Genomic DNA, 144,179 nt, shown 5'->3' with positions numbered 1-144,179 from the left:
CAGCACATCAATATTCATAGATAGGTATTCATACACTTTCCCATTCTTGTATTCAGCATTAATCTGGTGTCAGAATTAGAAAGTCGAGTGGAGAATCAAAATATTAACTATAACAGGCAATTGGAGTTTAAATGTATTGGATTTTCTGGGAGGGGCAATAAATAACATCCATTTCTTCCCCTCCTGAGTTTGGAACTGACGGAAAGATAAAGATCAGTATCTCAATTGACTTAAGACTAAACCTAATTAGAGGTCACAGCATAGCTCTGTGCCCAAGTGGGCTTCCTAATTCCTTGCCCCTAAACTGAGTTCACCCATCCTGTTCCTGTTCCATCACAGACTATGAGGCCCCCTCCACTTCCTGCATGTTTGAGCTGAGACTGTGTTTGTCCCGAGGTCAGGGGATTCAGCGTGACACAGGGACTGAGAGAAAGAGACAGAAAGACAGAGGCTGTGCCTGGACACTCAGGTCCCGCTTCCCAAGTGTCCCAGTCAGACTCATTGTGTGGGTCACTTCTCTTCCTTTGGGCGGGACAATGAGAGGGATGGAAGCTCCTACTGTATGATCCAAGGTAGGAACTTGAGTTGTGGAAGAGAATGGTTTGCCCTACAATATATTTTATTTTAATCCCCTTTCTTATCACTTAGTAAAATCAGACGTTGATCATACAGCAGACATTTTGCTCTGTAATGCTGTTGAATTGAACAACTGAGGTGAAAGGGTAGGGAAGTTTTCAAATCTTTTTGTGGGAAGCGGTGGTTATGGTGGTGTATTTTACCTACAGAGACACCTAAAAATATATGCTAGGCAGTTTTGATTTCTCTTTATCCTTTTTAAAAAACTATGAACAAAAGAGCGCCTCAGTTGGTGGAGTATGCGACTCCTGGTCTCCGGGTTGTGAGATCGAGGCCCACGTTGGGTGTAGAGATTACTTAAAAATAAAATCTTAAAAAAAAAATTGTTAACAAAGATTCTCACTTATGTCTACCAATGCTAAAATATCAGACCCCTTTAAGCATTTTCATCAAGCAACCACTTAATTCATTGAAAAAAAGATAATCAGACGAAGCATTTATTTAAATGACTTATTGTTTAGCTGAATTGCCTAGCTGCTTAAAAGAATTGACATCAGTTCTTTCAGGATTGTTAATCCAGTGGCCCTGTGTATACAGACAGCCTCTTTTTCTCTGTCAAATCACAACATAATAAAGTTTTGTCTGCATTTCCAGTTTTGTATGGAGATGTTTAAAAGAATGCACAATCCAATTTTTAAAAAATATTTTAGTATGATACATTATCCTTTGTGCTGAGCATTATATTTTCTTCTGGGGGCCAAAAATAATTTTTTGTGTTTCTCCTGGCTTTTCCTTATGGTCCAATGAGGTCAAATTACCGAACGGGTGATCTTTATATTAGACTTGTCTAACAAACATGTCCTTCGAAGGATGGTTGTTTATCTAAGGAGCATGTACTATTTGAAAGGCTGATTTTGGGGATCTCTAGATTATGTTAAAATCCAACCTAGGTTGATGATGACTTGACTGTGGACATCTGCAGACTATTTTCTTATCCACGGGAAATGAGGTGGTCCTGTCTCAGCGCCACAGGGCCTCAGAGCTGGTACCAAGTGGCACCATTGTTGGCAGGCCCAGCAGGAGGCCAAGGACAGGGTAGTCATCGCTGGGCTCCATCTCTGTACCCGGTAAGGAAACACTGATACACCATTGTAAGGAGGCTTGTTGTCCTGCACATATGGCCCCCAAGTGAACGGTACCAGGGCACCTCAGCTCTGGCGTGAACTGCCTGCCCTGTTCACACACTCAAGCCCACACATCACTCAGGAGAATCAATGCATTTTGTCTGTTATTTGTTTGATGGACTTCATTTTAGGGAATGCCTCATTTCCCAAGTCCCACTGAAAAAGTATCATATTGATTATAATTTTGACAGAGATTATTAATAATGTTATTTTGCTATAATAGTCCTATTATAGAAAGTACCTTTTTAGGATGTTTACTGGAAATAATAGACTGGTTTGCATATAACTTGCATTAAATTTATATGTCATCTATATAGTCAAAAATCATAGATACCTCTTTACATCTTAATGCTCCTTCCCATCCAGAGACCTTAAGCACCATTGTTTTTAAACTTAATCCTACTCAGGCTCTGTGTCTTCATCACTTCAAAGGAAAAAAAAAATCATTTGTAGGAAGAGCTCTGATTATATGTATGAAACAATGACATTTCACGTATGATAAAAGATGAATACACTATTAAACCCCATACTTTGGTGAGGTTGTGCTTAGAGTTCCAGCTGATATTGTTGTCATTTTTTTTATATGCTTACTAAATAAGATACATTGTCATTTTATGAAGAAATTCTTAAATGGTTATTATTGAAGATAGATTGTTGACAATTACTTAAATGACTGAAATTCTTGTAATTTTGTAGACCTATGGGCATCATTTTGAATTCTCCTTTGTCCCTTATTCAACAAATATTTTATGATCCTGCCATATGTCCAGGATCACTAAGTAAAGGGAATATAAAAAGGTATTTATGACCCAAGAGACTTGGCTTTGTCTCCTCCCTTATGGTAGCTCACAGTCTAGATGTGAAGATAACCAAGTAAAGGAGTTACGATACCAAATTGTAAGGGTAATTAATAACAGGAGCAGAGTAGCCATCCTAGTTGGGTTGAAATTGAGGTTTGGTTACATTTAAAGTATGAAACAAACCAAAATTTCTTTCCTTAAGAATCTACTCAATCCACACAAAAGAGTGGAGAACTTGGAAATGTGTTTAAAATTGAATGTAGGTATATTCAAACATATTTGGTATAGGGGTGTGTGTGTTTGTGTGTGTGTGTGTGTGTGTGCACGTGTGTGCTACATTTGAAATGTGTGAGGCAACATGATAAAATCACATTGCAGGAAGGTTGACTCTGGTATGATGACCCAAATTGAGCAAAAGGACTGACTGAGGGATGGAGGGAAGTTTCTATTTCATATCTGGTATGGCAATGGGCTTTGCACTCATTCAGCCTTTTCCAGCATCCCTGGATCTCTGTGTGTGAATTAAAATTCCTCTTGTTTTGAAGTTCAAGCAACTCTCCACGGTGGGACCCTTCAAGTAATCCACAACAAAGAATAAAATGCATCTCCTTCACTTTCTGAGAGATGACAGAGATGTTGGAGCATGGTGAAGATGTCTAGAGTCAGTAGTCAAGGCAAGGAGCAGTAATCTGAATCTCAGGAGGAACCATGCAGAGCATGGAGGGACTGAGGCCAGTGGCACTGAATGGCTTGGATTGCCAGAGCTAGCAGAGACAGCCATATACCTACCATAACATGCTTTCTCCATGGTATCTCTCTATCTAGTTTTGCACCTTTAGACATTGTCTAAGATCCTTCACAATTATTGCATGAAATGGTGTCATAGAGACCAATGCAAGTGGTGGCCCAGACTAATTCTTAAGTGTATTGTAGGACCCTCCTTGGGAACTCTCATAGGCTCCCAGAGGACCTCATGACAGAATTCCTTTATGAACTGGTGGGGGTTTAGCACAATCAAGATTCAGTATGAATATTAATGAATCTTCTACTCACAAACTGGGAAGAACTCTTAATTTAAACCTAAATCAAATTCTTATTTTTGTTAACTTTCCTTCCCAGTCTCATTCCAATTCTGCCAAGATGCCCACTATACTGGATCCACTAGTTGCTTAATTATCTCAGTTACCTTTCAAACTGGAATCCTAAACAAATAAAGCCAGGACTTATTGTCCTGATACACACATATCATTGCCTGTAAAAAGCAGGGGTGGGATAATGTCAGTGGCATTCTTAAAGAGGGCCATCCTCAGCCCACCTCTGATACGAAGACACAGTTTCTCTTTTGTGGGCAAAATAAGGCACTTCTCTCTTGTAGGTCACGTAACTTATACAACATGTGACATTGTCAATCATGGAAGCAATTCCCCAGTCCAGGAACAGTACTTTGGAATTCATTCCAGTGATAAACAGAAGAAATAAATCACTTAACAGAGAATGGATACAAAAGAGGAAAGGACTGAGATTTCATATTTAAAAATGTTTTCTTCACAATTATATGATATGTATCTTCATTTTCAGGGTGATAAAAGGGCACCAACAAGAAAGAAAATACCAATATGCACACACAAAAACCCAGCTTGTCTTTGCCAAATATAAAGAAAATTTGGACTGTGCAATATTAATTTAGTTGTGTTATTACACAATCACTCCTTACTTGAAAAATAGGGCACATTATTTTCAAATTGTCAGGGTTACTTAAAGGAACATGCTACTGTATATTTAGATGTATATGCATCTTTTAAAATAAAAAAGAGATCTGAGGCCAAGTTTTCCTTTAACACTTCTTACTAACAATTGGCACATATGTAGTAATAGGTACTAGGAGACTTTGGAAATCCTCTGCCTCATTAGGGTAACTGCCCTTTTCCCTACAACCAAACATTTATAGAGGCCCCTTTGTTTAGGAGTCATAATCCATAGAATGAGCAAGTTTTTACGCTTTGGTATATGTGCCTCTACCCTCCAATGGATTCTATCCCTTTGGTAGTTTTAAAAACAGGGCCTCAAATTCTTTGATCCACCTTCTATTAAGAGGTGGCATCTATGTTCCATTCCCTGACTCTGAGGAGATTTGTGATTCCTCAATCCATAGATGTCAATGTATGTAAATGTTGCTGTGACTTCTGAGGCTAAGTCACAGAAGACCATGCAGCCTTATCTCTGGGAGACGTGAGGCACTATGTAAAAAGTCTCGCTACCTGTGCCCACCGCGCTGGAGAGGTAACATGTACATGTTCTGGTGGACGGTCCCAGCTGAGTCCAGCCTTCCAGACATCCCTGCCAAGGCACCAGACGTGCGAATGAGCCATCTTGGATCCTCCAAACCTACTCCCTGCCAGCTGACTACTGAGTGGCCTCCTTCAACACCATGAAAAACAGACAAATCACCCAAAAATCACTCAAAAATATTGGCTTTTCAAGAGGAACTATATAAGTGGAGAAATTTCTCCTTCAACTCTGCTCAAACCCATAAAATCATGGGTTTTAATAACTTTATTAAATTTAAATTTAAAGTTTACAATAACTAGTTATTGTTTTGAGCCGCCGTGTTTTAAGGTGGTTTGTGCCCCAGCAATAGATAAGTGGAACAGTCTCCCTAGGAGCTGCATTTAGGGAAGCCTGTTCTGCCCTGAAATTATGTCGTTCTTATTTTTGAAATTGCATTTTGTATGAATGTATATTGAATGTATGGGGTTAACTGATGTCCAAACAGTCTTGCCAGTACTCTGTCTCAGTTACCTTATGGTTTAAATTGGCTTTTATTGGCTGGTTTGAGGACCTCATCACCAATTAGGAATCACATGTGGCTTCTGAGTACCCAGTACCTAACTACTGAATGAATTTCTGGAGGTTTAACTGTTCGCTGATTGGGAACTGTTCCCACCAAAAGCAGCTGCTGCTCTGGAAAGAAAAGCAGCCGCACAGGTCGATGGTGTCCACAAACCGAGCGAGCATAGCTGCAGAAGGGCATCAGGGCAAGCTCCAGCGACCTCTCTGTATCACTCACCTCCTGGCTCTGCTCCACGGTGGGGCGCAGCCTCACCCGGCAAGCCTTGAGCGCGCCTGCTCAGTAACATTTTGTTTGCATCTCTTCCATGGTGCCTGCCACACCCTGCCTTGAATTTCACTTATTCCTACATATTTATTTTCCTCTCCTCTACTAAATTGTAAGCTCCCGAGAGTGGATGTGGTGCTGCTTTAATTTTCTATCATCGGACAGTGCATGCTGCCTTATGAGACAGATACACATTTGTTGACTGAATGGATGTTTCTCTCCTAAAGTGACTGCAGTGGCCAGTGGATAATGTTCTAGCTTTAAACGGCCAGCGTGTGGAACTTCTCCTTTCCTTTTTCTTCATGATTTAGCATCACGGAATATCAGAGCTGGCTGGGAATTTAGAGAACAGAGACAGCCGGAGGAACTGAGAGCAGGGTCTGCCGAGTGAGTGTGAGAGCTGGGACTCGAGCCCAGGTCTCCTGACTCTGTGCCAGAGCTGCTTCCGCCAGACTCAGCAGCCTCTTCGTCTCATTGATTTACCTGCTATCTCCAGCCCGGCCGTGGTGACAATATACCATCAGTTAGCTGCTCAACAGATTCTCTAGCCAGTTCTGCATCTCTGACCATTGTCCGAAATCCCTCAACTTTGCTTTTCCATCTCATCTCAATTACTGTGGTTGCATTTTAACAGCTCATTTTCAAGTAGGAACTTGATGGAGGAGGGTCTCCTTCAAATGAGTTGTTTTCCTAATGCTCTCAGGCCCATATCATATGCATTCATTGATTCAGTGGGTATTTATCACATATTTACCGTTAGTATTGCAACAGATGGCTCTATGAGGTTTCTTCTATTTATCATGTTATCATTCATTTTTAAAATTTAACAGATTTATTTGCTTTCATTTCTTTTTCAAAATATTTACTGTTGTGTTAGATGTGCTTTTCATTCATTCGTTCATTCATTCATTCAGCAAATACTTGTGGGGGCTTCTGTGTACACCATCCTAGGAACTGGGGACAGCGTGCTGAATGGGACAGATGTGGTCCTTGTCTTCACAGAGATGCCAGTGTAGCTTTGTCCTGGCTATCTTGGCTCTGCCCTTCTCTAACTCACCCTAAAATTCCCTGGGGGAAGGGGAAAGAAAGCACATTTTCCATCCCATCACATTCTTTCTTCCATTCCAGGACTCAGCCCTGACTTCTGCTCCAAGTCAGTCTTCTCTCTCCTCCCCCCATTCCCAGCCCCTAGGGCTCTGCTCCTCATATGCAGTGCTTATTCATATCTCTGTGTCTCCATGCAAGGCTCTTCCCAAACTCTGGAATGTCCTCACCACCCTCCTCTGTTTCATCCTTCAAGGTCTAGACCACACGATCCTTCCTCACAAAGCTTTCTAGCCCTCAGCCACAGCCACCTCTTTTCAAGTGTGCAGTGGCACCCAGATTCTTATTTAAGGGCACAAAACTGTCTAGAATATATATGAATGCAACTCAAATTAAAATACCAAGATTAGAATACTAATATAAAAAAAACTCAGAAGAGATTTTTATTTTTTTTAAAGTAATATATGCACATGTTAAAAATTCAGTTGTGTTAAGTCCCAACTTACTCCCTTCCACAGAGGAAACTATGGTTATAAGTCTGTTGTAATGTTTTCCAAATGCATAGTCTATGCATATGTGAATAGGAATCCTGAAAATTTTGTGGGGGGACTGGACAGAATTATCTTAAGTTCATTTGGAAAAATAAAAACCAATGAAAATGCAAGAAAACTATGTGTAAGAATAGTGAAAGATGATGTAGGGGAAGAAAAAATTTTACTCAACCCTCTTAGGGTCCCTGGCTGAGCCTGAAAATTAAACTGGCAAAGACAGATTTACAGAAGAAAAGCATGCAAATTTATTTAATGTCAGTTTCGTGTGACACAAGAGCCTTAATAAGAAAATGAGGACTGGAAGAAACAGACCTGAGTATTTTTATGCTAGTAGATTTGCTGAAAATTGGACAGGTATGAAGAAATATGATAGGTCAAAGAGTATGAAGTAAGTGTGGTCAACTGGAGGAAATAGCAACACCTGTTTGTCAGGATTCTTCTCAGGATCCCTTAGTCTTTAGAGGTAAGGATGCTCCTTTCCTTTGAATGTAGGGAGGGCACCTCTTACTTGAGATTTTTATGACCTGTTTCAGGGGAAAAGGGCACAGGAAACGTCAGAGTGACCTTGCTTCTGCTGTTTACTCAAACCCCTTCAGCTCAAAATATTTAATATGCCTAGGTGCCAGTTTTGGGGGTAGTGTGTCCTGAACCCCATCAATGGCATGCCTTACCAGTTATAATAATCACAGCTAATACTTACCACTTACCCTGCACCAGGCACTGTTCTGGACACTTGACATACATTGGTCATTTAATCCTCACAATAGCTCCATGAATTAGATACTATTATTATCCCCCTTTTATGGAGGAAGATATTGAAGTAACTTGCCCAAGATCACAAAGTTGGTGGAGTCTGATCTCAATCTATGCCTTTGGTTTCAGGAGCGCACATCCTTAACCACAGTGCCATCCTGTTCAAGATTATTTAGCTAGTCATAAAAAGTACGACACTAAAAAATATGATATTGACAGAGGAATAGATAAATAGATCACTAGAATAGAACAGAGAGTCCAGAAATAGATTCATGGTAGAGATGAGGTTCCAATTTAGTGGGAAAAGATGGAATATTTAATAAATAATGCCAGCATAGTGTGCTATGCTTTTAGATATACCTTTAATATCTATTAAGATTTAAAGTCCATAGAGTCTTTGACTTGGCAAATACATACTCGGAAATCCATCCCTTACAAATAAATACACACAAAAGTTAGGACACACAAAGGGATGGTGTTCATAAAAGCATTGTTTGTATTGGGAGGGGAAAAAAAGAGACTGAAATGAAATGAACCTGAATGTCAAACAAACAGGGAAATGACTGAATAAATTCCACATTATGCAATAGTATGCAGACGTTTTAAAAACATGTCAGATCTATATTCATTGACCAGGAGAGATATCCTTGGATAGATTGTTAGATAATTTTTTTTAAGTTGAACAATATGGGGCACCTGGCTGGCTCAGTGGGTAGAGCATGTGACTCTTGAACTCAGGGTTGTGAGTTCAAGCCCCACGTTGGGCATGAAGCCTACTTAAAAAAAAAATAAAGTTGAACAATAATGTTGTAGCCTGATTCCATATTTACCAAAGTAAAGCAGACCAAAAGCAAGCATGTGGCTTGTGTTTGGTGGAGAAAGTGTGGAAGGAATCACTCAAGCTGTTAACTCTATAACCTCAGGAAGTGAGAATGGAGGAATGGGGATAGGAAGGTAATGAGTGCTTTGGACTTTTTATTTAAATGCTTTTGATTGTTTAATTTGTTCTAAGGACATACCACTTTTGTAAGCTAAAACAACCTGCGTTTGAGCACTCCAACCCTGGTGTATTTTTCACCTTTCTTTCATTATACATTAGAATGCTACTAATATTCTGTCAATATTTCCTCTTCCCCATTTTCATCTCTACAGCCCCAGCTCAAGAATTACCCCATTATGAAGTTTTTTCATTTGTTCCCCAAGTAGACTTTTTTTGCATCCCTATGTTTGTTAACTGTTACTTTAGCACCTAGCAGAGTTAACTGTTATTTGTTTCCTTGTCTGTTTGCCCTTTGCTAGAAAGTAAACATTTTAAGAGTAGAGACTGTGCTTTATTTACTTAGTATCCTCTGTGCCTGGTACAGAGTCAGGGCTTAATAAGTGTTTGTTTAGTGAAGAAGCTAAGCCTTTGAAGGAAAGACCTTGTCTGGTGTAGTTCATGAGCCTATTTATGGTGCTGTTTAAAAATATCATTGTTCCAGTCAGCAACCTTTAAAAAACTTGATGATTAAGGAAATTATAAACCCTCTTCTGCTGAACCTTAGTGAAAAAAAAAATCCCTAGGATGGTTATATTTAAGTTAGCCTTGAGAGGTTAAGCCCTTATATCAAATATTTCCATTTGTAATAAAAGTAAAATTTCCCCCTAGTTCTGCATTCACTCTTCTGCCTACTAAATGCATGCAAACATCATGGAGAGACCTAAAAGGCAGCGATAGGGAGGGTGGTATGTTATACTCACCTTTCAAGGTTTCTTCTGTTTTTATTTTCCCCAATGAAAAATATTGTTTAAAAAAATTGCTATGAACGTGATACCTCATCAGGGTTAAAAAGAATATATATGGGGGCACCTGGGTGGCTCAGTTTGTTAAGCATCTGGCTCTTGATCTCAGTTCAGGTCTTTATCTCCGGGTGGTGAGTTCAGGCTCCACGTTGGATTCTGCATTGGGCTCTACATTGGGCTCCATGCTGGGCATGGAGCCTACTTAAAAAAAAAAAAAAGACAAAAAAAAAAAAAAACCCAGAATACATACATTACAGACATTTATAAAGAAGAAAGTGAAACACCTGGAGCAATTAATATAGTAAGCATTTTTAAAACGATTTTATTTATTTGAGAGAGAGAGAGAGAATGCACCAGCATGGGGAGGGGCAGAGGGAGAAGCAGACTCCCAGCTGAGCAGGGAGCCCAATCCCAGGACTCTGGGATCAGGACCTGAGTCAAAATACAGGTGCTTAACTGACTGAGCCACCCAGGCACCCAATATAGTAAGCATTTTAACAATATGTATTATTTCAGGCTGTGTATGTGTGTGTGTGTGTGTGTGTGTGCATGTGCCACAAACTGATTTTTTTCACTTAAAATAAATCTGGTCATTTTCCAAGTTAATAAATATAGATCTGAGTCATCTCTTTTAGTATGATTTCTTATCTGGGTGTATCATAAATTATTGAACTGATTTTCTTATTAATGGACATTTTAAGTTGCTTCTATTTTTTCACTGATATAAAAACATGTCTTGAGATTGCTATCTTGAATTCTGCACTTGTCTGAATATTTTCCTAGGATAAATTCCTAATCATGGAATTCCTAGACCAAAAGGCACATACATTTTAAAGTTTTGGAAACAATGACAAATTTTTCTCCAGAAAATTTTCCAGTTTCTACTACGATCAAAACTGTAGACAAGTGCCCATTTTGCTACATTTATCTGCAGCACTGAGTTTTATCATTCTGGTTAATTTGCATTTCTTTGATTACTAGAGAGGTGAGATATTTTCTCATTGTTTTTCTTTGAACTCCATTATGGCAGTGTGTGTGTGTGTGTGTGTGTGTGTGTGTGTGTTAGAGAAGTTTTTAATTTTTATGTGTTCAATCTATCATCTTTTTTAAAGTATTGGCTTTTGAGATCATATTTAGAAAGGTGTCTTTCATGACTATAATAGATTAATGTGCCTATGTTTTCTATTATACCTTTATCATTTGGCTTTTTAATATTTAAATCTTTGATCCAACTGCCAATTATTTTGGAGTAAGGTATAAAATAAAGTTCTAACCTAATTTCATTTTAGTTGGTTATCATACTCCCTTTAAAAACTAATTAACCCTTTCCCTGTTCAATTAAACTGTTGTAGCAAATACTTAAACAGTGATTTGTGCGCCACACACTGTTCTGCGTGCTTTATGTATATGAGCTCATTTAAACCTTGCCACCATATGATGAAATAGGTACAATCATTTCCCCAATTTATGAGGAAATTCAAGGAAACTGAGGCTAGAGAAGCTAAGTAACTTGTCCAAGATCACATGGCAAATCATTGCTGAAACCAGAATTGGAATCCAGGGAGCTCAGGTCCAGAATATACTCACCCAAGCCCTATGCTGCCTCAGTGAGACACCTCAGGATCCAGTTCTAACACTGCTTCCCCCTACACCTTCTCTGCTCACCCTAGTGAGATATGCTTTCCCTCCTTTTACTTGAAATCTTCCTACTCACAGCACTTAAATCCCCACTTGGCAGTAAGACCACATGTGCACATGGTTCCTCTTCCATAACAGATGTCAATTTCCTTGGTGGCAGGGACAAGAATTAACTATATTTGCTCCAAATGCAGTGCTTTGCTCACAGAAGCATAAATTATACCTTTCTGAATCATTAGTCTCTATTCCTACGACCTCCCTCCAAAGGCACTTACTATACATTTTTCTATTTAAATATAGGTGTATGTGTATATTTTTCTGTTTCATGTAAATAGGAATATTCTAAGTATCTCTTCTGCACCTTTTCTTCAATTCATATATCTTGAACCTACTTCCATATGAATACATAAAGCTCTGGCTCATTATTTTTAATGACGTTATGGTAACCCTTTACAAGGATGGGTCCTAATTTATTTAACCAGTCCCCTATGGGTTGGCATTTAGATTTCTTCTAACCTTTTGCTTTTACAGTTATAAAATGAACATTGTTGTACATTTGTATTTAAGGACATATGGGAGATTATACATATATGTTTAAATTACAGCAGAATTGCTAGTTCAAAGTAGATGTGCATCATAAATATTGATAGATAATGCCAAACTGAACCATAGATTTTTTTTTAAAGTTAGATAATATTTCAGAAATTACATAGTTGGATTTCAATAGTTATTGAATACTGAAAGACTTTTGGAGAAAGCAATTTAAACATGTGGACAAAAGCAAATACTACGTATAGGGAAAAAAAGGCTTACAAAATGATTTGATATTTACTGCAAAATAAGATAAGCTTGGATTAAAATTGATAAATTGTAAAGTGGTTGCCAAAATCAAAGACCACTAATAACCTTGCCATCATATACTGGCTGAGAAGCAGCATTAGAGTGGTTTAAATTAGGGCATTAGAAATGAGACTTCCTGTGTTGCGATCCATGGTGTGCCTCTTCTCAGTTGTGTGACCTTGGGCAAATTTGCTTGACTTCTCTGGGCTGCAGCTTCTTCATCTTTAAACGTGGGGGAAATAAGAGGGCCCACTTCATAAGATTGTAATGAGAAGGAAGGAATACACATGAAACACTTAGAGCAGGGTTGAAGTACTGTAAGTACTCAGTAACTCTAAGCTACTAGGTTAAGTATCATTTGAATGTTAGTGGTAAAGGAGAAAAGATGATCAAAGGAGCCAATTGGTAACATATTCACATATTCACTAGAGAACCAAGAGGCAAGAGTGAGGTTAGGAATAGATATAGAAGCATGTTTATCCATAGTGTTCATCTGACATAGCTGGAGAATCTTCCCCTTTGTTTTTCAGGAAACAGTTGTTTCAGTTGTTCTTGGCCCCACTTTAGAGGATGCACATGGCTCAGTGCAGGATGAGACTGATTTTGGCAACTGAATGGAACACTGGAGTGTTCAGTTTTAAGGTTGATTTACGAAAAACAATGGCAATAAAGCCATTGATTAAAACATCCTAATCCGACAATACAAGAAAATGATTGTTTCAGATGTTTGGATGTGATTTTTGACTCTTGAATGAATTGTTTTGTTCCATTCATGAGAATAGTAGGGATTTTAACAACATTATATAGCGTTTTCCATTTTTGAAGAACTTAAAGTTTGCATAGTTTTATATACTGTGTAGTGAAACTATTATAGAGAGCTATATTTGATCCACATATATATACTTATATATGCCACACCATTAATGGTCCCTTTATATAATAATGATAACAATAATTCTGTACACTTGTATAGTGCTTAAAATTCTTTTACAGTTTTTTTTAATGTTTGAGAACTAGTTCAATTGTTTTTCATCATGTGCACAGATTAATCTCTACTCTTGAAAAAAAAATGGAACATCAAATTTATTTAACATGAGGTTAAAGAAAAAATGTATTTTTCTAACATGAAGAAAATGCAGTCAGATGGGCAGGGGAGGGGGAGAAAATGCAGTCAGGAGGGCATATAAAATTAATCCCTGTTGAAATGTTAATTTTATAATAACATTAGCTATGAAAGAAATCATGTGAGAGTCTGATACCATTCAAATCAGTTGATTTCTGTAGGACACAAACTACATGAATCCCTTGTGGTGTGGGGGGAGGGGAGAACACAGTTATTTCTTACTTGATAACAGAATGCTATTTCTGTATCATTTTTATCATAAAATCTCTCAGGAAGAGACAAATTACTTTTCTACCAGCTAAAACAAAATTAAACGAAACCTTATAATTTAATTCTTTCATTGCACAAACTGTAAGATTCCAGCTGGTGGTGCTGTTCTCATAAAGGAAAGTATTCTACAAATTTTTTTTTTTAAGAAGTAAATTATTATAATTGCTCTTTTATTTGCAAATTAAGCTGTTAAGACAACAATACAATATAGATAAAATTTCTATTAACCTTTAAAAAATTACTGTTTTCAGGGCGCCTGGGTGGTTCAGTCGGTTAAGCAACTGCCTTCAGTTCAGGTTGTGATCCCAGGGTCCTGGGATGGAGTCCCGCATCGGGCTCCCCCTGCTCTGCGGGGAGCCTGCTTCTCCCTCTGCTTCTGCCTGCCACTCCCCCTGCTTGTGCTCTCTCTCTCTCTCTTTCTCTGTCAGATAAATAAATAAAATCTTTTAAAAAATAAAATAAAAAAATAAAAAGTTACTGTTTCAATATGGGTTTATTTTAATCTGTAGTGATTAATCAGCAATATACTTAGCAAAAAGATAATGGTATATTTATTTATAGTGAGTAGTAATGTAAAAATTGGCATCACCATCCTTTGTATTTGAAAAGCAAAATGTCCAAAAAATGCCCTTATCTTTGCAAAACACAGTGCTGCATTTATGAAGATATAAAAACCTGTAAAAAAAGGTGCAAAGTTGAAGACAAAAGCATTACTAAGGTGGTTAAAATAGCAGCGCTATTCAAATTCAAACAAGGAAGGAGACTGTTAAAGCCAAACAAAATAGAACTGCCAATAGCACTGCTTTTACCTTAGATAACGTTTTATTGTTATTGTTTGTTGTTGTTGTTTTCAGTTTGGCCTCCTTGGTGTGAAAGTCATAAAGAGAGAAAAGTAAATGCTTGCATGTCTTTATTTTCAAAAGTCACTTCCCAAGAGGTGGAAATTTCTTTCTATAAAATTTCCTATATGAAATAAGGCCCAAATATCTGGATGTGGCTCTCTCAATACCTGTGGGTGCTTAAGGGAAAAATAGCACCACATATTTACTTAAATTAGATAAAAGCCAAATGTTTCTTGGGAAAGATCTGCAGCAGTTCTGTGAATCTGGGCAGGGGCTAGTCTCTGGGGTGGAAATTATTACCCTGGCAGAAGCCCATATAAAAATGATGGAACAAAACTCTCACTGTAGGAAAATCAGCCACTCCCTATCAGGCCATTAGATACCCCATGCCCCTTCCCTCAGTCAAAGTGTCCTGAAACTTTTGGAACTATTTTCTATTTTTAGGGTAGCAGACAGCGCAGTGACTCAGAAAGGAATCCAAAGACTTGGATTCCAGAATCTCATCAACTACTAACTTTTGGCCTTGGGCAATGCCTCACTTGTCTAAGCTGTTCTTATAAATAAATGAAAGGGCTGGACTAGAATATAGATGACCTCTGTGGCTACTTCCAAATCTGTATCTATAATGCTAGGTCAAAAGCATTATTAGAGATGTAAATGTATATAATATTAATTATATGTTGGGGCACCTGGGTGGCTCAGTCGTTAAGCGTCTGCCTTCGGCTCAGGTCATGGTCCCAGGATCCTGGGATCGAGTCCCGCATCGGGCTCCCTGCTCAGCGGGGAGTCTGCTTCTCCCTCTCCCACTCCCCCTGCTTGTGTTCCCTCTCTGGCTGTCTTTCTCTCTGTCAAATGGATAAAATCTTTAAAAAAAAAAATTAATTATATGTTAATTAATATGAATATATGTACTTATGCATATTAAACATATATACTTAAACAAGAAGCAAAACCTATTATCTCACATAACAGGCAAGGGGATTGGGTGATTACAGGGTTGCTTAATTTAGCAGTCAGTGACATTATCAAGAATGTAAATTTTTTTTCTATCTTTCTGCTCTGTCATCTTCACTATCTTGTCTTTTCTCCTTAGGCTTGTTCTCCACATGGTTGCAAAATGACTATTGTAGTTCTAGGTGTTACATTAGGCATGACCCCATCACATTGAAGAGGAGCCATTTCATTCTGTGACCTCTGGTTATTAACAAGGAAAATCTTTCCTTAAAGCACCCCTGCTACCACCCCAGGAGACCTGCTTCCATGTATCATATATCCTTAACCAAAATTGTATATCACATGCCCATGTCTAAACCATGACTATCTTAGACCAATAAAAATTCACTTTCTGGAGGAAGAAAGGACTAGATGCCCATATCTCAATGAAATCAGGCTTCTATTAACAAGTAAGAATTGAAGGAAGGAATGACAGGTAGGAACCAACAGGGCTAGCCACACTGCTAAATAGGGATTGTTTGATGTCACCGTATCCATAGGCTAAGATCAGAAATATATTGCATGTGTAGAAACACTCTGTACCATAATAGATCTCATTGATCAATAATGGTCCAACTTTTTAATGAATCACATATTCAACATCAGATGTTAATTGGGGGGGGAGGGACAAGAATAATAACTCCTGCCCACCATTTGGTCTTAAATTGCCAACATGATGCCCCATTACTCACATATACTTTAGAGTCTAATTCCTACAAACTTAGATATTCTCCTCTATAATTACAATACATCCATCAAAATCAGGAAATTAACACTGATACATTACTATTACCTAATTCTCAGAAACTGTTCAGTCAAATAGCATTGAAATTTAGGATAGAGCATGATGGAAAACATTTGGTGAGCATCAAATCAAAAGAAACAGGAATAGAAAAATTGCTGCGACAGGGACCAAGAAATTACTGGCCAGATGGAAGGAATAGATGATGTTTTCCTACTGCAGATTACAAAACCAAAACTAAAGCATGATATTACAGATATGAAAAAGAATAGGATACACTTTTTTAGCTTCTCTTGCTAACCAGTTTTGTCTCTTGGGAGGCTCCAAAGACCATCCTGGCCTGAATTCTGACCAGCAGAAAGGAGCCTCTGCACTAAGGGAATGCAACAGGAACCTTGTGAGAAAGCAGGTGCATCATCTCAAAGTTTTGATTATCAAATAAGGAGTTGTTCCGCATGGTTAGAATGCACATGAGGCTTGAGGAAAGCAGATTTCAAAAGTTTTGAGGAAAAAATTCACCATCTGAGACATGTTAAAAATAAAGTAGAACTCTGACAAAGTGAAATGTTCCCTAGGAATGTTCAATCTTGTGTTTTATAGAAGAGTATCAAACTGGTTGTATTTAGGAATGTCAAGTCCAAATAACTGGGATGACTTACTAGAGAGAGCATAAGTGCAATTATGTAATCTAGTAGAAGAGCCTACAAAGGGGCAGGTTCCTGATTAGCAACACAGTTCTCTAGGGAAAGAAGAGGATAAATATCATACTTACCTATCAGAGTTCAAATAAAGTTCTACTTTGGAATACAGAATGATTTATTCATAGATTGAGATGTATATACAGAAGGAAAATTAATTTTTGTTGAAGAGCAATACATTACAGAAGAAATTTTGATCAGTTAGAAAACTAACTGGAATCAGAATCAGCAAGAACTTAGGTTATGGAGTTATAATGGAGCTTGTCCCCCAGATCCTAAGGTACTCTGACTTTTGCAGTGAGACACAGTATTAAAAAATCATGACAACAAGGTTTATTCCATGGGTTACTACAGAACTTTCTTTCATAGCTTTGTAACCTTTTCAACCAGAGCTGGAAGAAAGCAAAGGGACCACAGCTGAACAGCATCACATTACCCCACCCAAACCCAACAGGCCCCTTTCCCAACTCCTAGGCTATTGTGTGACAACACTTAGAATATAAACTCTGGTGGACCAGAGATCTAAATATAAAAGCTAAAGCTGTAAAACCCTTAGAGGAAAACAAGAGTAAATCTTCATGACTTTGGGTTAGGCAATGAGTTCTCAGATACAACACCAAAAGCACAAGTCTTAAAAGACTGATAAATTGGACTTCATAAAAATTAAAAATGTTCATGCTTGGACAACCACAATGGGAGAAAATATTTGAAAGTCATATATCTAATAAGACCCTTGTATCTAGAATATATAAAGAACCCTTACAACTAAAAATAAATAAATAAATAAATACCCAACCCAATTTAAAGATGGGCAAAGGAATCAAATAGACATTTCTCCAAAGAATATACACGAATGGCTAATAAGCACATGAAAAGATCTTATCATTAGTCACAAGGGAAACACAAATCAAAACCACAATGAGATATCACTTCAAATGTACTAAAATGTCTATAATAAAAAAGACAGACATAACAGATATTGGTGAGGATATGAAGAAATTAGAGCCCTCCTACACTGCTGATGGGAATTTAAAATGGTGCAGCCACTTTGGAGGATGAGGGAGCAGAAGGTAGGGTAGGAAGTGACTGTAAATGGATGAAAGGTTTCTTTTGGGGGTGATGAAATGTTTTAAAATTAGGTTATAGTGATGATTGCACAACTCTGAAAGTATACTAAAGCCATTGAATTGTACACTCTAAATGAGTGAACTTTGTAGTCCGTAAATTATATCATAATAAAGTTTAAAAACATATATATGCATGCATATATGCATATACATGTGTATATACACATACACATATATCCTATATATGTATATAAACTCTACAGGGGTATGGAGTTCCTGTGGGAATTGCTTGGAACTACAGCGTGCAGCATGATCTTGGAGCTGTCACATGCATAACATGTTATAGGAAGGTATGATTCCTGTGAGAAGCAGATGTATAAATATACAAAACAGAAATCTGGCTTTTCCAGTGTCTGGTTTTGAGGCAGATGCTTTGGACAGGCCTGGTTTGATATTATCCTTTCCTGGAACAAAAGTTGTAAGATCAAGGGTCCCTCCATCTAGGATGCCTTATTCTGAAATGAAGCCCTTCTAAGGCCTGTTTTCATTGTTCTCAATACCTCAGGTAAATTTATAAAAAATGTATAACCTTTGCCTCCCGAACACAAACTTCTTTATATATATATATATTAGACCTGCTTTTCAACCATGGTTCAAACCCAATGTAATTTACTTTTGGCCTACCTGATTTATCCACCTCTAAGAGAGGTATGTTAGAAATTTCCATTATAATTGGGAGCTTTTAACATCTCTTTGCATGCCCACCAGTCTTTCCCTTATTTACTAATGCTGTAATGTTAGAGACAGAATGGATTTATGATTGCTCTACTCTCTTAGTGAATTGTTCTTTCTGTCAATATGAAATATTCCTTGTTCTCCTTCTTGGAACATTGCATCTTCAATTCTATTTTGCTTGATATGAATGTTGCTGTAGTTGCTTTCTATTTCTCCACATTTGCCTGGAAAATGCCTTTATTTTCCCTTTTTGTTTCAGCTGTGTCTCTTACGAATAACATATAGTTGAGGTCTCTTTCTTTTATTTTACTTTGTTTCAGACCAGCCTGAGTATCTCTGCTTTTTAATAAAGGAATTCAATCCATTCATATTGTCATGAATGTTGATTATTATACTTATTTCTGCCATATTATTTTATTTCCTTTTTGTAATAGTCTCATACTTAGAGAATACTTGTAAGAATAGTCCGAAGGATGCCAATATACTTTTCACTCAGATTCACCATCTGTTAACATTTTGCCACATTCTTGATCATTCTCTCTTGATAAATACACCACCTATGTCATATGTATATTACATAGTTATATATACATAGTTATTTTTCATTTCTGAACCATTTGAGAGTACATTGTGAAGATCATATCCCTTTATTCCTGTATACTTCAGTATGAGTATTCTAAGGAAAAGAAAATTATCCTACAGACCACAGTACCATCATTAAAATGATATTTAACATTATTATATTACTATTATCCAATCTAGAACCCATCTTCAAATTTTTCCCAGTAATATGTCTTATGGCAATTCTTTTCCACCCCTGTTTCCAATCCAGGATTGTGCATTGCTTTTAGCTGTCATGTTTCTTTAGTATCCTTTAATCTGGAACATTTCTGTAGTCTTTATTTTATTTTCATGATTTTGACATTTTAAGAGTATAGGTCAGTTTGTACCTCCATCTGGGTTTCCTATCATCTTGTTTTATGGGTTTTGTATTTTTCATTGCTTATTTTCTCTTCTTCCTGGTCTTTTATTCAACTGTTGAAGTTTTTTGTTTATCTGTTTTGGTTTGGTTTGGTTTTAGTTACATTTAGTTGCTCTGTTGGCTTGGAAGTTACACAATCTATTTCTATTTTTCTAATGGTTATTTTTAGATGTTTAATGCCTAGTCAACATATTTTTTATCTAGAATTATGCAGCATTTAACTCCACCCTAAGATTAGATGAACTTTTGCACACTTTCATTTACCAGCTCCCTCTGCTCCCGCTGCCATTTTCTCCCCTGAGATCATCTAGGATTTTAATTTCTGATTTTTATTTTTTATTACTCCTCCAATTATTAAGGGTTAAGTGTAATTTTTTCTGGTTTCTTAACACCCCTCTTTCTTGTTTTATCTATCCTATCTATCCTATGTCTTCTACTTGGGCTTATTTTTTCATTATTTGCAAGTACATCTTTACTAGTTTTTTCAGAAATGATTTATGATTGATACATTTTTTGAGACTTTACATTTACAAAAATGTCTTTCTGGGCGCCTGGGTGGCTCAGTTGGTTAAACAAAAATGTCTTTCTTTTCATACTATAGCTGGGTCAAAATTTGGGGGTCAGTTTTTTTTTTCCTCAGAATTTTGAAGATGTTCTAATTTCTTCTTGATTTCAGTATTATTGATGAGGTCTGATGCTAATATTATCTTTGTTCTTATGTAGGTTATCTGTTTTTTACTCTCTGAAGCCTTTATTTATTTTATTTTTTTAAAGTAAGCTCTATGCCCAGTGTGGAGCTTGAACTCATGACCCCGAGATCAAGAGTTGCATGCTCTGCTGACTGAGCCAGCCAGATACCCCAACTCTCTAGAGCCTTTAGAATGCCCTCTTTATTCTTTTTGTTCTGAAATTTCACAAGAATGGATCTAGATGTAAGTTTTTGTTTTTTTTTTTCATTTATCCTGCTTAGGACCTATTAGATACCAATATGAATATTTTTTTCTCTCAGAGAAATTTTATTTTACTACTTCCTCAATTATTTCCTCTCTTATATTCTCTCTGTTCTCTCTTTCTGGAATGCCTATTAAATGGCTATGGGAATCTGAGTCAGTCCTTATGTCTGTTAACTTTTTTTCATATTCTCTTTGTCTTTTCCCACTATGTTTTGAGACAATTCCTTAACTTGGTATTTCAAAATGCTGCTCATATGTGTCCATTCTACTATTAGCTCCCAAATTGATCTTTTTATTTTAATTATCAAATTTTTTATTTCTACAATATTCAGTTAATGTTTTAGCTACAGTATCCTACACCTTTCCAGTGATATTTTTTTATATTTACTCTGAAACTTTGTGAGGTCTTTTAAATCTTATTCTTCAAAATTCTTTATTTGTTGAATTTTGGCTTTTCTTCCAAGGTGTTACTTTTCCTCAAATGTTTGCATAGTCTTGGTTGCTTGTTCATCTTTTTGAGAATCAGTAAATGTTTCTGTTCTGTTCAAACACTGTGTTGGACAGGCAAGATGTGCTAGGGGTTCAGGTTGGTGCTGGTAGTCTGTCTTCTCCTGGTGTCCCTTCTCCAACCCTTAGAGGGCACTCTTGGTTTCTTGCCCTGTTGTCCAGCTCCAGACACAGCTTTGGGTTAATACTACTCCTACTTTTGTCTTGCCTTTGTATATTTCCCTGTATCTTTCAGTCTTACTTGACTTGCCCACTGCCCCTTTCCTGCTATTGGCTGAAATTTCCTGAGAGAAGAGGAGAATTGGATGATGAGGTCTTGGCTACTCTCAGATTTGTTATTGTTGTTTTACCATGTCTTAGGAACTCAGAGAGTTACAAATCTCTACAGATTTGAAGAAAAAAGAAAGTATGTTTAAACAACAAAGTTGGGATCCCTACTCAGACCAGACAGTGCTGTCTTCTTTAGCCTCAAATGCTAGTTAAAACTTGGGAAATGAAATTAGGAAAACTGATAGGAGTTCCATTTCTGCCACTTTTTCTGGGAGTTGTGACCCATCTCTGAACCTCAATTTCTTCATCAAGATGCTGAGGATAGTACATGTCTTCTGTGATGATGAAATATGGCAGAAAAGTGAACATACTTGGTGAGTGTCAAAGAGCTACTCAAAAGCCATTATTCATTACGCTAAATAATGCCTCCTCAGACCTTGCAGTGGGGAGGAGTAGGAAATACTACATAAAGGAAGGAGAAGAACATGAGAAAGTAGGAGAACATGAGAAAAGATTGAAATGACCAAGATGGGGGAAGAGGAGATTGCCACAAGCTTTTGCCCCAGACTTCTGTTGTATAATCAATGCACTCAATTCCTTAGACTTTTTAAAACCAGGATTTTCTGTGTGTCAAATCAGAAACCCTGCCTTACTTATGGTATAAAATCTAGCCAAAAGAATCACTGTGAAGATTCTTATTTAACCAGAGCAGATAATTGGTTATGGGGGAGAGGGAGGAAAGGGTGGCTACTGAAACTCAGTAGCTAGGATTATAGAATCATATTAACTTTTCCCTAGAACTTTTTCAAAGCGACAGTTTTATATGTATCTTGTTCTCTGTGTAAAAGAACTCGGAGTATGTAAAATCTGAATCTGAAAATATCTTCTATAAAGTGGGGACTTTGTAGTGGGTTTTTTCCCCCTCAATGATGAAAAACTGGATAGAACCATAAACACTGCAAACAATCTGAAATCCACGTGGGCTGGACTCATAACCAGAGTTCCCACTAGGATCCCATTCCTCAGAGGTTTGTCATGCTCTTCCTTTCTTTAGAGAATGCAATTTCTCAGCCAATTCAGCCCAAGATGTGCTGCAGTTACAGTACTCACTTCGGGGCTTAATGTTAAGAGGGCCAATGAGCATCAGTAATACTACAATGCAATGGATAGAGAGATTTCCTTCCGATGTGCTTTCATGTGGGTTATAACAGATGGCCTTAGCTAAGATTGGAATTTTGTGTTTTACTTCTTGGTTAAAATAATTCTTTGCCAAAATGTTTTCTCCACTAGTGTGAAAATGTCTAGCTGAATCAAAATGGTGCTGCCTGCACACGGATTTCTTATGTTGGCTGATCATCATTTTTTTTTTTAAGGGAGGAGAGAATATTTGAATATTTGCTTCCCTCCATTTTCATTCAGGGATTATTTTGTCATATAGGATTCAGCATGGTTTACCCACAGTCACTCACTTTTCTTGGAATTAAATGCAGGAAGAGTTTGGTCCAAGGTTTCCTACTTTTTAAAATGAAGACACCTAGTGATGGTCGGGGTTCCAGGAGGGAGTGGATTTAATAGACCAGGAGAAGGGCAAGAGACTGGACATCATCTGGGGATATTTTCAGCTAGATCAGCCAGATTGTTATTGACCTAAAGCTGGCAGCTTTTCTGTGGCCAGCATAATATGGATATAGTGAGCTCAGCCAATTCGCAACTGACAGGCTCTCATATTTCTAGACATTCCAGCAGTTGTTCCCAGAATGTAGATTTCATGGACAAGTACAATTAAAAATAAAAGAAGTATGGAGATAAATAGAAGACCAAAAATCTTGGAATAACGGTCAGCTCTTTAAATGGAGGAATTTCAAATATATAAAAAAGTTTCTTTCTAATGTCCTTCATTTTCTCATTTGTTTTCCTGACCAATGAAAATCAGTTCTTGGGTCAGCCCTGGGACACACAAATAGATGTTTGGAAACCACTGTCCCTAGTCCATGGAGTAGCTTGTGACTTTTCTTTTTTAAGATTTTATTTATTTATTTATTTATTTATTTATTTATTTATTTGAGAGGGAGAGTGGGAGAGAAAGAGCATGATAAGGGGGAGGGTCAGGGGGGAAGGGTCAGAAGGAGAAGCAGACTCCCCACTCAGCGGGGAGCCTGATGCAGGACTTGATCCTGGGACTCCGGGATCATGACCTGAGCTGAAGGCAGTCGCTTAACTGACTGAGCCACCCAGGCGCCCAGCTTGTGACTTTTCAATCTGCAAATCCACTTCAGAAACTTAAATAGCACCTACTATGTGGGAAAATAAAAGTGAATGAAAGCTTTCCATTGTAAATACACTTGTGCAACCAATTATTCAGAACACTTCACCACTAATGTCTTGAGTTCACCATTCTTTCAAAAATATTTGTGCAATTATAATCACTCAAATAGCTGTTTTTGGCTTTTATTTCAATCGCAAATCTGAATGACCCTGAGGGGAGTAAAAGGCTAATGTTTAAAAATTAAGAGTGTTTTTGTATTTGAGCTGATGATTTTAAATCCCTGCTTGCTGAAAAAGCAAAAAAGCTGAAGTATGAAAAAGTATGAAGATGAGTATGTACATCCCAGCGAGCTCGTTTCTTTGGTGGTATGTGTGTGTGCCTAAGAAGCTAGAATTAAGATAAATGAATTGCAGTCTTAATAGCATGCTCCCAGAAAACCAAAACTGCATTTCTCTTTTGTCAGGGCTGGAAATGTGCATTGTTGCCCAATTAAGGAAAGGTTGACTGAAGGTGAGGATGGTTTCACTATTCTGCCCTTATTGCTCAACAAGCTTGTTTAACAGGCTAAATGGGAGGGAGGGTACTGCTTCACGCCACATGTTATTGGGCAGTTGCCAAAGACAGTTTAAAAAATAAACTAAAATAAAACTGTTCAAGCATCTAATGCCGTGGAGTACAAGATTGACGTGTTGGGGCTCGCAGTTTTAGTTACAGCAAACTAATTACCACACACGTAATTTCTAGTTTTGGATAAGGAGCCATTTGCGCAGCATCTAGTATTTTTCCTATTATCTCACCCTGGAATCTTGCAAATTAATAGAGGTGTTACATTATTATGGGAAAAGATTGAATCTGACAATGATCTCAGGCACTGAAGGAATGGGCTGTCCCGCAGCACATGTGAATTTTTCACGCTTCTTGGAGACTAGTGTTCTTAAACTCCCACTGACATTAATTTTTACTGGTCAGCTTTTGCCCTTCTGGCCCTACTTCTACGGCTCAGCAGACCATAAATGTGATGGCACAGTGTAATGCTCTCGGTCCTTTGCCAGGAGTCTCTGCTGTGTGCACACGTTCTTGATGAGACTCTACCCAGCTTTGACTCTTAACTGCATCAGTCTCTGCGAACGACCCTTGTGAAAAGAACTCCTTTAAAGCATGGGTGTGTTTGGCTTTTATACAATGGTCCAGTCACAAACTCGGTGACAACTCTACCATGAGTAGCCCATTTGGGAATTCAGAAGAGCTAGGGTTGCATTTGGACTCTTTTTAACCACAACTTTCTTTTGGCTTTTACGCTGGCCTCAAACGTGTTTTAAACAGTGATTTTGTTCTTGCTGAGTAGAGTTTTCTCACTGGTTTCTGCCGAAAAGCGGAACACAGGCCCACAGATAAGAGCATCACAACGATAATAGGTAACCTTTGCTGCAGGCCTACTAGGCGACAGGTACTGCACTGAGCGATTGACAATGTGCTGTCCCCTTTATTCCTCACAACCACTCTGTGGAGTGGCTGTGATTATTGCCATTTCATGATTGAGGAAATTGAGCCTGAGAAAGATGAAGGAAACCTGCCCAAAGTCACGTAGCTTGTATGTGGTAGAGGTCCGATGCCAGCTAAGGTCAGTCTGAGTTCAATGCCATGTTCCTACCTCCTTACCTTTTCTCCTAGGCAAGCCATTTGTCCTTGGGCTGGGTGGGGAGTCCTGGAAGAGAAGATCAGGCATTACACACACACACACACACACACACACACACACACACACACACACACAAGTCTAGGTTTGCTTCCAATCAAACATGGAATTAGTACTTGTAGAGCTGACTGAGGGGGAGTCTCTACTCGGCTTAGGGCACCAACTCCCTCCAAAAGACAGTCCTTTCTTGAAGCGTCTGCTGGTGGAAGGTGGCCCTGATACACTATTTTGCTCAGGCCAGTTCTCCACCCCAAGAATGAAGCTTTTCCCCTTCCCCAACCACCAAAGGATCACTTTCCAAACGGGAGGCCCAAGCCAGTTCCCTAAAAAGCAGGGTATGATGGATGCCTCTTTGACAAGATGGAGGACATGTTTCCTGTGTTATTCTCATTTTATGTGGAGGTTTGATCTAAGGCTTCACTTGGAGGCAGTGCTGTAGTACTGGTGGGTAGGTGACCCTGCCTTATGAGGACAGCCTCCTTTGTCAGTTAACACTTCCCTTTACCAACTGGCCATATAAGGTGGACCCTGCTTACCAAATTCCTCTCTGTGGTAAATAGTGTTATGCAATTCTAGCCTAAATTTAATATATTTACAAATGTATTTACAAATGTATTCCAAAGGTATTCAACTACCTCCTCCAAAGATAGGAAAATTGGAAAAGTAGCCATGTTTATAGAACTCAAAACTAAAAAATAATACAGAATAGGGGTGCCTGGCTGGCTCAGTTGGTAAAGCCTGTGACTCTTGATCTTGAGGGCTGTGAGTTCAAGCCCTACGTTGGGTGTAGAACCTACTTTAAGAAATAAATAAAAAATAATACTGAATGAATAGGAATTCCCAAATGACAAACATTTCAGCATACCCATCTAAAATGGTGATAAACAGAACTCTTCTTTCTCAAGGCAACCAGGCTCTGAAGACACAGGGTATATTGAAAGTTTCCTACTCCCTGAAAGGGTTTTGGAATTCTGCTTGATTGCCAGAAGTATTTGGGGTAATATTTAGAGAGTGAGATAACACCAAAATGAGTCTGTTTGGAATTATCCCAGTGTCTCTTAAGCCTCAAGGATAAGAGATGAACTGGGCAAAAAGAGCTTCCTTTGAAGCCCCCTTTGCTGAAAGCTGACTTGTTTTATTTTCGAGAAAAGCTGGAATGATAGGAATTTTATTACCTAAATTTCTTCTATTGAACTTCTCTTTAAGAAATATCCTGGAAGATTTTAAGATGATCCAATTATTTGCTAAAATAAAATTGAGCAATAACTTTTGGAGGACCTTTCTTAGATGTGACTTTGGATCTGTGTGCTGCTTAGTCAATGGGTTGGTTTGTAAGGGAAGTAGAACCAGGGACAACAGTTCATGAATGCATGGCTCTAAATAATGGACGATGTACAGACGATAGTCTGCCTAGCATAATTTGGTCTTGAGTTAACTGATATTTGGAGTCGTATTTTAGCTTGTTTCTTCGGTGTTCTTACATTTGGTGTGAAACTGTCCACTTTCTCCAAGAGGCCATCCATAAATTTGAAGGAATTATTAGTGTGGAGTTGGGAGCAAGGCAATTTAAAAGTTCACCACAGGTCCAACCAGAAGAAAAGAGCAATTTATATGCCTGGTTAGTATATGGATTGGTGCGTCTTGTCCTTTACCTAACAGTAATTGGAGCAGAATAAAATGGGTCGCAGGAATTATTGAATCAAATCAATTTCATCTGTAACTTCCCAACTAATCCCAAACATGGGTTATTTTCAGAATAAAGTCTTCTTTTTGTGTTTTTAAAAGTGAAACAAAAAGGATGAGACACAGAATTAAAAAAACAACAACAACAGTATAGACACATTAATCTAGGGCAAAACAATTCCCTTCATTTATAGCAGTGGGTCTCAAACTTTAGTATGAATCAAAATTGTCTAGGGAGCTTATTGGGGATGCACATTCCTGGCCCTACCACATGATTTAATAGGTTTGGGAAGGACTCAGGAATTTACATTTTGAAGAGGCATCCAACTATTCTGATTCAGGTAACCCACAGATCATACTTTGAAGGATATTGAAGCCATCTGAGAAGAGATTAATGTCTGTAGATGCTAATATAGCATTTCCTCAGGGAGTGGAAACTTCAGGTAGAGAAGCTTGAACAGAGAACCCATCTTTGGTCTGGAGCTTGCATATAGTTTCATTTCCTTTGGATCAGATAAATGACATGCAGGAAAAGGTGGGAGCAACAGCAACACACGTGTGTGCACACACACGCACAAACATAATTTCTAGACTCATTAATATTTTTGCACATATATTCTGAGATGCTTATTTAATCATTAGCAAAGACTTTCTTTACAATGAGTAAACCTTTGACCTCTCTTATTTTCTTCACATCTGGACCACGTAGAACTCTCCAAACCCCAACCAGCACTGACAAGGGACCTCTCAGCTAAGACTTACACTGCTCCAAGGTTGGGGGGAGCTTCTGGACTTTTTTTTTCTTTCCCTCCACCTGCCTCTGCATTGACTAGACTCTCCTGTCCAGATCCATCGAGATAAGCTCTGACCTGGCCCAGTTCCTGATCCCATTTCGTCTGAGATAAGCAGGATGTTAACAGATTTAGATTCCTATGCTAAACCAGCAGGATTTAGTATTTAAATTATCTCCCATTCATTCAACAACATGTGAGTGCCTACTCAATATTTGAGTGCCTACCATGTGCCAGGCATTGTTCTAAACATTTGGGATACATTAATGGACCCGACAGAAAAATCCCTGACCTTATAGAGCTTATATTCCAGTGTAAGAGAGAGGCAACAAACAACATAATTAAGGCAATAAATCCTATGAGAAAATGAAAAAGTAGATCAGGGTGTGTGCACATACGTGTGTGTGTGTGTGTGTGTGTGTGTGTGTGTATTTATGTGTTGTGGTATTACATGGAGCGGTCAGGGTAAGCCTTATTAAGAAAATGAGAATTGTGCAAAGATTAAAAGATGGGAGGAAGTTAGAGGATATTTGTGGGGAAAGCATTCTAGCCAGAGGGATAAGCTAGGGCAAAGACCCTATGGCAGGGATGTGCTTTGCATGCTCAAAGAATAGTCAGGAAGCCAGTGTAGCTGGAACAGATTGAACAAGAGGCTAATAGAAGGAGACAAAATAAGAAGTAATGCTAGGGAAAGTCAAGAAAAACTTCAACTTTTTTTCTGCAAGCTGCTAGAAGATTGGAGTTGACTTCACCTGAGGAAGGGGGGGCTGTGGTTGGAGGAGGGCTGACATGGAGCAAGTTTAGGGAATAGGGAGAAATCAAGAGATTTGTCTTGAAAATGTCAGACAACCAAGTGGAGATGTTGAGTAGGCACTTGGGTTCTCGAGCTTGGAGTTCGAGAGCAAGGTAAATATGGGAATCATCAGCATATAGATTTTATTTAAAGACATGGAACTGATTTAAGTTATCAAGATACAGATAAAGAAGAGGTTCAGGTTCTATAATCTGGGGAACTCAAACATTAAGAGGATGAACTAAGAGAAGCAAACAGCAACAGAAACTGAGAGGAAGCAACCAGAGAGGTAGGATAAAAAAGAAGAGAATGTGGTATGCTGGGAGAATATTAAAGAAGAAGAAGAGCATCATAAGCTGACAGGTGAAGGTCTGAGGTTTGACCATTGTAATTTACCACATGAAGGTCATTGGTGACCCTGCCAAAAGCAATTTCAGTGGAGTCGTGGGGGTAAATGATTGGAGAGGGTTCAAGAGGAATAAAAGGAAAGTAAGTGGAGACAGTAAATATACACCATTCTTTCTAGGAATCCTGCTACAGATGGAAAGGAAAAGAAATGGGACAGGAGCTAATAAGGGGTTAAGAAAGGTGTTGTTATCACTGTTGTTTTTAAATGGGAAAAATATAAATATGCCTTTATGACTAATAAGGATGATCTAATAGAAAAAGATTGGAAGTGTGGGAGAGACAAAGTAAAATTGCTAGAGCAATGTCCTTGATTAGATGAAAGGCGTCAGAGTCCACATGTACAGGACTGGCTTTGTAGAGAGTTCAGGTAGTTCATTTAAGGTCACAGGCAGGAAAGCTGAGCATGTGGGAGATGATGCCATTGGGTAAGTACATGAGGTGGTGTGAGTCTGGGGAAGTTCTCTTCTGATACTTCCATTTTCTCAGTGAAGTAGGAAATAAAAATCACCTATTAAAAATGAAGATGTGGGTGCCCAGTTGGTTCAGTTGGTTAAGCGACTGCCTTCGGCTCAGGTCATGATCCCAGGGTCCTGGGATCGAGTCCCACATCAGGCTCCCTGCTCCCAGGGGAGCCTGCTTCTCCCTCTGCCTACTGCTCCCCCATCTTGTGTTCTCTCTCTCTGTCAAATAAATAAATAAAATCTTAAAAAAAAATGAAGATGTAGATGAGGTTTTGGGGGCTTAAGGAAAGAGGAGGAGGTGTGAAAAGGTTATCTGAGAGAGTGGGAGAATGAGCGATCTTGGTATGTATGGTATGGTTGCCCGTAGGCATTAGGGGCACAGTTGTGGTTTCTGTTTATAAATTTAAAGTGCAACTTGTCTCGAGTTTGTGATTTTTCCCCAGTTATATTTAGCTACACAGGTGCAGACACAGAATAGGCTGAGAATTGGATTTAACACAGGAAGAATAGGGAAGGCACTCTCAAGAGTAGTTAATTGAAGAAAATTTAAAGGAGGGACAATTTTCAAAGGTATAGGCAATGTCAAGGGAACCAGCAAGCACCCTTGCAGCACCTCAAGGCTGGCACCAGGAGGTAGCCATTATCATGCCCAGGGTGAAAGGGCAGGAGATGAGCAGTTATCAGAACTCCATGAGAGCTGCAACTACAGGAGAAGGACCTGTCAGTCCAAGGCTGTGGCCCTAGCGAAACTCAGCCACTGCTGAACTGCAGCCTGATATGGAGGGAGCAGGGGATTAATACCCCTACTCCTTTTTCTCCTTCCCTTTCCTGCCTGCACCTCTCATTGGTTGAGCCTAACTGGTAGCTAAAAGGTAAGAGAGTCTTGTGGAACCATCTGTAAAGGGCAACTCCTAGCAGACAGAGCAGAGTAGAGAAGGATGGATCTGGAGGAGCAAACACAGAATATCTAGCTGGACCAGAGGTAGGTGTGTGTGTGTGTGTGTGTGTGTGTGTGTGTGTGTTTTAAGACTGTATTTATTTATTTGACAGAGAGAGAACACAAGGGCATGAGGGACAGAGAGAATACAGAGGACTTGTCATCTGCTGACGGTGAAGGGTAGTTGGCCTTCAGGTAGCAGAAGGAGTGAGGATAGGAGGTAAAGGTAGGAGGTGGTCAAAAGGGTCAAAATTGAGATTATGGAGGAGTTTCAGGGATTGACAATGACAAGATCTAGATATTATGATGTGAGTGAGTGGCTGGATAGGGTGAAAGACAAAGTCATTGAGAGTGGGGAGGTCAGGGAACTAAGAGGTCAGACCTGGGATCTGGTGCTATCCTGGCTGCCACTGGGTTCAAGAGCTACTCCCAGACCACTGCTTAGTGTTATCAGATATGATAGTTGGGTCCTTCTGTTGCTCTGCCTGCTTGCTGCCTCAGCTGGTGGCACTGGTTTTTGCCTAAGGCCTGGTTCCTAAGTTCCAACCAGTACTTTGTTTAGTACTCTGGTCCCTTCTAGAAGTGGAGAATTGCTCTGAAGTCCAGGACAGTTGACTATGGCTCTCTTGTCTTCGGTGAAGTTTCCTGGCCAATGCCTATGTTTGTCCTGACCTGGGAATCACTTCTGAGTTCCTGTTGTAGAGTTTCACTACTAGGAGGAACCTGGCCACTTTCTCCTTGGACTCTTGTAGCTTTGACAGATGGCTGATCATGACTGAAACCATATGACAGTCCCTCTGGGTCTCCATCACCTCCCCAAACCTTCAGAGTCAGTTTGGCAGCTGGACAGATTCCCTTAAGAGCCTGTCCTCATGCAGAATCTCTTAACCTCCCTACCTGTTCATATTCCTATGAGGCCATTTTACCTTGAGTCAGAGGACTAAGTTATGAAATACTACTGAAGGGAGGATTTATAAATGGACACAGAAGTGGCAGGTACTAGACACATAACAATCTTTTCCAGAGAAATCGTAGGGCCAACTTCAAATCCTCCATACTTAGAGTTCCTTCTCAAAAGATTTGGTTCACATAGCATACCTTTTGGTTCATAGCTAAAAACTAAATACTATGTTAAACCTTTCTGGTAAAGGAAAATCATATGAGTTATATATAAAGCACATGATATAAAACAGAAATAGCTTTCCAAATGCACTATAAATTTTTAGAGCTAGAGCAATGATAAATGTTGAAAGAAAAAAGAATGTCAGTGATACTTTGACAATGCTAGGAATGAGATGCTGCTTCTACCTGACATAATAAAACAGAGAATCTAGAGTCTGCTAATAATCAGTTAGAAATAAAGATGGAGAGGGGCACCTGGGTGGCTCAGTCAGTTGAGTGTCTGCCCTCGGCTCAGGTCATGATTCCAGGGTCCTGGGATGGAGCCCCACATTGGGCTCCCTGCTCAGTGGGGAGCCTGCTTCTCCCTCTCCCTCAGCCTTTCCCCCTCCTCTGCTTGTGCTCTTTTGCTCTGATCTCTCTCTCTCAAATAAATAAATGAAATCTTTAAATAAAGATGGAGAAAAAGATTCAGTTTTAATAGTGACAAAAACTATAAAATTCTTAGGAATAAATTTTAAAAGGAAGGTATATGACCTATATGAAACAGACTGGAAAATCTCTCTGAATGATATAAAATAAGATTCACATAACTTGACGGACACTTTTATTTTGGATGGGAGGAAGACTCACTATAAGAAAAATGTCTGGGGGCGCCTGGGTGGCTCAGTCGTTAAGCGTCTGCCTTCGGCTCAGGTCATGATCCCAGGGTTCTGGGATCGAGTCCCACATCGGGCTCCCTCCTCGGGGGGAAGCCTGCTTCTCCCTCTCCCACTCCTGCTGCTTGTGTTCCTGCTCTCGCTATCTCTGTCTCTGTCAAATAAATAAATAAAATCTTAAAAAAAAAAAAAAAAAACTACAAAAGACTTTAAAAAAAAAAAAAAGAAAGAAAAATGTCTGTTCTTTCCAAATAAATGAGATTCATGTATTGGAATTCCAACTTGAATCCCAATAAGCTTAAAAAAACCTGGGCAAAATATTTTAGAGTGAAGATAGAAGATTAAATATCTAAACGTGACCAATAAATTTTTTGAAGGATTGAGAGAGGCATGCCTCACCAATTATTAAGACATTATATGAAACAACTGTGACTGTAGTTAACACCGTCTTGTGTTATTAAAATTTGCTGAGAGAGTAGAAATTAAATGTTCTTACACACAAAAAATGATACATATGTGAGGTGATGGATGTGTTAATTAACTAGATAGCAGGACTCCTTTCACAATGTATGGCCCAAATGCTCTTAACATTTTACAACATATGTAGTAAACAAAGCATTCCTTTGTCCCTCTTACATAAATTAATAAGCAAAAGATAAGCAATCTTATTGAACAACGGATAAAGAATGTGAATAGGCATTTCATAAGAAAGAAAATGAAAATGGCAATAAATGTATGAAAGAAATGATCAATTTCATTAATAGTTTAGAAACTTAAAATAAAATTAAATCAAATCATCATGTTGTACACTTTAAATATCTTACAATCTTGGGATGCCTGGGTGGCTCAGTCAGTTGAGTGCCTGAATCTTGGTTTCAGGTCAGGTCATGATCTTCAGGTTGTGGGACTGAGCCCTGCACTGAGCCCTGCTTTGGACTCTCTTTCTCCCTCTCCCTTTGCCCCTCCCCCCATGTGCTCTCTCTCTCTCTCTCTAAAATAAATTAATAAATCTTTTAAAAAATAAATATCTTACAATCTTGTCAATTATAGCACAATAAAGCTGAAAAACCAGAAAAAAAGGACATTAAATAAATTGAAAACATTTTGAAAACCAAAAAATAAAAATGAAAAAAGACTCTAATTCAGACAGTGTTAGCACAGGATTGCAAATATTGATAGGAAGACTAGAAAAGAAAGTCCAGAAACAGATCAAAATATAGGAACTTAGTAAAACAAGGACAAATGGTGATTCATGAGAAAAGTTCTAGTCCCCTCTCCCATACACAAATATCCTACAGATGGACTGAAAATGTTGGATGTTATAAATAAAATAATAAACATGTTACATGAAATTAGGATGATATTTTTATTACCTGGCACTAAGAGAGAATTTCTTTATAAAGACTATAAATATGAAAATGAAAATATGAAAAAAAAATTTCACTATATGAAAGCAGAAAATAAAAGGATGCATCACAAAGTCTAAACACAAACAGACTGGGAAAAATTAACATTTTACAACATATGTAGTAAACAAAGCATTTCTTTGTCCCTCTTACATAAATTAATAAGCAAAAGATAAACAATCTTATTGAACAATGGATAAAGAATGTGAATAGGCATTTCATAAGAAAGAAAATGAAAATGGCAATAAATATGTGAAAGAAATGATCAATTTCATTAATAGTTTAGAAATTTAAAATAAAATTAAAAACAAGATCCCATTTTTTGTTATTAAAAACTTTAAAAGTGTCACAACTTCCATTTCTGGTGAGGATGCAGAAAAAGGGGCAGATATGTATTATTTGTGGGTGTGTGGATTATTACTGGTAGTTTAGAAAGTAATTTGGTAATTTCTATTAAAATTAAGTAACACAGATCTTTTGGCCCAGCAGTCTCACTTTGGGGATGTTTATCCTAGAGAAATTTATAAGGTCCTGAAGTCATGGATATTTATTATAGCCTATATACCATAAAAATCTGTATGTCTATCATGGAAAAAGATTGAAAAAATATATATCCTGGCTTATCCATACCAGATTAAACTCATCCAGTCATAGAATAAGTTTAATCTGTCGGTACTGTGTTGGAAGGAAATCCAAGATCTATTGTTAAGTGGGAAAAAAATTAGATAATTTGCTTAGTGTTTACAGTACAATATGTACTACTCTGAGTTTTTGTTCATGTTTTAATGAAGTCATTTAACCCTCACAGCAATTCTGTAGAAAGGTTCTGTTATTACTTCCATTTTACAAAAGCAAAATCAGGCATCAAGATATTGAAGTAACATATCTGAGCTTGCAGATCCAATAAATTTGAATCCAGACAGTCTGATTTTAGAATCCATGTGTGTAACCATCATGCTGAAAGTTACATTTTGGATGTTCCAAAAACAAACAGAGATTATTAACCATTTCTTAATACATCTCTGTAATGTTTGACTTGTTGCAAGGAGAGGCTTATAATTTTTAAAACATCTATTAAGAAAAATGTTTTAAAATTAAATTTAAAAAATAAAAAAGTGTTTTAATTACTATATTGTACCCTTGAAACTAATACAACACTATATGTTAACTGGAATTAAAATAAAAACTTAAAAAGAAAATTAAAAGGGGGAAGAAAAACACATCAAGGAGCATGATGCTGAATCCTGCATCTAATTATCCCACTTACAGAGGGAAGGTGACTCAGTGTAAACTCTTTATTGGTTCACTCATTCAACAAATATTTATTGAACACCTACCTATCCTATTCAAGAGAATAGACATAAATCCTGCTCTCGTAGAGTTACAGTCTAGCTAGAAAGAGACAAACAAGCTAACTAAAGAATTTCAGATGGTAATAAGGGTTTTAGCAACAAAATAAAACAAGATAAGGGATATAGGAAGTGAGGTATGAGTGTTATGGGTAGGTGAGTAGCTAATTTTTGTGGAACAGTCAGAGAAGATCTTAGGGATAAGGTGACATTTGGGAAGAGAACTGAAGGCACTGAAGTAACTGCCACGTGGGTAACTGTGGGAAGAGTGTGACAGCAGAAGGAAGAGCAAGTGCAAAGGCTCTGAGATCAGAGTATGCTTGGTATGTCCAGGGAACTAGAAGGTCAGCGTGGGGTAAGGGTGGTCAGGAGGAAGAGATTCTGGGAAGACCATGTAAATAAAGGTTCTAGCTTTTTCTACGAGGGCTATGGGAAACCATTGGAGGATGTTGAACAATGACATGATATGTCTTACTAACCAATGATGAATATTAGTTGGTCATTTCAAATTTGAAGGTAGTGCAGTATTTGCCAATCACTCCACACAGGACACATAGACACTGCTGTGAGTGTCTCCTGAGAGTATTATTGAAAAAGAGAATTTTCAAATGGCCTGGGAATGTTTTCAGGGAAGTCTGAGAGGGCAACTGAGTGGGATTCCAGAAAAGGTTGGAAATCCCATCCTCGTTTGAATGGACCCTGCTGACAGAATGTGCTGTCCATGTGGTTTGCTTGGTGCCTATCCCATTCAGAGAAAGAACCTTGGAAAACTGATAAGGACATTTTATTCCAGAAGGAGTATTGTTTGTTTGTTTGATTTTTGGCAAAGGGAAGATGGTTCATAGGACTTACCTAAGGCCTGACCTCTTCCCCCCAAAAACAAACAAACCAGACCAAAACAAAACAAAACAAATAAAACCTCCAGGATTTTGATTGGCCAAGAAAGCTCAGAATAACATGATCATTTCAAATATATTTTACACATTGTGGGCCCAGGCAAACTTAGTGTCTTAGGTTGGGTTCCCCAGAAGCAAATCTTAAGACTGATTTGTGTAAAAGTGATTTATTAGGGAGTGTTCCTAAGAGATGAACCTACAAGAGATCAGAGAGTGGGGCTGGGAAGGGAAGGAACCACGCAAGGAAGCATGTAGTGTCGAAAAAGTCTGAAGGGAAACTGGATTCATGGCACAGGGGAGTTCTGCAGAGAGCAGGCACACCTCCGTGTTGGCCCCGTTCCGGCAAGGTTGCTGCGCTCTTTATGGCACAGCTTAACATCAATGATGCCTTACATCAGTTATTGGTCAAGTGCTGTGGGAAGGGAAGAAATGCTAAATCCTCAGGCAGACAAATCACAGAGTGGACTCCACTGAAAATCTCTAAGAGAAAAGATCCAGGATAAGGACATCATTTGACTACCAAAGGGGTCTTTGAAAACTAGTAATGGAAAGTGTATCTCACTCTTTCCTTCATGCTCTTCCAAGCCATTATGCTTCTACAGGACAATAAACCTTTAGCTCAAACATCAACTTGGATGTTTGAAAAGTGAAAGCAAGATGCTTTCTCAGGCATAAAAGACAACTTCTTCACTACTTAGAAGAGCTATCTTTTCAAAAGGTATAGACAGGGGGCACCTGGGTGGCTCAGATGGTTAGGTGGCTGCCTTTGACTCATGTCACGATCTCTGGGTCCTGGCATCTAGCCCCACGTCGGGCTCCCTGCTCAGTGGGGAGTCCGCTGCTCTCTCTCCCTCTTCCTCTCCCCCTGTTTGTGCTCTCTCTCTCTCTCAAATGAACAAATAAAAAATCTTAAACAAAAAAAAGGTATAGACAGTACATAATACTTTCTCTGATGCCCAACTCCCAAGTGCTGAATGGTTCATGCAGACTTAGTTGCCAGTTGCCTGATTGAGGAAAAAGGCACTCACTAGTGGTCAGGAACCTATCCTGCTCTCAGACATGCTTCATTTGGCTACATATGTTTAAAAATTGGAATTGCAGTATTTGTCTGCATAAAAGATATATTGTGCCCACAAAGAATGTATAAAAAATTTATTCTGTCTTCAGAGTATTCATATTATGAATAAAAGGCTGAGAATCAAAGATATAAAATCATCTATGCTAGGGGGACAGTGAATATGGCAACATAAAATACCACAACAAAGATAGGAATTTCACATCCTTTGGATAGTTTCCTTAATAAAAATAATAAGACAAAGATAACACATAACCAATCTGAAGTTAAATGGTCAAACAAATTTAAAGGGCATTTTGAGGGGCACCTGGGTGGCTCAGTCAGTTAAGCATCTGACTCTTCATCTCAGCTCAGGTCGTGATTCCAGGGTTTGAGTTCAAATCCCACATTGGGCTCCACGCTGGGTGTGGAGTTACTTAAAAAATGAATAAATAGGGCCACCCGGGTGGCTCAGTCAGTTAAGCATCTGCCTTCGGCTCAGATCATGATCCTCCGGTCCTGGGATCAAGCCCCACGTTGGGCTCCCTGCTCAGCGGGGAGTCTGCTTCTCCCTCTCTCCACCCCTCCTCTCCCTTCCTCTCCTCTTCTCTCCCCTCCCCTGGTTCTCTCTCTCTCAAATAAATAAATAAAATCTTTAACAAAAATAAATAAAGGGCATTTTGAGGAACTGATTATTTATAGGCATTTTGAAAGGAATGATAGAATAAGAATGCTAAAGTAAATACAAATTTTTGGAGGTTATGTTTCACCTAGACAGAAATCATTTGCATCTCTAACAGACAAAAATTGAGACATTAATATTTAACATGCAAAGTTTATAGATTATAATGTAATATTTACATATAAATATTGTATATATAATTATGTTATTACATATTACAAATCACATATGTAAATATGTAGTTACATGTCACATTTAAATATTACAATATATAATTTTACAACATATATAGGTTTATTACAAAATCTGGGCCTTTAGTCAATAATAAACAACACATCAAACAAAAGTACATTCCTCTAGATGATTAAATAATACATGGGTGGGATTGGTAAATAACATCCTGGTCCAATATTATGTCCTCTCTGTCTTATTGCTAAATTTTGGATAATTTTTTTAAACATCTCTGGCTGTACCACTAGAGATTATAACTTGATTGGTCTGAAGAAGGACCCTGCATAATTATGTTTTAAAGCTGTCCCAGATTCATAAAATACATAAAACCTACCCACCACCATTTTGAAACTAGCTATGAAGAGCCAAGCTGTGGTTGAACAGGGATCTACCAATGGAAATTTTCTGATGCATAAACCAAGAAATGTCTCTAGTCTCTATCTGTGATATGGAGCTGGGCCACCTGGGAGCCTGAAGATAGAAAATAGGACTGGGGGCTGGGTTTAGTTGGGGAGAGTGTTAACATACGGGATGTTCAAGAGCTTACTGAGAAAAGAGAAGAGATGAAGAAGCATAAAGAACAACAGAAACAGCAGAAAAAGAGAGACTTGAGTACAAATTGAGATAAAGAGATTCAGAGAATCTGACAGCATATTGTTCTTGTGAGTTACAAAAACTCACGAACATAGAATTGATGGCGCCAAAGTTAAGAGCATTTATAATATTAACAGACATTGCCAAATTTCTCTCCAAAAAGTCATACAGTTTACACTACCATCCGTCGCATATGAAAATGGATGTTTCCCTTACATCCTTACCTGAACTATAATAGCAACTGTTTTGATTTGTACCAATATGAAAGGAATAATTTTAAAAGGAACATAACAATAAAAAATTCAAAAAAAATAAAAATAAAAGGTATACACAGATGTTCTAATTTTCATTTATTTACCTATGACTTAGATTGTTAGATTGAACATCTTTTCAAGGTTTATTTCTTTTTCTGTTTGCTTTTTATGTTTGTGTAGCCCATTTTTCTATTGGGCTTTTTATATGTTTTTCTTAGTGATTTTTAAAACTTGATTTATTAAGGAGATTAGCTCTATGTCAAGGACTGTGTAGGCAGAACTTTAAGAGGCTTCTAGGTGCTTCTTTTTGAAGACTGTTTAGTCACTGTTAAACAAGGAAAAAAAGTCAATTGAATGGCCCCTCTTAAGTTCTAAATAGGAGTCAACCTGGCAGGCATCACCCCTAGGGAAAAATGTAACTGGAACATTTTTGTGGTTTACCTATGACTGTCCAAAGCCAAACATCCCTTGGTATGTTGAAACAGTAACTATTGAAAAGGTCGGGCAAATTTGCAGAGGCACCAGGATGCCTCCCGGGAAGATAGGATTATGTCTTCTACCCAATTCCTTCCCTTTTGAGTTTTGTTTTCGAACCTCTCCTGTAGAATTGAGATGATCTCAGAAGGGACAGGAAACAGTCCTAAGAGTCCCAAAGTGAAACTCACCATGAGGGACATCTAGAGTCAAGACTTGAGATCAATATCAGGTTTAAATGCCCATGGATGGGGAAAGGGACAGGGTTGGCTCTGAAACAGTGTGCAGCTATAATCGGAGCCCCTTCTGAGCCAGACTGCCTGGTGGGCACGAGCTGGGAATAAACTTCTGGCGAACTGAGGCACTATTCACTGCTTGGGCTCTCAAGGTGACAACTACCATAGCACTGCTTGGCTTAAGGTCAGCCTTCCTCCCTCACTTCAGCCCTCATAGTGCTGCGGACCTGTGAGGGCATTATTGCCACAGTGGACGCGCGTTAAGAAATTGTGCAGAGCTGGTGTTCAACAGTGACCCCGTGTGGCAGCAACAGAAGCTGCACAGCAGTGGGAAAGAGGCCTGAGGTGAACGGATTAAATTCACCAGTTAGTTCTCTTTTGCCCGGAATTTGGAGGCAGGCACCTCTGGAATCAAATGCCTCGAGGGTTCTTGGACAATTTGAAGGTGGGAATATCAAGAAAGAGATGTTGGGCATCCTGGTAATTTGACCGAGGGAATATTTTGAATAATTGTGACCTGAGACTTGAGAGTCACATTATACCAGTTACAACACATGTGTGGCAAATGTTTTTCATCTCTCATTTGGATTTTTGGATTTTTTTTTTTTTTTTTGCATTTTGGCACTTTTATGAGTCATAGAGAGTTTTAAAGATTTATTTATTTATTTTGAGAGAGAGAGAGAGAGAGAGAGCATGAGCCGGTGGGGGCAGAGGGAGAGGGAGAATCTGAAGCAGACTCTGCGCTGAGCATGAGCCTGACTTGGGGCTCGATCTCATGAGCCTGAGATCACGACCTGGGCCGAAACCAAGAATTGGACATTTAACCAACTGGGCCACTAGGAGCCCCATACATAGAGAGTTTTAAAATATTTATTAGTCAGTTACGTCCTTTGTGACTCCTGTGTTTTGTACCAAGAAAGGCCTTCCCTTCTCCCAAGATATTATATATATGAGATATAGATAGGTACTGCCAGGAAAATTGTGAAAGACTTTGAAGTGGGCCAAAAAGATGACTGGATGATCTTTCAGTGGTACACTACACGGCTTTTCAAGGTGACGTGGAAGGACACCAATGATAGAATGGATATCCATTAATTTCTACAGTATGTAGCCACAGTCTTCCAGTCTCATTATCAAATAGGTTTCTGCTTCCTGAAACTTGCCCGAGGCTCTGCAACAAACTGCAGGCCAAAATCTGGTTCTTTAGCAAAGACAATCTGCCTAGAATCTCATGGAGTTGGACCGCGCCAAGTATGTTCAACTACTGACGCTTCAAAGAATAGACGCTTGGGTACAAGCTTGAGTTGACACAGCTCTGACAACATTCAGGCTGAACCTGTGCAAGGAGGTGGATGTCCAGGACGCTATTCCAGAAGCAGACAACTTTATGAAAGCAGAACGCTAACCCAAGATCCCACAGAACAGAATTTCACGGGATGAAACGAGCTGATGAGGGAAATTTAACTGTGGTAGTGTTGAGGCTGTCTTAATGCTCTATTTTCTGGATATATAAGGAGGCCATTCTTCTTCTTAAGTGACCTTTAATCTACAACAACCCGGTAGACTCTGCTTTTGTAAAGTGAAATTAAACTTTTTTTTCTGCCTCTCATAGAACTTCCTACCACCCCCAAATTAAAAAGCTCTGAGTTCCCTTACTTTTTCACAGCAATATACTTATTTGCATAGGTTCAACAAGAATCTTTTCCTTTCTACCAGTATATAATTGGAAAAAATTGATCGTGGATCTGTGGCCTTTCTTGGAATGTCATATTTGAGAATGATGCTCATTTAATCAGTTATGTCAACTCCAAGGAACAAAGGCTGATTTTACTTACGGAAACAATGCCTACAAAACTATCCCAGGAAGTTGGCCTTAGTACCATCCCTAAAGGTGGTAAGAATGGGGCAGGGGTTAGGGGACAGAACTCAAGTAGAGAGGAATTCACCCAAATTTATAGATAGTGCAAGCAAAATATGGTAGTTTCTTGGGGTTCCTTCCCCAGCCTTGAGCTAGAAAATAATAGAGACATTTAAAAGTACAATTCTGTGGTACCAGTAGCTGTTCAATACTACATGGCTCTCAATTTTCAAAGCAAACCCAAGGAACCCTATATGATTAATTAGCACTTGTTGCACCTATGAAAAGAATCAGGCAAACCTAATGAATCCAGCCCCTTTTTTATCATCAAGAATAACCTTTGAGATTTTTATGGTCACAAAAAGGGAAGTTGTTAGGGAAATTGGAAAGACTTTGAAAGGGGCAAAAAGGCTACTGGGAATACTTTGATGGAATATCAGATATCTCTTCTGGGTTATCTGGTTCTATACACATTTTGCCTTTTTGGGTGGGGGTGGGGCTTTGAGTTATGTTATAGTCCTGTGAATTATGGAAAACCAATGTAGAAATGATTACTGCCCAGAGAAGTAAAAGAATTCTGCTGGTGAAGATGCAACTGATTTCCCCCTGTGGATAAGGCCAGTTTTGTGTCTATAAGCAAATTCATTTCAGCTCTCCTAATTGCTTATATATGTGTCTGTTCTTTGAATTATCCTTTGAGCCATTTTTTAAAACATCTTACTTGTTCCCTCATTAATAATGAGCTAAATAAAATTTTTGACATATGCCAGCTTTATGAGAGTCATGGATTTACACTTGTGAAAAAACATATTTATCCACATGTTGTGTATTTGAGCTCTCTTTAGATATAAAAGGTGAACCAAGGACCCAGCTTTATTTTGTCAAAAAGCTAGTCATTTTTTCATGATTTATTGAATAGCCCATACTTTCCAATGCCCCCATTCTGGTGTTATTTGGGCCATTTATGTGTTCTCTATTATGATCTGTTTATTTATTTCCACATCAGTAAAAATCTGTTGTAGGTGCTGCAGCTTTATAATACATTTTAATAATCTGACAGGTTATTTTGATGTTGCACTGAGCCCACAGAGGAAGAACAGATTGTCCTGCCAATTTGGATTAGTCTAAAATGTAAACTAATTAAAGATAAAACATTGGTATACAAAAAACTGGCCCAGTTATTTGGGCCTCATCAACCCCTTTCAGACTATCCTAACCAGACAGAATACAATTATGAGTCTAGAAGGTAAGCAAACAGGTCTTCTGAGTTGCAAAGTTAGTAAACCCATAGTTTATTCCATAGGGGAGATAGAGAATAACCCTTACCCAGACAATTACATGTAAAATAGGGCAGAATAGAATGGTATTGGCAGACATTCATGGAATGATAGTAGAAGAAGTCAGAACTGTCAAAAGCACTGGAGGATTGAACCTTTTGATTTAGAACAAAACCTGCCCATATGCTCAATGGCCTTTTGGATGTTTGCATTTTAACAACTGCTTGAGTTTGAAAGTAATAATTACTTACACTCTTTGCCTCTGGGGTTTTGATCAACAAAGGGTTAGACAAAGAGATGCATATGGATAAAAATATCAGCTTTATTGCCAATGAAGCTAAATTGGAATACACAGCTTGGACTCCTGTGCCCCAGATTTCCAACTTGAGATCCACATGTGCACCTGTGCTCTGCAGAATGGGCTATCGTCCAGGCAGCTCAGGGAGAGTCAAGAAGGGCCTCATACCTGGTCATACTATGCCCAGGTTGTTTTTGCACTAGCCCCGTCTACAAAAGGAATCTGGATATCAGACTCTGGCCATGTTGCTGTTCTGATAAAACATGTGGGAGGAGCCAGGGATGGATAGAGAAAAGGTCAAGCTGTAGAAGCTTTCCCCTTAAAAGTTCCAGAGAAATGGAAGTGTTGATAGAATTTTCTGTGTTACAGGTGGCTACAATATGAGTAGAGGAAGACCAGAGTCCCTATTACAACGTAGTACAGAAATTGATATCCATAAAGATGAACCCGACTTTAAAAAGAAAATACTATGTTCAGCCTACTCTGATTACAAAGAATGGAGAAATATGTAATCTGTTTCAGATCAGATAGATTTCTATCAGAAGTATTTTTTTTTAAGTTTGGGTATGTAAATATGAGCTTTCATGAACATGTAATGTTCTAGAACACTGACAAATGTGTGCAAATCTGTCTCCAACAATCAAACGCCCCCCCCATTTTAGTATTGCATCCCAAAAGAACGAAGGTAAAACTCAAAAATACTTTCAGTTCACATTTTTAATGTTTAAAAACTATGTTAACAGAGCAATTATAGAACAGAATTTCTTATATTTCTTTATTTACACCACATCCTGGGGGGAAAATAAACTATTTGATTAACCATGAATAGCAAAGTTTTGTGACTTGTGACTCACTTCTATCACCCATCTGAAAGTCATTTACAAGTTTTTACATTAATAAAACAGTGGTGTGCTACACATACTGGACTTATATGAAGTCTAAAATACAACTGGACTCTGGAGAGTGGATTACGTACCAATGGTCAAGATTCAAGTGTTTTGGGGAAAAAAAGACTTAAGACAGTCTATGTTGGTGTCAACATTGAAAATGAAAGGCAAACATGCAAGACTTTCAAAAGCTGATAAGATAACGGTCCTTTTTTTGTCCTTCAAATTTGTGCTCATAGTTAATGTTCAGGTTTTTCCCCCCTTTCAAAGATCCCAAAATTTGGGAAATGTAGCAGTTCAATTTAATTTTGAAAAGAAAATTCTCCCCACTTTCTGTTTTCATAAATACTGTGTAGTGGTATCAGTGTTAATAGCGAAAGAGCATTATGAAGAAACAGTTTGCCATTTGGGGTATATCTATTTCTATATGACAATAATTTGGGTCTAAATAGTCCTTATTTGTAGTTCAGAGGATTATCTCTTAAATAATTGATCTTAATACCAGTATAAGAAATCAATGCAACTATTTCTCCGACATTTTGCTTTCTAAACAATTAAGTAAGAGTTTTAGATTCCAAGTTTACACTGAGAGAACGATGTTACCTGGGTGAGAATGTAAATTTTTCTAATTCCCAAACAAAACCACTAATATCTATGACATTTATTCTTGATATGCAAATACTAGATTCTTGATATGCAGACTTTTATTTCAGTGTGGATCAACAACTGCAAAAATATACAGCCTCCTATTTATTTACAACATATTTACATACAAATGAAGTATTTCCTACAATAAACCTCAGCTGCATAGATTCTTCCTTTTAAAAACACAAATTCAAGACTGTAGACAGATGGGCCCAGTTCACAGCCCTTCCTCTGAGAACACCCTGAAGGAAAATGACCTAGCCTTGCGAATTTTACAATTTTCAAGAACTTCCCCTTTTAGATTTAGCGGTATTTTTCAGTTGTTAGCCACCTCATTCCCAATTTGTACCTGAAAGCCCTATGTCATCACAAATAATTCACTGTATTATTTTAGAGGAAATATGTTCTGTTGCTAAAGGATTCTCAAGATCTGCCATCTCTCAGGAAAACCATTTATTAGCACTAGATAACAGTCTGTATCTTCTGTGTTTTGAGAGTGGCTACAAGTTGATAGTGAAGTGGAATGGAGGAATTCTATTCTTAAAGCTTCTGCCCTTTCTAAGCCTCAAGCCATTTACATTGATAAACTGAGGGAAACTCGTGGCTTTTGCTCTGAGCCGTAAGATCAAATATCTGATCATGTCCTCAACCTCTTCCCCACCCCAATAAATGTGCCGTCCTGCATTGTGATCTACTGAAATGGAGCCGAGCTCTACATCCTTTTCTGAGCAGTTTGTAGATGCTTTATGCAGTACAGACCTTTCTAGAGAATTCACTTTAAAAGGAGGACAGGCTCAATCATTACACGATGTGCACGAACACAGTGGAGAGCTTACTCCTGACATGAATTCAGTATTTCACCTAAGGCTGCCTTTACAAAGGGTGCTTTCTTTTCCTTCTCCGCAAAGACAAAAACACTTCACTTTCATTTCCTCACAGCTTCAAAAAATGTCATCTTAGTGCACCGCAGCCCAGGCAGACCCGAGTGCAGGCAGCCTTCCTTGTCGACTGCGCACCGGCACCAGCATTTCCTAGGCACCATACTCTGAGGTAGGACTAATGGGGAGAAAGAAATGAGAGACAAATTGACCTGGAGTGGTTCTCGCACTTAACATGCATCAAGATCAGGCAGAGGGCTTGTTCAAACCCAGACTGCTGAGGGCTTCCACTCTGAGCGTTTCTGATTTCATCAGTTCTGGGGTGGGGACCCAAACCCTGCATTCCAGCATGTCCTTGGGTGATGCTGCTGCTGGTCTGGGGACCACACTGTGAGAACCACTGGCTTAGAGGCTTGAGTCCAACTCCAGAAGGAAGTCAGCTGTGGGGCGGTTTCTGATGTGTCCTCTCAAACACAGGAACCTTACCACAGTCTCCTGTCCACCCCCAGCCCCATGACCATCCCCCCGGGTACCTTTCTCAACAGGGTCTGCAAATAGAAAGAAGGAAAGTCAGGAGAGAGCTTTTTTACACCGATCTGATTACTAGGCAGTTAAACCATGGTTCACTAGCACGAAACCCATTAAAAGTGCTGTGTGCTGGCTTCAAGGACTGGCACAAGGGAGAAGTTATGCAGCAACATCCTGTTCTGTAACGGGCAGGGGAAGAGACAAACTATAGGAGCAACAGGTCCTACAAACTGAAAAGTCAGGCCAAGCCTGAGACCTCCAGGCAAAAGGAGGGATACCAGCTGAGGAATGCCACTGGCGGGCTCACAAGAGGCCCCCTCACCGTCCTTCCCCTCCTCCTACCACCAGGTTCTTCGGTGGCCCTGGACTTCTTCTTCCCCTCCTTTGCTGGAGACCCTGCTTCAGGCCCTGCTGGTCTCCACTAACTGGTGGTGACCCTACCCCCACCATCTGGAAGGTGGCATGTGGCTGGCGTGGGCAGTCCAGATTCCATTAAAAGGAGTGACGTACTCTTGGCAACTGTGAACAAATACTCCTTAGAAACAATATTATTTTTGGTGGTTAAGGCTTTTTAGCCATCGTGTTATACTATCCTATTCTGCTAAATGATGGGTCTCATCATCTTTCCTAGCTGCTCTGGGGGCCTAAACACCATGTATAACCTGGTTTTTAGAGGAAAATACATTCCAGGTTGCAAACAACCACCTAACAGGGTTTTGCAACATGATCTGCTTATAAATTGGGGACAGCCTGTATTTAACGAGACTAGATTTCTTTCCTGTACACCCTTTACTACTCCACTCCCAATAAGTAACATTAGGTAAATTAGGGATTTACAGTATATTGTGTTATAATAACTAGAGAACAGCTCTAAATCCAAAGTATGAAACTGGCACTGTTCACTAGTGTTAAGTTTCTATCTACCAAAGGAAAACGTGCTGCTCCCAATGGCTTAGGTATAATATTCTTTAGTCTACTAATTTAGCAGAAAAACTTCTATAGCACTTGACTGCTGTTTAAATTCTACCTAACATCTGTGATACATGTATTTTTGGCTACCAGTTCACTATTCTGAACAAGAAGAATTATTGCAGTACACTTTACAGCTAATCCCACACAAACGATGTAATTAATCCGTGGTATTTGACAAATTACAGTAGGGTCTATTATATTCAGTCAAAAATAAACTTAGATAAACATACAAAGAAGATTTTTAAAAACCTGCAGTATCACAGACATCAACAACAATGTGCCTCCTCTAAATAAATATTTTAAATAATAATAAAAATTCCCTGTATTGACACATAAAATCCAGAGATCCAAAAATATCACTACCCATCCCAAGAGTTAATGATAATTTTCTAAGTTGACTTTGTGTAAAGTGTAGAATGAATTGTTATAAATTAATGAGGAAAATAGAAAGTAGCATAATATCACTTGCAAACTCAACTAGGTATTTTTTTTAATGGAGGGTCAGTCCACTACCTGGCTATTTCATTACTCGGTGCCCTAGACAAGCCTCCCAGGGCCAACAGACTTGTTTTGCTCGGTTTCTCTCCCTGTTCATCCAATATGGAAGACATTGCTGAAAAGGACAGAGGTGGCTATGGACTTTACTAGGTTAGGTATTCACGTATGGGTAGGTATTCACATCTAATTACCTGAACTCTGACCTAATGTGGATATAATTCTGCAACAGTACATTAAAAGCTATGATGATCCTACCAAGAAATGCAGGAAATAACCTTTCCTTCTCCCCCAAGAGGATCACAACAAGGTGCTTCGATGCCTGCCTTTTCTTTCTTTTTTTTTTTTTTTAAAGATTTTATTTATTTATTTGAGAGAGAGAGAATGAGAGACAGAGCGCATGAGAGGGAGGAGGGTCAGAGGGAGAAGCAGACTCCCCGCTGAGCAGGGAGCCCGATGAGGGACTCGATCCCGGGACTCCAGGATCATGACCTGAGCCGAAGGCAGTCGCTTAACCAACTGAGCCACCCAGGCGCCCCGATGCCTGCCTTTTCTATGGGACGTTAGTCTGTAAAGGGGGAGGGGACAGTTCCTTGTTACTCCCAGTGAATGGTGAGCAAGACCTTTGGGGATTTGAGTGAGGGAGGAACAGAACCCAGACCTAAGTGCTTGGAAATCCTGCCAAGAGTCTGCGGTTAGATTCTACTTATCTCTGGATAAGAAATCTGTGCTTGGTGAACTATGTGTTTGAGAAATTCAACCGGAATATAAATAAAACACAAGTCCTATTTCAAGAGACCAGCTCCCAGAGCACAAACATTTCTTACTGTGTGATAGAGACAGTCCAATCACAGGTGATGGTCCAGCTTTGGGAGGATGCGGTTCTGGGTTTCCTTATTGCCCCCCAACTTTCCAAGCTATGCCTTGTCCCCAACTCTCTTCTTTTTCAGTCTCCGTGTAATTTCCTTCCACCCCCTTTAGGAGATAGTGGGGCTGGAGTAGGGGTCTGAGGCAATTCTGTCCTCTCGTGCGGGTCATGTTGGGCAGGGTACTGGCCGACCCTTTGGTTAGGGACGAGAAGGGGGGGCGGCACATGCACCTAAGTCCCCGTCGGAGGGAAGGAAGGTACACTGATTCTGTCACAAGTTCTTCTCAAAGGCAGTCTCTGAGGGTTCTTTTCCTTTCCTTTTTTTTTTTCCAAGACTCTGAGTGGATTGTTAATGGAGAAGAAATAGGAATGAGGCTTATTTAAGGTACAAAAATCTTGTATTTGTAATAACCTAAATTTATAGATATAAAACAAGTCTTTTAAAGACCCCCCTAAAGTACCCAATATAAAACAGGAATTACTTATCCTAGATCATCCTTGGTTAGATACACATTATTCCCTGTGCAAAAAGCTGGTGGACATGAATAAAAGCTGCTGGGTTTATAATTTAAGAAAGTGTTTTTTCTCCCTCCAACAATACAGATGTAGGGTTTTTGCATCACAGGAATATTTTCTTAGGCATTTTGTATGCTCTTTTTGCAATACTCGTGCTTCTCAGTTTATTACAAAGGTGTCATGGGTCTCCCTCAGTGGAAGGTGACTCAGATTAGAGTAACTTTGACACAACTGGCCAAGAGGGAAACAAAACTTCATTTGCTAGATAACCCAAATGTGTAGTTTAAGATGTTTACCAAGGTAAGAAATCATTCTCACCCCCTTCCCAGCAAAGAACACTCATTGGAGACGGTCTCTGCTGAAGCAGGATGTAGTACCAGTGAAGGCCATTGGGCCACCAGAGCCTGGCGGCCAGGCTGACCAGGGCCACCTCGAATGTTGGGTAGGCTCTGATCCCGCGGGGGCGCACACCCTGTCATTCTCTCATGATTATCCCTGTGTGCTATGTTAACCAAAGTAGGCAAAATATTTATGAAACCATTTTCTTTTTCTGTAAAGCAAAATAACTATATACAATTCGAGATTCTTTTCTCTTCTAAAAAGGTACCAATGGCATGAGCAGAACATTGGCAGGAAAATTATTTTGGAAACTTGGATGCATAATAAATAAACATGATCGATAATTATGTTTTCAAAGTTCTAAGGGACCATGAAGTCACAAAAAATAGAGTTAGGAGAGTGAAAAATAACTGACTGTGAAGAGTACTGAGAAATACAATTGCATGAAGCTTAAAAAAAAAAAAAATCCACAATCCTTAAATTGATCCCAACTCTTAGAGGGACAGGAACCATTATAGAAACAGGTTTCTGTTTTGCTACCGAAGTGTTATTCCATTTTAAGTATCTTGTGAATTTCTGTTTTGCTTCTGTAAACTTGCGAAAGAAGTGATGAGAGATTGCTGATGTGTGGTGATGTGACCGAGCCGCGGGCCGGAACGTTTCCTGTCCTCAGCTGGTCTCAGTGGCCTTTGTCACTACTTGATGAGCAGGCCCAGTCGTAGATGACCAAGGGAATGCTGACCAGGGAGAACAACACCCCCAGGACCAAGAAAAGGGCGGCCTGGAGCAACATAAAGGCATGGGTTATTTTCAGGGAAGCCAACATCTCCCACATACACCTGGGAAAAAAATAGAAATGCTTTTCCCTCTCTTTTTGTGTCCCCTTGTATTTGGAGTTTGTTATAACCATTGCTGAACTGTGAGGATCATTCCAAGATTGTAAGGATCTGATTCTCCAAGGATGGGAAAACAAGAACCAGCTATGCGGGGCCATCCTCCACATTCTGTTCTTTGACTTCACAGTCATCTCAGAACAAATCCGTTCTATAACTCACCGGGCATCCTTACAGTTTCTTTCAAACTAAGATTACAACTAAAAAAAAAGAAAGGCCTTTGAAAACATAGAGGTTGTTTTGTTACTTTTTACCAACCAACCGAGGTTATCGGTGGCAGGCAAACATTTCTTTCTGAAAAAGTGGGAAAAAAAGATATATAAAAGCAAAGTCTATTTGATCAAGTGAAATAGGAAATGGGTGTCCAGAATTAACTTATTGTAAGGGTTGAGGAAGGCCAGAAGGGGGGACAGGTCACTAAAACCAGAATCTGGAGAACATGAGATTAGAAATTGCTTGGCCTTCAAAGTATCCAAGGAGAGCTTTGCAGGGAGAAGGATGAAGTAACATGAGAGCCAAGGGGGCTGGACTGGAACCTGGAGGGCGGAGCTAAGGGAAGGAGAAGAGGCAAATGGTGGGGTTATACACAGGCTTTCCATCATAGGTCTGGTCTAACTCCCCGTGGGGTCCCACATGGACAGGAGCCCTTGTCTAATGCTATCTGCTAGATCCTACTACCAGTTTTAAGGTAGGAGCAGGGTTGGGGAGGCCCAGAGAACTCATGGGCAACAGGCCTCTAAGCACTTTCAGATTTAATCTGACTATATTTTACTGCTATGCCAGAGGAGCTGCTCCTTCTCTGTCCTTATGGAGCCCCTCCCCTACTGGTACGAGTTAGAAGGACTTGGGACTTACGGTTTCAGGGATAATCCTTTTGGGGAAGTAGATGCTGTACCAGCATCAGTGTGGCTTCTCCTAAATGCACAAGGATGATCCCTCCTGCCTACAACTCTCATCCGGGTCTGTTGACTCAGGTCATGTGTGCAATTGGAGCGCTTACACTATCTGGGAGGGCGGCTGAGAAGCCTTCTCCGAGGCCAAACAAAATGGTGCTCCAGGAGGTACTCAGGCAGTAGCCACACACCCCTGCTTCCCTCACTCGCTCCAAGTGCACCACCTTCAAGATGCCTTTGAACTTCACCACACCTGGAAACAGGAATCCCAATATAGAAAGGTAGTTTCTGAATCCAGGTCTGTTGTTCCAAAATATTTCTGTCAAATCATAAGAAGGCTCTTGAAGAGAACTCAGCCATTTTAATGAAGGCACCCCATGTGCCCTGGGCTGTCGGAGGGAGTTACGGGGCTAAGAATGGTACAGAAACAGTGGGCTGCATTAAGTCTTCGAGTCCCTCTCCCTTTCCTAGCTTGTTAAAGACAAGGCGTCGCCTTACAGAGACGCAGGATGACAAACGTCCAGTTTCCCAGCTGGCCCTACCCTAGCTCAGAGCAAAAGCTAAGGCACAGTAACACATTTTGAGAGAACAGATCAGAGTCTGATACGGTATTTTAAATCTCCCAAAGGGGAAAACTACAGGACTGCTGCTCCCCCTCTGAGGCTGCTAAAAGTAGGATGAGGTGGGCTATTCATTTGGTATATTTAAATGAAAAACCAATCAGAAAAATTAGAGTGGCTGGCCTGAGACATACCCAAATTCTTTGAGTTCCTTTATCTCCATCCTGGCTTGTGATTTTTAAATAAAGAGATGAAGGAAGAATGAAAATAAGCATATTAGCAGATGTGACTCCTGTAAAATAAGAAAAAAAAAAGGAAGTTGTTACGGTGAAATTTTAGCTTTCTAAACAGCTGTTGTAGAACGAGAAATGTAAAGTTCATAAAGCCGTACCTACGACCCCAAAAATGTCCTTCATGGAGGGTATGAAGATCACCAACAAGTTGATAATAACCAAGAGTATGAAGGTAACCAAGATATGACGACACAAATTAAACTTTGTTTTCTTAGCCAGTTCAAATAAAGATGAACGAACCTACAGGAAAAGAAAACAAAGGCTCTGTGAGGACCCCCAGCATGCCAACCTTCACGTCCTCAGCAGAAACTCACGTCCTGGTGCACAGGAATCTGGGAAATGTTTTGTAAAACATTGTGCAGTATTATAGGCAGGGGGGCTTGACTTAAGGAAAGTATGTTTATTTACAAATTGGTAGTTTGCTCCAGTGGGGGATAATTTCCGTTTTTATCTATGACTAAGTATGCTCCTCCGGTCCCTTTCTGTTCTCTCATCATGCGCAAGCAAGATCCAAACACTCTGTCTACATTTCTTTGCGAAGAAGGAACAGATTAATGAGAATTAAGATTCATCCCAGCAGAGTCCGCCCTATCTCACTGACCCTACTTTCTTTCCGAAGAGCCTTAACCGAGTCTTGGGGATGCCTCCCTGGTACCATTCCAGCGACACCGGGAAGTTCCCTGCAGCAGGCTTTCTCTGGAGCAGGGTCGGAACACGAAGGAAGGGCGGGACCTCAGCTTTTCTTATAGGGCCCTGAGGCCCGTTACTCACCGTGAAGAATAACACGGGCACTGTGAGGATGACAGCAACAATCACAGCCAGCCGCACTGTCAGGATGAGAATGTCATCTTTACTCTGGTACTTGTGAAGGAGGTCTGACTGCACCTTTTCTAAAGCGAGAAAAAGAGAGTATTGAGAAAGAAACAAGGCACACTGCTGAATGACAGTTTATCTGAACAACAAACTCGCAACCTAAATAAAGGGCAAGGGAAGCAATGTTCTGGGTGTCGAAGTAACTATTAAAACAATTTATGAAGTTGAGAAGAGGAATGCCCTGTGTGAGACAGGCTCCACTTGTCCATATGTAACTTTAAGAGGAATTTACAGTCATCGCTAGAAGCAGCTACACAGTGTGGGGATGCTCGGTTTATACTGAATTCAATCTAGGCGTAAACTGGGGTTAAAAAGAACGTACAGTTGAAGCACAAAACCCTTCTTCTTCCTTTTTTTTCTTCAAGATTTTAAATTTATTTGAGAGAGATCACGAGTGGAGTGAGGGGCAGAGGGAAGAACTGGCTCTCCCCAATGAGCAGGGAGCCCGACGCAGCACTCGATCCCAGGACCCCGGGATCATGACCCAAGCCGAAGGCAGATGCTTAACTGAATGAGCCACCCAGGTGGCCCGCACAAAACCCTTCTTAATCTAGACTTTCCCCCACTTGGTGCCACTCGTCAAACGAACTTCACCACCAGCAGGAAAGAATTCTCTTCCATGTATGTTTTTCTTATTAAAAAAAAAAGTATCTAGCTTATGTACGACTTTGAACTTCTTCTTAACTCTGAACTTCCAAACGTGATTTCAAAGACAACCAAAGCTCTAATGGCAGTCCCTGCGAATGCTCACTGCTTTGACAAGAGCTTCTTCCCCTCCTGCCATGTCTCTTGTAAGGACTTCTCACTGTACCAGTCTCAAGGTTCCAAGGGTGGAATTCCAATTCTATTCTGTGCCATAGATTGGTCTCAGTTTTGGAAAAGGAGCCTAGGTTATAATAAAAATCTCACTAGTTCTAATTTTCTTGAGTCAAGATTTATAACCATCTAAAAATAGCTGAGCCTTTTTCTTTAACCGAAGAGTATAAAAGGGTTTGGCATTTTATTTTATGGGGGGGGGAATATGGATTTGCAAAGAAAACTCATGGCGTGGACAACAGTGAGATTGTTCAACGAACATGAAGCTCTCCCTCCCTCCTTTTACCTACCCCCAGCCCTGCAACTCTGCAGGAAATCTAGAAACACTATTTGTATGCAAAACTTCAACATGGCATTTATGGATTCATCGGACAATGCTGTCTGCCGTTGCTTGTGAAAATGGTAACAATGCAACTGTATAAGCAGGGTAGCCATGCTCTCCAGGCTGAATTAATCATCTCCAAACGAGCTTAAATTTTGAGATATTTGTGTTTATGGAAAAAAAATGCCTCAAAGAAATATTGTTTAATAGAGAACAATGTGAGGTATATGTATTTAAATTTAAATCAGGTCCCAAATTATAATGGTAATGAAAGATGTTAAATACAGCTTGAGGATCATTTGAATAGGAGAGGATGAAGACCTAATAAAAGAAGGAAAACTGTTCCTACAGGGCCAATAAGTTACAAATGAAACCCAGTTGTTCTCTTTTTCAGATTTCATTCCTTTGAACCTTCTCTGCCATTCCTTCAGATCTTTGCAGAGCTCCAACTTCCAGTGAACAATCAGGCGTTTTATTTTTAATTAACACAAGTGTCATGGGTGTAGCACTCTGCTCTTTCTCACTTTCAACATCTGTCTCTGTCTCTCTTCTCTATTAATGGAATCTGACTCAATTCGCAACAGCAATTAGGAGAGCCTTCTCTGGTCTAGTTTTAAACTTTCCTCAGTAAAGGTGGCATGCTTATAAAATGCAGTTTCTTTTAAGGACAGTATTAGGAGAAAAAAATTACAGTATCTTGTTTCAGTAATTATTCTATTGTGCTGTCTGCACAAATATGTAAAGGAATCATCACCATTGGCTTTATGTAGACGAAAAGACCAGCAAAATCAATGGGTAGGTTTGTTGCTTTTTTTGGGTTATCGTGTTAAAAGTTATTTGGATATTGGAGTGCTGGGGTGGCTCAGTCAGTTAAGCAGCTGACTCTCAATTTCAGCTCAGGTCATGATCTCAGGGTCCTGGGATTGAGCCGCATGCACCGGGCTCTGGGCTGAGCAGGGAGTCTGCTTCAGGACTCTCTCCTCCCCTTTGCCCTTTCCCACGGCGCACGCACACTCTCTCTCTCTCTCTCTCTCTCTCCGTCTCTAAAATAAATACATAAATCTCTTTTAAAATGTTAAAAGTTATTTGGATACTGATTTTCACTAATTTACTTACAAACACCTCTATTTATGTGCTAACAGAAGTCACTTACCATAGAATGTCAAGTAGCCAAAAATGGCAGTCAAGAAGTACATAACAAACATGGCGAAAAAGGAGATATTGGAAACCATCTGCATCTTTTTCTGTGATCGACTAGGAACAAAAATAAGGGAATTTTAAAAATTAAAAACCATGTTACTGAATTTAAGTACTGGTGTTAACACTGAAGAATACTAACAACTTTCTATCAGGCTAGGGAAGATATGACCAGCTGAGATTACCCCCCTTCCACCTCCCCTGCCCCCAGCAATTTAAAATAACTTCTTTTATACCAAACGGGTATTGTGAGAGAGAGATTCATGGAACTACCAATCCCTCAAATGTCCTTCCCCATTCTTTTGAAAGAATATCAGGTTCTCATCTGAAGGGCAGAGAATATTTTTTAATATTTGTTTTTGATATTATCTCCATACTCAGCATGTACGGGGAAAAGGGCAGAATAAATTCAAATCTCCCAGCCCAGAGATCAGGGGCAAGGCTAGAACTTGACCTCAGGTGTTCTGTTGCTAAAGCTCTTATTTAGGTTCCTTTTTTCCCACTGAGTAGCTTCAGGGATGCACCTGGAAGTCTATGTTTCCAGAGCAGTAAGTACCCAAGTGATCACAACTGTGATGATGAAGGGCTCTATCTCTTAAGTCAAGTTTAGTCTGGGAGTTTGGGTGAACCTTTAAGTTTCTTTAATGGCCCAAATAATTCATCTATAAGACTTGTACTCAATAACAGACCACGATAGTCATAACATTTGTTTGTGTCATAACAGGAAAAATTGAGAGGTACACACATCAGAAAATTACAAACTAAAAGCTGGACTATTACATTTAAAAGATGTCAAAGACATATTTATAAATGTCCTAAGTATAGGATCATAAGGTAGGATTGATGTACACATAGGTAGATGTAGATATTTTAAAACTTACCCATATATCAATTAAATATGAAAGAGGAAGAGTCATGAGTGAATCAATGCTAAATGATATTTTATTTTTCAAAATGGAAAGAGACAGCTATATTGTATATCTTTTCTGAGCTTAAGACTATGCCATGAAGACTATTTTTATCTGTAAAGTCTGCTTAACAGTAGGCTAAAATGAGAACCCAGGAGGAAATTTATAAGCAGGACTTCAGTTTTCTCTAAAACAGCAATCATTTACAAATCTATAGAATCATCTTAATAGTTTAAAATGAACAATAATATTCTCTTGTCCAGTTTGTGGCCTTAACATTAATTTCTTTCTGCCTGATTTTGCAGCCTTTTCCCTCTAAACCAGTAAGAGGCAAATCAGACACAACGCATTCTGCAGTTTATACATGAATCTGATTATTATTATACACTTGCAAAATAAGCATAACTGACATAAAGCAACACAAATACTTGAACTCTCCTAAGTAATATAGTATGTGAAAAAACCAATTTAACAAAATAAGTCCACATAGTTGGCCACTTTATGTATTTACGGCCAAAACATACTGCAGATTTCTGATTTTTCTTGTTCTTTTTTTCCTTTAATATAGTACTTGCTCAAGAATGGCCGAAAGTAAATGTTGAAGCCAGCTGATTAGTCCATGGAGGTTCATTATACAAATCTATTTATTTTAATACAGTACTTGTGTACTAACGAGGGGATGTAAAAAATGATTAAGGTAAAAAAAAAAGCAAATCTCTTACTCTTTAAGCTCACTGTAAATTGGCAGGACTGACGGGTGGCAGACAAAAGCAAACGCAATGGTTGGTAAAGCATACACGGTCTATTTGAAAGAGAAAAATAAACATTAAGAAGAAGCATTTTTTACTCTAAAAATTATTCCGCTCCAATATTTCTGCGCTGTCGTTTTCTCTGACAGCTCTTCAGAATCCCTGGATTATTCGGTTATTAGGAGGGCTTTGATACCAAAAATAGAAGCAGCCTTTCTAAGAGAGCTTATCTAGCTTGAGACATGAGGCACTTGGCACACAGGGGTTTTAGGTTCGCCTCACCTACATCCTATTTTACTGCTTCAGGCAAAGCATCATCCCATATTTACATGGCGCTGGCCAGTCACCGGGCACTTTCCCTGCATTATTTCACGGAGTCTCTACAACAACCCTGAGCAGTAGACAGACCACTGATGCTCTCCCGACTCCCTCCAACAGGTTAGGTGACATGCCCAGGACTTCTCCCATCTCTGTTCCACTGCTCTTTGCTCTATAGGGTGCATCAAATCAGACTTAAAAGATGGCATCTAAAAAGACAACTACTTCCTCAGTCACTACTTTGGCTGTGTCCTTAGAGTTGAGAGAGAGAGAGAGAGAGAGAGATCTCTTTAGTTTTCTTAGATAAGACTTTTTAAAACTCTCAAACTCAATACAACTTCTGATGCAAAAAAAAAAAGGAAGAAAAGTAACATTTCTCATGCTTTAAGTCTGTGCAAGCACTGGACCAGGCCCATTCTAAAAAAAAAACCCTGTGAGAGACAGAACAGAATCTTTGTTTTTCACATGGGGTTTGGTAACTTGTGGAAGGATTTAAATCCAAGCGTGATTGGTTCCATAGTCCACTGTTCTCCATGCTATTAGCAGCATCCCAACTATATGAAAGTTTGCTAAGTGTCAATTTGTGTATCTGTATTTCGGTATCTGTATTTCAACTGTGTGAGCTGGGGAAACTTGAGGGATGCCTTTCTGTCACCACCAGGGAAGAGCAGTGGGCTAACGATGGCATTAATTTGTTTTTAAAGATCTACAAGGAAGAGAGGCGCTGAGACAATGATCCAGAAAGAGATTTTCACAGAGAATGCTTAAGGTTGTCCTTTATGTAAACTGGATAAGAGGAAGCAAGAAATGTAATATTTGCCTATTTCTCAAAGGTCTCCAAATTATGGAATTTGGGAAGCAGTGGTATGGTGCTCTATTGAGAACAAATACTTTCAAAGCAGTTTAATTACAACAAATATGAGAACGATAATGCTCTTAGTAAAATGCTCTTTTTTATATTTAAAATATAAGGAAACTTACCTTTGAATTGAAGGTAATGTATTTTGGCGTACACATGTCAGGGTTTGTTAAATTAGCACTTATTGTTGAATTTAGCTCCAGAACAATGCAGGGAATTTGAAATTTTTTGTAGATAACCTGGTATTAAGGAATATAGGAGAAACAATATAGACATTATCAAATAAAGCTAAACAATGAATAACTGCTGCATGGCATTGTACTATGGCAAAACCAAACCAACCATTTTCATCAGCACTTACCACTATTAGGAAAAAAACCATACAGCTCAAAGAAAATCCGCTAGTATAGCCAAGATACCCTAAAAGAAAAGTTGAAAAAATTTATTGTTATTATTTCATGTATCACCTTGTTTCTTTCAATGCATTATTTCTTTAACTTTTTTTTAAAAGATTTTATTTATTTATTTGACAGGGAGAGAGTTAGCGAGAGCAGGAACACAAACAGGGGGAGTGGGAGAGGGAGAAGCAGGCTTCCCGCCAAGCAGGGAGCCCGATGTGGGGCTCGATCCCAGGACCCTGGGATCATGACCTGAGCCGAAGGCAGACGCTTAACGGCTGAGCCACCCAGGCGCCCCTCAATGCATTATTTCCAGCAGAGTTCCAATAATATACAAACATGCCTATGTGAATATAAGATTTATTACTTGAGAGTGCTCCTTTATTTGACAAAATAATGGTGACTTTAAATAAAAATATCATATTACCGCTTTGATTCCCGTTTTCCCTGATACACTAGACAATGAAGATTCCCAGATAGGGAAAAAAGAGCCTTCCAAATTTGGCCATAGCTCTTTGTTGCTCTACTCTGATGGAGTCTTTTTTTTTTTTTTAAAGATTTTATTTATTTATTTGACAGAGAGAGACACAGCGAGAGAGGGAACACAAGCAGGGGGAGTGGGAGAGGGAGAAGCAGGCTTCCCACTGAGCAGGGAGCCCGATGCGGGGCTCGATCCCAGGACCCTGGGATCATGACCCGAGCCGAAGGCAGACGCTTAACGACTGAGTCACCCAGGTGCCCCATCTACTCTGAATGGAATCTTACGGCCAAATGCATTTACTCTTTGATCTACTCGATAGTTCTTTATTACGGACTTATTGTATACATACTGAATATCAGCTACGTAATACTTCTCGTCCCAGATGAGGGGCATACAGAGAGGAGATGAAGTGATTTCTAGGAATAAATTGAGCATCTGGGGATCTTCACCTTGCTCCCCTTGAAGTCCCCCAACCACTGTAACTTCCACAAAGGCAGAGTAAGTGGTCTCTGGGAGGTTGCACTATTCTCATCCCTGGAGAAGAGCCCTTCCCTCCTTAATCTGAAAAGAGCTACATGTATATATACAGAGAAGCCGAAACACAGACCTAGAAACCAGAAAATTAAGTCGTTTTTAAGATCTACTTCTAGATCTTACATAACAGCTACAGAGGCTTGATATTTTTCATACAAAACAAAACACTATGGTTAGCAATCATTTGGGGTAAGAACTTTATAACCTAAATGTCTTCCTTGAATTAGCCCAGAATTAAAGGAGATGTGTTTTGGACTGGATAGCAGTCTGGCCACATTATTCAATGTATACAATTCCCATAACATGAGACACACTCGTCTCCAAATATAAACATACACACAAAAAATGTCAAAACCAAGTGGATAGGACTTGGTGATTATCTGTAGCCTTTGACTTGTCACTTCTCTCTTTCCCTTCAGTGAAGCAAATAATTGAGATTGGTTAGACTCTGATAATTTAAGAGTGATTCATAATACTTCAGGGGATAAATATAAGCAACTTTCTGTTTTGATAGATTTGAAAATCTACTTCTCTAAATAATCAGGATACTTAAGACCTTGTATAAGGAGAATTCCATTTTCTGTACTTTTCTCAGAGTAGCCTGTAAGTTGTGCTATTGGATGTGGCCCTGTGTCTGTTGCTGGCCCCAGAACCTCACTGCCCCCCTCTACAGCTCAGTAGAGGGATTGCTTAGGAGGTCACATACTAACCAGTGTTTTTATGCCATATTAAAGTCAAGCCTGAGTAATACTTGTAATTTATCATTCACTTAATCTTTACCCTACAAGTGAAAGTAGAGGGGGCAAAGTTGTTCATTTTTATTAGGTTTCTGACTCATTTGGGCACTGCAGAGACTATGATAAAAGCAAGCTCTTTCCTTACCTAAGTTCTTCAAGAGACACAGAGGGAGGATTATGCCAAAAGTAACTACCACCACCAGAACTCGGCCATCCACATACCAGGCTCTGAAAAAGGCATTTAAGTGGTTGGGTCATATTTCCGTAGAAAGTCACATTTTTTCTCAAATGTAAAATTTCACAATATGTTTTAATGAGTTTTTACTATTATTAATTTTTACCATTAATTTCTATCATTATTCAGGTTTATCCAAACACTTTAACCCAACCACTCCCCATTTACTATCGTCTCTCTCCCAAGTGATGGAAGAAGGGATTTTTTTTTTCCCTCCCCCATCAGCTAAATGTGGCATTCCTCTGAATAATTTACGTGGTTTCAAAGCTGAATGCACACACTGCATTCCGTCCGATTACAACATGTCTTATCAATTATTTAAGGAGAAGTTCCTTTTTGTTTTGCTTGGCTGATACCATTGAAAAACAAGTCAGCACAGGTAGGCATCGCTTTCTCCCTAACCTCTTGTATTTGACCTTGAGTCCTGATGACAGAACGCGAGGAACTCTGGCTCCTACAATTCTCCCTTGAAAGAAGGCAGAAACACTAAGACTGACAAGAACTGTTAAACAAGAAGGAGTGAAAACATGCCAGGTGTAGCCCCAACATTTTCCAAGCTTATCTTTAATGAAGTCAGCTCATGTAAATTTTGCTCCCTTCTTTAAGAAAGAGACTAGGGTCTTAATGTTTTTGCGTGTTCCACTTCTGTGTTAAATATATGTCTGTGTTAAAAATACTCTGTATCCATTCTGTTTTGTAGAAACTAGATATAGATTTCAGGCTCTCTGGGGGATGCAGCATCTACTGTTTGCAGCCTGACAGATAAATCTACCTTTTAAATGCTCAGAGTCAAATGGCTTTCCCTGCTTCTTTCATTTATATAACAGCCCCAGAGAAATTTGTTGGAACAACAGAGTAAGAAAAAAACAACCCAGGGAAAACTCAGGTGCCTCCGGTTTTCATAAAACAAAAACTTTGGTTAACCCACATTTACATTAAAAATATTTTCGTTATCTTGCAAAAAAATGGTCTATAACTTACGAAAATGCCTCTTCCTTTCCCATGAGAAACTTTATGGCGGAGGGTAGTTCATTTTTTACTATGAAGAGGTAGCTCAGCATTGCTAGAGGAAAATGAGAACATTTTTAGAAAGAAGATACTAAGGCTCATGTTGCAAGCTATATAAAAGGCTACCAGCCTGTTCTTAGACTGACCTTCAATAAGACACAAAGACAGTTTTGGCTACTCAGTATACTTGGTTTTAAATGAGTGACTGCTCTTACTTTCTGCCTTACTTTCCATGTGCCATTTTAGCAAGGAGAACGATACTGCTTCCATTTTGTTAAAATTCATGCGGCCACCCAACCACCAGAATTAGAAAAGATAATAATATTCACATACTTTAAAGTTATGCATAGAGAAGCGTGTTCTTTTTACCTCCAGTGTTCTGTAGAGAGGTGGCTCCAAAGATTACGAGCTTCCCTGTGGTGCCAAAGACCTGTTCTCCCAGCTTTTCATAAACCATGCAGCCTATTTAAAAATCATAGTTGAGAACACAAGAAATGACACAGGGATCTAAAAGTTAAAGAAAGCCAATATTTCCTCACTCTATGGACTATTCCCCAAGTTATTCTGTCTTTCTCAAAATCACACACGTAGCCTTTTGGGCTTTGCAAGGGTTAAGGTGTTGCAACCTCGTGACATTTTAAAATGTCAGACATGACCACCATTTCTCCTTTTTCAGGTTGGCTACAAAAGCATTTACAATTCAATTATTAGGTCATAAAAGGCTTATTTTTAACTATCTCAAAGAGTCTTCCTCCTTGGGAAGGAGGGGGGAGATTCCTACTCTGATCTCCTTCTCAATCTGGTGCATATCATTAAAGTAAAGATTTGATTTAAAAATAAAAATCCTTAGAGTTGGGACAGAAGTTTCCTTTTGAATTAATTATGTGAACTGATGAGGCTAACAAGGGATTATTTTAATAACATTCCACGAATGCCTCGTATGTCCTAAACACAATAACAAACATATGATAGTCAACACCAGAACGTTGATCATTTGTAAAATTTAGTTCAAAGATATGCAACTCAGAAAAGAGACCAATAGATAAATCTGTCAAAAGAATAATTTGGCTACAGCAAAATCCTAACATGTTCAACTGTCTCATCTCAATAAATACTAAACTGCTAAACCATCCATTAAAAAAACATGTTTATATTTCTTTATGACAGTTCGGTTCACGTTTTCAAAATGTTCACAGAAAACAATATGGGTCAGACTATAATTAAAACTTTGTTTAATCTCTCATAAGACTGGTGTTTAAACAAGACAATGGTAGATCCTCGATCTATTACAAAATGTCCCAGTTAAATGGAGTCGTCTCTGTACAGTAATAGTTGGCTAATGTGGTTTTAGCTAAAGTAAAAGTCAAAGTATTACAAACAGAATCCATTTGTCCCAGGAATAGAAAACAAACATTTCAGGTATTACACTCCCCAGAACTTGGAGCCTTTCCACAGCACCCTTGCTCCCACATTGCCTCGGGTGTAACATTTTCTCCTTGGAATACACACACGAGAGAATGAAAGCTCCATTTACTTTTAAAATCTTGAAGTCTATAATATCAAAACTTGGGATCCTTGTTCTGAATTTATAAAGACCTAAGGAAAAACTGAAGCCTTTCAAATGAAGTCATCTTAAACTAGAAAAATAGGTATAATTGGAGGTGTGCTTTAAATGGCAACACTATTCTCTCAGTGTTCAAGACAATTTAATTTCCATGGTGCTGTATCTATTTCTCTGGGTAAATGCCACCATAGGTTTTTGAGGGACTGTAGGTCAAAGTACTGTTCAATAATCAGTTGCTGAATGGGGAGGATATCACTTGTTCACAATATCACCATGCAAATCATTCACCCTGGCTTTAACAAAATTAGACATATTATCAGCTTACCTGTTTCCTTTGAACAGATCAAAAGAAGGTTTATTGAATATATAGATAGCAGTGTCACAGAAGTCAAAAGTATCCTAAAGCAAAGAAAATAAGTCTTGTAATAACTATAAAAGAACATACTTGGACCTTACATTTTAGAAGGACAAAGGCTTATTTATATGGTTAACACTGTTTGTTGGTAGCATCCAAATTTTGGAAACTATTGGTCACACCCTCTTTAAAATCCTCAGTAAAAATGTTCTACCAAATAAAGAGCTACTCATTAGAATCTGAGTAACCCTAACTGTGCAAATCCTCTACATTAATTCAAAGCCCAAATAGCTCTCTGAGGTCATTTCAGTTGAGATGACTTTCAGACAGTATTATGAAAGAAAGCTTTTATGGTCTATGATGTACTTTCTGTTACATCCGTGTGAGAAAGTGTGAAAGAGGTGTAGGGCTGGGCGGGGGGGGGGGGGGGGGGGGTAGGGGCTGAGGGAAAGGCTTGTCGATGACCATGTAACTTTAGGCAACTTGCTCAATTTCTCCCATCCCTAGATTCCTCACCTATAACATAGACACAAGCTAAATGAAGTCTAAGGTTCTTTTCATCTAATTACTCCATGGCTATTTTTGAATCTATATACTGGACCACTGAGATAACTCACTTTTTTTGCACCTGGTTCCTCTTAAAGACTAAGCACTTCTTTTAACTGATGGGAAAATTTTGACAAGCAAAATGAAAAGACTTTTTTGAATGACGAACTCATGTTTTTGTTTTAGTACATCTGGCTCATTATCAAACCCTCCTCAAGAAAAAGCACAGTTAAAATGATGTGGGAGATTACATAGATTATTTCTGAATCATTTGGTTAAAACAGACTTGGTAATTGAAAATAAAACCTATTTGCTAAAAGGAAAAAAAGTTCCAGTCCCCCAAATGAAACCACGCACTCCCTGATGTAGGGAAATATATCCCTAGAACAATATATTAGTGCAGTTGATTCCACATTTGAGTAATTAAGGCAAAGATTTTTCTAGCAAGTGCCATTGAGAGGTACTTGGTGCATCATGCAATTCTCTCTGTGTGGGCTCTCTCTTCCCAACCCCATCCCCCAGCCCGCATACCCACTGAACCACTGTCCTTGGGCCCAGCTGAGATGTCACCTCCTTAGGTGACTTCCCTTGCCCCAGGCAGAAAGACAGTTCCGTGGCTCTCTCATGTCTTACGGCGTTTTGCTTCTCCTATATGCAATGGGGGAGTACACAATGATCAACTGCAGAGCAGACAGAATGCCAGAGATTGGTTACAAAACATAAAAGAGGGACAGAGCTCAGCAGAGGTAAAAACAAACACTGGGAGAAAGAACAGAAAACCTAACACTCTGGGTGAAGACCAAACTGACCAGCTAATAAAAAGGGGAATTTAGGGGTGCCTGGGTGGCTCAGTCGTTAAGCGTCTGCCTTCGGCTCAGGTCATGATACCAGGGTCCTGGGATCGAGCCCCACATTGGGCTCCCTGCTCAGCGGGAAGCCTGCTTCTCCCTCTCCCACTCCCCCTGCTTGTGTTCCCTCTCTCGCTGTGTCTCTCTCTGTCAAATAAATAAATAAAATCTTTTTTAAAAAAAGGTGAATTTAGGTGAAGATATGATGGTAAGGAAGTGCATTCAGACATATACTGACTTAGCTAAGATCCTTGAGTGGGAGGGTGATTAAGAAGGTAAGTCCCTTATTATCTATTCTGGCTGAGGGACAGGAGAAACTGAGAGCAGGCAGTTATTCACCCATCCAGTAGTTCTGAGATATGTAATGGAACACGATTTGATATGCTCTGCCAGAGAGGAAGATACAGGACCCAACTGTGGTATGATTTTTCTTTCACCTTGTAAGAGATAAACAATATTTATTCTGAAGAAGCAAGCTTCAAATTTTGCTCAGAGTTCACTCATGTTTTTAGGGACAATGAACACGAACGGGCAACTCCTACGTGTGCATGCAACAAGCCATAGAGGACTTGGGCATGATGTGGACTAGCATGGGCTTCCAGTTGGGGATAGGAGAGATGCAAGTTTCTGCTGCTCTGGAGTGACCACATGCCCTGTTGAGTCTATCCCCCTGGGACTGACCTAGAGAGGAGAGGGGTTCCTGCCACGGGGCCCCAGGCTAATGAGTAGAGAGTATGACCTTGCAGGAACTATGTGCCTAGCAGGAGGGACAACTTCTCATGTCTACCTAATGATTAACCAAAGGCCCTAAGCCTAGGAGATCTGGGTACTTATTAGCAAAAGAAACATTATAAGGAAACATCCATTCCCTCAGCTAGCAGCCCCTGGGACCACATGGCTCTTGCACATGGTTGCCTCCCAACACATTCTACTGGGTTGAATGTCTTTGTAGGTGACGCTCAGCTGACCTGTGGCCCTTGGCAAGAAGTAAAGGATTTCTTCATAAACTCCTATCACCTCTTTTTCTCTTTCCGGGGGGAAAAGTGTTTTTCAGGGAAGAGATTAGCAGGGAGTTCAGCTATCTTCTCCTCCACACTTACCAACAGCAGAGTGAGGTCCTCCCACTGTGATGAAAATGACCCCCCTGCTCCCGTGTTTAAGAGACATAACATTGCACCCCAGACAAAAGGACCTGGAGTGAGAGTCTGACAGTCTCTGCCTTTAACCACCCCACCTCTGAAGACGGTCTTCTTCATCCTTCCCAAAATATAGAGCTTCCCTCGAAAACCAAAAACTAACATAAAACAAAACCCTTTTCCTATCAGGTTGTAAGAGGCAAAACCTGTATGTAAAATTTTAAGACCGCTTTAGGCTATAAAAAATATCTAGAAGTATTAATGGAATTAAAAGTTAGAGAAGTGCATCTCCTTGTTTAGATTCTTAGCAAGAAACTCTGAGTTGTCTAATTGGCTATAATGATGCTAGAATAGTTTAAGGGCATCCAGAGATGTCAAAGACAAAAAACATCAAGAAGAAAGAGCAGGAGGAATGACTTGCGAGAAATGTAATGACTTATTTGAACATTTCTCCTGTCTTGAGCGTGATTGTACCTCTATTTGTCCGATTAGATATTTGTACATATTATTGTGGTTTGCTGGAAGAGAAATATACACCGGTATTCCTGTGCTAAGAGGAACATGAGTGATTCCTTTTTTCATCTCATCCGAACATCATGTTCACTTTCACACTTCTAATCATTGACGACAAGTTCTAATATGGTTATGGCAAAAACCACTTGAAAAAGGCGTTTGGGTGGCAACTAAACGTCAGCAATAGGAACTGAGCTGTCAAGGTGTTGGTATTTCAGACTTATGTTCAGCCTTGAAGAGAAGGGGATCCAGAACTTGTAGCTGGACATGGGCACTGGGGAAGCAGCGGCAGGGGAGTTATCTAGTGAAGAATGTGGTCAGGAACTTCTGAGAACCCTCACGTTGTCGGCAACACATTGAAAGAGGTGGTGCGGGGACATCCTCGGAGAGTTTGTGTCCCCTATGGGGAAGGAGCCTGTTAGGAAACAATTCTAGACTCCAGGATCAGGAAGGGACCTTTAGACACCAACCTGTCCAGCTTTCCACCCAGCACAGGAAACCTCTCTGCTGCATCCAACACACAGGCATCCAGGTCTGCAAGGTGTGTCACAGGGGACACATACGCCACCCATCCCATCCTGTTTCTGGAAAGTGCCACTCACAGGAACTGAGGCTGAGCTGAAACTACCACTGCCATTTCACCCTTTGGACCTACTTGAATCTACTTGAAATCGAAACCCTCTTCCACCAAACAGTCCATCTGATGGCGCTCATTTTCAGATTGTGCCCTTTGACCTACACCTCTCCAATTCTTCCAGCTTTCATCCTGTGATGGGGAAGTTCAGGCTCTTTACATCTCAGTCATGGTCCAGTTCCTCAACCATCCTTTGTCATGGCTGTATGCCAAAGAAAAGCACAACGCCGTCACATCAGTTTTGGTCCAAATAGCGCAAAGCACGTTAAGATTATTAACTTGAGCTGGACATCATGCTTCCTTGAAGGCAACCTATTTTCGTGTTCATTTTTACGGCAACCAAGCCACACTTTTCTTATTGAGCTTCTGTTGGAAACTCATATTAGGCTACTCTTCCTGGTTCTATCCTGTGTATACTTTTTTTGAAAGGATTCTGCACTTTTCCATTATATTTTGTCTTTCCTATCTTCTGATATCTTTTAAAATTGTTGATCTTTTTTATTCATGTATCAACTATCTCATCAAGCTTCATATCTTGAATTTGCCTTCATTCAAGTCACTGGTGCTAACTTTGAATAGAACAAGACCCCAATCTAGAAAATGGCCCCCTGCCCCATCAACTGCTCCAGCCAGAAACCTGGAAGTCACCCTTGATCTCTTATCTACTCTCTCATCCCTCACATCTAATCATTGGCAAGTGTCCTATCACTTCTCTCTCCAAAATAGTTCCTAAATCCATATACTTTTTTTTTTCCATCTCCACTGCCACTACTCTGATCCAAGCCACCAACACCTCTCATTGCTGGGCAACTGTAGTACTCTGTATCTGTCTCTCATTTCTTGCCCTCTCTGATCCATCCTCCACCTAGCAGCCAAAGTAATGTTTTTATTTCATTGCTTTATTATTTTCCTCCATTACTAGACTGTAGGATAGGCCATGACGGTTTAATTCAGAGTTGTAGCCCATCCTGTTTGCCAATTTACATACAATACCAAACAGACTCTTAGCTAAGAATAAGTGAACTTACAGATTAGTATCTCATTTGTAAGTCATATGGGATTATGCCAAACATCTTGCTAAAATCAAGATACATTCTTCCTAAGACAATCCTGTGACCTACTAGTTCACTATTATCTCAAAAGATGAAGTTAGTTTAGCACAACTATTTAGGAAAACCCTATTGACCTCTATGGAGCAATATTTTCTACAGTATTTGCACATAAAAGCTATCTAATAATTTGCTCTTGAATTATGCTTGAGATCTACTTTTTATCATTTCTGAAAGTTGGGATGAAATCTGCCCATTTCTAGTCCTCTGGTGATACTCCTGCTTTCCATGATTTCTTAAATATTTTTGACAGGGATCCTAGGTATATTTACTGTATTTGGTACAAGAAAATTTTGGCTCCTACCTTAAACAATAACATCTAAACATCTATTTTAAAAACATTTATTTGTTACTGTTTTGAATCACATTGATAAAACTGTAATTCTTTGTTCTACCCTAACTTACCCAAAGATTACTTGGATAACATTATAATAAATTCCATTTCTTCAAGTACTATATGCTAATCAAATGGAAAATGGTGACAATAGAACCAAATATTTAAGGCAATAGAAATGTTCGTTTTTTTTTTTTTTTTTAAGTAGGCTCCATGCCCAGTGTGGTGCCCTATGCGGGGCTTGAACTCATGACCCTGAGATCAAGACCTGAGCTGAGATCCAGAGTCGGTTGTTTAACTGACTGAGCCACCCAGGTGCCCGGGCAATTGAAATGTATACGCCATGACTGTGGTGGTGACTTCATAACTATATTTGGGTAAACTTACAAATCCTATCCTTTAAATTGGAGAATTTTATTGTATATAAATTATACCTTAAAAAAAAAAGACCAACCCCACATCACTTCAAGGATGATGAGACTATCTTTTAAAAGCCTAGCTAAGGGGCGCCTGGGTGGCTCAGTCAGTTAAGCGTCTGCTTTCAGCTCGGATCATGATCTCAGGGTCCTGTGATCGAGCCCCACATTGGGCTCCCTGCTTGGCGGGAAGCCTGCTTCTCCCTCTCCCACTCCCCCTGTTTGTGTTCCCTCTATCGCTGTGTCTCTCTCTGTCAAATAAATAAAATCTTTAAAAATAAATAAATAAAAAATAAAAATAAAAGCCTAGCTAAACAACAAGAAATCATATGACATACTCCCTACCCAGCCTCAGAGCCCTTGAAAGGGGGAGATGAAGCAGCAGTCACCACTCTGGATCCAGAAATAGCTTCCACGGGGGTGTTCAGATGGGGGTGTTTGGGGCTGCCATGCACCTGAGTGCTTTCAACTCCTCCAGGACCCATTCCTCTTAAAAAATAAGAGAACCCTTCCCAACCTTCCCTGCATGACTCCCCCTGTCCTCTCCCTTGCCGAAGTTTAAAGCAGCTGTCCTCAAACTTTAATGTATATACGAATCTCCTTAGGGCCTTGTTACATTGAAGATTCTAATTCAGTAGATGTGGGGTGGGACCTGAGGTTCTGCACTTCTCACAAGCTCCCAGGTGTTGTGGATGCTGCTAGTCCACGAGCCACACTTGCAGTAGCAAGGATTTAAAGCTGCAGCTCTGGCCCCGTTAACAGATCTCGGTGTTCCTGTTTCTCACAACTGTTGAACTGGTGCCACGTGGCCTGCCACACTGTCTGCAGCTGGGCTGCCATGCCGCCATCACGTGCGACTGCCTATGACACGGACCCCACAGCTGTCCAGGGGAGACTGCAGTGAAGGGGAAGCATTTACAGCTAAATCGTTATCACCCCTCTGGGACGCTCACTGGCTCTCAGCGTCAATGTGAGGTCTGGTCTACTTTCTTTGGTCGACTTGCTCAGGGTCTTAGGGCATTATTTGTTTCACCACATATATATTTTTAAATTAGGGGCGCCTGGGTGGCTCAGCCAGTGAAGCGTCTGACTTCAGTTCAGGTCATGATCCCGGGGTCCTGGGATCGAGCCCCACGTCGGGCTCCCTGCTCAGCGGGGAGTCTGCTTCTCCCTCTCTCCATCTGCCCCCCTCCCAACTCGTGCTCACTTGCACTCTCTCTCAAATAAGTAAATAAAATTATTTTCAATGCCACACACCTTTCCCCACCCCAGCCACGTCTCTTTCCTGCCAAAAGGGATCTGAGGCTTACCACACTATATAATTCTTCCTCTTCTAAACCCAGTGAAAAGTATAAAACTTTTACCGTCCTCATGATTAGAATAGTCGATATAAAAACTCCCTGCACCAGAGGAAAAGTAGTCTTTTTCACTAGTCTTTTATCTACCATCACTTCCCACCAATCCACAGCCCCTCCCTCCAAAACTCAGAGACACACAATCTGGTTGATGCAGAATATTTACAAGAAAATCTAAAATTCCAGTACAAGCCAATTGGACAAACTGTAGGAAACACACTGTTTTCTGGCCAACCATCTTTCTCCAGTCCTTCCCCTCTGTTACTGGCCTCTCTTTCACTTTCTTCTACCCCTTCACTTTCTCCTACCTTTCCAAACTGTCTCCACCTTCCTGTCTTCCCCCCTCTACTTTTTTTACTCATCTCTTATCTCTACTAACTCTCTCTGCCCTTCCATACCCTCCCTGCCAACTCTTCCCAAGGGACATATCTATATGAAGTGAGTAAGGATCTAAAAACACTGCTGCAGAGAGCAGAGCATTAGCTGGGGATGAAGAGAGGGCTGGGCAGATGGAGAACCCAAGCAAGGATGTTGAATGAGTTACCCATCTGCGTGGTTAAGGAGCTCAGATTCGGGGGTTTCCAGCTATTGTGACAGAGAGCTGGTGGAGAAGGGAATTTTAGAGTGTGGGAAAGAGAGGGGCTTTCAAGTGAAAGGCCGTGACAGCTGAGCTGGACAGGGAAGGAAGTGTGCTTCTCCCTGAGGTTCTCAGAGACAGAGGTTCTCCATGATACTGGAGGACAGGCACAGTGGGAGTACCCAAGGGAGGAGCCTGGAAGTGGAAGGGGTTGTGGTCAGAAGTAGACCCTCTGGAGGGTAACTGCAGAGGCAGGGTGGTGCTGCACGGTTCCTGGCCCAGGGAAGCCATGCTAGTGGAAAGCTTAAGTGGGAAAAAAAAAAAAGGCGACACGGAGGAAGAATTGTCTATTTAATGAGAGCCCAAATGGAAGGAGACGTGCCTGAAAGTGAGGAGAGAGGGACCAGGTGTTCTGAGTCCCTAATCCAGGTGAAAATTTTAAATATTTTGGAAAATTGAAAATTATCTTTTACATACAACTTTACTTCAATAGGGATTCAATATAATTAATAAAACAATTGATCATTACTACCAATAAATTTAGGGTATTTTCAATACATCAGGCCCACACTAAGCACTTTAAAATATTTCACTTATGAGTATTTACTATTACTATTTTACATAAAGAAATTGAAGTTCAGAGAGGTTAGGTTAAGTAGTTTGTCTAAGGTCACAGAGCTAGTATTAGAGCCCTCAAACCCTCATAGTCTGACTCCAAAGGCCTTACCCACCGATGCTATATTGTCTGCCAAAGTCAAATATCCACAGAGGAACGACAGTGTAAGCAGGAGACAAACAACTTAGAATGAAATACATCACAAGGCTAACACAGCCTGCTGTTAACAGTGAGATTTTGGGTGATTTCTTTATACTTAATTTATTTTATGCATTTTCAAAATGGTCTTTAATGATTTTCTTACTTTTACAATAATAGTATTAAAATGAAAAAATATAAAGAACCTTTCAAATGATAGTAGTATTATTCCAATTCTTCCCTTTGGGGAGGGGGGGTGAAGAGTTGCATTTGTTTAAACTCCAAGGTCATTAATATAGTCCCTATTTCATTTAAGGAACTCACAAGATATTTAAAGAAAGGAGCAGAAACATGTAATTATTCAGTCCCAAAGTGCACTTCCTAGTCACTAGATTGTGACTAAATTTCAACATTCTGAGGGTCAGAGGACCAGCACACCAGGATCTGGTAGCATGAAATTATTTGTAATATTTACACATTAGAGAGTAAAAGGGATGGTTTTTAAATGCTGAGCTGGGAACAGGCAGGGATCAATTATTTGTACAATACCTTCCATTTCTTTCCTTGTAGGTAAATCTACATTTTTTTGGTGCAAAGCTGCTCTTAAACTAGCCTCACTGCTGGTTAGGTATTTTGTGTTGTCTAATGAAAGAAATATGCCTCACTGACGACCAAATCAAATAAGATCTAATATGATCCTAAAGAGAAAGAAGTACTTAAAAGAGGTATGAGACAGAACTAGAATTTTATCAACTTAGTTGATGCTTTGTGAGGTTAAAAAGTTAGGAGGAGGTTTGACTTTAAAAGAGGAAGTCGTACTGGTAAGAAAGAAAGCCATGCGCCATCACCACTTCCTGTTTTTGCCTATAGTCGTTGGTAGAGGGCTGTGGGTTTTGCGGGCACTCCATTTATAACTCTTGACATGCCCTTCTTCCTCTTCTTCCACTCCAGAAGAATAACTGGCTTCCTTTTCTCTCAAACCTAGATCCTTACCTTTGAAAATGATGCCCCCTTTATCATACTCTTAAGATGTAACTCCTGAGTGACAGAAAAATTCCACGGAATCATTAAGTAAAGGAGTGTGCTGTTCTCAGTGGGTATTTTGGACTTCCACTCCAGCAGGAATGATGGAGCTGGGGCTTCATTCATACTTTCCCACTCTGTTTCCATGGTAGCAATGCACATTGAAGGAGAGATGGAAGAGTTAAGAGGACTATACCATGGGCTTGTTGTCCTCCTTCCCCTCATCCCACCACCAATCACAGTGTCATCCTAGCAAGTGCCTTAGCCTCTGTGAATCTTAGCTTCTTTACCTATAAAATAGGGATGATAAATAGGGTTGTTATAGATCCCATGGAACATGTAAACTTTATAACATCTTTTTTTCTCTCTAAAAAAATAAAAGCTACTCTCAGCTGGCAAGCCATACAAAAAGAGGCTACAGGTGGTTTTGGTCAGTACGCTGTAGTTTTCGAACCCCTGATGTAGTCGTAGATCACTGATACCATGGACCCAATGTAAAGTGAAGCTTGCGGCCATAGAACAAAGCAAAACTACCTGGCTCACGAAGGGGCAGTTTTCCACTCTACTAAACCAACTACCACTCTGTGAGTAATAAAAGTTCAAGCTAGCCTTGAAAATCCAAATTTCTGGACTATACTGAGCTGCTGTGCTGATACACACCTGGCCTACTGCAACTCAGTAAAGGGAACAAAAAGGCATTCATGCATCATGGAGGTATTAATACTGGTAAAACCTTAGGCAGTAGAGTTAAGTTGCCTCTTGCAGGCTAAGAAAAACACAGTGCTCCAAAATGGAGGCCATGCTGTTGTCCTTGGGTCGCACCGCAGCACCGGCACCGGATTCGACTCAGTCTAGATAGGACCGAGCCAGCTCCCAGCACACGCTCTCGCGCATGCGCGGTGCACACAGCCGCACACCTCTCCCGGGCCGCGAGAATTGCCTTCTTGGAACCCCTTATCAGACACATCTTAGATGACTCACCAACTAAGCATAACTGCTCAACTTTTAAAAACAATGGGTGGGACTCATCTCCTACACTTGCCAACCCTCTTCGTTTACAAAATAAGCCCTCATTTTTAGCACAACACTAACCACTTTCCTATTGCCCTATTTCTGAAAAGCTTCTTAATCCAGTTAATTTCAATAGAGTTCAATGGCACTGCCACTGTCCTTTTTACATGTATCTCAAATGTTGGCAAGCCTGAATGTGCCATTTCTCCTCTTCCAGGATTATTATTCCCAAACAAGAGACTCTGATGCCAGTGATTTTTGCTGCCAGCTGAAGGACAACAATTTTCTCTTCAGATCATTTCTAAGGAACAGTGACTATAACTCAAAGAATTTTAAAAACAAGTAACTGATTGACAAGAGGGAAGATGAATGTGACTACACTCATGGACCTCCTCCTAGGATCACCGGAAGAGTAGAGTTTCCCTCTTGACCTCCTCTTTAATCACCCGGGTTTTAAGATCACAAGATCCAGTTTGGTCTTTCCTCAGGAGGCAAAGAACTGCCTGCTTAGGAGTGCACAGAGAAAGACAACTTAACATTTATGAGGAATAACTTGATAAATATCACACAGACCATTTCTGTTACTGCTAAGAGCAAAATTATCATCTTGGTGGGTGTGATTCAAACTTTCTGGAATATGAAGTAATGAAGTTCAGGAACATGCAGAGTACATATTTGTGAAGGTACACTGCAATCTCACTCCAATTTAGTAGAATTTGCTGAAAAAGATGTCAGACTTCAGAGCTATGCTAAGGCAGTTATTTAAGAATACAAACCTCCTGATATCATGAGAAGCCCATTTTTTTGTGATGGGCTAATAATGATCAAATACCTACAAGATAAGAACAGAACTTAGGGCAATGTGTTGATGGACCTATGGTTCTAATTCCATTTCTGTCTCCCCCTTATGTAGGCTCAACTGTAAAACACTGAATTTAAAGAGAGAAGGCCCCTGCTAGTCTGATCTTGGTTTACAGAGATCTTTATATTATAGATTGACCCTTACTGGCATGACTATTTACTGGTTTGTTTGTAAACACTGTAATTATAGGTAATACAATGTTGCATCTTTTTAGTGGTTCACAGAGTTACATAAATATTCAGAAAGAGAGAGAATTCACCTACAATTGAAGCGAACGATTTACCACAAAGTGGAGGTAATTGCTGTAAACTGAAAATGACAATTACATTCCTTTTTGCAAATAGCAATTTAACAACAAATGCTCTTTTAGCAATGTAATACTAACCTCTTACAGGATTTAACAGGCTCTGAACTATTTAGAATGTTCAAATGAAGGAGGCATTCCCAGGAAAGTAACCAAGTAACCACATGGGGGTGAGTGCTGTGCTAACCTTGTTATTATCATTACATCTCCACAGCCCACTGAAAATTTGAGGGTGAGCTAAACCTTTCAGTTGTTATTTGCCCTCCCATAAGTTTGCACCAATTATGAGAGCCATTGTTTTGCCCTAAAGCCTTGTTTTGGTTTTGCAAAATCTAATTCTTAGGTATTCATTCATTCATGTCAATGAAATTTTATTGAGAATCACATATATGCAAGCAACTGTTCTAGATCTTGTTGGGGCCGGCGGGGGGTGGGGGGGGTGGGGGGGATGATTTGAACAAGGAAGAATTAGATATTAATCCTGTCCTTGTAGGGCTCAGAGTTCAATCGGGAAGATAGAGGAGGATCAGGGAAACAGTTCCGGAGGTGGCATCTGACTGGGCCTCACAGGCCTGTCGGGATTCAGAAGCACAGAGGTGCGTGGGAATAAGGAGGGGAATAAAGAGGGGGAAAGACCAGGGTGACAAGGACGGTGCCGGTGGCCTTTACAGAAAAGAAGGGGGTTGGTGTGGCTGAAGTGGAGGCTCTCTGAAGGCAGATGGGGTTGAAAATAGAGTTTGGAATAGGTAACAGAGCATCAATGCTTATTCTCGCTCTTAGGGTCTTAAATATCAATACCGAAAATCTGTTTTTCCTCAAGTCTTCTGTAGGTAAGAGGGGGAAAAAAAGTCTTATGTCATTGGTTTTAAGTTCCCTAAAAAACAGGGTTTTTCCATTAGTTTCTTTCCCTAAAAACACATGGTAGAAAGATAATACAGAGTGTAAACTTTGCACTCCCACATCCCCCCCAGCCCCTGAGGCACTCTCCAGAAGTAACCACTGTCAACAGCTTATTTGTGCACCCTCCTGAATAGTCTGTGGGGTGTGTGCATATACACACACAATCTCCTTCCTTGCTCACTTCCACCTAACAGGTTTTTTCACACAATAATATTCTTAGGACATTTTTCCCATACCAGTACACATAATCCAGTTTACCCTTTTATATAGTTGTCTAATATTCTGTTTTATGGAACTACTATGATTATTGAACCAATTCTCTAACAACAGACTTGGTATTATCTGACTTTGTCAGTACTGCGTTTTTAATTCTTAACAACAACATTTAGTTAAATCTTTGGAAGGAATTAAATTCAAGGGCTCACGAAGACAGCGGGGAGTCTCAGATAGCACACAAGGCCAAGTCGGGTGTAGACATGGGACACACGAAGCCGTTCAGAGGGTATGTCAGGTTTATGATATACTGTAGGCATGTATTTTATTGGCTATTACCAGGAACCTGACCACCCCTGATCTACAATTTGGTGCACGCAATATTGCAATACTATTTCCATTACAATAAGGGCGATGGTTCTTGGTGAAATAGTAGTAAAATAGTCCAGGAATATGAATGATTATACAAGGTGATTTTTAAAGCTAAAATATTAACTTGCAAGTATCTATTGATAAGAATAAAATTTCTCTGATGATGTACATTAATAATGCAAATTTGGTTTCTGACGAAGGCATCACTAAAAGGCAGTATCGTGTTTTAGATCACACTGGTTCTAGAGTCAGAAAAGCCTGGACAGAACCCTGGCTCCCCAACTTGCTCAGTTGTTATTAAGCCTCCGTTACTTCATCTGTAAAAAGGAACTAATACTTACTTCATAGTTGATGGAGATTAAATGACATAATATGGCATATATAATTACTGTTCAATAAATGTTAACCATTATTTAGTGACTACCTAACTAATACTTCCACAAACACGTCCTACATAGTGCTGCTATATACCAGGAACTACTGGTACTCCCTTCATCTCTCTCTCTCTCTCTCTCTCTCTCTCTCTCTCTCTCAGACACACACACACACACACACACACACTTACTCTCTCATGCACACACACTCTCACACATTCTCTCTCTCTCACACACATACTCTCTTCTGTCACACACACACGTGTGTGCACACACACACACACACACACTCATAGCAGTCCCATGGGGCTGGCACTAATGAATAAATGTCTTCTTGCATGCCACTTTTCAAAGTGTGTCTTTAGCTATATTATCTTTTTATCCTCACAACCGAGTGACATGAAAATGGCAAATGAGACTCAAAAAATTCAAAAACTCAAAAAATGAGACTCTGGAATTGTAATCAACCAAAATAAAATTTAAACTATGGTCTATATAGATTGTTATGTTGTTTCACAATTATCATTTCAAACAGACGGTTTATAAACTCAGTGTTTACAATAAATGATCATATCTTTTGAGGTCTCAGAAGTATCATCAATTATAGTCTCCTTTTTCACAGTTTTACACTTAAGGGCTACATTATTAAAATAATAAACGATAATACCTGCCAAGAAGTTATGGAAAAATATAAAGCATTTATTGCTTTATCAGATTCTGTATAGTTTAATAAACCTCTCATTTACCTACTACTATGAGGAAGTGATACATTCTAAAGACATTCATTTTCTATAAAATGTATGCTTTTAATAGATACATTTAGAAATGTAACTTTCCTGTTTTGGGCTGGGTGGGGGAGATGGTAAGGTGAAATAAAAAACAAAACAAACCTCACCATTCTTCCATGCCAATATTTACTTTGTTTTCCTTTTCTTTTCTTTTCTTGGGGCGGGGGGAGAGGGAGAAGGGGACAGAGAACCTTAAGCAGGCTCCACGCCCAGCGCAGAGCCCTACTCGGGGTTCAATCTCATGACCCTGAGATCGTGACCTAAGCCGCAATCAGGAGTTAGCCGCTTAACCCACTGAGCCACCCAGGCACCCTGCCAATATTTACTTTTGATCCCACTTTGGCCATGATAGAGTTACAGGGGAGCTATGTAAAAAAAAAAAAAATCAGTGATAGAACAGGGAGTTACAGTGGAAAAGTTTTCAGCACCCACTGCCTTTTCCTTGGATCCCCAATTTTAGGAAAACTCATTTCAATGTGTGCATTTTACCCTGAGATACTCGTGCCTCAGCATATCCCCGAACTGCTGCCTCAGGGTACAGCCCCATTTTGTTTCCAACAGAGAACAGATACTGTCAGAACAACTGTAAGTGGAGATTCCCCGTTCCCATACTTCCTGTTCCCTGGGTGGAATTATAGGGCTTCAGAATTCAGGGAAACACAAAACCTAACTGCATTCTTCCAATGGGGCAGAGTTCACTGAATCCAACTGAATCAGAGGTGTGTTAAACAGGGATGACAGCCATTATGGTTAGGTCAAAAAAAAAAAAAAATGAGCCTCAAATTCATCCAAGAAAAAGAAATCACTCCCGCAAGTTTTCAGATGACCCCAGTGAAGAGCTCTGCACCCAACCTCGGGGAGACTCAGAGGAGCCTTCCCAGTTGCTTTTCTAAAGAAGCCTGGACAGGCTTGGACTCTTTTTCCGTGTTGGCTAATATGAGTCTGGAACAGGGCCCTGTACCAGATGAAGTACCTTGATCCTGCCAACTGCTTCTTGGCTTGGAGCAGCTGTAGGAGCAGCTGGTTTTACAACACACAGAGTGAGTCCCGGTCTAAGGTAGGAGAGTTCTACATTTTGTGAAAAGCTTGTAAGTTTGGGTCTTTATACAGCTACCTTCTCGAGCTTTCACCTGATGATTTGGTGTGTGGCGCTTGCTATTCATACATCTTGCAAATAACCAAACGATTTATAAGAGTTTCATGCAGGGAAGTCTTCCTGCAACTGTAAGAGTCAAGTTTATCCAATTCTTTGCTTCAGTCAGAAACTGAAGAGTCATGAGACAAGAGATCAATTATCCCTGAATCACTATAATTAAAAATCAACTGAATTCTAGGAATGGTAGATTGAATATATAAACTTACTCCTGCTCCCTCCTAAGAACATGAGAGGAGATAATAAGCACAAAATTTCAGAACTGGAAAGTAGACAAAGCTGAACCTTAAACTGGCAGTGGAGAAAAACAACACCAATCCAATTTTCACCACAGAATTCCCAAAAGGCCCCGGTGGCATTACTGGAAGGAGGGAACAATGGGAGGGATGAGCTAAAATAAAGAGGATCTTCAAGAAATAGCTAGATTCCCAGACCAGGCACCTATGCCGTAAAGCTGAGTGGTTGCTCCTCCCCATCTGGCAGAAGATATATATCTGAAGACACATTCTCTGTCAAGTATAAAATACAGGTCTCTGGGTGAGGGACCCAGCACAACTTGTCAGGGGAGTGGGTACTTGTCAGGAAAACTGGGATTGGGTAAACACATGCAAGTGAGATATCCACCCCAAACCTTGCCCCCAACTTGGTTCCCAGAAATATGGTGGCAACGCTCAGACCCTCCAGGCAGGCGACTGGAAGATGCTGGGTGATCCCAACAGCCAAAGAGTGACACTGCTGGTTCCCCAAGTAAAGGGCTGGTGACAACACCTTATGTGAAGCTATCGCCAACAAGCCCTACTCACGTGTAGTGGGTGTAAATTACGCTTGTTTTTACCATCCCTTACTTTTGAATATAACAGACAAAGAAGGACCACCTGACATCTGAGGAAAGATTCTAAAATGAAAGATGGAGTCCAAAGCAAACAAACAAACAAAAAATCAACTTGCGCCAGAGGGATAGAGTCAGCGGAATTCAGACTGTGGTAAACTCTATGGGACAAATGGCTCAGCTTCTTCAACACATATATTGTATAGGAAAAAAGAAGAGAGAGAAATGGGGAACCTACAGCTTAAAAGAGATTAAAACACATAGCCAATTGCACTATATGGACCTTATTTGAGTACTGATTTGGAAAACCCAGTTGTTGTTTTGTCAAAGGAGATAAATAGACAATTCAAATTTTGTTTGGATATTTGATGATATTAAGGAACTGCTGATAATTTTTTAGGTGTGACATAATATGGTTATGTATTAATAATCCTTATTAAATAATTATTAAATATTAAATCCTTATTAAATAATTATTAAAAATAATCCTTATTTTAATGAGAAATACACTGAAATATTTATGGATGAAATGATATTAGAGCTGGAATTTGCTTTGAGACAATCCAGATGAGGGGGATGATTAAAGTAAGGCCATGGGATGAAGGGAACATGGGAATCTTTTATACTCTTCTTCCCACTTTATGCTTGAAATTTTCCAAAACTATCACTAGAATCCTTAGAGAAAACACTGAAATCATAAAACAAAATAATATAAGAAAGGAACATTCCAAGAATTTTTTAAAAGCTCCTATAAATAAAAAAATAATAACAGAAATAAAGCATTCAGTAAAGAGCTGGGGAAAATTGAGGACATATCCCAGAAAGTACAGTGAAAAATTGAAGAAATGAAAATAAAAAATAAAACTGAGAGGACGAGTCCAGAAGGTCCAGAATCTGGGGAGCAGTTCCAGAAACAGAGAAAAGGGAAAGAGGAGGAAGGAATTCATTGACACAATAATGTGTAAGAAAATGTCCCCAAACTGAAAGCTATGAACTTCTAAAAGAAAAGGAGGTACTGACTGCCTGACACAGTGGATGATAAAGGCCCACATCAAGACACACCACTATAAAACTGAAGAACATGGGGAGCAAAGAGATTCAACAAATTTCCAGAAACAAACCAGAACAAAAAACAAAAACCCTGGCTATACTGAAAAGATCAGGAGTCAGGAGGATATGGGACTTCACAACAGAAGAAACTAGAAAGCAGTGAAGCAATACCTTCAAATTCTGATGGAAAAATACTGCCAATATAGAGTTCTATATCCAGCCAAACTGCCAATCCGAGGTGAAGGTAGGATAAAAACATTTTGCAGACATGAAGGCCTCGAAAAACATATTTCTATTCATCCTTTCTCAGCAACAAAAGCAAGGAAGTAAATCCAGAAAAAGGAAGAAATGGAATAGAGGGAACAGGGGATCTAGGAGAGAAGAGAGGCGAAGGGGATTCCCAGAGAAGGGGATTCCCAGAATGGTGACAAAGAGAGATTCCAAAATAAAAGTCTGTTCCCTCTTCCTCAGTTTCCTTATCCATGAAGGAGGGAACTAACACGAGTACCTATTTCAGAGACTTGCAAGGATTCAGCATAAAGTACTTAAAGTAGTACCTGGTACGAGGACTGTTGTTACCATCATCAAAGAATTGAGTCTTCAACTACTTAACATAGAACTAACTAATACTGCAATAACTAAAAAAAAATAAATCAATGTAAAACACATTTCTGAACTGAACATTTTTCCAGCTCTGGAATAACTGATAATAGTCACAGAATCATAGGGTTTTAGAGGTTGGCAGAGTTCTGAGATTTTTCTAGTGCAATTTCCTTGTTTTACAGAGGAAGCAACTGCAGCTCAGAGTGGCTAAGTAACTTGCTTAAGACTACACAGCCATTCAGAAGAGGAGTTGGGACTAGCAGTCATGTGCCTCTGGTCACTGCTCTGAAAATCACAAGTGCAGCGACCCCACGGTATCCTCAGAGGGTCAGAGTTCCACGCGTACCAAAAAAGTCACCATAGAAATATTTTGTCCAACTCCATCCTTTTACCCTAAAACCTGGCACTTGGCTCAAGATATACATAAAGAGAAAGGCCACACAGAATGATCCACCCAGCACAATAAAAAGAAGAGGCTATAGTTGGGTTTACCGAGTTGGGTGGACAATAAGGAAGAAAACGTCTTGAATTCACTGTCCTATACAGAGTTTTAATTCTAGGAAGGACATGTCTAGTGTGTTTACACGTTAAGAGGAAGAATATTAATCCCTAGTGCTACTGACCCATATGGTCCAGCATGGATGGACATCACCGATCCCTGGGTAACGGAATGGGCAGCAGTGTACTTGCATCACAGTTTTCTAAGTCTTTCTAAAGGAATATACACAATTTGTAGGAGTACTAGCCATTTTGGTCACTGCTTCCAAGAAAATGATGCTCCCATCTCAAGATCCAGCAATGAAGACTACTGAGCGAGGCCAATGAAGAACGTGAGTGCAGTCTCGGGGGAAAAGGCTGGAGAAGAGAATTTCCTCCTTGCCTCTTCAGGCAAAACACCGCTGATACTCCGTAGGGTCTTGAGAGGGGAATCAGGCTGGGTGAGAATTTTCCTGGTATAAATTCTATGATCTGTTTTCATCTTGTTCCAACGGAAAAGAAGCCCTCTGTACATCTGCTGAAAGTCCCATTCCACAGTGTGAGGAAAAGTTATTTAAAAACAAAACTGCCTATTTTCTCTTAACTAACTCTCAGAGGAAAAGTACATGCTAATTTCTCATCTGTGCTTCTTGGCTACTTATTACAAACAAATCTGCAATTACCTCTGGATATAGTACATATTCCATTGCAATCCAAATACCAAAGTGTTGAGTGGTTGGATTAGACACCTCTAAACATTTTGACCTTTTAGCTGAGATTTAAAGTGACAGGTATAAGGAATCCCAAAATACCAAAAATCTTATTTTGAAAATTTTTAATCCTTTTTATAAAGGCTTATTTTGGTGTTTTTGGTGAATAAAAAGATTTTTCTCTTTCCCCTTTCTTATAAACATTAGGTGCAACTTGGAAAATCACTCAAACAAACAATATAAAAGTATGTACTCATAACTTAACCAAGTTAGTAAAAACATAAAAACTATTCAGAAATATTTCCAATTTCTTCTGTATGAACAGAAACATACAGAAAATACAGTTTTACATGGAAAGTACTGCAGTGTCAACACTCACAGAAAAAGTAGGATTCCGGTGTTTGCCAGGGCAAAGGCCAGTCCCAAAATCCCACTGCCCATAATGGCGTTGCTTAGGTTAAAAACAGACATGCCTAAGGAGGTTGTTCCTGGAATCTAAACAGAGAGACAAACGTAAGCAAAACAGTCCTCAAGAAAGTTCATCATGCCAAAGTCTTTAAAGCACTATTAGGAACTGGTGTGGAAGTAAAATTCAAGAAATACTTCCTTAGTGGTTTAGTTATTTTTTAAAATGGGTTTCAGGAGAAAATACATAGGCTATCTTGGTGAATATAAATAGCTATACTTTTGGTATTATGCTACATGAATTAAAAACATGTCCCAATTTATGTGATTAAAACAAATAAGCATACTTTATTATAAATGACACTTACATATTCATCACATTTCTTTTTTTCCAAATGGCTGTTAGTGAGACTTCTTCTACTCTCGCGATCAGAAATAAATTTGCTGCAAAGACATGTATAATCATTTAACTTCACAATAATGACTGAAGCTTAACATTATTACTTATCAAAACATCACACATGAAAAGTTATCAGTCGGCCCCTTAAGAGTTTACAGCCCGATTCAACCACCTTTTTGATTTGTTTTGCTTTGTTTTTTGCCAGTCTTAGTTGTCTCTGCTCTCGTTTTACCAAATAAACTCTTCAGTGCCCCAAGGGGCAGACACTTTGCTTCATTGGTTTTGTAGAAACCACTGCTAATAGCAGGTGCTCATCTTGAGATGAAATGAAAGACAACCATAAATCAAAAAGAACGATAATCTCAAATCATTTCAATACTAATAGATTAAAACACTATATGCAATGTAAGTTAACTTTTATGTAGAATTTTCTCTCACTGAAAATTCGATAAAATCAAGGATACTATAAAGCTGGCATTTAAAAGAATCCTGGAAACAGGCCTCCTTCTGAGCTCACATCTCTGGCGTACAAACTTAGTAAATAAGCATTCCCTCTGCTGCAAAAAAGAAAATAATTCTTCTCCGATCAGACATTCCTTCAGCAACTACTATCTGCAGGTCAGCAGGCCAGGTGATAAGGGAGACATGGAAATATGTATTAAGTGAAGCAGACACTAGGCTATAGGAGTTCAGGCTAAGAGATCATGGTGGGGGAAGGCAGGGCATATAGTCCATGGGTAGGGTTAGAGCTAGGGCTTTAAGAAAGCATGGCACTTAGAACTTGAGCTCGAATCCTCGCTAGCTCTGAGGGATGAGGCATGAGACCTCAGTTTTCTCATCTGTGAATTGGGAGTAACACTATTATATTATCTCACAGCATTCCTGAGAAAATTAAATAAGAGAGCATGTGTAAAACATTGGTACAGCTCCGGGCACAGAGTAATAGCAATAGATGTTAATCACTCCTCTCTATGGGGGAGGTGGGACTTAAGTTGGGATGGGAAAGATTCAGACAGGCTTCATAAACTATATACAGACATAGAAGCAGGAATTCAGAAAGCTCTAAAACCATCAAATATATTCACGATTAATCTGAGAACTTTATGGCCTAAATTCCTAATCAAAAAAAAAAAAAAATTCCCAGGGCTCCTGGGTGGCTTAGTCGGTTGAGCGTCTGACTCTTGATCTTAGCTCAGCTCTTGATCTCAGGGTCCTGAGTTCAAGCCCTGCACTGGGCTCCACGCTGGGTGTGGAGCCTAGTTAAAAAAAACCCAGGGCGCCTGGGGGGGCTCACTCAGTTAAGCTCCTGCCTTCAGCTCAGGTCATGATCCCAGGGTCCTGATATCAAGACCCTCGTCAAGCCCCTTGTCAGGCTCCCTGCTCAGCAGGGAGTCTGCTCCTCCTTCTCCCTCTGCCCCTCCCCTGGCCTGCTTGTGCTCTCTCTCTCTCTCTCTCTCAAATAAATAAATAAAATATTTTAAAGAAATCCCCATTAACAAAACAAGTGTTATTGTCAAAGAAAAGTCCATTCATAGGTAAACTGTTGCATGGATTAGTAAGACACGTTAGGGATGCTTTTTAGCTCTTCTTCTGAATATTTAATTGTCCAGTTTTAGCAAGAACTAGTCACAGTGAATTTTTCACTAATAAATGTAAAGCAACTTGAATTGGACTATTTTAAAGAAGCAAGTATCTTTAAACTGTACACTACATTTTCATATGGTGTTTTGAATGATGCTGTATTTCACAATAAAACATTTTTATTGGGGCGCCTGGGTGGCTCAGTTATTAGGTGTCTGCCTTCGGCTCAGGTCATGATCCCAGGGTCCTGGAATCGAGCCCCGCATTGGGCTCTCTGCTCAGTGGGAAGCCTGCTTCTCCCTCTCACTCCCCCTGCTTGTGTTCCCTCTCTCGCCGTGTCTCTGTCAATTAAATAGACAAAAATCTTAAAAAAAAACCAACACATTTTTATTTATTTATTTTTTAAAGATTTTATTTATTTATCTGACAAAGAGAGAGCACAAGCAGGGGGAGCGGCAGGCAGAGGGAGAGGGAGAAGCAGACTCCCCACCGAGCAGGGAGCCCGATGCGGGGCTCGATCCCAGGACCTCGGGATCATGACCCAAGCCAAAGGCAGACGCTCAACCAACTGAGCCACCCAGGCAACCCGCAATAAAACATTTTTAAATGTAAGATATATCTCATCAGCGTTGGTTTAATTTAGCTATCTTTTTCGTCTTTCATCCAAGGGGTCTGGCTTCTCCCTGGCATTACTTCTCCAAGTTCGCCTTATTTTGTCAGGATAAACTAAAGACAGGCGATATACATACTACGAATTTCCCTTGGGGCCATCACCTTATATAAGCAGCACAATCTGCGGTTTATCCCTTCAGCATCCGCCTATGCCTTCAACCCATTCAGTTACAGTGAGAGGGCAAAAGGAAGTAGAAGGCAACCTTGGTCTCCTGAAACGCAGGAGAGACTGTGCCAGCTAAAACCAGAGTGGGGATGGGCACCTGGGTGGCTCAGTTGGTTAAGCGACTGCCTTCAGCTCAGGTCAGGATCCTGGAGTCCCAGGATCGAGTCCCACATCAGGCTCCCTGCTCGGCAGGGAGTCTGCTTCTCCCTCTGACCCTCCCCCCTCTCATGCTCTCTCTCTCTCTCTCTCAAATAAATAAATAAATAAATAATCTTTAAAACACAAACAAACAAACAAACAAAGCCAGAGTGGGGAGGTCTGGCTGTGTGAAAGGGAGATGAGATAAGGGATCCAGAGAAGGAAAAGCTTCCTCTATTGGTGGGATTAGCCAGAGGGAACTTAAAGGCAGAGGCCTGAGAAATAGTACTGCAGGTTCTTAGCAAGAGAATGACAAAAGGAAACCAGTATCTTTGGAGACCAACCTGGCAGTTATATAGCCTTGCCTTTGCTATTATTGATTGATGTGGCCTTTCTTTTGCCTTTAACATTAACATTTTTTTGAAGATTTTATTTATTTGAGAGAAAGAGAGAGAGGGAGAAAGAGACAGAGAGAGCATGAGTTGGGGGAGGGGCAGAAGGAGAGGGAGCTGGACAAGCAGACCCCCCGCTGAGCACAGAGCCTGACGCAGGGCTTGATCCCAGGACACTGAAGTTGGGTGCTTAACCAACTGGGCCGCCCAGGTGCCCCGGCCCTTAACATTTTAAATCTTTACACAGAATTGAGATTTACAGATCTGGCTGAAGAGGGGCAAGGGAAAGCTATCTTCCTTTTCACACAGCGAGCCCCCCAAAAACTGTGGGTGCTGGACTTGCCTATTTAGTGTTGCTATTAAATAAAAGACTGTATTTAATCAGACTAACTTTAACAACCAACTCAAGTTTAACCAAATCTTTACCCAGAATGTCCCCCATTTGCCTTTCTTATGGAGGGACTTGTTTTCCAAAAAGCATTTCCATTATTTTTAAATCAAGAGAAAAGCCCCGCCATGGTCAAAGAAACCAAACAAAACACCAATTACCTGCCTGTTAGGGCAGATCTGCGTTCCCAGACTGGCAGCGCGCTTCAAAATTGGTGGCGAAGGACTGGTGGGCAGAGAAGAATGGGAAGCAGGCACCATGACCCCCGGGGGCATTTAGTAGGGTCAAACATTGGGCCACGGAAAGGGATAAAGAATAAAGTCCCTGCATGATTGCCAGGTCTTTCCTGCAGAACTTCTGCAGGATAAGAATAATGAACCTGACTTGCAGAGCTGTGGTAATAAGTCACCATTAAAAAGCACATTAAAAAAACATTGTCAGCTGCCTCCCTGATTCTATAGGTTTTCCCCCAAATCTTCACTGGCTCCCCCACGGACAAAGTTTCAAGTACAGATTCCTCACCCGCAATCCCAGGTACTGCTTAATTTAATGTTGTCTCAATGCCCCAGTCTTATCTCCCCCCTGCTCCTCAAAATGAACTTCATTTTGGTGAGGATGAGACAAGCCAGGCCAGGGCATTCTGCAGTTTACCCCAAACCTTAACTGCTAACAGCCTACTGTTGGCCAGAGCCTTCCCAAGAACAAGAACAGTCGATGCACACATATGTTGTATGTTATATGTATTACATACTGTTTTCTTACAATAAAGCAAGCTAGAGAAAAGAAACATAATTAAGAAAGTCACGAGGAAGAAAAAATACATTTATAGTACTGTACTGTATTTACTAAAAAAAATTTGGACCTGTGCAGTTCAAGCCCGTGTTGTTCAAGGGTCAACTACAGTGGGAATCTACTCCCTGCCCCCGCTCCGGAGACCCTCCATCCTCCTATCAGCCAGTGCCATCCTGCCAGTGCAAAGTCCTCAGCTTCCATGAGTCTTCTTATACTCTGGTCTACATGGAGTTTTCTGACTCTGACCCATTTACTACTTTTCCGTGGCACAGATGGACCCATGAGGTCATTTCGCATCCCGAGTGGTTATGTGGTGCCTGCACTCCCTATCCTTCTTCTGTGTAGCTGTCCACGCACTCGCGACTCAGAAGACCCTCCATAACCCGAATATTCATCTTCCTTTTAGGAAGTATGGAGTCTCTTAGGCTGCAGGGAAATCTAGCTCAGTAAGAATGAAGTACTTTATTCCCTTTGTGTTGTTCCAAATTTTTCTTCTCTTTAGTCTTTATATCTTTGCTTTGTATTTCTGTAAATTTTTTTTAAAACAAATAAAACCAACCTTTTTTGTAATGGAAAAGTCCATTCAAATTAACTGGGTTGTACAGCTTATTATAAGTTTCTATTATCTCACCATTTAAAAGTTGCAATTGCATGTTAAAAAGCATTGACCTCTGGCAAAGAGATTGAAATAAAATTTCTCTTTATTGACTAAAAAATGGGCTGTGGGCAAGGGTGCCTTTGACATGTGGTCTCAAATGATAAAAGTGTTATTAAAAAAGAGTTTCCACAGGGTCGGTCTGTACCTATAAGGGAGAATTCAACCAACCCTTAGGTAGCCAATTGTTCTGTGCACAAAACAAAACAAAACCTACAGTGGCTGTCGTGGTGGCCTTCAACAGACAAAGCCTTGAAAAGGATGTAGGCGTTATACTGAGGTAGTGTGAAAGGAGGCGAGAAATATAGAACAGTTATTTAAAACCAAAAATAAATCAACAACAACAACAATCCAATTAAGGATGGGTTGTATGATAGGAAGATAATCTTCCTATTGTAATCTCTACCAATCAGGTTCTTACTAGATTATAGTGTTTCATTTGAGGATTCATAACACAAAAGAAACGAGTGCTTGAACTTGAATGACCTTTGCTAGTTCTTTCCCTGAAATCCTAACACTCTACTAAAAAGGAAAAGGAAAAGAGAATAGGAGGAAAGAAGCAAGTAACAAAGAGATTGGAAAACATGAAAGAATGAAAGAAATGGAAGGCATTTAAAGAAAAGACTGATCCAGATGGCCAACAGACATGTGAAAAGATGCTCAGCATCACTCATCATCAGGGAAATGAAATCAAAACCACAATCAGATATCACCTCGCACCTGTCAGAATGGCTAACATCAAAAACACAAGAAACAATATGTGGAGATAAAGGAACGCTTGTGAGCTATTGGTGGGAATGCAAACTGGTGCATGCAGCCACTCTGGAAAACAGTCTGGAGGTTCCTCAAAAAATTAAAAATAGAATTACCATATGATCCAGTAATCCCACTACTGGGTATTTACCCAAAGAATACAAAAACACTAATGTGAAAAGATACATGCACCCCTATGTTTATTGCAGCATTATTTATTATAGCCAAATTATGGAAGGAACCCAAGCGTCTATCCATAGATAAATGGATAAAGAAGACGAGGTACATGCATACAACGTAATATTACCCAGCCACAAAAAAGAATGAAATCTTGCCATTTGCAACAACATGGATGGACCTAGAGGGTATTATGCCAAGTACAATGTCAGTCAGAGAAAGACAAATACTGTATGATTTTACTCATATGTAGAATTTAAGAAACAAAACAAGCAAATAAAGAAAAAAAGATCTCCCTAACCCACTCCCCCTGCTTGTGTTCCCTCTCTAGCTGTCTCTCTGTCAAATAAATAAATAAAATCTTTAAAAAAAAAAGTGGGGGGGGCACCTGGGTGGCTCAGTCATTAAGCGTCTGCCTTCGGCTCAGGTCATGATCCCAGGGTCCTGGGATCAAGTCCCGAGTCGGGTTCCCTGCTTGGCGGGGAGCCTGCTTCTCCCTCTCCCACTCCCCCTGCTTGTGTTCCCTCTCTAGCTGTCTCTCTCTGTCAAATAAATAAATAAAATCTTAAAAAAAGAAAAAAAGAGACAAAAAACAGATTCTTAACTATAGAGAACAAACTGATGGTTACCAGAGTGGAGGGGGCTGGAGGGATGGGGGAAATATGGGATGGGGATTAAGAGTACACTTATCTTGATGAGCACTGAGTAATGTATGGAATTGCTGAAGAACTGCTGAATCACTATATTGCACACCCGAAACTAATATAACATTGTATGTTAACTTTACTTGAATTAAAAAAAATTTTTTTTTAAATGAAGAGAGGTAAACAAAGCCTTACTTGATGGGTAAACTCTACTGAAAAGAAAACAGACTTTAATTGGAACAGGAGCCATTAAAGCAAGGAAAGAATTTTCTGACATGAAAACTGAAGATAGGAAGAAGTGGTAGAAAACTTCTTCCTTAACGGGTAGAAAAGATATTACATTTTCAAGGGTCCTTCCAAGTGATACAAATTTAGTACATAAATTCTGAAAGATACACAGGGACCAAAATAAGCAAACAAAGGCTGGTGAGGGTATAGTGACAAGAGCTGCCCCAGATCCTTTCAAGAAAAATTTTAACTGAAAGACCCTCAAGTTTGGTTAGATGCTTCTGGGGTCACAACAACACTAACTCTACATGGAGATGAGAACAACAGTAGACAACATACATGAAGATTTGCATGGATACAGCTAGGGTAATCTATTAATGTTTCGACAACTTTAATACTTCAACAGCTTTAAGGTAACAATAACCAGCAACCATCCAAAAGCTAAATCGATATTGTTATTCCTTGGGGTGGAGAACACAGAAGTGCTTCCCAAAGAAAGAGAGGTGCACTATTATTGATACGGACTTTTTGCATCCTAAAAGGCTTACTATTGCCAGACACTCTGCCAAGTACTTTACATGGATTTTCTCATCTCTTTTCACAATACTTACATGTGGTCAGGACTATTATTAGCTCCATTTTAGAAAAATTAAGTGACTTGACCAAAGTTACATTGCTAAAAATTAAGTGCTGAGCCAGGATTTGAACCCGATGCAGAGCCTGAATTCTTAACCTAAAACAGTAGAACAGTATTGCATTTAATATTCCCCAACGATCCCATGAGGTCAATTATTATTATTATCCCTGTCTCACAGGGATGGAACTAAGGCTTAAAGCATGAGATCACACAAGATCTATTGATTGAGCCAGGATTCAATTCAAATCTAAATCTAAACCATGCACTGTGTGTGTGTGTGTGTGTGTGTCTGTCTGTCTGTCTGTCTGTCTGAATCTCTCTCTTTCTCATTTAACAAATATTTTGTAACATCCACCCTGTACCGGGCACTATTATCATATCATTACACGGTACAGGAGACATAAAGATGATTAAGATGGCTCTTTCTCTCAAGAAGCTCACATCTAGAAAGAGTCTAGAGCTTGCTACTCTCAAGTATGGTCCCTGGATCAACAATATGGGCATCACCTAGGAGCTGGCTGGAAATTAGAAGCTCAGGCCCCATCCCAGACCTCCTGAACCCAAATCTGCATTTTAACAAGGTTTCCAGGTGTTTTGTATGCACATTAAAGTATCAGCAGTGCTGGTCTAGTGGACATTTTGAAAGGTTTTGCTGTTTCAGGTATAGATTTCCACGGCTACAACCCAAAAATTAGGGCATGAAATAAAACAAATTGAACTGGAATAAGGGCAGGAGTCCTAATACCGAAGTGGCTCTACTCTATTTTTAACTAAAGTTAAAAAGGTGATTCTGATAGTATTCTAGAGGGGACTTTCCTGGCAAAGCTATCAGTTACATGCCAGGTAAGCAAAGATCAATATTTGCTTTCGACATTCTCTCTAGCTTCCTAAAAAGAGGTGCTGTGGCCTAAAAGTTCACTGTTCTGGCAGAGGGCTCTCTTAGAGTCCTATAATTGAGCCTACTTTCCTCGCACCCATGTGAAAAAGCCACAAGAAGAGGGAGAAGTATTTAGGTGTAGCTCTTGCAGGAATCATGATGGGGGTCTTTTTTTTTTTTTTATTTGCCTTTCTTGGCTTCATGTTGTCACATGCTGTCTTTAATTTGAATTGTCCTAGAGCCAGAAAGGAAGCAAAATTCATGTCAGTGAAAGAGATGCATCACAGTGTATTTGCAGTAGCAGAACCAGATTCCACAAAGCAAGTGGTCAACACCCGCTGTCCCCGCTTACTGCCTTAGTCACAGTCTGGGAGGAAGTGAGCTCACCCAGGCAAGGTGCCCAAGCCCCAGGCAAGAATGGGTGCTTCCAGCTATTGCAAGCTGTAATCTCCTCAAAAACCTAACATTCTTAGTTTAGTAAGTACAACTTTTAAAGATCAAGTTCAGATTCTAAACGGAACAGTATAATGACTCATTTTAAGGTCCTCAAAGGTTTGCACTGCTTCGGGAATGAAGCTTCATTATACAACCAAAATGTCCTACTTGTGAGATGGTTAGACTCCCATCCACTGTTAAGTGGAGGTCAGCAGTGACTGCAGAACACTCTGGGTGCACAGAGCTTAAAATAGCACTGGTATTTTAATAAAATTAGTAAAGACTCTTTTTCTTCAATGCCCCAGCATTATAATTGGAGGCAGCAGGATAGAGCAGAAAGACAGGTATTTCTACAGACGTGCGTGTGCCCTTGGGCAAGTTATTTTATTTCTCTGAGCCTCGGCTTCCTTATTTGTAAAATGTATTTTTAAATTTTCCTTATTTACAAAAGAAAGCTTTGCATGTCATAAGGAAAAATGGCAATATATGTAAAAACACCTGACATTCAAGAAATGGTAGTTATTATTGATAATTACTCAGAAAGGGTGCAAGAAGCAAATTTGAGTCCAACAATAAGACATATCCCAACACAGTGAATAGTACTTGGGTGATACTGAGGAAGTGTCTGGGTGGCACACTTCACCTCTAAGAACATTCAAGGAAGGGAAAAGGGAGAAGAAGAGGCAGGACTGGAACTTCTGAGTTGGTAAATGGTGGCAGCGGAGTCCTCTGCTGGACTTCCATTAGGACACCATATCAGAACGTAGAGCAGATTTCCAGAAACAATGTCCACAGAGATGCCTGGTTGGCTGACATATGTTTTCATCTTCCTCCATCCCAACTTCCTTCTGACCACCCCCCAAATGTGTACCTCGTTGGCGTTCTAATAAGTGGTCCTGCCTACTCCACTCTCTTCTCCTGGCCTTTTAGGAGGCTACATGCTTTACACCAACCACATCACCGAATCCCAAGCTGGAGAGCTTCCTGTGAAATGACCCGCAAACCCTGGCTACAAAATCGTCATGTCAGAGAATGGCCCAGATCACTTTTAAAAAAAAAAGACATTGGTCCTACTCTTCTAACTTAAGAAACACAGGACCCAAGAGTTGCAAGGACCTGCTGAGGACATGGCTGGGGCTGAGAGCTTGGCGGGCTGATTTTTCCCACCTGCCTCCCACCTACCTCCTCTGACTCATGCTATCTTTTCTTTCTGTTTCATGTACTAATTCTCTACTATAGTTTCTCAAGAGAGCCACTGGGGCCCAACTCTGGTTATTACTATTTAAAATTTGTGTTACAAATGATGCTTGTAATGCTGTACTTGTAGTTTTGAAATGGGATCATTGGCAAAGGGGGTGTTGGCTGTTGGTGGGTGACAACGTGGGTTAGGGCAGATGACTGTGGTACACGCTCCCATACGGCGTGCAGCGCGATTCCAGCAGTCTGTCTGATTCACAAGCACAGAGCTTTCGGAAAGTTAGGGCTGGTTGGGGTCCAGTGTATTTATGTATTTTTATTAGACTCAATTGAAAGATTTGAAAGGATGAATAAATTGCTTTCCTATTTGCTTCATCTGCTATTACAGACTGTGCCCAACAGATGTCACATAAGAAATTCAAATTACGTCTTCAAATGGAGCATAACTTTAGTCATGAATAATTCAGGAGAATAACCGAAAACCAGAATAATATTTGAGAGACATTTCTTTCATGGGATTGAGAGTGTTAGCGGAAAAATACTCACCTATTTATTTGACCATTTTCTACTTCAGTGAAATCATTGGAATCGTTGCTAATGTTATCATCCTCTGGCACTGTCATATTCTGCAACTCTGTTAATTCAAGTCCACTTTTGAAATGCATCATGTTTACAAAGTATCCGTAGTCAAAAAATTAGTCCAAATTCTGCTCTGAGTGTATTACAAATGGATAGCAGCAAAAATATAAGCTTGACACCCCTAGAACACAACACAATGAAAAATAATTAAACATATGACTATCACCATCAATGAAAGATAAACTATTACAAGTAAACAAAGAGTTAACTTACTGATAACTTATCCATCTTGCCATCCAATGCATTAGGGCGATCTTTGTACATCAAGTGATAGAGGCTTATCTCTAAATTTTATGCCTGTTTTAAATCTCCCTCCATTTTAACTACAAAATGAGTCTTGTCCCATCATCGTGTGCATGTTAATAGGAATACCATGTCAACTGCGGGCAATATAGATGCCTTTTATGAAACAGTGTGTTTAAATTGAAAGTGATGCCGTTATTTTAATGCATCCAATCACAGGGCACACTTAGAATGTGTACAGACTACACAGACACAAAAGCACCGCGGATTTAGCAATCCCAGTTTAATAAAAATGCGAAGCCTCAATAAACGGCATCATGACAGATCAACCACGCAACCTGGAGGTCAAGCAGCAAAGGACAAATCTGTGGTTTGAAATTTAGCAAACACTTTATCCATCGACTGCAAGAGATTAAATCAATCTCTTCAATGAAATCACTCTATGTCAGGGAATTAGGGAATTAAAAACTCATACTCAGGGGATTTAGGTTAATCCACCTAAAACTATATTTCCTCTCCAGAAACGAAAGACTTGCAGAGTTCATAGTCTCCCCGACGCGGATGACTGGGACTTAGATTTCAATGGTATATAAGGGGGGGAAAGAGTTTCAGACGCACAGCATCACAAATTAAGAAGCAGGTGGCGACCAAAACGAGCTAGACACAACTTGAGAAGCAAGGCCTGTGTCAGTACAGGAGCCCCACCAGGGTCAGCTCGGGTGAGGGGATGGGGACCACAGAATGAAGTAGAACGCCAATAAGTTTTTCTTTTTACCGCCAATGGCAAACCCCTTTGGATGGCATTTTGTCTGATCCTGAATTCCATAAGCTGACTATAGCCTGGTGAAGAGTCAAAACTCTAATGTGCCCAGCTAAGCATCCTAGGAAATCCCAAGAAGCATTGTGCTAACTGATACAGTTTTCAGGACACATAGACAGTACCTTAGAATGATAATTTTTTAGAACTTTTCTTCTCTTTCCCACAACCAGGCCACACAGTATTCCTTTTTGTTCATATAGACTTCTATCTAGCATGAAACTCCCCTGGTTCCAGGATCCTTTACAACTTCCAACAGGGAGACTCCCCCAGTGCTGGGGACCCCTAGTGCCTGTCCTCCCCCTGTGCCTGTCCTCTTGAGTCTGGACCCCCAAATGAGGGGATGGGGAAAAACCTAAAAACCAGGCATGGATGGGAAATCCTGGAGAAAAAGCCAATTACAGAACATTTTAAACCTGCGGCCCTGGGTGTGCTAGAGACTGCCCCCGCCGTCTGGGGCCAGGTTAAATGGATCCTGAAGTGGGGGCCTGGAGCTTCCTACACACCCCCAGAGAGAGGGGGGCATCTCTGTCCCCTGCTGGTGAAGACACTCTCACTGAGCACTGGGGAAGATGGGCTTTAAAAAAAAAAGAAAGAAAATACTTCCTAATACCTCAGGTTCTGGGAGCCTCACCTTCCTGCCAGGCAGGGCCTCTCCTGGAGGGCAGGAAGCCAGGGCCAGGAGAGTCGAGCGCCCCGTCTCCCAGGCAAAGGCAAATCTGGTGGCTCAGGGCTGATTCTTCTAGCCAGGGTGGGAGTGCTAGCAACCGGGCCATCTCTAACTGTTCTCAGCGCCTTCACACAGCAGAAAGGTTTACAACCTGTCTTTACTGGACAACAGTTGCAGTGCACTAACATGTACTCTTACTTGTTGGCCGCCTTAATGAAAGCTGCCCAGATGGGCTAGACTGGGTAATATCCAGCAGTCTTGCCACACTGGCTCTCTCCTGGACAGCTTCCTCACAGTCTGAAGTGATACGACGGGGCTGGTGGGAAGGTGAGTCAGTGGATGGTGTTTGCAGTTTGGGCTGAGTCCTTTCCTCTCTACAGACTGGTAGGAAATAGGACACTAGACAAAAATTTTCTGAGGAGAGGAAAGGCTGACTCATAATAGATCTGGAATCTACTGTTTGAATCTAAACTTTTGTATCAATATATATGTGTATGTGTGTGTGCGTGCAAATAACATACATATATGGTCATTTACATAAATGGACAAAAAGGCAAAAGCATAAAAAGAACAGAGGACATCCTGGCCACTAAAATTATGTCAGTATTAGGCAAATAACAGCACTAAGTTAATCACATAGAAAAAATGTTTTTTGCTTTGGCTTAAACTGGGAAGTTTTTTTCATAGTTCAGGAGGCTAGAAATCCAAGAGCAAGGAGTCAGCAAGTTTTGTTTCTTCGGAGGCCTTGTGGATGGCTCTGCTTCCTCTCTGTGTCCTCACGTGGTCTTGCTGCTGTGTCCTAATATCCCCCCCCTTTTTTTAGAATACATTTTTATTGTTATGAAATAACCTTTCTGAAATCTAACTCATTCTTGGAAATGAAAACTGCAGGATGGGGTAAGTTAACAAAGTTAGTGACACCTCTCACCAAAGCTGAGGCCACACTTAGAAATTCCTCTCTATTCAATTCATCATCTATTTACTGAGGGGATTTCAAAGTTTAAAAAGTCAAATTTGGGAATCTGAGGCAGCTTCACAGGAAAGTCACATTTGGATCAGTCCTTGAGAAAGAAATTTTTTTTCTTATTCTATAACTAATACATACTCACCATAGAATCATTAGAACAGGCCTTGTATAAAAGATCCCACCACCCCAAACTGGGCCACTGTTAGACTCTGATGTATTTCCTCTCCTCTTTTCTTCATTATCCTTTCCTTCTTTTTCTTTCCCCCTCTCTGCTCCCTCTCTCTTCCTCTCTTTTTTTTTTAACATTGGCACTTTAGACTGTTTTTAACCTACTCTTCTTCATGTAGCATTACATGATAAGCATTTTGGAGAACAGAAATGTTTTTTAAAAACATATTAGCTCCTTATTAATAAATAATACAAGCTTTGTAGAAAAATTAGAAAATATATGTTTGCAAATGAAGGGGGACACAAGTAAACAGAAAAAAATCACCTGTTATGTCAGCACACAGAGATGATCGCTGTATATATATATGTAAATACTGATATATAGCCTGGAGTATGACCTTTGACCTTCCAGGGCCTTTCTATGCACATAGATACAGTGCCTGGCACACGGTAGGCACTCAATAAATATCTGTAAAATGAAAAGAGTGAGTACAAGTAAAAAACAGGTATGCGGTTACAAAAGTGGAAATCATACCATAGAGTTTTTAACACATATTTGTTTGCTTAACAAGATACGATCTCCTATCCTGAGTTACGTCGAGATAGTAAACGCGGGTCTACACAATCGCTGCAAATGCTTGCTTATCTGCTGGACTGTGCCATAAACTGACACCCAACCCTTTACTTCTGGACAGTCACCCTGCTTGGCAGACGAGAAACTGATGGGTGGAGATGGGGCCTGAGCTGAGACTTCTCAGTGAAGGAGAACATGGTCAACGGCACGGGCAGGAAGTGCAGGTCGAGTTCAAGAAGCAAAGAATGACACCTTCACTGAAATAAGAGGCCATTATCAGAGAATACAATTAATGAAAAGGCCTAACAGGGTCACTGTGTGAAGATCTTGATGTTAGCCCAACCATAATTACAATCTCTCAACATTTATATGGGTTACAAATTAAAGTTTTATCGGCACAGAACACAACTTTGGTCCTTTACCACAATCTTGTGAGGTCCTCTTAAGCAAGCATTATCTCGGTATGCTGATTGGTACATTTTATTTACCAAGAGTACCAACATAAAGACTTAAGTCTCTACTATTCATAGTGTTATATATCAAAGGAGAAGATACAGAGAAACTCATCTAGCCTTACATTGCTTACACCCTATTTAAGCAAGCAAGACCATCCCATATAAAGTGACAGTATACCATAAAATATCTGCATGATAGAGACCCAACTATATGGCAGAACAAAGAATAAATCCAGAAAGATTTCGGAGATATACCTACATACAGAAGGCAGGCAGGCAAGCAGGCAGGAGGGAAGGAAGGAAGGAAAAAAAAAATGGGGCCTGGAGCAATCAGCTAAGGTTTCACAAAGTTAGGACTTGAACTATGTCTAAACACAGGTAGATTTAGACCAGGGGACTGGGAAGGCATCACTTGTATTGGGAATAGCACAGGCCTTGCATGACCATTCAGATGAACCTAGCTAGAGCAGAGGGAGCAAGGTACATGTTCTTGAGTAGTTTTACAGCTTTGGTTTTTACAGCTTTCGTAAACGCTGATTAGAAGACTGTAGGGGGGCACGCCTGGGTGGCTCAGTCGGTGAAGCATCCGACTCTTGACCTCAGCTCAGGTCTTGATTTCAGGGTCATGAGTTCAAGCTCTGCACTGGGCTCCATGCTGGGCATGGAACCTACTTAGAAAAACACATAAAAAAATAAAATAAAATACCGTAGAGGGAAAGCCAAACCAAAGAATATATTGTAACTTAAACAATGTCAAAAATCACTTTTTGGGATAAATACAATTTCAATTGCTAATATACTTCAGAGTGGATTGGCCTGCTCAGTATTTGTTTCTACTTGTTAGTCCAGTTCTGTAGAAGATGGAAAGTTGAGAGCTACATTTCCCATTTGCAGCTAGGGTTCTAGGTATGATTTAGATTCCACCAACTGGAGAGCGGGGGTAGGGGGCAAGGCATCCATTTTGCTGGTAGAGTTCTAGCCGGTGCAGCAGATGGCTCTGGTACCAACAATTGTGGCTATGGATTCCTGATCATCAGATTTGGCTCAAATGATGTGTTCCTGGAGCATGCAGCTGAGACAGTGAGAAACTGGCTTCCTGGTTCCCTGGCTTCAGGATGGAGGCACAAGTAGCAGTTCCCTTAGCAGACAAGTTTAAGTGGTGGCATCCCAGTAATTATTCCTAGAGGCCCAGCCTAAGGCCTGCCCTGCCATCTCTTCTGACAATTTTATAGGCACTTAATTGCCTGTATTAAATCCCTTTCACTTAACATACATAGAAAGATCTCTGTTACATGCAACTAAACCCTAACTGATGTTCGTCATTTTATTTTCCCCCCTTTTAAATTTACTATGGGAAATTTTAAACATATATACAAGTAGACAGAATCAAATGAGCCCCCATGAACCAACTTCAACAATTATCAATTCAGGCCAGTCTTGTTGAAGTTTAACCCCCACCATCACAGAGAATTATTTTAAAGCTGATCCCAGATATCCTATCATCTATAAATATTTCAGCACTTATCTCTGAAAAAAACACTTTTATAAAACAATACCACCAGATCACTATCAAACCTAAAAAAATAGCAGTAATGCCTTCCTATCAATAATATCCAGTCACACACACTTAATTTTAAAATTGTTATGAATCACTATTGGTTTTTTATTCTGTAAAACTAATAAGATTAAACCTTTCCTAGCTCAACGGCTGAGAATCAATTATGGTAGCTACGTCAGTAGTTCTGAGAAAGTGTTAGGCCTAAGGCCAATGATGGTCCTATTCTTCCTGCCATCTCTACCCATAACTGAGCCGGTTTACCCATTTGAGATCCTTGGATCACCTGGCTCCTAGATGGTAATAATATGAATCTATGAGCTGCTTTTCTGTATTTCAAAAGGCCTCAAACAGGCCAAATACGTTGACTAAAATGTCAGGTATCCTTGCTTTGGGCTAGATTGCATTAACTTGGTGTGATGATCCTAAATTCTGACTGGCAATTTTATATTTCTTTGAGTAATAAAACCAGGAAATAAATTAATATATTAAAGTTGTAGTAAACACTCATTAAACAGTATACTTACAATCTGGATATTGCATCACATATAAATTACACTTCAACTAAAACAAAAGCTAGTGTATAGAATGCAACTGACTTCTGTGCATTGATTTTATATCCTGCGACTCTGCTTTTGGTGGAGTCTTTCGGGTTTTCTACATAGAGTATCATGTCATCTGCAAAGAGTGAGAGTTTGACTTCTTCTTTGCCGATTTGGATGCCTTTTATTTCTTTTTATTGTCTGATTGTTGAGCTAGGACTTCCAGTACTATGCTGAACAACAGTGGTGACAGTGGACATCCCTGTTGTGTTCCTAACCTTAGGGGAAAAGCTCTCAGTTTTTCCCCATTGAGAATGATATTCTCTGTGGGTTTTTCACAAACAGCTTTTATGATATGGAGGTATGTTCCCTCTATCCCTACACTGCAGGGAGTTTTTATCAAGAAAGGATGCTGTATTTTGTCAAATGCTTTTTCTGCATCTATTGAGAGGATCATATGGTTCTTGTCCTTTCTTTTATTAATGTGATGTATCATATTGATTGACTTGCGAATGTTGAACCACCCTTGCAGCCCAGGAATAAATCCCACTTGGTCGTGGTGAATAATCCTTTTAATATACTGTTGGATCCTATTAGCTAGTATCTTGGTGAGAATTTTGGCATCCATGTTCATCAGGGATATTGGTCTGTAATTCTCCTTTTTGGTGGGGTCTTTGTCTGATTTGGGGATCAAGATAATGCTGGCCTCATAGAATGAGTTTGGAAGTTTTCTTTCCATTTCTATTTTTTGAAACAGCTTCAGAAGAAGTATTCATTCTTCTTTAAATGTTTGGTAGAATTCCACTGGGAGGCCATCTGGCCCTGGACTCGCTTGCTGGGAGATTTTTGATTCCTGCTTCAATATAGGTCTGGTTATAGGTCTGTTCAGGTTTTCTATTTCATCCTGTTTCAGTTTTGGTACTTTACATGTTTCTAGGAATGCATCCATTCCTTCCAGATTGCCTAATTTGTTGGCATATAATTGCTCATAATATTCTCTTATAATTGTTTGTATTTCTGCATGTTTGTTGTGAACTCTCCTCTTTCATTCATAATTTTATTTATTTGGTTCCTTTCTCTTTTTGATAAGTCTGGCGAGGGGGTTATTGATCTTATTAATTCTTTCAAAGAACCAGCTCCTAGTTTCGTTGACCTGTTCTACTGTTTGTTTGTTTGTTTTAATTTCTATATTATTGATTTCCACTCTGATCCGTATTATTTCTCTTCTCCTGCTGTTCTTGTTCCTGCTCCTTTAGGTGTAAGGTAGGTTGTGTATTTAAGACTTTTCTTGTTTCTTGAGAAAGGCTATACACTGTATTGCTACGTACTACCTGACAACCCAGCAATTGCACTACTAGCTATTTCTCCAAAGGATACAAACACAGTGATTCGAAGGGGCACCTGCACCCCAATGTTTTTAGCAGTAATGTCCACAATAGCCAAACTATGGAAAGAGCCCAGATGTCCATCGACAGAGGAATGGATAAAGATGATGTAGTGTGTGTGTGTATACACACACACACACACACACACACACACACACACACACACATCATGGAATATTACTCAGCCATCAAAAAGAATGAAATCTTGCCATTTGCAACCACTGGATGGAACCAGAGGGTATTATGCTTAGTGAAATAAGTCAGCCAGAGAAAGACAAATACCATATGATTTCACTGATATGAGGAATTTAAGAAATGAAACAGATGAACATAGGGGAAGGGAAGAAGAGATAAAATAAGATGAAAAGAGAGGGAGGCAAACCATAAGAGACTCTTAACTATAAGAAACAAACTGAGGGTTGCTGGAGGGGAGGCAGGTGGGGGAATTGGGGCACCTGGGTGATGGGCATTTAGGAGGGCACTGTTGTAGGTGCTGCCCACGGACCCAAGTGTGGAATCTTGAGGTAATGAGCACTGGGTGTTATATGCAACTGATGAATCACTAAATTCTACCTCTGAAACTAATAATACACTATATATTAACTAAATTGAATTTAAATAAAAACTTTTTTAAATTTTATTTTATTATGTTACGTTAATCACCATACATTACATCATTAGTTTTTGATGTAGTGTTCCATGATTCATTGTTTGCGTATAACACCCAGTGCTCCATGCAGTACGTGTCCTCTTTAATACCCATCACCAGGCTAACCCATCCCCCACCCCTTCCCCTCTAGAACCCTCAGTTTGTTTCTCAGAGTCCATAGTCTCTCATGGTTCGTCTCCCCCTCCGATTTCCCCCCCTTCATTTTTCCCTTCCTACTATCTTTTTGTCTTTTTTAACATATAATGTATTATTTGTTTCAGAGGTACAGGTCTGTGATTCATCAGTTTTTAAAAACCCAAAAGCTTAAAATTGATACTCAAAATCTTTGAAAAAGATCTTTGGGAGGTGGGGAATAATAAAAGTGGCCTTTAGTATTGAAAAGCCTAGGAACCAGTAAGCAATCTCAAATTCAAGGTGTTTTCTCTCTTCTTCTTCAAGACTCACCGGCTTAACCAAATGCAAGTTGTGGTAGCTCTGCTAGCACTTTGTATCACCACTTCCTCTCCTCGCGCTTCCCTGACTTTCACCAATCACTCTCAGCTCGGTATCTCGAAAGCGACTTTGTCTATAACCTTGAAATACCACCCCCGCCCCGCACCGGCCCTTTACTGCCAACAACCTGAACAACTTGCTCCCGGCCTCATCGCTCCCCTGAAATCATGCTCAACTGGCCAATTCTGGCTCCACCATTTGGGAGCCGTTGACCGCAGACAAGTAGGTTAACTTCTCTTTGCCTCAGTTTCTGAATCTGTAAACTGGAGATGAAGAACACCCACCTCCTACAGTCATTATCAAGATTCCTCGCTCGGGTCCGTGGGCAGCACCTACAACAGTGCCCGGCGGGGTCTCGTAGGCTCCCGCGACGACTGCTACCACGGCCTCGTCAAGGCGGGCGGCGCTCTCTCAGTTCCCACTCTCTCCAGCTCCTCCCACGGCAGGCAGGGAGCACGGCTTCCTGACCCCCACCAGCTGGCTCCGGAGCACTGCCTCTAGGCCTCGCCTGCCAGCCGCCTTGCTTCTCCCGCCTGCAGGGTAGTGCAGGGGCCGCTCCTTCCGGCGCACACTCCAGCTTCTTTCCTTTCTGAGGTTTCAAGCCTGGAGTGTCAGGTTTCATCCCACAAAGGCATCTTTCAGATTTTTTTCCCCAGTCTTTTTCACTTTATAAAACTAGCATTCCTCTGCATTATGAAATAGGATCTCCCTCACAGATACTACTTGATAATGATCAAGTCACTTAACATGTCACATGTTTCTTCAGCTGTAAAATGAGAAGGCTGGAGGGAGAGAGGCTCTCTCAGGTTCCTTCCTGCTCAGAAAAATTTCCACAAATTCTTTTTATACGCCAGCTGCCCGCTGGACTTCTCCATGCGGATGTTCGCCATTACCTCAAACTCCACATGCCTACTTGAACACAGCACTGACCTCACGCATCAGCTTTGCTATTCCTGTTAAAGATAATGTTCCTTCTCCTCATCACTCAGACGTGGAGCCCGGGTATTGCTTTAATGCGGTTGAATATCTAATCAGTCACCAGGCCCCCGCAACATTCTTTCATATGTCCCCTCCCTGCCCATCATTCCTCTCTGCCCACAATCCTAACTCGCTTTCCCCCATGCTACCTGCTGACCCTACCTTCCCCCCCTACAGAGTCAGGGTGTTCCTGAATATACATGTCTGGCACATTGCTCTTCTCTTCTTGCCAATCATAATTTCCCACCCAATGTCTACAGGATGAAGTCTAATCTCTGGAACCTTACAAGACAATCCCAGATTGCTCATAATTATCTCTTTAATTTGCTCTCTGATGACCTTCCTCCTGAACCTTCCATTCCCTCAATGGATCTAGTCATACAGTGTTCTGCTTTGTTCACACCATTCCTTTGGCCCTGAACATGCTCCCCTCCCCGTTCCTGTAAAGCCCATTCCTATGTAAGTACATTCTCTCAGAGCCCAGCTTGTTTGCTTTCATGCTTTTTTTTTTTTTTTAATTTCAAACCAACCTTCTCTGTGATTATCTCTCTCCAATGACCAACCCATGATTGATTATTTACCTGTCATGAATTCTTCAAGCATTTTTGTATAGATTACTCATTGGCTTATACAAGGGTTCTTATATATGTTAATAGTCTTCCTGTGTACTTATCATCCTCCGTAATTAGAATGTCAACTCCTCGAAGACAGGGGTCATAGACCTCATAGCTCCCTAGCACATGGTAGTAGCAAATACGTTAACAATAATAATGATGACTAAATTTAAAAAGCAAGCTATGATCATCTGTCTGCAGACAATATATTAACGATCCTCACAAACACACTTTCTCAGGAAAACAAAATAGAAATGGGAAGATAAAGGAAGCAACATGAATAGCCTCATCTCCTTCATGAAGTGTGCCCCTTACTTCCTTTTACATTTAATCTGGGCATGTGAGAATTATGTAAAAATACATTTAAAACTGTAAAGTCCTATATAAGTGTAAAGTATTTATCATGAACATCACAGTCACTATGCTTGGAATGTTTAGGAATTCTTGGCATGATTTCTAAAGGTCCAGAGAAAGTGGAATTAATTAAAGCAGTGGTTGTCTACTGGGGACAATTCTGGCAATGTCTGGAGACATTTCTGACTGTCACAAATGAGGGGATGCTGCAGACTTCTAGTGGAGAGAGGTCGGGGCATGCTGTGAAACATTATACAATGTACAGGATGGCAGTCCACAACAGTCCACAACAGTTATCTGCCTGCAAATGTCAGCAGTGCCAAGGGAGAGAAGCCCCAGGTTAAAGGAAGCTCATCAGGGGATAAGTACCAAATATTTCTGCGTGGGGCAGGGAGATGAGCTGCTCACTTCCTGGGACAGGTAGACCCCTGCATCCTAACTTGTTCACAGTATCCCGACACCTGCACCCATTGCTCCAGAATTCCCCTTCTCTTCTGGTTCCTATGTGATCTTTCAAATGTCTGTTATCAATATGCCCAGCCTATGATGTCTGGGAATTAACCTATCCTTATTCAGATGTTTTAAAACGACTCTGATTTCTCTAAGACAGAAGATACTGATAAACTCCAGAAGTTAACGAAGTCAATCTGTAACTTTGGATATGGGACAAACTGTATAGTACATAAAAAAAAAAAAAAAAATTCCAAAATCCCCTCCCCTTGATGCTTAAATAAATGAGAACAGTGAGTGTATTTGAGCAGTGTGGATACCACAAAACTAAAAATCTTCCTCATCAACTGAAAATTCACAGATTTAAATAACTACTAAAAACACAGAGTTGAAAACAGCCTGGAACAGTTTGAGAAAATTCTTTCTTTGCACATACATGTTTTTGCTCTAATGATGTTTTTGATCAAGAACTGCTGTTGAACTAAAAACACTGGATGGGGTTTTCTTTGTTTTTAAGGCTTAGCTAAGCTATGATAGCTAGCTCCCAACAAAATACTCAAGAAAGAACAGAAATAATGGCAATTTTAAAGCATCACAAAGTGGTGCATGTAAAGAGGATCATTTATTAAAAAAAAATTACCTTTGCATGGAAATAGAAAACATAAAACACACTATGTCCCAATATCAAATGATGTAATAATCCTTGGACAAGTTTTTCTTCCCTCTAGGCCTATTTTCTCACCTTAAAATAGGAAATTCTGATTAACCAATGTTCTCTCAAAGATCTCCAGTTTTAAAACCCTCTGAATTTATGATTCTATCCAATGTTTCTTAATGGATCATTTTCAGAGATAAGAAATGGGCTTGTGGACAAATCTTCTGAATAGGTGACCTAGGCTGGAAGTCCTCAGTTCTAGACATAGACAGAGGAATCACCTCAAGAGTTAAAAAAAAAAAAAAAACCTAACACACAGCAGTTTCTGATTTAATTGGTCTAGGGTGGGATCAAGCATGGATAGTTTAAATGCTCTACAGGGGATTCGAATGTGCAGCAAGTCCTAACATCTACAGATAGATGTAGACTAAGGGTTGCAAATGCAACTAGGGCCCAGGTACGTGTGACAAATGAGCAAGGCAGACTGGGCGTAAGAAACTGGAGAACACATATCCCACCTATTTCAGTAGGAATAAGCCAGATCTTTCGATTTTTTTTTTTCCAAGAAATGCCAGAAATCGGGGCGCCTGTGGCTCAGTCGGTTAAGCCTCTGCCTTTGGCTCAGGTCATGATCCCAGAGCCCCGCATCAGGCTCCTTGCTCAGCGGGGAGCCTGCTTTACCCTCTCCTCCCTGCTTGTGCTCGCTCTCTCTCACTATCTCTGTTGCTTTCTCTCTCTCAAATAAATAAATAAAATCTTAAAAAAAAAAAAAAGAAATGCCAGAAATCCAGATTTTAAGTGAGAATCAGATGTTTAAATATCGACAACTAATTCCAAACAATTTTAAAAGAAAGTGTAGGTCACACAAAATGTACCCACGGGCTTTATTTGGCTTTCTAGCCACCAGTGTGCAACCTCAACTAAACGAGTTCCATAAATCAAAGACGACTTTTTCTCTGTGCTCTGTCCTGTCTCTCCTATTCAGAGCCTCTTCCTCCCATACCTGGGTCAGAGCCTATCCCTTTCCTTCTCCTTTCCATTGTCTCTTTCTTTTCCAGTCTTCTTCATCACTCCTAAAAGATGGAAACTGAGATCCACACATTAAATCTTCATGTGGCCCCGGCTGTATCACTGGACAGGATTGTATGCCTGGGAAAATCCAGGCTGTGAATTGTAACCTAAGGCTGTGGTTCCATGATGTCAACGACTGGTTGGTTTAGTCAAATCAGGGGAAAAGTCAGTCAAGCTCACAATTCTGAATAACTTAGACTTTATCAAACAACATATGGAGGTCTTCATTTAAATTCTGACTTTATTTTGTTTGCTTTAGAATCTAAGCCACTGTAATTAGAATCATCCTGGGTGTTTTTAAAAATATTCCCAAGTCTGGGCTCCACCCCACGCCAACTACATCTGAAGGTCTGGAAATGGAGTCTGGGCATTGGCAGCTTTTAAAAGACCCCAAGTTGGGGGTGGCTGGGTGACTCAGTGGGTTGAGTGTCCAGTTCATGTTTTTGGCTCAGGTCGTGATCTCAAGAATCATGGGATCTGGGCTTAGTGGGGAGCCTGCTTGGATTCTCTCCCTCTGCCCCTCCCCCCTACTTGCTCCTGCACGCTCTCATTCTCTCTCTCTAATAAATAAATAAATAAATCTTTAAAAAAGTAAATAAAAAAATAAAAATAAAAGACCCCAAGTGGGTCTAATGTGAAGGCAGAGTTGAGAATCATTAATCTAAACTCGTCCCCTAAACCTGTGGATTAGCAGCACATTTAACTCCAGATGATTATCATCTTGAGTACTTCTTTTAGCTTGTTCAAGGATTTCCTCAGCTCTGTTCTCATTTATCTTCAAAACTCTGTGAGTTAGGCAGCTTGGACACTATTTATTAGCATTGGACAAATGAGAAAATGAGGCATAAAAATGTTAAATGATTTGCACAAGTGCACCCAGCTAATTATTGGCGAAGACACATTGTAACCCTACCTGAGGCAGAGTTCCTTGATTTTAAGCCTGGTTTTTGCAAAGTTTCCCCCAAACACAGGGCCTTCCTGATCACTGAATTCCTTTACTGTTATTAAGTAACCCTAACACATAGGTGGGTACTAGAAAACCAATGACTATAATGTGATCAAATTTCAGAAGTAAGTGTAACTGTTTTTAAAAGACGCGGTTTAGGGTCAGTGGTCCAAGGTGTCTTTTTCTGAAGTCTATGATGCGATTTTGAAAGTGCTTACTTCTACACACATCCTTCCCCCCACCCCCACATCACCCTTCATAGTTTCCATTAAGATATTATTTTCAGAAAAGTATTTTAAATGATTAAATATGCACAGAATATTGGAGGTAAGGGGAACTTTACTGATCAACTTTCCCACCACCTCTGATAGATGAGAAACCTGAAGTCCCTTTTAATTCAATATATATGGAGTGCTACCACAGTGCCAAGCGCTTCACACCATTATCTTCATTAAATCTTCAGGATAACTCAGTAAGATAGGTACCACTACCACCACCATCACCATTATCTTCATTCCCATTTAACAAATGAAAAAACAAAGCCCCATGTCAGGTTCCACACTCAGCAGGGAGTCTGCTTGAGGATTCTCTCTCCCTCCCCCCTCCCCCTCTACCCTTCCCCTCTCCCAGCTCTCTCTCTCAAATAAATAAATAAAATCTTTAAAAACAAAAACACTAAGGTTTAGAGATGCTGAAAATCTTCCCAGTGTCCCTGGGCTGGTAAGTTGGAACCCAGCCTGTGCCTCATCTCCCGCCTTCCATCACCTGGAGTGACAAAAGTGCAAAAAGTAAAAGATAAATCCTTATGAAAATGCTAAGAGATGATCAGTGAACACTGATTTGAAAAGGGAGAAAAGAGGCATTTGGGCTAGGCCTTCACAACTACACAGAATGACAGTAGGCATTCTAGTCCAGAATCAACACCCATACTGAAGCAGAAAAGCCACAGGGAGAGCACAGGGTGAACTGTGAGAAAGATGGAAAGAGAAGAGGTGTCAGACCGTGGAGGGTCCTGAGTGCCCAGCTAAGGAATCGAGACTTTAATTTTAGGCCAGGGAAACCCCCTGAAGGTTTTTAGAAGCAAAGTCACTAGAAAAATGCAAACTGAGTTTTAGAAATACAGATCCCATGGAAGTGTGGAGACTGAATTAGGGGAGCAGGGCTTGGTACCCGAGGAGAGCAACTAGAAAGCTGTTCTACCTCATGAATTCTCTGCTTCACTCTTCACCACGTATTGTGCTTGTGTGAAGCCCTGGTTTCTTCAGGGAATCTCCACATCTGCTTCATGATCCCTGTATCCCAGCACACGACTTGCATTGCCATGTCTAGGACAGATGACAGGGACCTGAACTTGAGCAGTTGGAATGGAGATGAGAAGACAGGTTTGAGAGGCATTTGCAAGGGCCTGGTAACTGCTCAGAAGTGGGGAGAGGGTAAGAGGGAAAGAGAAGCAGAGTAAAGAAACCTCTCACATCTTCGCTTGGGAGAAAGAGGAATAATGGGATCTAGAAAGGAAGGGATAGTCAACAGCAGCATAAAGAAGTGAACGAGATGACTAAAGTCTCAATCTGAGAGGCATTTATTAAGCAGCTACTCTGTGCTGGGCATTAGGGGAACAATAATGAGTAAGATTGGTTTTCGCCTGCAAGTATCACCCAGAGGGAGGAAAAATACAAGACTAGAATAGACAGATGCCTGGCCTCCTAGTCTCTGGACAAACGTCACCCTCCCACACAGGCCCTGCTAGACGGTCATCTATTTCTAGTGCCCTCCCCCATCACATGATCCTGTTTTATTTCTCCCTTACCCTAACAAATACCTGAAATTCATTATATGTGCATTTATTGTCTCTTTCCCCCAGGAGAAGGGAAACTCCACAGAAGCACGAACTTTATCTAGTTCCATATAATAAGTCCTCAGTAGGAAATATTTATTGAATATTTGGGGGGGGAGGGGGGTGAACACACCTCATCAAGGTTTTAAGACCTCAAACCAAACTAGGCAAGTTTCCTAAATACCTAAGGTGACATGCTGAGAATTGAAGGGACTCAGAAGAGTAAAGCCATTTTGAGGCTGGGGCGGCAGCAAAATCCAGGATCAGTGCCTCATCTTGACAGTTTCGCATAGATTTCAGGAGTACCCACCCAGCGTGAGATGTTTCAACAATGAGGCCAGCCAGCCACCTAGCTCAGGTTTTATTTCCGTTGTCCTTCTGACGTCAGAAAAAGCACGAGTTGCTGCACAGTTTCTTCCATCAAGGTGACAAATTACAGCCTTGCTGTTCTCCGCAGTCTGCAAACCACAGCCTTATTCTCTCCTCCCCCTTATATTAAAAAAAATTAACTCCACTGCAGAGATGTCAAACCCCCTTCGCATACAAATAAATACCGTTTCTTAGCGCTGGGGTCTTTTTCACTCTTAACTACATACATCACCATGGATTCGTCTGAGAAAAAGTACGTGATCCTGGCGGCGGTAAGGTTTCCACGAAACAGTGCTATAAAAACTGGGTCCGAGCCGCAGAGAGAGACACAAAGGGCTCTCAACTGTAGCACCACCTTCCCAAGCCCGAGACAGCCTGTGAAAGGCATCCCGAAATGCGGTGAGGCTGTGACCGCGAAATTCCTTTTGCCGCCATATGCTCTTGTATATCCTCCGAATACACTTCACCCTAAACCCAGGGGCGGGCGGCTCCGCAGGGAAGCAGCGCCCAGGCAGCCCCGTAACCTGTGGGGTCCCAGTGGGTGCTGAGGAGCCAGACGCTCAGGGAGGTGGGTTATGGGGGTGGGGGGCAATAGGGGGCGCACTAGGGCGAAGGAGCGCTTTCCTCCCGGCACCGACGCGGCGAGTTCAAAGGCCTTTTGTGGCCACGTTTAGGGACGCGAGCGAGGCGCCGGGGACCGCAGGAGGGAAGGGGAGAGGAGGCGAGGGCAGTCCGCGCCCGGGCCCCGCGCGAGCGGTGGCCTTTTGTTCGCCAGCTCCCGCGGAATCCAGCTCTCAGAACAGCACTTCTCTTTCTCCCCTTCTTCACGTTGGAAAGCACCTCTTCAGGGCGGGAAAGGACAGTGAATCCCCGCCAGCTTCCTTTAGTAATCTTCCCCCCGCATCCTCCTACTCTAGGCTACTGAGAGAGGGGGCAGAGCTCGAGGAAGGGGCTGCAAACGTGCTCCTGTTTACTCACGCTCGGCGGCTCGGTTCCCCCGCGGCGCCCAGTCCCCCCAGCCCCAGCCGGCCCCACGCACACCCCCGGGGGCATCACATGCTCTCCTCTGGGCCCTGCGGACGCAGGAAATTGTTCCCAAACGTCCAGGATTCGAACACTCCTCGGGTATGCAGTAGCGCCCTCTCGGCCGCTGCACTCTCCCTCCAGACCCGCGTGGTCCCCGACCCTAAGTATCATTTAACCAGATCGCGTGCCACACTCTGCCGCTATGAAAACAGAACCAAAAAGTAAGCCACAGCCCACGCAAAGGTGAAATCTGGGGCCCCTACGCCGCCTTACGCTACCGCGTGTGTTCGGAGAACAGAGGATCTGGACTTTTCCTGTAATACAAGCAAAATCCGAACGCCGCCGGTAGAACCGCTCACTCCTTCCTTCCACGCCCGCTTGGGTGACTTGTACGTTACCACCTCCACTCGCATCCAAAACATCCCTTTCCTCCCTGCCACCGCTCCCTGGGCTCCCCCTGGAAAAGCAGAATCGCCTTACCTTGGGCAATAAAGGGAAAAGTGGCAAAAGGAGACCAGGTGTCCGCCCTTCCGGGGTTCCCCCCGGCCGTGTGATGTCCTTTGTGTCACGGTCTGGCTGCCTCCGCGGGGAAAAGGTGGCCTCCGTCAGCGAGGGCTGGGCGGGGAGGGTTCGCGCGCGGTGGCGGATTTCCGAGGAAGGTGAAGGGCGGAGGTTCCCAGCGACCTTCAGGCAGAGCGGCGTGGCCACCCCAGCCCGCGCTCTCTGGCTCTCCTCCTCCTTTCCGGGCCGATTGCATCAGAATCTCCCTCGACCGCCAACCCCCACCCACACGCTGCTCGCTAGCCTCGCACTTACATCCACACGCTCTGGCACGGAGGGTCTCGAACCGCAGTCATTCTCCTACTGGGGGGCGCGTCGCCTTTGCGCTTCCATGGCTCGTGATGGTTTAAAGGGGGAAAGTCAGGCCACTCCTCCGCGTCCCGCGTCCCGCGCGCCGTCGCCTCCCCTCCCGCGCGCCCGCTTTTTAACCAAAGCTGCTTGTCAGTGAGCGGTGCCCGTCACATGGTGTCTCTGCTGACGGCCGCGTCTCGCGAATTCCCTCCTGCGGCTCTCAGAGGATGCAGCGACCGCGGCTGGCGGAGACTGAGCATCGGGGAAGGGGCGAGGGAGTGGTTGCGGGGCGTGCGTGTGCTGGGTGCACTGACGGTGGCACCAGGAGAGGAGGCGGCGCGCAGCCTGGACACCTGCCCCACGCCCTCCTGGGGACCCGGCAGCGGGCCCAGAACCCGGCTGCGGTGGCGGCTGGAGACCGGGAGCCCTTGGGGATGGAAGTGGGAGCGACTAAGAGGGCGCCGGCGGAGGAGAGGAGGGCTGTGCGATGGGGCCGCATTTCGGGGTACGCCAGAGCGCAGATGGGCCGAGGGAGCCAGGGAAGTTGCATTGTGGGAAGCGCGCAGCGTGAGGATGGCCGCGGGAGTGGCTGGTTCGCGCAGCCCAGCGAATTGCTGGCAGTGTCTGGAGCTGCGGGCCGCGTTGGGGCGGTGTGTTGGCTCCGGGGACCGCACGGAGAAGGCCCGGGTTGGTGGGGGAAGGGAGGGGGCTTGCGCAGTGGCTGGGGGAGCGGGGCGCCCGGGCACCTTTGGAAACCCTTTGTCCCTACCCCGCAGTGGGAGGTGCCTCCCCTCTTCCGGATCCAGCACACCCGCAGACCTCGCCAGCCTTCCCCGAGATCGGTGCGGTGGCGCTCTCTTTGGGGGACTGGGTGTGACGCGACCCGATAGAATTGCCGAGCTCGGAGCGCGCACCTGCCTGGGCGCGAAGGAGCGCTCCAAATCCGGGGGCAGCGGGGAGCGAGGGAACAGGATGCAGGGGACTGGGCAACTGGGCCCGTTTCCCTATCTTTTGCTTACTCTTTGTTTCAGGCATAGACCCTTTTAACTGGGCACTTCCTTGCAGGGGAGTTGTGTTTCCTTAAAATGGCGTCAGGAAATCCCACCTGCGCCTCAGCCAATTGGGCTGTCATTACAGAGCGAATTTGCGGGGTGGAAACTCGAGCTCTTTATTGACAGGAATCGTTCAGTCTCCGTGTTGCATCAAAACAGGAAAGGAAAGGTGAATCATAATTCAAAAATTAATCTACCTGAAGCGTTTCAAGCGGGCAGACCGAACGGAGTAGCCATCGCTTTTTTTTTTAACCACTGCTGGAAAAGTTAAAGGACAACCAAATTTCAAACCCCTGATAACTAAAATCCTTTTTCCCTTCAAATGGCAACAAGTGGTTTTCATTGGTTCAGCAATAGCGTCCTGAGAACCCTATTTAGAAGGCATGTTCTTGAATAAACCTGAGAAATAAAAAATTCAGTGCAAACAGAAGGGGGCGAAATGATGGTAGCTTACCTCGGACAGACCTGCGTTCGAATTCTGCCTCTGACACTGTTGCCTTACCTGCTTCACTTTTGTCCCAGTCCTGTCTTCCCAACTCGTAAAACAGAGGGTTAATTGTACCCACATCATGGCAATATTCTACAGGTCCTCAAAAAGTTGGTTCTTTCCCCCTTTCTTTCCTACAGGAAGCTAATTCAGTATGGAGTTAATTTTAAGTAATTTTAAGTAGTGTGCACCTTGCCTGACACAATAATTCTGATAAATAAGGAAAGCAATCCGAGGGGCGCCTGGGTGGCTCAGTCGGTGAAGCGTCTGCCTTCGGCTCAGATCATGATCCCGAGGTCCTGGGATCGAGTCCCATGTGGGGCTCCCTGCTCAGCGGAGGGGGGGGGTCTGCATCTCCCTCTGCCTGCCGCTCCCCCTGCTCGTGCTCGCTCGCTCTCTCTGTCTCTCTCTGTCAATAAATAAATAAAATCTTAAAAAAAAAAAAAAGGGAAAGAAATCTGAACAGGCAAGGTAGGTAAAGGCTGTTGAAATCTTTACCTTATTAGGCAGAATGTATATTCACCAAAGGCTGTTGAAATCTTTACCTTATTAGGCAGAATGTATATTCACCAATACTTGTTTGGAGAGCATCTGATCTCAAGCTCATCCTTTGATCAACTTATTTGCTAGTTTCTATGCACCCCAAGGACTGCAGTTACCTAGCATTTTTTAAATTGGTTTCAAGAGTAATGAATTGAACTTCTACTCCTTGAATTGGATTCAAGAGTAACGAATTGAACTTCTACTGTGCTATGCACTTTACATGTAAATATTATCTCATTTAATCCCTCCAACCACTCAATTAAGTATTATCCTCTCTGTATAAACAAGAAAGCAGGTTCAAAGAGGATGAATTGTCCCTGTTCATTTAAGACAGAATGCGGTGAAGGGGGAAGCCAGGAAGTGATTGCTGTTCAGTTCTCAACTGAAAGTCTATGCTCAAGTCTTACCCATGATGCTACAACCTCTTGCAACTAGACACCCGTGGTTCTCGAGTTGAGGAGGATCTTCAGCCCTCATCTGGGTTTTAGTTGACAACCTGGAACGAGAGTGTAAGCATCAACGTGGAGGCTGAAAGGAAGGGCTGCTTCTGTGTGGAGAACCGGGGGGAGAAGGAGGGAAGAGGTAGTTAGTGTTCAGGATGAGTGCCTGCTCACTGCACTGTGTGGTTTTCTTCAGGACTGCTTGTAGGCATAACTTCCTTTCAGCAGCTCAGCCCCTAAACGCAATTGCTGTGGTCTCAAATGGGGGCAAAGGGTGTCATGATGACAGCTTCCCCAGTCACTGTGTGCTTGCTGAGACATAAGCAGCAGGACAAGCCCTTCACAGATGGCTTCTTATTTAATCCTCACGACATTCCTAAGAGGTGCAGACCATCCTAATCCCCGATTCAGACATTGAGGAAATTAGCCCAAGTTCACACAGGTCTAACTGGCCCATCTAGCTCTAGAATCCCGAGCTGACTCCAAAGCTGATTCTCTGTGTCTGGCTCTAAAATGTTCCCCAATGTGGGAACAACCCTCTTTGAAGAGCCAGGAGGTGGCACAGGTCCCAGGCCACTCTGCCTTCAGGTAGGAACCACTGCCCTGTTTCCAGAGAGTCCAGGGAGTCTGTTTGCTCTATACTGGGTTTGTGAGCTCCAAGGGCATTGTCCATGGTATCTAATGTTCCCCGAATGGAAGGTAGTCAGGACACATTCACAGGTTGTACTGCGGGCTGCCCTATGAAACCAAGAAAATAACATTTCTGTGTCTGCTCTGAAGGTGATGCTGGAGAAAGAATCTATACTGTGAAAGGAGAACTGAATCACCTGGGGTCACCTGGGAGTTTTCTGGTAGCCCCACAGGTCCTTTCCGGATGGCTCCAGGAAGGAAGGGTGGCTTTGTGGAGAAAGAGTCCCAAAGAGGATTCAGCCTGAACTTAAGTCACATCTGCTCTCAATCCAGCTTCATCCTGTCATCACCTCGGGTCGCACTCACTCCCCATGTGGGCTGCCCGTGAGGACAGCTGGAAGGATCCCCACTAGCTGTGCACTCACAGAGACACCGTGCTTTCCTCCGTGGGGTTTCAAAACTTTCCAAATTCATCTGGCCCCGCTACTAGCAGACTTCTTGTGGATGCATTGTGAGTCATAGGATAAATACTCTCTTCTGAATATGTCGTTTTTCCTTTTGATCTGTAAAGGACTGTTTTCGGACAGTCTGAATTTTAACAACGATGAAAAATAGAAAAGTCAACTGGTGAGGTTAATTCAGAATAAGCGTCCTGTACATTTTCTACTTGTAACAGAAACAGTACAGCCATCTGTGAACAAAACCTACCTTGTTAGAAAATAAGTTATTTATTCTGAAATCAGGTTTTTATTCCTACTTATAGGAATGTCTAAAATAACAGATGGTCTTTAAAATTATTGGTTTGGGGGCACCTGGGTGGTTCAGTCGGTTAAGCGTCTGCCTTCGGCTCAGGTCATGGTCCCAGGGTCCTGGGATGGAGCCCCACATCGGGCTCCCTGCTTGGCGGGGAAGCCTGCTTCTCCCTCTCCCACTCCCCCTGCTGTGTTCCCTCTTTCACTGTCTCTCTCTGTGTGTCAAAAAATAAATAAAAAATCCTAAAAATATATCATTAAAAAAATTTTTTAAATTATTGGTTTTCCTTTTGTTGATGCGATCACATTTCTTTGCCTCATAAACTCTTTTTACCATTCTTGTTCTTTGGATAATCTTATCCAGAGGTGACAATATTTTGGCTCTAGGAGTTAAACAGCCACAGGAAAAAGTAATTTGCAACTAAGGGAGTTCCCAGTCCTCTTGGCCATCTTTCTGCAGATACATAGCACTGTGTGAACTCACCCTTCTCAGTAGCACTGTGATGGACAGAGCCTACTGTCACTTCTTCCAGCACTGAGATGAACATTCTACCTCCCTGGATTTGTTTTTCTTTTCTTTTTTTTTTTTTTTTTTAAGATTTTATTTTTTTATTTGATGGGGGTACAAGGGGAGGGACACAAGCAGGGGGAGTGGGAGAGGGAGAAGCAGACTCCCCACCAAGCAGGGAGCCTGATGCAGGGCTCAGTCCCAGGACCCTGGGATCATGACCTGAGCCAAAGGCAGATGCCTAACTGACTGAGTCACCCAGATGCCCCAACCTCACTGGATTTGTAATTGATGGGTTCTGGCAGGAGGTCAACAATCCCCACTGACTCTAAACTGAATTTAATTAAAATCCCAGAGTGGGCTTCTGGAAAAGTGTCTCTTGCCTCTGATTTTGGCCCAGGTCAGCTTTGTAGGGTCATTTTTTGTTTGTTTGTTTTATCTCTTAGGGGAGCAGGGAGTAGGGTTCATGAAGTATTGTGACTGTATGACAAGATAAAGACCCAGGGCTGATGATCAGTCCTGAAGGTTTGATGTCTTATTTACCTCACGTTTATGCATCATTGTGCAAGTCAACTGTGAGTGTATCTCCCTAGCTTGTTGCCACATGGGGTAATGATACCCATCTGATGGTCAAATGAGTCAGTGTCTACAGAGTACTTACCAAAGTTAGGGGCGCAAAGTACTTTACTGTCCTCACCCCATACTGAAGATCAAGCCACACCTCTACTCCCATTTCTGCCACCGTGGGAATGGGGAGAGAGATGGTATTAGAGAACAGTTAGCCCTCCACTTCAGCTCTCAACTTTATCTTTAAGGAGAGAAAGGGAAGTTTAGGATCTACCTAATAATGTATTAATTAAAGAGTAGAAGTGTTCCAAAGCAGTATAGCATCTGTACTTACTAATGGTGCCAGTGGAAATTGGTACAACTTTTTGTAAGGTAGCAAATTAGGTGATTGAGTGTGGGCTCTGGGCCAGATTGCCTGAGTTCTAATTCTGACACCACAGCTTACTAGCTCTGTGACCTTGGGCAAGTTACTTAATGTCTCTGTGCCTCAGTGTCCTCATCTTTAAAACAGAAATGAACAATAATACCTATCTCATAAGAAATTTGTATGTTAGTAAGTGTAAACACTTAAAATAGTTCACAACATATCTTAAATATTCAACAAATAGTGAAAATTATTACTGGAAAACAGTTTGGCAATAAGTAGAAGGAACTTAGATTTCATTGGTGTCACTTCTGAGAATCAGTACCCTAAGAATAGTACACAAAGATGTTACTACTAGTAGAGAGGGCATGGATGCAGGCTTTGGAATCAGGCAAGTAAAGGTCAAAAGCATGTTTCCAAGTATTCATTTTTTCCCCCAAGTATTCATTTAAAGCAAGGATGACATAAATTCATAAATGACAGATTGAAATATAATGCTCCAGTGGCCAGGCCGAGCTATAAACCCTCCATAAGCCCCTAGAGATTCTTAGGAAACAGGATACTGGGCTAACTGTTCCTTTCTCCTGATCCAATGTGATCCTTCTTTCTTTCTTATCAGTTTGGGTGTCCAAAGGCAATAGAGCTGGAGAGAGGATCTGCATCCAAGAGTGAGAGAAAGGAAAGTGATAGGGAAGTGGTTGAAGGGCATCAGGGAAAGATAAGAAAGACAAGAAAAGGAGAAAATGAATGATAAGATCAGGAGGCAAGAAGATCTGAAACCTGTGGGAAATGCATAGCATGAGCTATCAGGGCAGGACGAGAGCTGGGTCATCTCATGGTGCTGGAGGCTCTCCTGGTGTTATTTGATGCTGCAGACATACTAGGGGGGAAATGCAGCTTTTGCCTTTTCTGATGAAAAGATAGCTTTGAAAGGGAGGGGCTGTTTTTTGTTTTTATTTTATGTTATCTTATTTTCTACTGCTGGCAGTACTTGGGGGGAAGAGTCCTATTCATGACTTGAGTAGAGTAACACGCTTTACCAAAATAAGTTTCTATTCTAAATGATTGTTCTTAAAATAGGAAATACCCAGAAATATCCCTTTTGAAGGACTCTTTATTCAGTTTTATTTTAGGCATACGAAGCTACTTCATAATCACAAAGGGGGTAATTTTAACAAGAGAGGTAAAACTGATAGTCTTCTGTAGTATGTATTTATAGTTATTTATACACACATATATTCATACACACACAAATAAAATGCTCAAAGTTTTTGATTCAAATGTAACACGTCCAAGATTGAACTCATCATTTCTTTCCCCAACCCAAAGGGTCCTCTCCTCCTATAGACTCCATCTTGGGAAACAGCACCACCAGGGGCACAACCACTCGAGCTGGGAGAAGGGGAGTATCTTGGCTGTCTCCTTTACTCTTCACATCAAATTAATTAATTCTTCAAATTAACATTTACTAAGTGCCAGGCATTTTGCTGGTCTTTCATGTAGCTTGGAGTTAGAGTGCGAGGCCAATATTCCTCAGGTGATCTTGGCAGTAGATGTGAAAATTACAGATGGAGAGGAGTGCTCAGAGGAAAAGAGCTCAGAGCGTGACTCTGTGAGAAGAACAGAGGAACATGCACTGGCCTGGGAGTCAGGAAGGCTCGCCTGAGGACGGGAGCCTTGTTTGGATTCTGTCCTCTTTATCCTAAGGGTTTTAATAGGGCGGGGGTAATGGCCATGGTCCAGTGTGCATTTTCAAAGGAATAATCGCCTGTCCTATTGCTCCGTTGCCTAAATACTTGAAGCATCTGTTCCTTTTTCTCCATTCTCATGGCTATCACTAGCTTGAGCTTCCATCAACTCACTCCTGGCCAAGTTCTCTCCAAAGGAGGTTGATTACGTACTTAATCATTAAAAACATCTGATTATACTTACTCAACATAATATGTACATGTACACATTTGTCAGTAACATATATGTATTACTGTCCCATTTATTACATACATTAAAAGCATTTCCCCAAATTTTTAACAATTAAATAGGATTTTTACATTATTTATTTACTTATTTATTTTTATTTATTTATTTTTAAGATTTTATTTATTTATTTGACAGAGAGAGACACAGCGAGAGAGGGAACACAAGCAGGGGGAGTGGGAGAGGGAGAAGCAGGCTTCCCGCCGAGCAGGGAGCCCCATGTGGGGCTCGATCCCAGCACTCTGGGATCATGACCTGAGCCGAAGGCAGACGCTTAACGACTGAGCCACCCAGGCGCCCCTATATTTATTTGTTTACAATATTTTATTCTATTACTAAAATATATTCCTAATTGTTATTAAAATGTTAACATTTTAATGAGGTAAATTTGATTCAGTATACTTTATTTTTTAAATTGTGCTTAATGTTCTGTGATACAGCAATTCACAAGTCTGGTTCCAGATTTGATTTATTTTGACGCTGAATTTAATGGCTGTCATAGCTGGCAAAGAAACCTCAAAGACATATGTGGACCCAATGGAGGAGTGACTGTTAGCTTCACTTACCAAATCAAGCTATTCATTTCTTAATCCCATCCACTAATTTACAATAATAATTTATTTTATTCATTGTTCTTCTACAAATGTACACTTAGATGAGGGCTGTCATTAATGACTATGGAAGAGAGCCCATAAACCTTACTTGATTTTTCTGAATTTGTTTTAATGGACTTCTTGTCACTTTCACTAGATGGGCATTGCTTTACCTTGCAATGTAGCCCTTACTAGGAATGAAAGTGTCAGCTCTACTTTTTCTTATTTCCTTATGCTTGTATTATTATTTTTTTAAGGCTGAAGTTTCTTTAGATGAATCTTTTAAATCTACTTGTCCATTTTTGGAGGACAAGTTAAACTAAAATATAATCTGTAAATTTAATCAACCAAGCACGCAGAAAAGCAATACATCACAATATGCCAAAAGGGGACAAGTTAACAAGGGCACCATTGTCACCCATCTGGGCTCCTTCCTCAAGTTACCCTGAGTGCTGAAAGTGACGGGGCCATCTAACGTGTGCGCTGAGGGAGAGTCACCAAAGATCTATGTATTAATCTAAACAGGAGTTCCAGTATTTTCTCCCTGAGGTCCACGTTGTTATTCCACATCAGCCTTTCCTGAGAGCCTCCTAACAACTCACTCTACCTGCTCTTGACCCCCAAATCTCTCCACTGAAGTTTAGAAGTCACTTGCCGTTTCTGAAATCCAAACTAGCTTATATGTTTCCCTACATTGAAATTATTTATTCGAAGACTGCCTTCCCACTAGTCTACAAGCTTCATGAAGGCAGATGACATGTTTTCACCTGTTTCCAAGTATCTCAGACATAATAGAAGTTCAATAAATATTTGTCCAATTAATAAATATATGAATGAGTAAATAGAATATAGTTAAGTACCTCTAATGCTTTCATATTTAATTTAAATGTCAGATCCTTAAAAGGACAAGGAATATAACAAAAATATAAAAAAGTTATCAAATGTACATTTAGCTAAGTTTTGAAAGTTTAGGAGCCTGTATACATGTATCAAATGAATAGCAAATGAATAGCAATTTTTGGAATCTCGTGAATAAATTACAGTTTTAAAACACCAAGGGTAAGTGTCTATTGAATGTCATTCTTAAAAGGAAAAAAAGAAACCCCAGCCTACGTTTAAAAGTAATATATTTAGCTTAACAGTTTTCTAGCTTATGGGAATTATCTGGAAAATTCAGAGTCCCAACCACTTCCTTAACAATAAGTATAGTTTTTACTTCCAGAATTATCTGGATAAGTGCCAGCATTCTCCAGGGCATACTCCCTGTATGAAATTAACATTTGTAAATGGAGTCTAATTAAATTCTGTGCTTAAAAAAAGTTACAATTTGTTCTATTGTTCCTCCTTGCTCTTCATATAAAAATGAGAATTTAGACATAATCCTATAGTTAAAATATGAATCATTTAGCAATATCAATTTAATAATGAATATGATAGTTCTTTGTCTATATTCAAATTGTTATTGTTAATTCACTGATTTCAGTTCTGAAAAGGAACAGAATTATAGGAAAGCTGTCATACTGCTGGCATTCGTGTATTCATTCATTCATTCATTCATGTGTTCAACGAAATGCGTTTGAAGTTAATCCCTTTTAAAGGCAGGATTCTTTATCTGATTCTCTCATCTCCTTTGGAAACTTGCTCCAGCATTTCTTCCTTTACTACTGTATTTTCATTTCCTCCTCTATTGACAATAAAGTATTCGAACCTCTCATCCTTAAAAAAGAAAGAAGGAAGGAAGGGGGAGGAAACAGGAGAGGAAAGAAAAACCAGGAAAAAGAAAGGGAGGAAATTTTCCCTGATTTTACATCTCTCTCTAGATACAGCTCTTCTCTTTCTTCCATTTAAGAACAACTTCCCCAAAGAATAGTTAACAATATGTTTCCATTTTTTTACCTCCCGTTCATTCTTTAAATACTCACACATATACACACACAAAATTGCAAAATTAATTTATTTGCACTGTAAAAAAGTTGGAAAATGCAGTGAAATCTAAGGAAAACCAAACTCATCCATAAGTTTATAGACCTAATTTAGTTCATTTTGTATATGTGCCCATCTTTTTTACATTCAGAATCATGTCCAGTTTTGCATTTTCAAGCAACATTAAATTATGATCATTTTATTATATCATTAACAATTCTTCAAAAACATAAATTTTAATGACTACAAAATAGCCCATCATATGGTTTTGCATTCTCATTAACTTCAGATTTTCATTTTCATTTTATTGTATATGCGTATAATACTTTTCCCCATCTCTGATTATTTCTGTATTATGTATCATATACTTTACTCTATGTTCTAATATTTTAGTGTTTTTATTTTAATTTATTTTTTTAAGATTTTATTTATTTATTTGACAGAGAAAGACACAGCAAGAGAGGGAACACAAGCAGAGGGAGTGGGAGAGAGAGAAGCAGGCTCCCTGCTGAGCAGGGAGCCCGATGTGGGGCTCGATCCCAGGACCCTGGGATCATGACCTGAGCCGAAGGCAGACGCTTAACGACTGAGCCACCCAGGCGCCCCTATTTTAGTGTTTTTAAATCCATTTGTGCAAATGTTTTATATTTTAAAAGTCATAATTGTAGCTAATTATACATTTTCTCAACTTTTTGTTTGCTTTTTATTTTTTATGTTCAGAAGTTTAAAATTTTTATGTCAATGAACTGTTGAATTTTTTTCTTACATCTACAAATTTTTTTCTTGTGTAGATACAATATTCCCTGGAATTTGGCCTTACTTCTTATGACTTGGGTTTTTCCCATTTAAGTCTTTCATCCACCTAGGAGTAAGAGTTAGGAATCTAAATTGATTTCTTCCAAATCACTAACCAATTATTCCAGTACCAGCTGTGAAAATTCCTTCTCTTTACCCCTCAGCTGTGGTGACTCCTTTATCAGATGTTCTTACATTTTAAAATGTATATGTAATAAGGTTTTACTCCCGATCTAACTATTCTGGTCCGCCGATCTGCTCTTTCTTCTATCATCTCTACTTATTTACTAGACCTTTGCTGTGTGCCTTAATAACAACTAGGGCACAAGTGTTTTCATATTTTTCTTAGCTATTCTTATCTAGTTATTATTCCACGTGAATTTTAGGATCATTACTAAGTCAATAAGACAAAAATCCTAGATTTGGACTTTTATTATGCCTATGAGTCAACGTAAACATATACATAAAACATTTACAATAAAAACACATAGGGTACCTGGGTGGCTCAGTTGGTTAAGCGACTGCCTTCAGCCCAGGTCATGATCCCAGGGTCCTGGGATCCAGTCCCACATCGGGCTCCCGGCTCAGCGGGGAGCCTGCTTCTCCCTCTGACCCTCTCCCCTCTCATGCTGTCTCTCTCTCTCTCAAATAAATAAATAAAATCTTTAAAAAAAACACACACATAAAAATCTGTAAGAGTTCCCTTAAAAAGAAATGTGTAGGCTCTCTTTCTATAATTTTGAACCTATAGGGGTGCCTGGCTGGCTCAGTTGGCAGAGCATGCAGTTCTTGATCTAGGGGTCATAAGTTCAACCCCCCACATTGGATGTAGAGATTACTTAAAAAAATAAAAGAAACACACTTAAAAAAGTAAAGTATAAAATTTCACTAATATATAAATGAAGTACTGAATATGTTGGGAAATATACCATACAGTCAGAAGGTAATAATTTTTCCTAAATTAATTTATAGAAAATTAATTTCGCACATAAATCCTTATTTTTATTATTTTTTAAAGATTTTATTATTAAACAGTCTCTACACCCAACATGGGCTTGAACTCACAATCTTGAGATCAAGAATTGCATGCTCTACCGACTAAGCCAGACAGGCCCCTCCATACATCCTTTTTTATTTTTTATTTTTTATTTTTGTTTTTATTTTTATTTTATTTTACTTTATTTTTTTTGAGAGAGAGAGCTAGCAAGAGAGCACCAGCAGGGAAGGGGAGGGGCAGAGGGAGAGGGAGAGAGAGAGAATCCTAGGCAGGCTCCATGCTTAGCGCGGCTCCATCTCACCACCCATGAAATCACGACCTGAGCCAAAATCAAGAGTCCGGGGTTTAACCTACTGAGCCACCCAGGCACCCCCACCCATAAATCCTTTTTTAAAAAAATAAAATGAGGGGCACCTGGGTGGCTCAGTCAGTTAAACATCAGACTCAGGTCATGACCTCAGGCGTCCTTAGATGGAGCCCCCACTGCCTAACCCCTCAGAGCTCAGTGGGGACTCTGCTTCAAGATTATCTCCCTCTGCCCCTCCCCCCCTCAAATAAATGAATAAATCTTTTAAAAAGAATAAGACCCATTTTTAGGTAAATTACATTTCTATATTAGGAACGCATAAATAACCTTATGCGCTTCAGTGTTTTGGGGTTTCGGGTTTGTTTTTTTATTTTGTTTTTGCTGCAGAAAGCTCTGTTGTTTCCCCTCGGTCCACCGTCGGGAGAGGGCCCCGGGGGGCTACAGAGCTGCCTAGCGGCCCACCGCAGAGGCCCAGGCCCGAGCCCGAGGGCCCTCCAGGGCTGCCGGGGCCCCCAGGCGCGCTTGCGGCTGAGCCTCGGGAAGGGACCCGCGCCCAGCGCGCCCGGTGGGCCCAGCCCGCCGAGGTGAGTCGGGCGCTCGCTCGCGTCGTCCGGCTGCGTCCGGCTGAGTCCGGCTGAGGCCGGCGGCGGGGCCCGGGCCGCGGTTCGGCGGGCAGCGGGGGGCTGGGCGCCTGCGCGGGCGGCCCCCGGGCCTGTCGGGAGCGGCAGCGGGGCCTCTGCGCGGGGTCGGGCCCCCGGCCGCTGGGCTCGGGAGGCTGCCGCCCGGCCTCCGGGCCTGCATCCTCCGGAGCCGCGGGCGCCGTCGGGCTTCTCCGGGGCGTTCGGCGGGGGGCGGGGAGCGGGGAGGGGGGGCCGCGGGGCGCGGCGGCCGGAGCCTGGGCCTGGCGGTGGAGAGAGAGGCGGGGAGGCCGGCGGCGTGCGAGGCTGCGGGTGCTGGACGGGCCTCGGCCGCGGGGACGGGGGCCTGGCGAGGCCGGGAGCGCGGCCCCAGATAGGGTGCTGGCGGGTCCCGGGGGGCGGAGGGGGGCTGAGAAGAGGGTGGCGGAGTTTGTGTCTGGAAAAGAGGTTGGAGGGTGGTCGGAGGCCGGAAGGAGGGGCGTCCCTGGGTCTGCGCCGTCCCCACACTGCTGGCGCGACAGACGGTCCGGGGGCCGCCAGGGGCACCGCCCTTAAATGTGCTTAAGTTTTAACCACCCTCAGTGTATTTGTTGACATTCTGTAGGTTAAAATGAAAGACACCACTTGTGTTTGCTATATCGAGTAAAAGAGTATTTTGGTCCGAGTTACCAAAAATGTTTAATAATCAACCAATTAGGTATCCAGGTTTTGGATTCTCTGGGGAAAGAGTCTAAGACTGAGATTAATGTGCAGGAAGTTTATCGCCTTGGGATCTACACTTGAGGGAGGGAAGGAAGCAACACTAGGGAACAGAGAAGTTGGACTATGGTAAAGTCTCAGCGAAAGCCTCAGCGCCTCAGGGAGCTCCGAGGCTGCGGCGGCCCTTCAGGCTTGTCTTGGGTTAGGGTGAGGGGCCGAGTATTTTTACCCGCATGTTGACCATTGGATGCCGGCTGCCGTGGGAGCCGCGTGTGACCTTGGGTGATTCAGCTTTCTGTAGCTGAGATACTTCTGTAAGAGCAAATAAATGAGGGCTTCTACGGGGCTTCTAAAGGGGGACAAGGACAGTGTCCCATAGTGTCCTCTGTAGTAGAGTAGGCCTTAAAATTTCCACATCGTGTATCAGTGTGTACTCAATAAATATAAATGTAAATGCAAAAGTAGAAAATTCTTGAGAGAATTATTTTAAAATCCACACAGCCTAGTGTACATCATGTCATAAACAGGAAGAAATATAAAAGGAAGGATTCTAGGGTTCTCATTGTTCTGACTTATCTGACTCTTGGGCACGAAAAACCAGGATGGAAGAATTTGAATCTCATTTCCTTTGCTTTCCATTCCCTTCTTTAGTGAAGCAGCAATGTAAAATGAAGCCAGGAAGAATAGCAAGGGATCAAAATTCACCATACATACCTGAACAGGCGGAGGGGATGGAACTTAGTCAAGATTTCATAAACAGCAGTTAAGCTGAATTTATTATTTTAAATTTAAATTAAATTAATTTATTTATTTGACAGGGTGTGGGAGCAGCTGTCAGAGGGAGAGGGAGAAGCAGACTCCCTGTGGAGTGGGGAGCCTGATGTGGGGCTCGATTCCAGGACCCCAGGATCACAACCTGAGCCAAAGGGAGACACTTAACCAACTGAGCCACCCAGGTGTGCCTCATAACTCAGTTTTTAAAAGATTTTATTTATTTATTTATTTATTTATTTATTTATTTATTTGAGCGAGAGAGTGAGTGTGGGCATGCGCAAGCAGGGAGAGGAGCAGAGGGAGAGGGAGAATTTTTTTTTTAATTTTATTTTATTATGTTATATTAGTCACCATACAATACATCATTAGTTTTCGATGTAGTGTTCCATGATTCACTGTTTGCGTATAACACCCAGTGCTCCATGCAGAACGTGCCCTCCCTAATACCCATCACCAGGCTAACCCATCCCCCACCCCCCTCCCCTCTAGAACCCTCAGTTTGTTTCTCAGAGTCCATAGTCTCTCATGGTTCATCTCCCCCTCTGATTCCCCCCCTTCATTTTTCCCTTCCTACTATCTTCTTTTTCTTTTTTAACATATAATGTATTGTTTCAGAGGTACAGGTCTGTGATTCATCAGTCTTACACAGTTCACAGTGCTCACCATAGTGCATACCCTCCCCAATGTCCATCACCCAGCCACCCCATCCCTCCCACCCCCCACCACTCCAGCAACCCTCAGTTTGTTTCCTGAGATTAAGAGTGAGAGGGAGAATCTTAAGCAGGCTCCATGCACAGCATGTCAGAGCTATTGTGGGCCTCAACTGAGATCTGAGATCACGACCTGAGCGAAATCAAGAGTCAGATGCTTAACCTACTGAGCCACCCAGACGCCCCATAGCATAACTCAGATTTATCATTCATTGGTTTAATAAATATTTATGGATTGCTTACCAGGCATTTTACTATTTGTTGGGATAAAAAAATAAATAAAAGAGATGGATGAGATACAGTTGTAGTCAGGAAGATCTACTGGGCTTATCAGTCCCGTTAATAATATGTTTGTTTTGCTATTTTGCTCCTATGCCAGTGGCAAAGTAACTGAAATAGTTATCTAATTAATTCCTTTAATAGCTTACCCAAGTTACCTAAATGCATGTTGAATGGGCACAGAAAGACATTAAAAGCATAAGGTACACCCGGAAATAGATTTTTGGAGATGAAGTTGGATATGCTGGCATGGGGAGTGGAGAGAAAGGTGACCCATTTTTGAAATGGAGGCAAAGTAAAAGAATATCCTATAATGGGCACCTGGGTGGCTCAGTTGGTTGGGCGACTGCCTTCGGCTCAGGTCATGATCCTGGAGTCCCAGGATCAAGCCCCACATCGGGCTCCCTGCTCAGCAGGGAGTCTGCTTCTCCCTCTGACCCTCCCCCCTCTCATGCTCTCTCTCTATCTCATTCTCTCTCTCAAATAAATAAATAAAATCTTAAAAAAAAAAAAAGAATATCCTATAATGGTAGTAAAAATGTGAGTTAAGTGGGGGCATTCCTGCATTGTTTGTTGATTTCAATGAAGAGCCTAAAAGAGTAAGTTAGATGCCATTCATCCTTTCTTTTGGTATAAGGTCCTGCTCACAGGCATGGGCTTTGCTACTAAATATACCCAAATTCTAGTCTTGTCCACATGCAAGATGCCCATGTGGGCAAGTGACTCAATCACCTCAGTCTTGAGTATCTTCACATGTAAGATAGGGTTGATAGCGGTACCAATCCCATAGGATTGTTGTGTGGATTACATGGGCTACAAGCTTAAATAGGGCCTGATACTTATTGCTTACTACTTATTAGCTCTTGTTAAGAATTGGTATTCTTTACTTGAACACTTATTTAACCCTGTTTATAGTCAATGTGGGAGATAGTAGAGCCTGATGGTTAAGAAAATGATCTCCAGAACCAGACAGCCAGAGTTCAAATCCAGGTTCTGCCTTGGGCTGGCTGCATGACTTTGGGCAAGTTACTTACCCACATTGTTCCTCAATTCCTTGTCTGCGAAGTGGGGATTATACAGTTCCTACTCATAGTATTGTTGTGAAGATTGAGTATCCTAAAGCCTTTAGGATAGTACCCGGAAGAAAGAGCCATGTAGGGACACCTGGGTGGCTCAGTTGGTTAAGCATCTGCCTTCGGCTCAGGTCATGATCCCGGGGTCCTGGGATCGAGCCCCACATCAGGCTTCCTGCTCCACATGGAGCCTGCTTCTCCCTCTGCCTCTGCTGCTGCCCTGCTTGTGCACTCTCTCTCTCCCTCTCTCTCAAATAATTAATAAAATCTGAAAGGAAGGAAGGAAGGAAGGAAAGAAAGAGAGAAAGAAAGAAGGAAAGAAAGAAAAAGAAAGAAAAGAAAGAAGGAAAGAAAGAAAGAGAAAGAAAGAAAGAAAAAGAAAGAAAGAAAGAAAGAAAGAAAAAAAGAAAGAAAGAAAGAGCCATGTAAATATTGGCTACATTGCCATCACCATCATCATCATCACTGCTTGGGTTGTTACAGACCTGCTTCTCCAGATCAGTTGATGTTGCAAAACACGTAGCCCTCAGACACACACCAACACACTGGAAAACGGACACACACATACACAGCCCAGCTACCAACAGTCCAAGCTGCTACAGACCATTCTCTGGGGAGACTAGCAGTGCACTTACTCCTTTGCTGCATTTCCCTGGGAAAGGGAGCTGCCTTCTGGAACAGAATGCAAGGGCAACACAAGACAGGAGGAATGAGCAGCCTGCAGCGCTGCCAGCCGGGGGCAAAGGGCAACCCCGGTGCCCTCCTCACCTCCCTTATTAGCCTCCTTTCCTTCCTTCTGCCACTCCCACCCTCTCCTGCGCCCCAGGGCCTCTCCTGGGTCTGGTCCCTGGTTTCAGTGACTTTTAGCAATGAGCCCTCGCCAGAGTATGAACTCTAATTAAGGCATTTGCCGCGAAGGTCAGGTATGAAACCTCCCAGAGGGTCTTTTCATTTTTTCCGGGGGGGAAGGGGCGATACCTGCTTTGTTGCTCCCCGCCCTCCCCCCAGCTCCCCTCCTTCCTATCCCGCGTCGGTGGCGGGGGAGGGGGGGCGTGGTGAGAGCCCGCAGCAGGTGGAGCAGTGGGGCCGCTGGCTCTGGCTCTCCCTGCTGCCCCTCCGGCCATGCGGGGTTTGCTGGACCCCACCCACGTCAGCTCTTGCACCCCCTTACCGGATTATGTGTCGGCGCTGGGGTTCCTTCTTTGGGTTCAGAAAGGCATCGTCAGGTACCTAGTCAGTCTCCGTAACTTTTCTTGCACAAGAAACATTCACACTTCTAGTTGGAGAAAAGAAAGGAGTCATGAAAAAGAGAGAGGAGAGAGAAGTTTGAGTGAGGGCTTGGACAGGTTCCCTGAAGCAGCCAGACCTGCCCGCGTCCGCCAGTGGCCACGCAGGTGGCGGCTGACTGAGTGACCGGACAGATCTTGGAAGCGTCATGGAACTACATCATTCTGAGCTGGGACTCTGGCATTTCCTTTGTGACATCCCCGATAAGTGGGTAAGTCTAGCCACTTGGGGTTATTTGTTTTGTTTTCAGGTTATTCGGTTTCTCCCGGCTCTGCCCTTCGCCGCCCCACCCTCCCCTTCCCTCTGCCACATGACCGACCCCAGATACTCAAGAGTAACCTCCCACCTATTCTCTCTGTAGCCACCACCTAGCCCAGGCCAACCCTACCCCAGTCTGTCTCATCGTCCCTTCCTCAGCATGAGTATTTCTAGTTCCCTTGATCACTCCCTATATGAGTGTTGACAATATGTTCTGCAATTAAAATTTTCAAACCTACGATCTGTGCTCACTTTGGCTAGTGTTCTAAACATTGTTTGGAGAAGACGTTACTCTGGGCCCCTAGGCTATTCCTCCAAATCCTCTATTTCTGACTCCTGATCTTGCTCTCTTCCTCTCCCTTCAACCCATCACAACATCCTAAATACTTCGCATAGGTACCGGTGAAAGCTGCTGATCCCTAAAGTACCCTAAGAGTTATTCTAAGGTGCTGGTGGATGTGGAATTCAGGAGTGACCAGGGTGTACGAGGAGGGGTACAAGTGACAGATCTTAGATGGTGGAGGGGAGCACAGAGTTAGGGTCCAAAGTTCATAGAATGGAAGAAAACACACATCCAGTCAAATTTATACTTGAAATCCCTTTAAACTTTGGGTCTTTCTGCTCCTTGATGATTATTTGTCTTCTGTAGATTATTTTTGTTTCTTTATCTCTTTATTAGTTCTTCACTTAGTTCTTCAATTTCTTCCTTGAGAATATCTACCCAGCCCTTGCTACACAAGCATCAACAGTGCCGGCATCACGCGAGAGTTTGTCAGAAGTGCAGGACCTCACGTTGCACCTCAGACCTAAGAATCAGTCTGCATTTTAGCCAGATCCCTCAGTGATTACCTTGCACCCTGAGAAGTGCTGTACTAAACCATCATAGCCGCCTGCCAGTACACTATGCTTCTTTGTCAGTGGCTGGAAAATTGTAAAATAATGATGCTTTGTCCCAGAATTCCACCAACATACACCAATCATTTTATCCTTGACTACACGCATTGACATTGATTTTTTTAAAGGCGTGTCCAGTTAAATTCAGGGCCATTCAAAATATGGGTTATGTACTCCAAGAAGTACAGGGATAGAGGACTTCACTGTAATTCTAGGAAAAGATGGAAATTTAAATTTTTGTCTTTGACAAAAATGGTGATGAGGAAAGAAAGTGGCATGAGTACAATCAAAAGCAACCTCAGGACTGGAGCTGTTTTCAGGAATAGACTTGGGATGGCCATATTTGCTTGCAATGAGAATGAGTTGACAGGCACGACCCAATACCCATGATTGGAAAGCTGAAGCAATGTGGGGGCAGTTAATAGAATATCTTGTGGACATTTGAGCAAAGAAACAATGTAACTAAAAAGGATTTTGCAATTTTTTAAGAGGCTGTAAAGGATGGACTGGAACTTTTCTAAGCCTCAGTTTTCCCATCTGTAAAATGGAATGTAATTTCTAGCTACAGATTGTTGTAAGGAATAAAAATAAATTATGTAAAGAGCTTAGAGAGGGTTGGCACATGGGAAGCACTCAACTGGCACAGAGGTCATTGTAATTATGCATGTGGGGGTGGAATGAGAGACAGAAAGTGGACAAAACATCTAGGAAGCTCTTCACCAGTAGTAGTAATAATAGAAGCAGTAATGAGATACTGTGTGCTGGGCACCATTCTGAAAGTGCTTTCCAGAAAGTGACACATGTACTTCTCACCATAGTCCTATGAGGTGGATACTGTGATTCCCATTCATCAGGTTGGAAACTGAGGGACAGAGAGGATACGTGACTTGCTTAAGTTGCCACAGACAGAATTCAAATGCACAGCGTGACTTCACACCTGACACCCTTGAGCATCATGCTGTTCCATTACTGGTGTCCCCGTGAAGACAAGGAAGAGGGGTGTGATGGGAGAAATAGAAAAGAAAGGGAGGAGCAAACAAACACCCATCAGTGAGGAGAGATGGCAGTGTGTGAGCAAACAGCCCTGGAGAAGTATACAAAGTCCAAAATAGCTCTAGCTGGTAAGCGGAGTTGGGAGGAAAAGAGTGCCGGCGCCAGAGATGGAGGCTTGTTTTGTTTTTGGCTTACTGTCCTTGAAATGTTTAAGGTTTGATTACAATCTCTTGGATCATCTTGGAGCTATAAAACGTTATTTTTTTAAAAAGAGTATTGCTTTTGCTTTTTGAACAAAGAACACGCAGCACCGGTCATTCACCTGAAGCCTGTGTGTTCAGTGATTAGCTCTGTACACAGGTGAGAATTTCCCTCAAGTAGCACATATTTAAAGAGCATAAGTGGCTTTTTTTCACACCCCATTTAATTTACACTGGTTTTACCTCCCTGCACAGATGGCCTGCTTTTCCTCTTCCTGTGCTTAATTCTCACTGAAGCCAGAGAATGCTAAATGCCCATGAGGATTCAGCAGAGTTAAGGAATATAGGAAGAGGAGTCAGATGGTGCTAATATTACAACAAAACTGCAGGGAATGGTTCCTAAAGTTATGATTTTAGGCATAAGGCATTAAAAGCATTTTTGCAGCATAGGAAAATGGGAAGATACAAGGAATGTCAAATAAAAGAGAAAACTGAATAGTATATGCAGTAGGATTCTTAAATGGTAAAATTAAAAAATGTTTATAAATGTAAACATGTCACATATTTTTTTAAAGGCCAGGAATTTATTTTCAAAAAGTAAATAATTACTGAGCGGTAATTTTGGTTGAAAAGACTTAGGGTAATTTTATTTTCTTCTTTAAGTTCATTTTCATTTTTCCACACTGAGTACGTATTCATTTTATAATCAGAAGAATCCCATGCTTTTAAAAAAGAAAAGTGGCATTTAGAATCTCTGTTTTCCCTGTTAGGTGTTTAAATCTGAATGAAAGCTGCAGTTTCCGCTGAGTTTTTTGCCCGGTGGGGGCAGTGTTAGTCCCCAAGATTTCTGCAGTTGCCATATTATTGTATTATTGGTATGTTTGCGAGAGCTTGAAGTGCAGGGAAGAAGTGAGGCTCTTCTGTTTCACCAGCTGTTAATTGATTAGCAACACTAAGTAGAATTGTTCTTCCTATTAAGTGGAAGAGTCAGCCTAGAGGAACAGAAGGAGGGGGTGGTGGTGAAGGAAGAACCTTCAGGAGAGCTTCCTCTTCAGCATTCTTCAGTGATGATCACTACAGGGACAGAGCCAGCTGCAGCGTGCAGCTGTGCTTACAGCTGTGCCGAGCGGGGCTGGCTGATGTGTTTGGCAAGTGCCCCAGTGGCCCTTTTCTGGGGCACGTAGGCCAGCCAGTAGATATAGTGGAGCTGGGGCTACACTGAAACTCTAGGGAGTGGGCTTTCTGGACAACTTTCAGAGTTGAAGTTGTACATTTCAGGTGTCAGGAAGATCAAGTGAGCCAATACCCATAAAACTGAATTCTACAAAGCACTATCTTGATGTGTTTGTATGAGATTACAATTATTTCTCTCTGTAAGCTCTAAAACTTGAAAGCTTAACCACTGTTACTTTCACAAATGGAGTAGAAATTTTTTTATTACTTAGCATATTTTAAAATTCTGAAAACAGTATTACAATGACCACAAAGAATGCTTTAGAATATGAAAAGGATTGATCATGTAAGAATCCAATTATTTAAACAAAATAATACAATTATTTTCATTTTGGGGGCCTCAAAGTGTTTATGCTTATAAGAATAATGAAATGATATTATAGAAAATTTGGGGAAAAATATCATCTCCCTGAGATTACCCTAAGACAACTGTCATCAATTCTATATATTCCCTTCCAAGTTTTTTTCTGGAGGCAACATCTTTAAACTTTAAATTATAGTGGGTATAATACTTTAGTAATCTGATTTCTTTTTGCTTTTCTGTTTAACACCATACTGAATAGGAGACAGTTTAGGGTAATGCTTAAAAATCCACACTCTGAAGTCAAGTAGGAGCTCCTTTAAGGAATTTTCTTTCCATTAAGTAGAAAGGGAAGTCAGCATGGAGAGATAATTGAAAGAAAGCAGGAGGGATAAAAGAAGAACCTTGAAAAGAGCCTTAAATAGGGGTAATACCTACTTCACAGAATTATTGTGAGACTGAAATGAAGTAATATCCACAATATAGCTACTACATGGCCTGGGACACAGTAAGCATTCAGTGAATGGTAGCTATTGTACCATACATATATTGTTATATAGACTTTATAATTACTTTAATGCCAATATCAATATTTTAATTTCACCATAGAATTTTAGCAGATACATATATTATATCTTTATTGGTGACCATTAATTTTCTTATAATTTTTCAGCATAATAAATAATTCAGGACATGGCTTTTCTCACATTTTAGATTATCTTCTGAGACTATCTACAATTTAATAGAATTACTGTGTCAATGAACATTTTTATGGTTCCTGATACATTTTGCTATATTGATTTCACACATGTTCAATTTATAATGCCATCATCAATATTTAAAAGCAATTGTTTTACTGTACCATTGCCAGGATTGAATATTAAAGTTGATTTGTGTGTGTGTGTACGTGTGCATGCACATGCTTGCATGCTTATGCACACATTGTGTGTTTGTGTATGCTCACTAATGTGGTGAAAAGTGAATGACGATGGTAAGGGTATTTTTGCTAAGCCAGAACAAAGCCTCTGATAGGCTGGCATGTGGAATTAGGAAGCACTGCTCCCTAGAGGTACTTTGCAGGATCTGTGTGAACTAACTTCCTAACGGAATTAAAAAGTTCCAGAAATTGACTCGCACAGGATGTACAGGACAGACGCCTAACTGTATCTCCCAGTTTGTACTGGTTCAGGAACTCAGTGGGAACGAATTAGAATTTAGCTTACACCAAATGGGGCTCAGATGTAGAAGGTTTTAATGGTAAAAGAGAGAATCTCTAAAAAAGAAAGAAATATATATTCTGACAGAGTGGCTCAGACTCAGCAGCAGGATCTGACTGCTGAAAGGAGCTGGCATGCTCCTGAACTCTTATAAAGAGAAGATGGTAATAAAGGAAAAGAAAAAATATCACCTCAGATACAACATCTTTGCTGTGGCAACTTTCTCTGAAACAGCCGGTCAGGAAAAGCAGGTGTCTCCAACTAGCTGGAGAGTGAGAAAAGCCCTTGAGCAGATGGGAGAGGCGGGGGGCGTTGCGCAGCAGGGCAATAACCATCAGTGGAGCAGGGATGGCTGAAACACCAAGCGCTGAGGTAGGGGCAGCAATGCCTTGGCACCACTGATGATGTGTAAGACTGGAGCCCTGCCTGTAGCTGCTTGCTGTCCTCTTTCTGAATTGCTGCTTCTGATCTACTTTGGCCTTGGAAATCAGATACCCAATCTCGTCAGAATTGTGGGTAAAATAACAATAAGAATTTTCTGGGATGGTGGTGGAATAGGAAGCACCAGAAATCTATTTCCCTACCTAGACAAAAATTGTACCGTCATAATCTGTCTGATGTAGCTATTTGGGAACTGTGGAATCTGTTGAAGGCTTGCAACTTCCAGAGGAAGGCTTGGATGGTAAATTGCTATTAATTTTGGTCAATTTCAGATCTTAGCACAGTTGCAGCCACCCAGCCCTCACCCCCTAGATCCACAACAAGCAGCCATGCATGCATTCCAGAAGAATTTTGTATTGCAGCTTGTAGGAGCCAGGGTGAGCAAGAAGAACCCTGTCCTCCAAGCATTGGGGATCTGCACTCCAATTACTGATTACTGCTCTGATCACAGAGATGCAGACAAAGAAGGGGGTGGCCATTGTTGTTGCACCTCTCCCCATTGTTGCAATCCCCTCCTGCTGTGGCTGACATGACTTCCAGATAACTTAAAGGGCCAATAACCTTTTTCCCCTTCACTTTTCTTTTTCCCCTTCTGGGAGCCAGACGTTAAAAACCAAGACATTCAAAAACAAAAAAACAAGAAAGGCCCCAAGACTTTCAAAAGCAACTGCAGGGGCACCTGGCTGGCTCAGTCAGTACAGTACATGACTCTTTTTTTTTTTTTTTAAGATTTTATTTATTTATTTATTTATTTGAGAGAGAGAGAGAAACAGCATGAGAGGGGAGAGGGTCAGAGGGAGAAGCAGGCTCCCCGCCAAGCTGGGAGCCCGATGTGGGACTCGATCCCAGGACTCCGGGACCATGACCTGAGCCGAAGGCAGTTGCTTAACCAACTGAGCCACCCAGGCGCCCAATACATGACTCTTGATCTCAGGGTTGTGAGTTCAAGCCCCATATTGGGCATAGAGCTTACTTAGGGGAAAAAAAAAAAAGCCTCTGCCTATATGGGGACATTGGAAAGTCATTGCACATGCCCAGGGAAGAGAACATGCACAGAAAAGACCTGAGAAGACCTTAATTTTACCTCTCAGGTCAATCCCTGGCACAGAGATAGCGCCCAACAATCAAAACAGAAACAAAAACAATAAATAAAAACAAAACAAAACCCAGAAAACCCTGGGCAAAGGGGAGAATCTGATTTTCAGAGTTACTACATTATTAGCTTCAACTGTTAAGTTTTCAATAACAACAGCAAAAAAAAAAAAAAAAAAAAAAAAAAAAAATCACAAGGCTACAAAGAAACAGGAAAGTAAGGCCCAGTCAAGGGAAAAACAATAAGCCAAAGAAAAAATTGTCCTTGAAAAAGACCCAGTGGCAGATCTTCCAAAGTCTTTAAAACAACTGTCTTAATGATGCCCAAAGAACTAAAAGAAGATGTGGGGAAAGTCATGAAAACAATATGTGAATAAAATGAAAATATCAATAAAGAGATAGAAAACCGAAAAAACCGAAAAGAAATTCTGAAGCTGAAAATTACAAGAAGAGAAATGAAAAATTCACTAGAGGGATTCAAAGGCAAATTTGAGTAGACAGAAGAAAGAATCAGTGAACTTGAAGATAGCACAATGGAAATTATCAAGTCTGAGGAACAGAAAGAAAAAAGATTGAAGAAAAGTGAACACAGAGAGTTGAGACACCATCAAACAGATCAACATACATATTGTGGGAGTCCCGGAAGGAGAGGAGAGAAGGAGGCAGAGAGAATATTTGAAGAAATAATAGCTAATCAAACTCCCCAAATTTGATGAAGACATGAGTATAACCATCCAGAAACCTCAATGACTCCCAAGTAGGATGAACCCAAAGACACTCACACTAAGACACATTATAATCAAACTATCAACACACAAAGACAGAGCGAGAATCTTAAAAGCAGTGAGAGAGAAGTGACTCATCATATACAAGGGATCCTCAATAAGATTATAAGCAGATTCCTCATCAGAAACTTTGGAGGCCAGAAGACAGTGGGCTGATATATTCAAAGTGCTAAAAGAACAAAACTGCTAACCAAGAATCCTGTCTATATCCAGCAAAACTATTTGTCAAAATTAAGGGGAGAAATTAAGTCATTGCCAGATAAACAAAATCTGAGGGAGTTTGTTACCATTAGACCTGCCTTAGTAGAAATGCTAAAGTGAGTCCTGTAGGTTGAAATGAAAAGACAATAGACCGTAACTCAAAGCTGTATGAAGAAATAAAAAGCCCAATAAAGATAAATACAAGGACAATTATAAAATCCAGTATTTTTGTAACAATGGTTTGTATCTTCGTTTTTTTATTTTCTGCGTGATTTAAGAGACTGATACATTTTAAAAAACAACTATTTGTCTAAATGCTAGTATTATTGCAACTTTGGTTTATAACTTCACATTTTGTTTTTTACATAATTCAAGAAACTAGCAGATTTTAAAAAATTATCAGTTTATGTTTTGGGACATGCAATATATAAAGATGTCATTTTATGACCTCAATAACTGAAAAGGGTGGGGGCAGAAATGTAAAGGAGCAGTTTTTGTATGTTATTAACAGTAAACTGTTATAAATCCAAATTAGCATGTTATAACTTTAGGATGTTAAATGTAATCCCCATGGTAACCACAAATAAAATAAAACCCAATTCAAAAATGGGCAAAGGACCTGAATAAACACTTTTCCAAAGAAGATATACACATGGCCAGCAAGGACTTGAAAAGATGCTCAGCATCACTAATTGTTAGGGCAATGCAAATCAAAACTACAATGAGATACTACCTCAACCCATGAAGATGGCTTCTATCAAAAAAAAAAAAAAAATTCCCAGAAATTAACAAGTGTTGGCTAGGGTGTGGACAAATTGGAACCCTTGTGCACTGTTGGTGGGGATGTTAAATGGAACAACTGCTGTGGAAAACCGTATGGCAATTCCTCAAAAAATTAAAAATAGAATTTCAGCTTGATCCATTAAACCCCGTTTCTGGGTATATACCCCAACATTTGAAGGCAGGGTCATGGAGAGATATTTGTTCACCCATGTTCATATCAGTATTATTCACAATAGCTAAAATGTGGAAGCAAACGGAGTGCCCATTGACAGATAAATGGATAAGCAAAATGTGGGGTATACATACAATGGAATATTATTCAGCCTTAAATAGGAAGGAGATTCTGACACGTGCTACCACATGATGAACCTTGAGGACTGTTATGCTAAGTGAAATAAGCCAGTCACAGAAAGACAAATACTGTGTGATTCCACTTATATGAGTCACTTAAGAGTAGTCAAATCATAGAAACAGAAAGTAAAATGGCGGTTTCCAGGGGCTGAAGGGAGGAGGGAATGGGGAGTTATTGTTTAATGGGTATAGAGTATCAGTTTTGCAAGATGAAGAGTTCTGGAAATGGATGGTGATGATGATAGCACAACAATATGAACGTACTTAATGCCACTGAGCTGTCCACTTAAAAATGGTTAAGATGGTAAATTTTACACTATGTATATTTTAGCACAATAAAAAGTCTCTGAGAGAGAACCTTAGGAATTATCCTATAAGCAATGTGTGTGTATTTTAGTATATGAGATTTATAAACTCCATTTTGACTACTTATTCTTTTTGTTTCTTCCCTGATTCTGTACTCTGTTTTATGCAAAGGACTTTGTCTAAGAGCTGAGTTCTAAATAGGTGAAGACTTTTGGCAAATTTTGTACAGGTTTCTTTGCCCTCATCCAGGTTCATAATATATAAAAGCACTATAATGGAGTGGGTACAAATTTAGGCTCTGGAGTCAGAAAAAGTCAGAAGACTTGGGTTTGAATTTGAGTTCCACAAGTAACTACCTATGTGATCTTGGGAAAAAGTTATGCAACCTACAGTCTAAGTTTATTCATTCATGAAATGGAGATGGTAAGTTCCCTGTGCGGTCCTTTGTGAGGATTAAGGAGAAAATGCATATGTGATGATACAATGCAAGAGGCCTGACCCCCGTGAGAGGCAAGGCATGTTAACACTATACTGAGAAGAAGCTCCAGCAGGATGGGGGGAGGATTCTCTCTTGCTCATTCTGCTTGGTGATGAGTGACTATTCAGCATAATATAGCCAGCTCACTTTACAACGTGGAGGGGGCGTTACACATGGTGCATTGCTTTATTATTAGATGTTATCAACCACATGTGGATATGTAGTGGATTTCTAAAAGAAAGAATGAGTTTTCAATTAAATTTAGAAAATAGGCAAGCAGAGGAGTAGGAAAGATGGCGGAGGAGTAGGGGACCCTATGTCAACTGGTCCCCGGAATTGAGCTGGATATCTACCAGACCACTCTGAGCACCCATGAAACCAGCCTGAGGTGTAAGAAGATCTGGATCTCTACAAACAGAATATCGCAGGCAGTTGGTTTTGAGGTACGAAGCGGGGAGCCCTGATTTTGCGGGCAGATATCGGAGGATAAACGGCAGCGGGAGGGTGCCTGGCCGTGGGGATCCTACACCGCCGGTGAGCGACAGCCTCGCGTGCTGCGGATGGGCACAGACTTGCAGACCGGTAGCGGCGGGGAAAGGACTTTAGGGCAGCCCCCGGGGTGGAAAACCAGACTGGCGGGGTCACACCGGTGAACTGCAGCCCTCAGGATGGAAACCCGGAGCGGCGGGGGTCACGTGTGCGATCTGGGGGCGCCTGGCGGTTTTAGAAGCACAAAGGGCAGAGACGTGCCCTGACCTGGAGGCAGGACTGGGGGCGCTGCGGAGGGGCGCACAACCCAGGACGCTGCAGTTTATAGCAGCACGGACAGAAACAGAGACAGTGTGGCCTGGAGAGCTCACTGAAGAACAGACTGCGGTCTCTCTGCTCTGAGGCAGAGGGTTGGAAACAGTCTCTTCTGCTCTGACTCGCGGAAGAGACGGGGAAAGCCGCCAGGGAAAGCTGCCAGAGAACAAAAGCCCCCAAAACTGATTCCCACTGAGCCCATCCCCTGCCACAGGGGGGCAGGGCAACTCTGCCCAAACAGGGCTGCCTGAATAACAGCGCGGCAGGCCCCTCCCGCAGAAGACAGGCAGGGAAAACAAGAGGCCAGCAACCCTAAGGTCTCTAGAAAACAGGTGCATCTTGCTTGGGTTCTGGTCAATAATTTGGACTCTATACATTCCCTCAAACACCCATCAACAGAATGACTAGGAGGAGGAACCCCCAAAATAGAAAAGACTCAGAGATTATGACTTATGCTGCAGATTTACAAATGGATGCAGATATAACCAAGATGTCAGAGATGGAATTCAGGCTAGCAATTGTGAAGACAATGGCTAGAATGGAGAAATCAATTAATGGCAACATAGAGTCTCTAAGGGCAGAAATGAAAGCTGAATTGGCAGAACTTAAAAATGCTATCAGTGAGATCCAATCCAATCTAGATAATCTAACAGCTAGGGTAAGTGAGGCAGAAGAACGAATAAGCGACCTGGAAGACAATATAATAGATAAAAAGGGAAAAGAGGAGGCCAGGGAAAAACAACTCAGAATCCATGAAAATAGAATCAGAGAAATAAGTGACACCATGAAGCGTTCCAATGTCAGAATAATTGGAATCTCGGAGGGAGTGGAGAGAGAGAGAGGACTAGAAGATGTATTTGAGCAAATCGTAGCTGAGAATTTCCCTAATCTGGGGAATGAAACAAACATTCGCATCCTAGAGGCAGAGAGGACCCCTCCCAAGATCAAGGAAAACAGGCCAACACCCCGGCATGTAATAGTAAAACTTGCAAATCTTAGAACCAAGGAAACCATCTTAAGGGCAGTTAGGGGGAAGAGATTCCTTACGTGCAGAAGGAGGAACATCAGAATAACGTCAGACCTATCCACAGAGACCTGGCAAGCCAGAAAGGCCTGGCAAGACATATTCAGGGTACTAAATGAGAAGAACATGCAGCCAAGAATACTTTATCCGGCAAGGCTGTCATTTAGAATGGATGGAGAGATGCAGAGCTTCCACGACCGGCAGAAACTGAAAGAATATGTGACCACTAAGCCGGCCCTGCAAGAAATATTAAGGGGGGTTCTATAAAAGGAGAAAGACCCCAAGAGTGATATACAACAGAAATTTACAGGGACAATCTATAAAAACAACGTCTTCACAGGCAACATGATGACAATTAATTCATATCTTTCAATAATCACTCTCAACGTGAATGGCCTAAACGCTCCCATAAAACGGCACAGGGTTGCAGATTGGATAAAAAGACAGGACCCATCCATATGCCATCTACAAGAGACTCATTTTGAACCTAAAAATACATCCAGACTGAAAGTGAAGGGATGGAGATCCATCTTCCATGCCAGTGGACCTCAAAAGAAAGCTGGGGTAGCAATTCTTGTATCAGACAAATTAGATTTTAAACTAAAGTCTGTAATTAGAGACACAGAAGGACACTATATCATTCTTAAAGGGTCTATCCAACAAGAAGATCTAACAATTGTAAATATCTATGCCCCCAACATGGGAGCAGCCATCTACATAAGCCAACTGTTAACCAAAATAAAGAGTCATATTGGTAACAATACGTTAATTGCAGGAGACCTCAATACTCCACTCTCAGCAATGGACAGATCATCTAAGCAGAAAATCAACAAGGAAACAAGAGCTTTGAATGATACACTGGACCAGATAGACCTCATAGATATTTACAGAACATTCCACCCTAAAACAACAGAATACTCATTCTTCTCGAGCACGCATGGAACTTTCTCCAGAATAGACCACATACTGGGTCACAAATCAGGCCTCAACCGATACCAAAAGATTGAGATTATTTCCTGCATATTCTCAGACCATAATGCTTTAAAACTGGAACTCAATCACAAGAAAAAATTTGGCAGAAATTCAAACACTTGGAAGCTAAAGACCACTCTGCTAGGAATGTTTTGGTCAACCAGGAAATCAAAGAAGAACTTAAAAAATTCATGGAAATCAATGACAATGAAAACACATCAGTCCAAAACCTGTGGGATACTGCAAAGGCGGTCCTAAGGGGGAAATACATAGCCATCCAAGCCTCACTCAAAAAAATAGAAAAATCCCGAATTCGCCAACTACCTCTACACCTTAAGGAACTAGAGAAAAAGCAACAAACGATGCCTAAGCCATGCATTAGAAGAGAAATAATTAAAATTAAAGCAGAGATCAATGAATTAGAAACCAGAAACACAGTAGATCAGATCAATGAAACTAGAAGTTGGTTCTTTGAAAGAATTAAAAAGATCGATAAACCACTGGCCAGACTTATCCAAAAGAAAAGAGAAAGGACCCAAATTAGTAAAATTATGAATGAAGGGGGAGAGATCAAGACTAACACCAAGGAAATAGAAACAATTATTAGAAATTATTATCAACAACTATATGCCAATAAACTGAGCAATCTGGATGAAATGGAGGCCTTCCTGGAAACCTATAAGCTGCCAAGACTGAAACAGGACGAAATTGACAACCTGAATAGGCCAATAACCAGTAACGAGATTGAAGCACTGATCAAAAACCTCCCAAAAAACAAGAGTCCAGGGCCTGATGGATTCCCCAAGGAATTCTACCAAACATTCAAAGAAGAAATAATACCTATTCTACCGAAGCTGCTTCAAAAAATAGAAACAGAAGGAAAACTTCCAAACTCATTCTATGAGGCCAGCATTACCTTAATCCCCAAACCAGGCAAAGACTCCATCAAAAAGGAGAATTTCAGACCGATATCCCTGATGAATATGGATTCCAAAATCCTCAACAAAATCCTAGCTAATAGGATCCAACAATACATTAAAAGGATCATCCACCACGACCAAGTGGGATTTATCCCCCGGATGCAAGGGTGGTTCAACATTCGCAAATCAATCAATGTGATAGAACACATTAATAAGAGAAGGGAGAAGAACGATATGGTCCTCTCAAATGATGCAGAAAAAGCATTTGACAAAATACAAATCCTTTCCTGATTAAAACTCTTCAGAGTATAGGGATAGAGGGAACATTCCTCAAGTTCATAAAATCCATCTATGAAAAACCCACAGCGAATATCATCCTCAATGGGGGAAAGATGAGAGCCTTTCCCTTAAGATCAGGAACATGTCAAGGATACCCACTCTCGCCATTATTGTTCAACATAGTACTAGAAGTCCTGGCAACAGCAATCAGACAACAAAAAGAAATAAAAGGTATTCAAATTGGTAAAGAAGTCAAACTCTCTCTCTTCACAGATGACATGATACTTTATGTGGAAAACCCAAAAGACTCTACCCCCAAATAACTAGAACTCATACAGCAATTCAGTAATGTGGCAGGATACAAAATCAATGCACAGAAATCAGTTGCTTTCTTATACACTAACAATGCAACTGTACAAAGAGAAATTGGAGAAACGATTCCATTTACAATAGCACCAAAAACCATAAGATACCTCGGAAGAAACCTAACCAAAGAGGTAAAGGATCTATACTCTAGGAACTACAGAACACTCATGAAAGAAATTGAAGAAGACACAAAAAGATGGAAAAATATTCCATGCTCATGGATCGGAAGAATAAACATTGTTAAAATGTTTATGCTACCCAGAGCAATCTATACCTTCAATGCCATCCCGATCAAAATTCCAATGACATTTTTCAAAGTGCTGGAACAAACAATCCTAAAATTTGTATGGAATCAGAAAAGACCCCGAATCGCCAAGGAAATGTTGAAAAAGAAAAACAAAGCTGGGGGCATCATGTTGCCCGATTTCAAGCTCTATTACAAAGCTGTGATCACCAAGACAGCATGGTACTGGCACAAAAACAGACATACAGACCAATGGAACAGAATACAGAACCCAGATATGGACCCTCAACTCTGTGGTCAAATAATCTTTGAGAAAGCAGGAAAAAACATGCAATGGAAAAAAGACAGTCTCTTCAATAAATGGTGCTGGGAAAATTGGACAGCCACATGCAGAAGAATGAAACTCGACCATTCTCTAACACCATTCACAAAGATAAACTCAAAGTGGATGAAAGACCTCAATGTGAGACAGGAATCCATCCAAATCCTAGAGGAGAACATAGGCAGTAACCTCTTTGACATCGGCCACAGCAACTTCTTTCAAGATACATCTCCAAAAGCTAGTGAAACAAAAGCAAAAATGAACTTTTGGGACTTCATCAAGCTAAAAAGCTTCTGCACAGCAAAGGAAACAGTCAACAAAACAAAGAGGCAACCCACAGAATGGGAGAAGATATTTGCAAAGGATACTACAGATAAAGGGCTGGTATCCAAGATCTATAAAGAACTTCTCAAAGTCAACACCCAAAAAACAAAGAATCAAGTCAAAAAGTGGGCAGGAGATATGAACAGACACTTCTCTGAAGAAGACATACAAATGGCTTACAGACACATGAAAAAATGTTCATCATCATTAGCCATCAGGGAAATTCAAATCAAAACCACATTGAGATACCACCTTACACCAGTTGGAATGGCAAAAATGGACAGGGAAAGAAACAACAAGGGCGCCTGGGTGGCTCAGTTGGTTAAGCGACTGCCTTCGGCTCAGGTCTTGATCCTGGAGTCCCTGGATTGAGTCCCGTATCGGGCTCCCTGCTCAGCAGGGAGCCTGCTTCTCCCTCTGACCCTCCCCCCTCTCATGTGCTCTCTCTCTCATTCTCTCTGTCTCAAATAAATAAATAAATAAATAAAAAGAAACAACAAATGTTGGAGAGGTTGTGGAGAAAGGGGAACCCTCTTATACTGTTGGTGGGAATGCAAGTTGGTACCGCCACTTTGGAAAACAGTGTGGACGTGCCTCAAAAAATTAAAAATAGAGCTCCCCTATGACCCAGCAATTGCACTCCTGGGTATTTACCCCAAAGACACAGATGTAGTGAAAAGAAGGGCCATATGCACCCCAATGTTCATAGCAACAATGTCTGCAATAGCCAAACTGTGGAAAGAGCCGAGATGCCCTTCAACAGATGAATGGATAAAGAAGATGTGGTCCATATATACAATGGAATATTACTCAGCCATCAGAAAGGATGAATACCCAACTTTTACATCAACATGGATGGGACTGGAGGAGATTGTGCTAAGTGAAATAAGTCAAGCAGAGAAAGTCAATTATCATATGGTTTCACTTATTTGTGGAATATAAGGAATAGCATGGAGGACACTAGAAGAAGGAAGGGAAAAATGGGGGGGGGTATTGGAGGGAGAGATGAACCATGAGAGACTATGGACTCTGAGAAACAAACAGGGTTTTAGAGGGGAGGGAGGGGGGATTGGTTAGCCCAGTGATGGGTATTAAGGAGGGCACGTACTGCATGGAGCACTGGGTGTTATACGAAAACAATGAATCGTGGATCACCACATCAAAAACTAATGATGTAGTGTATGGTGACTAACAGAACATAATAAAATTAAAAAAAGAAAATAGGCAAGCAGAAAAA

General features: G+C 40.9%; 1 protein-coding gene across 5 annotated transcripts; it reads right to left on the bottom strand.

Annotated features, from left to right (window-relative positions):
• Positions 1 to 47,764: 47,764 nt before the first annotated feature.
• SLC38A1 (solute carrier family 38 member 1) lies at positions 47,765 to 111,269 on the bottom strand. Of its 5 annotated transcripts, none has more exons than XM_032420374.1 (17): positions 110,391 to 111,267; positions 96,266 to 96,409; positions 92,983 to 93,196; positions 82,673 to 82,748; positions 82,279 to 82,394; positions 62,979 to 63,052; positions 61,459 to 61,551; positions 61,063 to 61,144; positions 59,992 to 60,074; positions 58,058 to 58,116; positions 57,819 to 57,935; positions 56,493 to 56,572; positions 54,819 to 54,919; positions 52,426 to 52,544; positions 51,753 to 51,894; positions 51,556 to 51,653; positions 47,765 to 49,796 (listed from the first exon to the last, which is right to left on the bottom strand). In XM_032420374.1, exons 3-17 carry the CDS (start codon positions 93,102 to 93,104, stop codon positions 49,695 to 49,697), a joined length of 1,464 nt encoding a protein of 487 aa, XP_032276265.1. In that variant the 5' UTR covers positions 93,105 to 93,196; positions 96,266 to 96,409; positions 110,391 to 111,267; the 3' UTR covers positions 47,765 to 49,694. The 5 variants fall into 5 exon arrangements, with proteins under 5 accessions (XP_032276265.1, XP_032276263.1, XP_032276264.1 ...); XM_032420372.1 differs by having other exon boundaries at positions 49,695 to 49,796; positions 110,727 to 111,269; XM_032420373.1 differs by lacking the exon at positions 110,391 to 111,267 and adding an exon at positions 101,898 to 102,570 and having other exon boundaries at positions 49,695 to 49,796.
• Positions 111,270 to 144,179: the final 32,910 nt, after the last annotated feature.

The sequence above is a fragment of the Phoca vitulina genome, unplaced genomic scaffold, assembly GCF_004348235.1.
Source record: "Phoca vitulina isolate PV1807 unplaced genomic scaffold, GSC_HSeal_1.0 scaffold23, whole genome shotgun sequence".
Classification (NCBI taxonomy): domain Eukaryota; kingdom Metazoa; phylum Chordata; class Mammalia; order Carnivora; family Phocidae; genus Phoca; species Phoca vitulina.
The sequence above is the reverse complement of the archived record's forward strand: the minus strand, read 5'-3'. Positions and strand labels throughout refer to the sequence as shown.

Excerpts from the sequence above, each read along its gene's own strand:
- SLC38A1 (XM_032420371.1), bottom strand. The coding sequence starts at position 93,104 with ATGATGCATTTCAAAAGTGGACTTGAATTAACAGAGTTGCAGAATATG. Across the intron at positions 61,145-61,458 it reads CTCTCTACAGAACACTGGAG|CAATGCTGAGCTACCTCTTC; the intron begins GTAAAAAGAACA and ends ATTTTCCTCTAG. Across the intron at positions 51,895-52,425 it reads TGCCCGTGTTATTCTTCACG|GTTCGTTCATCTTTATTTGA; the intron begins GTGAGTAACGGG and ends CTTTTCCTGTAG.